The sequence below is a fragment of the Carassius auratus genome, chromosome 26 (genome assembly GCF_003368295.1).
Source record: "Carassius auratus strain Wakin chromosome 26, ASM336829v1, whole genome shotgun sequence".
Lineage (NCBI taxonomy): Eukaryota > Metazoa > Chordata > Actinopteri > Cypriniformes > Cyprinidae > Carassius > Carassius auratus.
The window spans coordinates 14,990,325-15,134,503 of record NC_039268.1 but is presented as its reverse complement, the minus strand read 5'-3'; the positions used below and the strand labels follow the sequence as shown (position 1 = coordinate 15,134,503).

The 144,179-nt window shown below is 39.7% G+C and overlaps 2 protein-coding genes across 3 annotated transcripts; one reads left to right on the top strand and one right to left on the bottom strand.

Annotated features, from left to right (window-relative positions):
* The first annotated feature begins 22,956 nt into the window (after positions 1-22,956).
* LOC113044423 (radixin-like) lies at positions 22,957-54,849 on the top strand. Its single transcript, XM_026204405.1, has 3 exons — positions 22,957-23,162; positions 53,733-53,954; positions 54,197-54,849. The coding sequence occupies exons 2-3, from the start codon at positions 53,787-53,789 to the stop codon at positions 54,359-54,361; spliced, it is 333 nt and encodes a 110-aa protein (XP_026060190.1). The 5' UTR covers positions 22,957-23,162; positions 53,733-53,786; the 3' UTR covers positions 54,362-54,849.
* A 10,552-nt stretch (positions 54,850-65,401) lies between these two features.
* Positions 65,402-77,177, bottom strand: LOC113044422 (probable ribonuclease ZC3H12C). Of its 2 annotated transcripts, XM_026204404.1 has the most exons (7): positions 74,992-77,177; positions 72,636-72,709; positions 70,451-71,253; positions 67,748-67,887; positions 67,357-67,591; positions 67,107-67,213; positions 65,402-66,947 (listed from the first exon to the last, which is right to left on the bottom strand). In XM_026204404.1, the coding sequence occupies exons 3-7, from the start codon at positions 71,155-71,157 to the stop codon at positions 65,605-65,607; spliced, it is 2,532 nt and encodes an 843-aa protein (XP_026060189.1). In that variant the 5' UTR covers positions 71,158-71,253; positions 72,636-72,709; positions 74,992-77,177; the 3' UTR covers positions 65,402-65,604. The 2 variants fall into 2 exon arrangements, with proteins under 2 accessions (XP_026060189.1, XP_026060188.1); XM_026204403.1 differs by lacking the exon at positions 72,636-72,709.
* Positions 77,178-144,179: the final 67,002 nt, after the last annotated feature.

The window sequence follows — 144,179 nt, the reverse complement described above, 5'->3', positions numbered from 1 at the left end:
GAGAGATCTAAGATTCCAAAAAAATTATTTAATTAGAATACTATGAAGTATTGTGAAATACTATATATTTAAGACTTTATATATAGGCTTTAATTAAACAGATTAGAGTGACTCGTGAAGACCAGCACCACCTCCTCTTGTCCGATGTTTGAGGAATTATATCTTCCAGAATCCGGGATTAAGATTTAGAAGCTCATTTTTATTCCACCTCCTTTCCTGAAATCTGTCTTGCAGAATTGACAAAATTAATCTTCACATTAATTCCTAATTTATTTTTGCAATTCTTTTTGTCAGTTCTCTTGACCTGTTTTTCTCTTCCAGCTTTCCTGGACTATTGTATAGCACTCATAAATGATTAAATAAAAAATAATGGTAGTTATTAAGATTGATATGGTTTGGAATTGGTAAAATGTGCTTGGAAAAAATCACAAACAATGTTTTAATGTTTAATTTGGAATATTTAACTGACATGATGAATGCTATATAAATATGATGTTAACATAATGTTTAAAATGAAATCTTTTGTAAAAGTGTTACTAAAAGTTATATATATATATATATATATATATATATATATTATATTGTTCTGTGGAATGTGATTTTAAAGTCTAGATGATTCTGATTAAACCCTTTAACTGCCATATTCATTTAAAACCCACTGCCAGAGGGATATTGAATGCATGTGCCGCTGGGCACAGTTTTACCTGATGCACTGGGGTTGGCGATGGCATTGGGTTGGCTGAGCCCGCCATCGCTGCTTTGCAGCTTATTATATTATTATTATTATTCTTCTTCTCCAAAATGAATCGCATTTTTGAGGGCCTAAACATGCTCGAAAAGTCATGAAACTTTGCACACACCTCAGAACTGGCGAAAATTTACGTCTGATATGGGTTTCAGAAGTGGGTGTGGCAAAATGGCTCAACAGCGCCACCTATACACGTTCAACGGTGTGCGCCTCGAGCTACGTTTCATGTACATGTATGAAAATCGGTATACACATGTAACTCTCCAATACCTACAAAAAAGTCTCTTGGAGCAAAATCCGAAACCCAACAGGAAGTCGGTTATTTCTAATATTATGAGCAAATTTTGTGTCATTTTTGTCATTTCCATGCGTTGTATTTTAACGAACTCCTCCTAGAGATTCATTCAGATCAACACCAAATTTGGTATGCCTAATCTAAAGGCCTTTGCGATGTTAAATTGCGAAGCTTTTGAGTTTTCGTTAAGGGCGTGTCCGTGGCGGCCTGGCGAATTTCGATGATTCGCCATGAAACAGGAAGTTGCTATAACTCAGACATACAATGACCAATCTGCCCCAAACTTCACATGTTTGATGAGACTCCTGACCTGAACAGATTGACATGCCCATATTCAGTTATAGTCATAGCGCCACCTATTGGCAACAGGAAGTGACATATTTTACACTGCGATGAACTACTCCTAGAAATTTTTGACATCAATGTATTTTTTGTGGTCAGTCTAATCTAAAGGCCTGTGCGATGTTAAGTTGTGAAGATCTTGAGTTTTCGTTAAAGGGCGTGTCCATGGCGCCGTGCAAAGTTCGATGTCTCGCCATGGGAATAAAAGATGTTATAACTCAGGCATAAAATGTCCGATCTTCCCCAAACTTCACATGTGTGATAAGAGTCCTGGCCTGAACACATCTGAGGGCCAAAATTCCATCAGGTCTGTGGCAAAAATGGCTCGGATAGCGCCACCTATAACGATTCACAGGAGTGCCGCCTCGAGCTAATGTTTTCATGTACATGTACAAAATCGGTATAACAATGTAACACACCAATACCTACAAAAAAGTCTCTTGGTACGAAATCCGAATCCCAACAGGAATGTCGATTATTTAGAATTTTCTCTGCAAAATTGGCGTTGTTTTTGCCATTTTCAGGGGTTTGTACTTTAACGAACTCCTCCTAGAGATTTATTCAGATCAACACCAAACCTGGTCAGTGTAATCTTAAAGCCCTTTGCCATGTTAAATTGCGAAGATCTTTAGATTTCGTTAAAGGGCGTGTCCATGGCGGCCTGACAAATTTCGATGTTTCGCCATGAAAAAGGAAGTTGCTGTAAACTCAGACATACAATGTCCAATCTGCCCCAAACTCACATGTTTAGATAAGACTTCTGCCCTTAACAGATCTACATGCCCATATTCAGTTATAGTCATAGCGCCACCTATTGGCAACAGGAAGTGACATGTTTTACGCTGCGACAAACTACTCCTATAATTTTTTTGAGATTAACATATATTTTGTGGTCAGTCTAATCTAAAGGCCTGTGCAATGTTAACTTTTGGAGATCTTGAGTTTTTGTTAAAGGCCGTTTCCATGGCGCCATGACAAAATTTGATGTCTTGCCACAGCAAGAGAAGTTGTTGTAACTCAAAGCATAAAATGTTCAATCTTCCCCAAACTTCACATGTTCGATAAGAGTCCTGTCCTGAACACATCTGAAGGCCAATATTCCATTATAATGATAGCGCCACCTGCTGGCAAGGGTAAGATTGGCACATATATGGGATATACTTTGATATATTCCACTTATATTTAGGACATTAAATGCATTTTCTCAACGTTCACCTTTTTACTAAAGCAACACGATGGCGGTGAGCCCGGGTGCGAGGGCCCGTTCATCGCTGCTTGCAGCTTTAATTAGGGCCCGAGCACCGATGGTGTGAGGACCCTCTTGGAATTGCTCCGTTTATTATTATTATTATTATTATTATTATTATTATTATTATTATTATTATTCTTCTTCTCCAAAATGAATCGCATTTTTGAGGGCCTAAACATGCTCGAAAAGTCATGAAACTTTGCACACACCTCAGAACTGGCGAAAATTTACGTCTGATATGGGTTTCAGAAGTGGGTGTGGCAAAATGGCTCAACAGCGCCACCTATACACGTTCAACGGTGTGCGCCTCGAGCTACGTTTCATGTACATGTATGAAAATCGGTATACACATGTAACTCTCCAATACCTACAAAAAAGTCTCTTGGAGCAAAATCCGAAACCCAACAGGAAGTCGGTTATTACTAATATTATGAGCAAATTTTGTGTCATTTTTGTCATTTCCATGCGTTGTATTTTAACGAACTCCTCCTAGAGATTCATTCAGATCAACACCAAATTTGGTATGCCTAATCTGAAGGCCTTTGCGATGTTAAATTGCGAAGCTTTTGAGTTTTCGTTAATGGGCGTGTCCGTGGCGGCCTGGCGAATTTCGATGATTCGCCATGAAACAGGAAGTTGCTATAACTCAGACATACAATGACCAATCTGCCCCAAACTTCACATGTTTGATGAGACTCCTGACCTGAACAGATTGACATGCCCATATTCAGTTATAGTCATAGCGCCACCTATTGGCAACAGGAAGTGACATATTTTACACTGCGATGAACTACTCCTAGAAATTTTATGACATCAATGTATTTTTTGTGGTCAGTCTAATCTAAAGCCCTGTGCGATGTTAAGTTGTGAAGATCTTGAGTTTTCGTTAAAAGGCGTGTCCATGGCGCCGTCACGAAGTTCGATGTCTCGCCATGGGAATAAAAGATGTTATAACTCAGGCATAAAATGTCCGATCTTCCCCAAACTTCACATGTGTGATAAGAGTCCTGGCCTGAACACATCTGAAGGCCAAAATTCCATCAGGTGTGGCAAAATGGCTCGATAGCGCCACCTATACACTTTCAACAGAGTGCGCCTCGAGCTATGTTTCACGTACATGTACAAAAATCGGTATACACATGTAACACACCAATACCTACAAAAAAGTCTCTTGGTACGAAATCCGAATCCCAACAGGAAGTCGGTTATTTAGAATTTTCTCTGCAATATTGGCGTTGTTTTTGCCATTTTCAGGGGTTGTACTTTAACGAACTCCTCCTAGAGATTTATTCAGATCAACACCAAACCTGGTCAGTGTAATCTTAAGCCCTTTGCGATGTTAAATTGCGAAGATCTTTAGATTTCGTTAAAGGGCGTGTCCATGGTGGCCTGACAAATTTCGATGTTTTGCCATGAAAAAGGAAGTTGCTGTAACTCAGACATACAATGTCCAATCTGCCCCAAACTTCACATGTTAGATAAAACTTCTGCCCTTAACAGATCTACATGCCCACATTCAGTTATAGTCATAGCGCCACCTATTGGCAACAGGAAGTGACATGTTTTACGCTGCGACAAACTACTCCTATAATTTTTTTGAGATTAACATATATTTTGTGGTCAGTCTAATCTAAAGGCCTGTGCAATGTTAACTTTTGGAGATCTTGAGTTTTTGTTAAAGGCCGTTTCCATGGCGCCATGACAAAATTTGATGTCTTGCCACAGCAAGAGAAGTTGTTGTAACTCAAGCATAAAATGTTCAATCTTCCCCAAACTTCACATGTTCGATAAGAGTCCTGGCCTGAACACATCTGAAGGCCAATATTCCATTATAATGATAGCGCCACCTGCTGGCAACGGTAAGATTGGCACATATATGGGATATACTTTGATATATTCCACTTATATTTAGGACATTAAATGCATATTTCTCAACGTTCACCTTTTTACTAAAGCAACACGATGGCGGTGAGCCCGGGTGCGAGGGCCCGTTCATCGCTGCTTGCAGCTTTAATTAGGGCCCGAGCACCGATGGTGTGAGGACCCTCTTGGAATTGCTCCGTTTATTATTATTATTATTATTATTATTATTATTATTATTATTATTATTCTTCTTCTCCAAAATGAATCGCATTTTTGAGGGCCTAAACATGCTCGAAAAGTCATGAAACTTTGCACACACCTCAGAACTGGCGAAAATTTACGTCTGATATGGGTTTCAGAAGTGGGTGTGGCAAAATGGCTCAACAGCGCCACCTATACACGTTCAACGGTGTGCGCCTCGAGCTACGTTTCATGTACATGTATGAAAATCGGTATACACATGTAACTCTCCAATACCTACAAAAAAGTCTCTTGGAGCAAAATCCGAAACCCAACAGGAAGTCGGTTATTACTAATATTATGAGCAAATTTTGTGTCATTTTTGTCATTTCCATGCGTTGTATTTTAACGAACTCCTCCTAGAGATTCATTCAGATCAACACCAAATTTGGTATGCCTAATCTGAAGGCCTTTGCGATGTTAAATTGCGAAGCTTTTGAGTTTTCGTTAATGGGCGTGTCCGTGGCGGCCTGGCGAATTTCGATGATTCGCCATGAAACAGGAAGTTGCTATAACTCAGACATACAATGACCAATCTGCCCCAAACTTCACATGTTTGATGAGACTCCTGACCTGAACAGATTGACATGCCCATATTCAGTTATAGTCATAGCGCCACCTATTGGCAACAGGAAGTGACATATTTTACACTGCGATGAACTACTCCTAGAAATTTTATGACATCAATGTATTTTTTGTGGTCAGTCTAATCTAAAGGCCTGTGCGATGTTAAGTTGTGAAGATCTTGAGTTTTCGTTAAAAGGCGTGTCCATGGCGCCGTCACGAAGTTCGATGTCTCGCCATGGGAATAAAAGATGTTATAACTCAGGCATAAAATGTCCGATCTTCCCCAAACTTCACATGTGTGATAAGAGTCCTGGCCTGAACACATCTGAAGGCCAAAATTCCATCAGGTGTGGCAAAATGGCTCGATAGCGCCACCTATACACTTTCAACAGAGTGCGCCTCGAGCTATGTTTCACGTACATGTACAAAAATCGGTATACACATGTAACACACCAATACCTACAAAAAAGTCTCTTGGTACGAAATCCGAATCCCAACAGGAAGTCGGTTATTTAGAATTTTCTCTGCAATATTGGCGTTGTTTTTGCCATTTTCAGGGGTTGTACTTTAACGAACTCCTCCTAGAGATTTATTCAGATCAACACCAAACCTGGTCAGTGTAATCTTAAGCCCTTTGCGATGTTAAATTGCGAAGATCTTTAGATTTCGTTAAAGGGCGTGTCCATGGTGGCCTGACAAATTTCGATGTTTCGCCATGAAAAAGGAAGTTGCTGTAACTCAGACATACAATGTCCAATCTGCCCCAAACTTCACATGTTAGATAAAACTTCTGCCCTTAACAGATCTACATGCCCACATTCAGTTATAGTCATAGCGCCACCTATTGGCAACAGGAAGTGACATGTTTTACGCTGCGACAAACTACTCCTATAATTTTTTTGAGATTAACATATATTTTGTGGTCAGTCTAATCTAAAGGCCTGTGCAATGTTAACTTTTGGATATCTTGAGTTTTTGTTAAAGGGCGTTTCCATGGCGCCATGACAAAATTTGATGTTTTGCCAACAGCAAGAGAAGTTGTTGTAACTCAAGCATAAAATGTTCAATCTTCCCCAAACTTCACATGTTTGATAAGAGTCCTGACCTGAACACATCTGAAGGCCAATATTCCATTATGATGATAGCGCCACCTGCTGGCAACGGTAAGATTGGCACATATATGGGATATACTTTGATATATTCCACTTATATTTAGGACATTAAATGCATATTTCTCACTGTTCACCTTTTTACTAAAGCCACTCGCTGGCGGTGAGCCCGGGTGCGAGGGCCCGTTCATCGCTGCTTGCAGCTTTAATTATTAGGGCTCAAGCCCGAAGGGGCGAAGAGCCCTATTGTTCTTCTAAGGATTATTCTTATTATTTTTTTTATTTTTTATTTAACCTTCCGGGGGTTTTTAGGGGCCTTAACATGCTCAAAAACTCTTGAAAATTGGCACACACATTGGAATCTGCGGCCATCAGGACGCCGCAGAGGCTGGGACCCGGGCGTGGCACAGGGACTCTACAGCGCCCCCTGGAACACCTTCAGAAATCTTGAACCATAGCTCACACAGACTTGCATGTATTTATATGAAACTCGGTACACTTATAGATCTCATTGAGCCGAACAACTTTCACACTTTATGTCATAGGCTCCGCCCAACAGGAAGTCAGCTATTCAGGGCTGTTTAAAAAAAGCATGCTCTGGAATTTGAAATACTCCTCTGAGGTTTTCAACCCGTTCGCCACGAAACTCGGTGAACATGATCTCAAGACATTGGGGACGAAAAATTGCGAGGGGATTTTTGATATCTTGAACGGTTTGCCCGTAGCGAGGCGTGGAAATTATGGCGAGAAATGAGAAACAGGAAATGTCTAATAACATCCACATACATTTCCTGAATTTGATCAAACTTCATTGGTTTGTTCGTTGTATGATACCGATCGTATATATGTGACTATTAAGAGTCAACGTTATAGCGCCACCAACTGGCAGCAGGAAGTGAGTCATTTTCAAAATGTTTTGAATTCAGCATCTTATTTTTACTCGATTTACTTAAAACTTCATCAGAATAATGACAAAACACGGCCGATGTAAATCTGTTGTGGGGATATTGATATCTGATATGGCGTTGCCATGGCAACGTGTCAAACTTGAATGTTCTGTTATGATGAGTTTGAGGCAGACACCAACCTCAGATTTACATGAAACTAAAAACACATATCAGTATTAGTGATAGCTAGACAATGGGAAAAGCTTTTAAAAGGGCGTGAAGGAGGCATGCTATAGCGCCACCTTTTGTCAAAAGTGGGGGGTTTAGTTTTAGCTACAGACACCAAACTTGGTACATAAATTGTTCTTTTCAAGACGGACAACTTTCTAATTCACAGTCATCAGCTACGACCAACAGGAAGTCGGCTATTTTGATTTGAATATTTAAATTGAGCTCTGATTTAATGCATTCTCCTCAGAGGAAATGTTCACTATACTCACCAAACTTTGTCTACATGTTGAAAAAACATTGAGGAACTTAAATTGCGAACGGATTTTGGTTAGCTTGAACCGTTTTGTCGTGGTGATTTTTTGAAATGACAGTAAAAAGGGAATCATTAATTGTCTTGTATTTTTAAATTGCAGCTTCCAAACACTTTAAAAAAAAATTCATACAGAGATCAAATCATTCTGAGGACATATGCATAGTTTCATGACCTTACAACACTGTATGATTAAAAGAAAATTAAAAAAAAAACTGTCAGACATCTCAACTCACTCTGTCCCTCTGTTTGAGCAATGTATGTGTGCTGACTGAGTGCATGTGTGTGTGTGTGAGTGTGTGTGTGTGAGTGGGGGATGGGCATGAGCTGAGTGGCAGACACAATGAGAGAGAGAGAGAGAGACTTAATCATCTCTTTAATCACCAGAAAAAAAATGTATTTTAAATTGTTATTTTTTGTTGCTGTTGCTAACATTGCTGTTTTCATTACAGCTTAAGAAATCTCTTAGGCCTTATCCTTTTCTGACAGTTTCAGGAATTAAAAACAAAATTCTAAAAATACTTATTTGTGCTGCAAATAATAATTTCAACTCATTTGATACTGACCTATTCCATCCTGTGACATGACATTTATCTTAATTTTACATAATCTCATGGATGTAACAGTAAAACTGTTCAGTTCACAGATGAAGACTAAGCTTCTTTCACAAATGCTTATAAGTCATTAAAGGATTTAATAACACTGTAAAATAATGTCTAATTTGTTAACATTAGTAAATGCATTGGTAACACTTTATAATAACTGCACTCATTAGTAAATAGTCAGTTTATGCTTTATAAAGCCTTGTCCCAATATTAATAGTCAGTAGTAAGCAGTTTATAAATACAGCTATAAATAGCTTGTTCTTGGTTTATAAGCACATTTATTAAAAAGGAGAGTAATCTTTTCAGTTATCTTCCTATGAAAAAAAAAAAAAAAAAATAAACAAACAACAACACAGATTGATACAGAACTCAGAAATTTTATTGTGGATTTATGATAAAATCAGCATGTAAAAATGAATTCATACTCCTCCAAGAAGAAGTAGTTCACACCAAACTTTTTCAACATGATGCTAATATACTGAAGATGTTAAATTGCGAATGGGTTTAGGATACCTTAAATGGTGTGGCCATAGCGATTTATTAAAGTAACATAAAAAAATACAAAAGTTATTTTACGATATCTTTAAAATTTTTCATTTCAACTCTTCATAATTTTTTATATATGTAGAAGTCATCATTTGAAGGAAGCAAAGTAAGTTTCATAGCTTTAACATTTTCAAGAGCCAGCATAAAATTAAAACTATCATAACATATAAATCAAGCTTGCAATTCTTAGTACCAATAATGGCCACCAGATGGAGCTATAGGATTACTTTTAAATAATTATTGCAGAAACGAGTATGATTTAAATCATTTATAGAAATCTTTCAAAGAAAAATAATATGAATTTTATGTATTTACTGATAAAATGACCCTCACTTAATTAGAATAACAAGCTGAAGTATTGTGAACTGTATATTAAGAATAATTCTTTATAGGCTTTATGGACAGATAAGTTTTGAGTGACTCTTGAAGGTTCAGCCCCACATCCTCTTTTACCACTGTTTAAAGAATTTATCTTACAGAACAGGTGCGAATGAATTTTGGATAGCTTGAATGGTTTTGTCGTGGTGATTTATTGAAATAACAGTAAAAAAGTAACCAGTAAATGTCTTTTTATTTTTTTAAAGTGCAGCTTCTAAACACTTCAAAAAAATGTACACATAGAAGACAAGTCATTCTGAGGAAATATGCATAGTTTCATGACTATACAACACTATATGGATGATAGAAAATTAAAAAACTATCAAACATCTGATGTAACTCTGTCCCTCTGTCACTGTGGGTAATGTGTGTGTGTGTGTGTGTGTAAGTGAATTAGGTGTGAAACTATCAGGGAGCATTTAGTCTCCAGCGCCAACATTTTACAGAACTGCCACTTTCCTGGAGTCTCCAGAATTACTCTGTGTCAGGTTCTGAGAGATCTAAGATTCCAAAAAATGATTTAATTAGAATACCATGAAGTATTGTGAAATACTATATATTAAGACTTTATATATAGGCTTTATGAACAGATTAGAGTGACTCGTGAAGGACCAGCACCACCTTCTCTTGTCCAATGGTTTGAGGAATATATCTTCCAGAATCCGGGATTAAGATTTAGGAGCTCTTTTTTATTCCACCCCCTTTCCTGAAAGTCTGTCTTGCAGAATTGACAAAAAATTAATCTTCACATTAATTCCTAATTATTTTGCAATTCTTTTTGTCAGTTCTTCTTGACCTGTTTTTTTCTTCTTCTTTTCTGACCTCATGACCCAGTCAGCATTTTTTGTACAATGGCCAAGTCTTAACTTATCAATTTCTGTATTGCATTTGTGTTTGATATTTCTCACAGGCTTTACAGAGTTAAAACTCTTTTTTTAGCGCATTTCATCTGTAAAAGAAAACATGCCCAATAATTCTGCACACATGAATATAAGGAGTTTTTCTCTTCCAGCTTTCCTGGACTATTGTATAGCACTCATAAATGATTAAATAAAAAATAATGGTAGTTATTAAGATTGATATGGTTTGGAATTGGTAAAATGTGCTTGGAAAAAAATCACAATAAAACAATGTTTTAATGTTTAAGTTTGGAATATTAACTGACATGAATGAATGCTATATAAATATTGTTCGTGTTAACATAATGTTTAGAAATGAAATATTATTGTAAAGTGTCACTAAAGTTATATATATTGTTCTGTGAATGTGATTTTAAAGTCTTGATGATTCGGATTAACCCTTTAACTGCCATATCCTTTAAAACCTCACTGCCAGAGGGATATTGTGAATGCATGTGCCCGCTGGGCACAGTTTACCTGATGCCACCGGGGTGGCGATGGCAATGGTGGCTTGAGCCCGCCATCGCTGCTTGCAGCTATATTTATTATTATTTTTTTTTTTTTTTCTAACGTTATGGGGGCTTTTGGGGCCCTTAACATGCTTAAAAAGTCTTGAAAATTGGCACACACATTGGAACCTGCGGCCATTAGGGCCGGGCAGAGACTGATACACGGGCGTGGCACAGGGGCTCCACAGCGCCCCCTGGAATATGGAGGGCCATATATCATACATACTTGCACGTAGACGTACGAAACTCAGTACACGTATAGAACTCATCAATACAAACAACTTTCGTATTGCATATCATAGGCTCCGCCCAACAGGAAGTTGGCTATTTAGGGTTTATTATTCATATTTGTCATCAAAGTTGTGGGGGCTTTTGGAGTCCTTAACATACTCAAAAACTCTTGAAAATTTGCACACACTTTGGAATCTGTGGCCTTTAGGAGCCTGCAGAGGTTGGGACCCGGGCGTGGCACAGGGGCTCTACGGCGCCCCCTGGAACACAGTCATAAATGTTGTTGTATAGCTCACACATACTTGCACGTATTAATATGAAACTCAGTACACATATAGATCTCATTGTGCCGAACAACTTGCGTATTGCATGTCATAGGCTCCGCCCAACAGGAAGTCAGCTATTTAGAGTTATGTAAAAAGCACATGCTCTGGAATTTGATATACTTGTCATAGGTTTTTTACTCGGATGCCACCAAACTCGGTCAACATGATCTCAAAACATTGGGGATGAAAAATTGCCAGGGGATTTTTGATATCTCGAACGGTTTGCTCGTAGCGAGGCGTTGAATTTATGGCTAGAATTGAGAAACAGGAAGTGTCTAATACCATCCACATACATTTCCTAATTTTAATCAAACTTCATCAGATTATTCATTGTATGATGTCGATCGCATATATGTGACTATTAGGAGTCAAAGTTATAGCGCCACCAACTGGCAGCAGGAAGTGTGTCATTTTCAAAATGCTTTGAATTCAGCATTTTATTTTTACTCGATTTGCTTCAAACTTCATCAGAATAATGTTAAAAGACAGCCGATATAAATCTGCTGGGGGGATATTGATATCTAAAAATATTGTTGCCGTGGCAACATGTCAAACTGGAATACTTCTCAGGTGATTTTGAGGCATATAACATGCTTAGAATTTCATCAAACTCAGAACACATATCAGTATTAGTGACTGCTAGACACTGGCAAAAGTTCATAAGAGGGCGTGGAAGAGGCACTCTATAGTGCCACCTTTTGTCAAAAGTGGGGGGGTTAGTTTTAGCTACAGACACCAAACTCAGTACAAAAATTGTTCTTATCAAGACGGACAACTTTCTAATTCACAGTCATCAGCTACGACCAACAGGAAGTCGGCTATTTTGATTTGAATGTGGATTGTTTTTTACATTTAGCTGTGAATTAATGCATACTGCTCAGAGGAGAGGAACACTATACACACCAAACTTGGTCTACTTGTTGAAAAAACATTGAGGAACTTAAATTGTGAATGGGTTTTGGATAGCTTGGATGGTTTTGTCGTGGTGATTTTTTTTAAATGACAGTAAAAATGGAATTATTAATTTTCCTGCATTTTTAAATTCCAAACACTTCAAAACCTTTTTTCATACAGAAAAAAAGTTATTCTGAGTAAATATGCATAGTTTCATGACTTTACAACACTGTATAGATAACATAAAATTAAAAAACTGTCAGAAATCTCATCTCACTCTGTCCATCTGTTTGAGTATATGTGCTTAGACTTCCATTGTCTGAGAGAAATAGCGCCCCTACAGGTGCATATCCTCTTTTGGTTTCACTTTTAAATCGGTTAAAATACAAATATATACTTGGATTTAATTCACACTGACAAGCTAAACCAACATATATGATTATTATCAGGTCAGGGCTCATTAATAATCGATGTGTGGTCAGTGATACGTGAGAAACACGAGAGATGAATCACGGCTCTGAGCAGGAGCGTGTGGAATGACGAGCTCAGAAAAAAACAAGTTTATTCTTGTTTTATAGCTATTAAAAATAAAGTATTGCAGCGATATCACACAATTCACCAATCAGAACACACCAAGAGCTAAATTAAGATATTTTTGAACTGTTTGTGTGAAAATGAAATATTTGCGGCTGCCTATCTGAAATCACTGCCTCCGATCAGCGCGCACAGTGTCACAAGTTCAAAACAAACGAATTTATTCCTGTTTAAGAGCTTTTTATAATAAATTATTGCCATAAATGCACACAATACACCCATTATAACACAACGCGAGCTAAATGCAGGTGTTTGTGACCCGTTTATGTGCGCAAGACTATTTGAAAGCGAGACTGGCAGAATAACATTGATCCCTCGAGCTGCAGGTTTCTGCCTTTCGTCGTAAGAACGAACATATCACGGACAAGATTATTTCAAAATACATAATAGCCTGGCTAATATAAACGAAAACAGCCACGTGAACATAAACTGTTGAGAAATAAATCTGAAGTGGATCTACTGGATTTTAATGTTAAGTGACCGCATATACCAACTGCTTCTGTCTTCAATTTTAATATAAAAAAATTAAACTCATTCATCTTGGCTGCTTTTTTTTAATGTGTGTACGTATTTATTTATTATTTTGCTCTAACAAGACTTAATCTATATTTAATTAAATCAATTACATTTTATTTTACATTTGATTTGTCCATTTCTGCATCTAAACGCCTAAAAACCTAAAACATGCTCTATTATACTATTGTTAGCAATTTCTTTATCGTCCAATTTATCTGGTGTACACACTTTTATTTACATAATAAACTTGTTTGTTAGATTATACACAGTTACAGTGGTCTATAATAAATATTAACAGGTTTTATTCAAGCTGTTTAGAATGATTGCCATAGGCTAATTTTTTTAAATGTAAATAAAAATAAATAAATAAAAAATTAATAAATAAAAAACATTGGAAAAGAATAACTGTTGTACTTTTTTATACATTTTGTATAATTTCATAGTTTATGCATTATAGTTATAAAAACAAATAAATTTAGCCACTCACATAGAAATCTTAGGCATTATCCTTTTCTGACAGTTTTAGGGATTTTTAAAAATCCTAAAAAACCTTATTTGTGTGCCGCAAATAATAATTTCAAACTAATTTGATACTGACCTCTGACATCCTGTGACATGATATTTATTTGAATTGACATAATCTCATGGATGTAACAGTAAATCTGTTCAGCTCACAGATCAAGACTAAGCTGTAATGCAAGCAGAACTTTCACAAATGCTTGTAGGTCAATAAAATCATTACAAAACACTTACAATTCATTTAAGGGATTTGATAACACTGTAGAATAATGTCTAATTTGTTAACATTAGCAGATGCATTGATAACACTTTATAATAACTGCACTCATTAGTAAATAGTCAGTTCATGCTTTATAAAGCCTTGTCCCAATATTAATAGTCAGTAGTAAGCAGTTTATAAATATAGCTATAAATAGCTTGTTCTTGGTTTATAAGCACATTTATTAAAAATGAGAGTAAAGGGTAATTTATCTTCCTATGAAAAATAAAAAATAAAAATAAACAAACAACAACACAGATTGATACAGAACTCAGAAATGTTATTGTGGATTTATGATAAAATCAGCCTGTAAATGAATTCATTCTCCTCCAAGAAGACACAAGTAGTTCACACCAAACTGTTTTAACATGAAGCCATACACTGAAGATGTTAAATTTCGAATGGGTTTAGGATACCTTAAATGGTGTGGTCATAGCGATTTATTAAAGTAACATAAAAAAATACAATAGTTATTTTACTATATCTTTAAAATTTTTAATTCCAACTCTTCATAATTTTTTATATACGTAGAAGTCATCATTTGAAGGAAGCACAGTAAGTTTCATAGCTTTATCATTTTCAAGAGCCAGCATAAAATTAAAACTATCATAACATATAAATCAAGCTTGCAATTCTTAGTACCAATAATGGCCACCAGGCGGAGCTATAGGATTACTTTTAAATAATTATTGTAGAAACAAGTATGATTTAAATCATTTATAGAAATCTTTCAAAGAAAAATAATATGAATTTTATGTATTTTACTGATAAAATGACCCTCACTTAATTAGAATAACAAGCTGAAGTATTGTGAAATACTGTATATTAAGAATAATTCTTTATAGGCTTTATGGACAGATAAGTTTTGAGTGACTCTTGAAGGTTCAGCACCACATCCTCTTTTACCACTGTTTAAAGAATGTATCTTACAGTACAGGTGCGGATGAATTTTGAATAGCTTGAATGGTTTTGTCGTGGTGATTTTTTGAAATAACAGTAAAAAAGTAACCAGTAAATGTCTTTTATTTTTTTTAAAGTGCAGCTTCTAAACACTTCAAAAAAATGTACACATAGAAGACAAGTCATTCTGAGGAAATATGCATAGTTTCATGACTATACAACACTATATGGATGATAGAAAATTAAAAAACTATCATACATCTGATGTCCCTCTGTCACTGTGGGTAATGTGTGTGTGTGTGTGTGTGTGTGTGTGTTAAGTGAATTAGGTGTGAAACTATCAGGGAGCATTTAGTCTCCAGGGCCAACATTTTACAGAACTGACACTTTCCTGGAGTCTCAGACTTACAATGTGTCAGGTTCTGAGAGATCTAAGATTCCAAAAAATGATTTAATTAGAATACCATGAAGTATTGTGAAATACTATATATTAAGACTTTATATATAGGCTTTCTGAACAGATTAGAGTGACTCGTGAAGGACCAGCACCACCTCCTCTTGTCTGATGGTTTGAGGAATATATTTTCCTGAATCCGGGATTAAGATTTAGGAGCTCATTTTTATTCCACCTCCTTTCCTGAAAGTCTGTCTTGCAGAATTGACTAAAAATTAATCTTCACATTAATTCCTAATTATTTTGCAATTATTTTTGTCAGTTCTTCTTGACCTGTTTTTTTTTTTCTTCTTCTTTTCTGACCTCATGACCCAGTCAGCATTTTTGTACAATGGTCAAGTCTTAACTTATCCATTTCTGTATTGCATTTGTGTTTGATATTTCTCATGGGTATTTCATAATTTTCGACTTTGAGTTAAAACAGTTTGAGTTAAAACTCTTTTTTAGCGCATTTCATCTGTAAAAGAAAACATGCCTAATAATTCTGCACACATGAATATAAGGAGTTTTTCTCTTCCAGCTTTCCTGGACTATTGTATAGCACTCATAAATGATTAAATAAAAAATAATGGTAGTTATTAAGATTGATATGGTTTGGAATTGGTAAAATGTGCTTGGAAAAAAAAATCACAATAAAACAATGTTTTAATGTTTAAGTTTGGAATATTAACTGACATGAATGAATGCTATATAAATATTGTTCATGTTAACATAATGTTTATAAATGAAATCTTATTGTAAAGTGTTACTAAATATATATATATATATATATATATATATATATATATATATATGTATATATATATATATGTATATATATATATATATATATGTATATGTATGTATTTATTTATTGTTCTGTGAATGTGATTTTAAAGTCTAGATGATTCAGATTAATAGTCACATATATACGGTCGGTATCATACTTCGAACAAACCGATGAAGTTTGATCTAACTCAGGTACTGTATGTGGATGTTATTAGGCATTTCCTGTTTCAAATTTTTTGCCCTAATTTAAACGCCACGCCATGGGTAAACCGTTCGAGATATCAAAAATCCCCTCGCAATTTTTCATCCCCAATGTCTTGAGATCATGTTCACCAAGTTTTGTGGCGAACGGGTGGAAAACCTCAGAGGAGTATTTCAAATTCCAGAGCATACTTTTTTTAAACAGCCCTGAATAGCTGACTTCCTGTTGGGCGGAGCCTATGACATAGAGTGTGAAAGTTGTTCGGCTCAATGAGATCTATAAGTGTACTGAGTTTCATATAAATACATGCAAGTATATGTGAGCTATGGTTCAGGATTTTCTGACGGTGTTCCAGGGGGCGCTGTAGAGCCTCTGTGCCACGCCCGGGTTCCAGTCTCTGCGGCGACCTGATGGCCGCAGGTTCCAATGTGTATGCCAATTTTCAAGAGTTTTTGAGTATGTTAAGGCCCCCAAAAACCCCCGGAAGGTTAAAAAAAAATAAAAATAATAAGAAATATAGCTGCAAGCAGCGATGGCGGGCTCAAGCCACCAATGCCATCGCCACCCCGGTGGCATCAGGTAAACTGTGCCCAGCGGCCACATGCATTCAGAATATCCCTCTGGCTGTGAGGTTTTAAGGGATATGGCAGTTAAAGGGTTAATCCGAATCATCTAGACTTTAAATTCACATTCACAGAACAATATATATATATATATATATATATATATATATATATATATATATATATATATATATATATATATATATATATATTTAGTAACACTTTACAATAAGATTCCATTTATAGACGGTTTCATCGGGCGCACGCGCCTGGACCTAAGTTAACTTCCGGTCTGTGTTGTGTATATAGGTCTGGCTGCTGTGCCATCTACAAACGCAGTTAAAGTCAAGGTGATGAGTAGACTGAAGTTGGGCTCAGATGGTTGTGCTGCGGGATGTGTTTCCCATACATTTATTTATTTTTGGAGACTCGCCACAATTTTAAAACTGATCAATTTTCAAAAAGGCTTCGTTAAGTAAACATGAGTAACGTAACGTTACGTAACGTACTGCACGTTTAATAATAATAATTCCTTACATTTATGTTTAAATATCAAAACGAGGCACGGGTGTTTTTATATCGCTGTATTTCTAAAAAAAGACTTGCATGTTATATGCGTGATAAAGCAGCATGTGAGCGTACCAGCTCTGCTTTGTTTACAGCTGTTACTGGGGAAACTTCTTGCGCTTTATGTCTATGCTTTAAAACATCTCCTGCTGGCAAATAATGAATTAGCATTTTCATTAAGTCCGCCTGATCCACACAGAAAACACATTTTGTTTGTTATCAAAAAATATCTACTCTAGAGGGACTTGGCTGTTGTTATTTATTCTATTCGGAGTCTACCGGTCCACAAAAGCGCTCACGCGCATTAACGTTTGTTTATGTTGATGCCGTTGAAACCGTCTATAAACATTATGTTAACATGAACAATATTTATATAGCATTCATTCAACATTGTTTTATTGTGATTTTTTTCCAAGCACATTTTACCAATTCCAAACCATATAAATCTTAATAACTACCATTATTTTTTATTTAATCATTTATGAGTGCTATACAATACTCCAGGAAAGCTGGAAAAGAAAAACAGGTCAAGAAGAACTGACAAAAAGAATTGCAAAATAATTAGGAATTAATGTGAAGATTAATTTTTAGTCAATTCTGCAAGCCAGACTTTTCAGGAAAGGAGGTGGAATAAAAATGAGCTCCTAAATCTTAATCCTGGATTCTGGAAGATATATTCCTCAAACCATCGAACAAGAGGAGGTGGTGCTGGTCCTTCACGAGTCACTCTAATCAGTTCATAAAGCCTATATATAAAGCCTTAATATATAGTATTTCACAATACTTCATGGTATTCTAATTAAATCATTTTTTGGAATCTTAGATCTCTCAGAACCTGACGCCGAGTAATTCTGAGACTCCAGGAAAGTGTCAGTTCTGTAAAATGTTGGCGCTGGAGACTAAATGCTCCCTGATAGTTTCACACCTAATTCACTTAACACACACACAAACACACACACAAACACACACACACACACACACACTACCCACTGTGACAGAGGGACAGAGTGACATCAGATCTATGATAGTTTTTTAATTTTCTATCATCCATATAGTGTTGTATAGTCATGAAACTATGCATATTTCCTCAGAATGACTTGTCTTCTATGTGTACATTTTTTTGAAGTGTTTAGAAGCTGCACTTTAAAAAAATAAAAGACATTTACTGGTTACTTTTTTACTGTTATTTCAAAAAATCACCACGACAAAACCATTCAAGCTATCCAAAATTAATTTGCATCTGTTCTGTAAGATAAATTCTTTAAACAGTGGTAAAAGAGGATGTGGTGCTGATCCTTCAAGAGTCACTCAAAAAGTGTCTGTCCATAAAGCCTATAAAGAATTATTCTTAATATACAGTTCACAATATTTCAGCTTGTTATTCTAATTAAGTGAGGGTCATTTTATCAGTAAAATACATAAAATTCATATTATTTTTCTTTGAAAGATTTCTATAAATGATTTAAATCATACTTGTTTCTACAATAATTATTTAAAAGTAATCCTATACCTCCATCTGGTGGCCATTATTGGTACTAAGAATTGCAAGCTTCATTTATAAGTTATGATAGTTTTAATTTTATGCTGGCTCTTGAAAATGATAAAGCTATTAAACTTACTGTGCTTCCTTCAAATGATGACTTCTACGTATATAAAAAAATATGAAGAGTTTGGAATGAAAAAAATTAAAGATTAAAGATATAGTAAAAAAAATTTTATGTTACTTTAATAAATCGCTATGACCACACCATTTAAGCTATCCTAAACCCATTCACAATTTAACATCTCAGTATATTGGCTTCATGTTAAAAAAAGTTTGGTGTGAACTACTTGTGTCTTCTTGGAGGAGTATGAAATCATTTACAGGCTGATTTTATCATAAATCCACAATAGAATTTCTGAGTTCTGTATCAATCAGTGTTGTTGTTTGTTTATTTTTATTTTTTTATTTTTCATAGGAAGATAACTGACCCTTTACTCTCCTTTTTAACAAATGTGCTTATAAACCAAAAACAAGCTATTTATAGCTGTATTTATAAACTGCTTACTACTGACTATTAATATTGGGACAAGGCTTTATAAAGCATGAACTGACTATTTACTTTTTGAGTTTGAAATTATTATTTGCAGCACAAATAAGGTTTTTTAGGATTTTTAAAAATCCCTAAAACTGTCAGAAAAGGATAAGGCCTATTTCTATGTGAGTGGCTACATTTATTTGTTTTTATAACTATAATGCATAAACTATGAAATTATACAAAATGTATAAAAAAAGTACAACAGTTATTGTTTTCCAATGTTTTTTATTAATTTTTTTTTTTTTTTGGATTTACATTTAAAAAAATTAGCCTACTGCAATCATTCTAAACAGCTTGAATAAAACCTGTCAATATTTATTATAGACCACTGTAACTGTGTATAATCTAACAAACAAGTTTATTATGAAAATAAAAGTGTGTACACCAGAAAAATTGGACGATAAAGAAATTGCTAACAATAGTATAATAGATCATGTTTTATGTTTTTAGGCGTTTAGATGCAGAAATGGACAAATAAAATGTAAAATAAAATGTAATTGATTTAATTAAATATAGATTAATTCTTGTTAGAGCAAAATAATAAATACATACGTACACACATTAAAAAAGCAGCCAAGATGAATGAGTTTCATTTTTTTTATAGATTCAAATTGAAGACAGAAGCAGCTGGTATACGCGGTCACTTAATATTCAAATCCAGTAGATCCACTTCAGATTTATTTCTCAACAGTTTATGTTCAATTGGCTGTTTTCGTTCATATTCGCCAAGCTATTTTGAAATAATCTTGTCCGTTATGTGTTCATTCGTACGACGAAAGGCAGAATCCTGCAGCTCGAGAGATATATGTTATTGTGCCAGTCGCGGTGTCAAATAGTCTTTCACACTTAAACGAGTCACAAACACCTGCATTTAGCTCTTGCAGTGTTACAATGGGTTTATTGTGTGCATTTGTGGTAATATTTTATTTAAAAAAGCTCTTAAACAAGAATAAATTCGTTTGTTTTGAGCTCGACACTGTACGCGCTGATCGGAGCGGTGATTTCAGATAGGCAGCCACAAATATTTAATTTTCACACAAACAGTTCAAAAACATCTGAATTTAGCTCTTGGTGTGTTCTAATTGGTTGATTGTGTGATATCGCTGTAATAATTTATTTTTAAAAGCTTTAAAACAGGAATAAATTCGTTTTTTTCTGAGCTCTTTACTCCAGACGCTCGTGATCACAGCGGTGATTCATCTCTCCTATTTCTCACGTATCTCTGGCCAGAAATTATTTATCCATGAGCCCTGAACCGGTAATAATCAGATATGTTGGTTTAGCTTGTCAGTGTGAATTAAATCTAAGTATGTATTTGTATTTTTAACCGATTTAAAAGTGAAAGTAAAAGTCCGGTAATTGCACCTGTAGGGGCGCTATTTCTCTCAGACAATGGAAGTCTGAAGCACATATACTCAAACAGAGGGACAGAGTGATATGAGATGTCTGACAGTTTTTTAATTTTCTGTTATCCATACAGTGTTGTAAAGTCGTGAAACTATCCATATTTACTCAGAATGACTTTTTTTCTGTATGAAAAAAGGTTTTGAAGTGTTTGGAATTTAAAAATGCAGGACAATTAATAATTCCATTTTTATTGTCATTTAAAAAAATCACCATGACAAAACCGTTCAAGCTATCCAAAATCCATTGGCAATTTAAGTTGTTTAAAATGTTTTGGCATCATGTAGACAAAGTTTGGTGTGTATAGTGTTACTCTCCTCTGAGCAGTATGCATTAATTCACAGCTAAATGTAAAAAAAAAAATCCACATTCAAATCAAAATAGCTGACTTCCTGTTGATCGTAGCTGATGACTGTGAATTAGAAAGTTGTCCGTGTTGATAAGAACAATTTTTGTACCGAGTTTGGTGTCTGTAGCTAAAACTAACCCCCCCACTTTTGACAAAAGGTGGCGCTATAGAGTGCCTCTTCCACGCCCTTTTAAAAGCTTTTTCCATTGTCTAGCTATCAAGAATACTGATATGTGTTTTGAGTTTCATGTAAATCTGAGGTTGTTATCTGCCTCAAAATCACCATAACAGAATATTCAAGTTTGACACGTTGCCATGGCAACAATATATAAGATATCAATATCCCCACAACAGATTTACATCGGCCATGTTTTGTCATTATTCTGATGAAGTTTGAAGCAAATCGAGTAAAAATAAGATGCTGAATTCAAAGCATTTTGAAAATGACTCACTTCCTGCTGCCAGTTGGTGGCGCTATAACGTTGACTCTTAATAATCACATATATACGATCGGTATCATACATCGAACAAACCGATGAAGTTTGATCAAACTCAGGCAATGTATGTGGATGTTATTAGGCATTTCCTGTTTCTCACTTTTTGCCCTAATTTCAACGCCTCGCCACGGGCAAACCGTTCGAGATATAAAAAATCCCCTCGCAATTTTTCATCCCCAATGTCTTGAGATCATGTTCACCGAGTTTGGTGGCAATCATGTAAAAAACCTATGACAAGTATATCAAATTCCAGAACATGCTTTTTTTAAACAGCCATGAATAGCTGACTTCCTGTTGGGCGGAGCCTTTGACATAGAGCGCGAAAGTTGTTCAGCTCAATGAGATCTACAAGTGTACTGAGTTTCATATAAATATATGCAAGTGTGTGTGAGCTATGGTTCAAGATTTCTGACTGTGTTCCAGGGGGCGCTGTAGAGCCCCTGTGCCACGCCCGGGTCCCAGTCTCTGTGGCGTCCTGATGGCCGCAGATTCCAATGTGTGTGCCAATTTTCAAGAGTTTTTGAGCATGTTAAGGCCCCCAAAAACCCCCGGAAGGTTTAATAAAAAATAAAAAAAATAATAATAATAATAATAAGAAAAAGAATAATCCTTAGGGGAACAATAGGGCTCTTCGCCCCTTCGGGCTTGAGCCCTAATAATCCTTAGGGGAACAATAGGGCCCTGCGCCCATTGGCTCGGGCCCTAATAATAAGAAGAATCCTTAGGGGAACAATAGGGCCCTGCGCCTATTGGCTCGGGCCCTAATAATAAGAATAATCCTTAGGGGAACAATAGGGCCCTGCGCCCATTGCCTCGGGCCCTAATAATAAGGAAAACAATAGGGCTCTCGCCCTCCAGGCTTGAGCCCTAATAAACAAAGCAGATACAAGAGGGTCCTCGCACCTCGGTGCTCGGGCCCTAATAATAATAAACAAAGCAGATACAAGAGGGTCCTCGCACCTCGGTGCTCGGGCCCTAATAATAATAATAATAAACAAAGCAGATACAAGACACACACATGACTGACTTGCAGTTAATGCCGCGTCCCTGCGGTGGTGGTACACGCGGCAGTATTACCCATTCTGGTTGTCCACCTACCGTTCATTGGACTTGTACTGAAATGGTCAGCAGTTGGGGGTGCTCTAACGGTGCTCTGCTTGGTTTTTGCAGGCTGCTGAGTTGGGAGAATTTACTGCCAAAATTGCCCTGCTGGAGGATGCCAAGAGGAAAAAGGAAGAGGAGGCAACAGAATGGCAACATAAAGTAAGATACATATATTCTTTTTATACATACTTCATATAGTTGATGCAAATTGTCCACGTGGTGAAATAATTTATCATGGAGTGCTCCTGCAAGCTATTGCAAAAGTCACCAATTAAGGGGATTTACAATCCAGATCTGACAACCAAATTGATTCTTGGGGGTGTATGGTTTAAAGGGGTCATATGATGCAATTTCAAATTTTCCTTTCTCTTTGGAGTGTTTCAAGTTCTTGGTGAATAAAAAAGTTCTGTTAGGTTGCAATCACTAAAGTCTCAAATCCAAAAACATATTCTTTATAAAAGTTTACACTCGTTCACACCTCCCTAAAACGGCTTGTTCTAATACGCACCCATTTATCTACTGCCCCGTTTCCACCACAGAAACTTTACCCAGGAACTAGGGACTTTGGCCTGGTACTCGGTGTGTTTCCACCGCAGGAGCCAGGAACTAAATAAAGTTCATGGTAATGCCCCTCAGAAAGTCCCTGCTGGCGAGGTAGTACTTTTTCAAAGTTCTGGAACTTTCAGGGGCGGGACTTGGGCGCTAAACATCCTGATTGGTTGAGTTCAACCACCATTTATTTGGATAGTTTTCAAAATATTACTGTTATTGTGTTATAAAATGTAATTTTAAAAGTATTTCCGGCGAGAATGTAGTTGTTTAAAACTCAAATCTGTGGTTTATTTAAAAAGACAGCGCCTATTTAAAAATGTTTTTCGCCGATCTTGGAGACTGTGAGCTCCACGAAATCAGCAGCTCAGTCCTCCTATATCTGCCTAGAGCACTCTCATCTCGACTAGACCTTCTGAAATGTGCCGCTAGCTCTGATGTCTCTTTAGTGGTTAAACATAAGATAGAATTTGTTTTGGGTAAATCTAACAGGTTATCTTTGGTCTGTATTCAGTTTATCTAGATGTTAAAATGAAAATAAAAAAGGCAGATTTATATAATTTTTTTTTTCATTGTAATGGCTGTATATATACACACATCCCTGAACTAAGTAAATTTCCGCAGCTGTTATTATGTTTAAATGAAAACGAATGGAGGCAGTGGTATTTGATATCCTATTTCATTTTATTGTAAATGTACAGTGAGGAAAATAGCAGTAGCCAAGGCGAGCTGACTGATGTTATCAAGTACACTGCTGTTTGCAGAATTACCGGATTTGCGTCGTTTCGGACATCACACTTCCGAGTCGAAAGCACAAAGTCTGAACTACTGAGGATGCACTTCCAAAATCAGCGTACTATAGTATTGAGAAATGAGCGCAGACCTATGTCACCAGTCTATTTGCCTAATCTTCCCGGTACTTTACACCGTGGCGGAAACACAGAAAGCAACATGTCTAGGGTGAAAAAAGTTCCTGGTATAAATATTCCGGGTAATTTCGGTGGAAGCGCGGCATAAGTCAGTATGTGGAAAGATTTGCATAACACCGCCCAGATGTTCACGCAAAGAAAGAATGTGTACCTTTAATTCTCGTTGAAGTATTGTTGTTTCCGCCGACGCCACGTCGTATAGACACTGTGTTTCACTGTGAAAGCGAAAATACTTTGTTTGGCCTTTCAAATGAGGATGATATCCACTTTGTCATGCCTGGGGCTGATCCATGCTGGTCACTGAGGAAATAAATCAACTTTGATTTGTGTTGATCGCTGAATCTGCTTTTACCATTGATGAAACGGAGTCCAGCCTGGGGTCATCAAATGTGGTTGCTGCAAGACCAAGGTACACTTCTTCATAGAATCTGCTTGCTGCACCGTTCTCAAGCCGCCTGCCTCTGCTCATTCAAGCCGGCCGCGGCTCTCTCTAGACCCACTCTGGTCTCCGGACTCTGGTGTGTGACGTTGTTTCATTGAGAAAGCGAAACTACTTTGTTTTTGCCTTCCAAAAGAACACATGAAAATAAATTGTTTATATCACATTTATAATGTGTTTTATGTTTTTGTCTCATTGCTTCGGCCGGACAAGGCATCACGTTATGTTAAGAGGTGTAACATTTCCGTCTCACACTTGAGGCATTCGGCCAATCACAACGCACTGGATAGCTGGCCAATTACAGCATACCTAAATTTTCAGAGTGATGAGCCTTGTGAATATGTATATATATATTGTATATATATATTTATTTTTTATATCAACATATTTCATTTGTTAGATTTTGCCGTATTTGGCTGAGCAGTAGTTTGGGTGGCTCGCCAATGTACTAGATTTCTCTAAAGCCGCGTTTCCACCGCAGGAACTTTACCCAGGAACTAGGGACTTGGTCCGGTACTTGGTGTGTTTCCACCGCAGGAACCAGGAACTAAATAAAAGTTCCGGGTAAAAAAATGCCCCCCAGAAAGTCCCTGCTGGCGAGGTGGTACTTTTTTAAAGTTCAGGAACTTTCGGGGGCGGGACTTTGGCGCTAAACATGCTGATTGGTTGAGTTCACGCAGCATTGGTTGAGTTCAACCACCATTTATTCGGATCAACATTTTCAAAATATTACTGTTATTGTGTCATGAAATGTAATTTTAAAAGTATTTCAGGCGAGAATGTAGTTGTTTGAAACTCAAATCTGTTGTTTATTTATAAAGACAGCGCCTATTTAAAAATGTGTTTCGCCGATCTCGTAGACGGTGAGCTCCACTCGATCAGCGGGAGCTCAGTCCTCATGTATCCGCAGAGAGCAGCCTCTCCTGGGATAGACCTTCTGATATGTGCCGCTGGCTCTGATGTGTCTTTAGTGGTTAAACATAAAATATAATTCAGCTGCGGGGTAAATCTAACAGGTTTTCTTTGGTCTGTATTCAATTTATCTATATGTTAAAATGAAAATAAAAAGGCAAGTCTATATAATATTTATTTCATTGTAATGGCTGTATATAACTTTACACTTATCCCTGAACTAAGTACATTTCTACAGCTGTTATTATGTTTAAATGAAAATGAAAGGAGGCAGTGGTATTTTATATCCTATTTCGTTTTATTGTAAATATACTGAGGGGAAAATTGCAGTAGCCAAAGCGATCTGAGTTCACGCAGCATTGGTTGAGTTCAACCACCATTTATTCGGATAATTTTCAAATATTACTGTTATTGTGTCATGAAATGTAATTTTAAAAGTATTTCAGGTGAGAAGTAGTTGTTTAAAACTCAAATCTATGGTTTATTTATAAAGATCATGCCTATTTAAAAAATGTGTTTCGCCGATCTCGTAGACGGTGAGCTCCACTCGATCAGCGGAAGCTCAGTCCTCATGTATCCACAGAGAGCAGCCTCTCCTGGGATAGACCTTCTGATATGCGCCGCTGGCTCTGATGTGTCTTTAGTGGTTAAACATAAAATATAATTCAGCTGCGGGGTAAATCTAACAGGTTTTCTTTGGTCTGTATTCAATTTATCTATATGTTAAAATGAAAATAAAAAGGCAAGTCTATATAATATTTCTTTCATTGTAATGGCTGTATATAACTTTACACTTATCCCTGAACTAAGTACATTTCTACAGCTGTTATTATGTTTAAATGAAAATGAAAGGAGGCAGTGGTATTTTATATCCTATTTCGTTTTATTGTAAATATACTGAGGGGAAAATTGCAGTAGCCAAAGCGATCTGAGTTCACGCTGCATTGGTTGAGTTCAACCACCATTTATTCGGATAATTTTCAAATATTACTGTTATTGTGTCATGAAATGTAATTTTAAAAGTATTTCAGGTGAGAAGTAGTTGTTTAAAACTCAAATCTATGGTTTATTTATAAAGATCATGCCTATTTAAAAATGTGTTTCGCCGATCTCTGCGACGGTGAGCTCCACTCGATCAGCGGAAGCTCAGTCCTCATGTATCCGCAGAGAGCAGCCTCTCCTGGGATAGACCTTCTGATATGCGCCGCTGGCTCTGATGTGTCTTTAGTGGTTATAAAATATAATTCAGCTGCGGGGTAAATCTAACAGGTTTTCTTTGGTCTGTATTCAATTTATCTATATGTTAAAATGAAAATAAAAAGGCAAGTCTATATAATATTTCTTTCATTGTAATGGCTGTATATAACGTTACACTTATCCCTGAACTAAGTACATTTCTGCAGCTGTTATTATGCTTAAATGAAAACGAAAGGAGACAGTGGTATTTGATATCATATTTCGTTTTATTGTAAATATACAGTAAGGAAAATTGCAGTAGCCATGACGAGCAGACTGAAGTTATCAAGTACGCTGCTGTTTATAGATTTACCGGACTTGCGTCGTCGCGGACATCACACTCCCGAGAGGAATGCACAAAGTCTGAACCAACTACCGAGGATGCACGTCCAAAATCAGCGTACTTTTTTTAATTTTTTTTTATCAGCGGTACTTTGTGTTGAGAAACGCGCGCAGACCTACGTCACCAGTCTATTTGCCTAATCTACCCGGTACTTTACACCGCGGTGGAAACGCAGAAAGCAACAGGTCTGGGGGGAAAAAAGTTCCTGGGAAAAAAAGTTCCTGGTACAAATGTTCCGGGTAATTTCGGTGGAAACGCGGCATAATACATAAAATAAGTAAGCTTGACCAAAGTTCTTGTGGGGAGAAGAATTTATTGAAGGTAGCAGTGTAGCAGTTTTTCAGCAGTGATGTTAGCATGTCATCCTTCAAAGAATCTTAACCCAAAGTACTGTCTGTGAGAACAGACCTTTATACCTGTTAACAAATGTGCTACAAACAGTACAATAAGACCCCATGGAGAGCTAATGATAGTGTAACCTTTTGATGACTTGAAAGGATCTCTCCCATGTAGAACCCATTCATTGACCTGATGTTGACGACCTAAAAGGCTGATTATATGGGAACAAAGTACAGCTGCCTACAGTTGATTGCAAATACATTCAACCAAAGTTAAAAACAAATAATCTTTCACATTACACCAAATACACAAAATAAGGTTTTTTTTAGCAGCATCATATGACCCCTTTAATATTAAATATTTTTCAAAGTGTAGTACTCAGGGTCTGCACTCAGTTTGTGATATTCCTGTAATACAGTATTTTAGAGTAAACAGTAGGGATGCAACAATACAGTAACCTCACGGTTAAATACCTTAGTTTTTTTAACCAGTTTTAAATAGTTTTCAGTTTAGTTTTTTTTGTTGCCATTTTTAAATGCTATTTAAAAAAAAAAAAAAAATGTAGAAAAGCATGGTTTATCATATGTCTACTTCAAATTTATTATCAGAGGAGTATTAGGATTGGCCAAGGATTGGCCATTATTTTGTGCTTTTAATCACATGTAATTCCTGTTTCATTCATACTGGATGCCTGAGGGCGCCCTTGCACTGAAAATTCACATATGTATTACAGAAGAAATAGAAGTCACACACTCCAGGATATTGTAATTGAATGAAAGACAGAAACACTTTGAATGGTGACATTCAAAAGAAACATTAAACTCTATTGCGACAATGTTTATTGACGTTGTTAAAACCATCTCAAGTATTTTAATAAGTATATTTATAATCAACTGATAATCAACATATTCTTTATTCAAATATAGAATATATTTCTGCATCATTCCATGATAAGCTGCCACATAAGATCAGAAAGGAAATTATTTTAAACTTTATTATTTGTTTGATGATGTGGAGTAAAATCATGCTTTATATGTTACGTTACGATTGAGGACAGGAGGCAAATGCAAGTATAGAATGTTTATTGATAGATGAGTAAATGATGAGGAGATGCTGGAGGGTGCACAGGGACCTCGACGGCAGCACAGACAGGTGAGTAGGTGTTTGAGTGCGCTGGTGGAGGTGGTGGTGGTGATAGATCCGAGATGATGGCTGTAATCCAAGGTTGACCGAACAGGAAACAAGACACAAACAGTAGAACTGGAGGACGAACAGACATGAAGCACGGAGGACCTCAAACATGATCTGACAAACAAGAGATGAAAGACAGGGCTTTAAGTAGGCTGGTGGAATGAGCTGCAGCTGCCCACATGAAACAATCAACATGACGTAACATGCGACGAGCAGGAGAACCGTGACAATATATTGACAACAGGTTTAAAAAAGCTTACCTTTTTCTGTTGCTTGTTTTAATACTGCGCGTGGACACAGGCGTCACCAGGTTTTTGCACAGTTCAGAGTAACAAATAGAGTAACAGCTTATTTTGAGGTCAAAATAATATTTAAACTTTTTAAAATGCCAAATTATATATGACATATGATTATGTATATTTTTGATTAATAATAAATTAATAAATAGTGTCTAGCATTAATTATAGTCTATTAAATTATCTGTTTAATCATGTCAAAAAATATAATTATGTCTACCAAGCTCTGATAATGTATGGAATATTACATTAACAAACTATCCAAATTTTAATAAAACAATAGGCCTATACCTTTAGGATCACTGATGTGTCAGTCACTTTAAAGGTATGGTTCATCAAATACAGTAGAACCTATATGCTGTCTACACTGAATGTGGCACGTTGTGACAAATTCCACGACAGTAAACTGCTGCTGCATTCTACTTATTTCAACGGTGGCTTTGTTGTGTACACAACAAGTAAGTTGAGGCATCGAGGATGAAAAAGCCCCTTGGGTAACAGAAAAACTTCTAATTGACAGGAAGGATTGAAACCATTTCAAACTGTGCCAGATAAGCCGATAAGCATTAAACATTTCCAAGAGTGCAGACTCAGTGTTGTGCAGTGTTTTAAAACCAGACTGAAAAATGTCACAGATAAAATTGCTTTGCAACTGAATGAAAACAGCTTTTTCAAGAATTTTGGATAGGAACAGCAAATTAGAGATGGGTCTATAGTTTGCATAATTGGCTGCATCAAGTGAGTTTTTTTTTTTTTTTTAGAATTGGGGTCACAGCAAACTGGGGCAAACTGGGACTGTCCCTGTTGACAGAGAATTATTAATAATACATAATGTCTGGACCGACTGGTGGAAGGATGTCATGGGGAGAACAATTGGGTTTAAATTTTAACGCGATTTCTATACATGTCTGAAGAGAAATCTGCATAAATTCGTTAAACTGTAAGCGGGAAAAAGAGAAATCTGATACAGGTTGTATCGAGGTAAACATTTGCACTCGAGTAGTATTGATTTTGTTGGAAAATAAATTGAGAAATCTTTCACACTCAGAAGAAGAGCAAGCAAAAGGTGGGATAAAGAACAGAGTCAACGGATGAGATTAACATTCTAGAGTTATGGGAGGTTTTTTTTTTTTTACAATAAAATCAGATAAGAATTTATGCTTAGCTGTCCTGACAGCCCATTGAAAATTCTGTAAGGAAACATTCAACTTTTCAAATGATATGTGAAGCCTGTCTGTCTTCCATCTACGTTCAAGCTGTCGACATTTTGGTCGTAGTGATTGGATATCATCACTGACCAAGGGCTGTGACTTGTTTCGACAATGAACAAGCTTTTGAGGTGCAGTAAGATCCAAAACTTCTGAACATTTGCTATTAAAACACTTAATCTGCTCATCAACATCTAGATATGATGAAGCAAGATCAATAAATAACAGTTTCGAGAAAACGTGATTGGAGTGAGAAGTCAATGAGCGAGACCACCGTGCTTGACTTGGTAAGGTTATTGGTGGAGCAGGCAAAAGTGTGGAGAAGAGCACTGGTCTGTGATCAGAAAGTGGGGGGTCACAGATGTCAATGTCAGTCACAGATAGACCATACAGTTAGTGGCCAACCAAAATGATGGTTCTACCGCTACTCATGTCGCTGCCGCCACGTCTATAAAGTGCATTTGCAGCTTTTGACCACTGAGTGGTGCTTTAACCACAGGTTATGAAACAAGCGCATCAAAGCACATTTTCACAAATAGACGTCAGCTTTGCCTCACTGATGTTACATTTGAAGGCTGCAGTCAGGGAAAATTAAAGAAAAACACTGTAGTTAAAATATTTAATATTCTGCTCCTATTATGTAGGCCTAATTAAAACAAGAAACAAATAAATTAAACCTGCACGATTTAGCTAAATCATTGAAACTCTAAAGAATGGACTGATTAAAAAATCGTCCTCACGTTTAAACTCAAGTTCTCTCATTATAATCAACAAAATACACACAATGTAAATAAAAGTTTCTTTAATTGACAACTTGCATTTATTGACAGCCGCATTTAAATGCAGGTGTGTAAAAAAATCAGTGCATGATTTGCGCAGCATTTATTCTTATTTGACTACATATTTTACCTTCATTACAAATTTTCTACGAAACATTTGTTTATTAATAAATAATTAAAATGTCTCCTTTTTCAAAATTATTAGGCTACTTCTGCCTGTGCTTTGTGGCAAACTCAATGCATGTGCTTGAGCGCGTAATATTTTAAGGCTCATTATGGATTATAGATGTAAATTTAATATAAACCTGCGATTAGTTGAATAATGACAAATAAACGACTAGTAACTAAAAAAAAATCTTACGTGGGGGCAGACTTATTAAATAACCTCTAGACATCTGTTAAAATTTTTAAAGAATTTTATATGCGTTTGCATAAATTCTGCTTTCAAAACGGTCCATAATGGAGAGATGCCTTAACACTGATTTTTCCTCTGAAACACAAAAACGAATTTTTTTATAAAAATTTATATTTTATGTTTTGAGAATGGCCATCCTTTCTCTGCTAGCTATTGTTGCTTCTGGTTTGTGCATTGTAAATACAAAAAAAACATATAGAGAGAGAGACATAAAGAGATATTTCAATATATTGGTAATGAATAGGCTACATTACATATAATAACTAATAAACTACATTGCGCTATACAGTAGTCAACATTTGAAGTGGATCAAACCTTTCTTTAACGTTATTTTAAAACCAAAGCGACAGGCATTTGTCCTATCTAAACCTGCTCTGCAAGTTTGAAACCCTCATAAGACACTGTCCATATGAAAGAGCAGGAAATTCACACCTTTATCTCGACCCCCACAAACTATACAGAACTACCCCCCCAAAAAACAACCCCCTCCGTCTAAACTGAATTTGGTCTGTTTTATTATTTTTTGTGGCTGTGAGGCGCGGTATTTGATGTTACTGGGTTGAAATATGCCTGCACTCACAGCAGCCCTACTCTTTTTATTCATTATTTTCTCACTGCCCATATTTTATTTTCACAAGACCATAATAATAACAAATTATCAATTGATAATTCATCATTATTTTTGCAAAAATCATTGTTATTTGTGAATGTACGTGTTTGAGGAAGGCTTTAAGACCAAGCAGAATCCTCCGTCAGCTGCTCCCGCTTCACCATCAGCAAGTTTTGATTTTGATTTTAGTGAATACAACTCATTGATCATGAGCCCAACATTTAGCCAGGCAGGAAAATATTCAGTGTATCTGAAGAAAGAGGTATTTCATTGTAAGTTAATGCTGTTAAATGGAGAGTAAAAAAAAAAAAAACTAGTGTAGGCTATTCTTAAACTTGGACCTCATTATATTGAAGTACAAATCCTAACATTTCATAGACCTTCAGTTGTTATGCTTTAAAATCCCATGCCATGTGTTTTTACCTCCTAAATTACTACTCCAGTTCTATAATGGTAAAATTTACTCATAACTGCAGGCAGATAGGCCTATATTATTAAAAATATATTATCATTAGAAGTATTTGGATCGTCCCTTATTCTGTACCTTATTTTCTTAAAGAATAAACATATTTTATACAATAATAAACATTATAAATAAAGAATAAAAGAAAGAATCTCAATTAGCCCTTATTTTCCATTTCTGAAGTTAACTGGCAACTCTGATGATGATGTAATTATCTTTTGACTCCCTGACAGCGGCACCTTGCTTAAAAAAAAAAAAAAAAATTCCCAGTTGTAGGAGATATGCGAGCGATTAATATATTTAAAAAAAAAAGGAAAAAAGTGGGTGCTTGGTTTCGGAAAACGAATACAGCTTGTAAAAAATGATGATGAAAAAGTCATGCTAACATATTATTAATTCATAGAAATAATTTAAGCATTTAAAACCTTTTTATACTAGATTTAACTTGAATTTTAATACTATTAAACTGACTTTAAAATCTCAAGGAGTTAATAAGTTGAAACAGTAAAATGTCACTGTGCATGCTAGCCTAAAAAAACTTGGATCTTCTGCTCCAGAGTGTGTGGAGTGAATGTGATGCAAAGTCATTTTCAGGTGCAATGGGAAAAAAAATACACAAAACTTGTAAATAGTTAACAACATAGCCTAGATTAGGCCCATACTCTGTTCCTAAGTATATAATGTATAATGTTTTTTTAACCCACAGTTACACATTTTAACTGATTAATCACCTATTTTCATTTGCTGCATGATTTTTTTTAAAAAAAATTTTTTTGTGAGGGGAAAAAAAGTTGCTTCCAGCGGGTTTCACCGCTCTAAAAGAGCGATTTCTAATGCTGTTTTAACGGCGGCGGCCATGCTGTGCCACAACTGTGGCACATGCAGAGCCCCTAAGGAGCAGCACCCAGCTCGCCCCACTTATCGTGCTAAACCACCTAGACATCAGGGCCCACTGCAAAGGATTGTGCTGGACCCGATGCCCTCTAAATCCTCCTGATCGTTGGGGGAGAAAAAGGAAGGGGAAACTCCTCCCTCAGAAAGCGGATTGGGGTTCTACAGCCGTTAATTTCTTGTCCCCAAGAAAGAAAGTCTCAAACCCATCTTAGACCTCAGACTCCTGAACCTCTTCCTCATGAAACAGAAGTTCAGGATGTTGACATTGAAGCAGATCCTCACGCAGATTTGCCCTGAGGATTGGTTCTTCTCGCTGGACCTGAAAGACGCTTACTTTCACATCCAGATAGCCCCCATCACAGACGATTCTTGAGATTTGCATTCGAGGGTGTGGCTTACCAATATACAGTCCTTCCCTTTGGGCTGTCCCTAGCTCCCCGCACTTTCACGAAGTGCATGAACGAGGCACTTTCCCCTATGAGACAGATGGGTATCGTGTTCTGAACTATCTCAACGACTGGCTCATTCTAGCCCAGTCGCAAACCGAGCTAGACCACCACAGATCCGTCCTCCTAAGCCACTTAGTGTGCCTAGGACTCAGGGTCAATTTTGCCAAGAGCTCACGGCTCCCCAGCCGACGTATTATGTTCCTGGGAGCGGTTTTCGACTCAGTCCATATGAGGGCAGCCATATCACCAGAGCGTGCTCTGGTACTTCAGCAGCTCACGGCCTCCATCAGGAACAAATCCTGTTTGCCTCTGAAATTCTTCCAGAGGATGGTAGGGCTGATGGCCTCCGCCTCCCCAGTTTTACAGCTCAGCCTCCTACGAATGCGGCCCCTGCAATACTGGCTGAATCTCCAGGTTCCACCTCATGCTTGGCGACACGGCCGCTTTCATATCAGGGTCAACTAGGCCTGTTTTTGCAGCCCTGGAGCCTTGGATGAACCCTGTTTGGTTCAGCCTTGTGGTACCCCTACAGGTGGCTTCCAGAAGAATGGTGCTCTCAACAGATGCGTCCAACCTGGGTTGGGGCGCTCTATGTGAGGGCAGACCAGCCTTCGGCTCATGGTCGCATGAGGAGAGCTATCTTCTTACCAACTGCCTCGAGATGCTGGCAGTAGAACAAGCCCTTCAATCCTTTCAGGCCATCCTGAAGGGACGCCACGTCCTAGTCCAGTTGGACAGCATGACAGTGGTGTCCTACATAAATCATCAAGGTGGCCTTTCGTCCAGCCGCCTCTGAGAGTTTCATGTTCTGATTTAAGTTTTGTAACGCCGTCTGACCTCGACTGCCCGTTCAACTTCAACCAGCTACACAACTTTGCATCATCAGCCAACGCCCAACCACAGGCTTCCCAAGACGTCACTTCAACGACTACTGAACTTCCAGCCATTCAGCGACATCGGGATACCCCTTTCAACGACAACAAAGGGGACTCCCTTTTCACAGGAGACGCAAGTAACTTTACCTCCAGACTGTGACCTTTACTGGTGTATCTAATATAATTTTAACCTCATTGAGGAACTCAATGCAAGGACTAATTACATTATTGATGGTTGTTCATGTCAGTGCAATTTAACGTATTGCTGTAAACTTGGGATTCCACATTTCCATTCTCTTAAACTCATCTTTCCCTAACTTTCGATCTTCCTGCAACTTGTGTGAATGTGTGAGTGCATGCGTTTGTATGTTAGATTAGTTTATATGTCTTAGATTTTTCTAATAAAGCCTTATTCATTTTGAAAAGAGAAGTATCTTGTGTTTTGTGCTTACAAGTTAATTTCTTAAACTGCCAATCTTGTTACTGTGCTAATTGATAGTGTTTTCACTATAGTTTGGATATTAATATCCAGCACAGAGCTAAATTGACCTGTTTCCCTTACAGCAGCAGGCTGGATGAGTGGAACCTGCCAGGATGCCACCAGGCCCCCCACCAGTGCTCTGCCCCTTTCTTCCCTGAGGTTCATGATGAGCTGACCAAGTCGTGGTGCGCCCCCTACTCGGCCCGCCTACGTACTTCCTCCTCTGGAGCTCTCACCTCAGTAGACGGCTCCTTGGAGGCAAGAGCCCCGTCTACTGTACAAGATGCCTCTATGCCCAGAAATGTCAATCTTTTGGTGCTCAGCACGAAACGTAGGTGGACTCAAAGGACCTCCCTTTGAGCCACTGCGGCTATCTGACCTTTGGCCCCTAACACTCAAAACCGTTCTTCTGCTTGCTCTAGCATCAGTCAAGCATGTTGGTGACTTGCAGGCCCTCTCGGTGAGCCCTGCTTGCCTTGAGTTTGGGCCCAATGATTCGAAGGTCATTTTAAAAACCCAGGCATGGCAACGTCCCTAAAGTGCTCTCGATGCCATTCAGAGCACAGGTAATTTCCCTCCCAGCTCTGCCTCCTTTGTCAGGTGAGCGAGAGCTGGATTTACTCTGCCCAGTGAGGGCTTTGAGGATATACACTGAGCGGTCACAGCCATTCATGCAATCTGACCAGCTTTTTGTCTGCTTTGGGGGCCGCACCAAGGGGTCTTCGCTCTCAAAGCAACGCCTCTCACGCTGGATAGTCGATGCTATCGCTTTGTCACTCCTCCATGGGCCTTGAGTGCCCCATAGGAGTAAGAGCCCACTCCACAAGAGGGATGGCTGGTCCTCGTCATCCACTCTTGTCAGATTCTTTAAACTGGACATCCCGACCTTGCACGCTCTGGTTCTTTTGGTTTGATACGACCACCTCTATCAGACGCCATCATCATGCCACCTCCAGGGAGCTAGCTCCCTCTTAAGCAGTGTAGGTTAAGGGATCGACGGCTCCGACTCTCTTACTTATCCCATGGACCCCAAGGTGTTCAAGATAAGTTTTTTGTCGTTCCCTACCATGGCACGGTGCGGTTGAATTCGTTCCCCATACGCAGTATTGAGTGAATTATCGAAAGGGAACGTACTCGGTTATGAACATAACCTTGGTTCCCTGAGATACAGAACGAGTACTGCATTATATGCTGTGCCACGAGGCTGCAGCTTCAGTGTTGTCACTTCAGTCGTATGACCTGATTTCCTATGGCGATTTGCCTGCTTATATAGCCATTCGCCCATTTTGGCGGGCTTTGGCACACTGCATCGCCACCAATGGCAGTGCAGTTGCACTGCGTTATTGAAAAAAGTCTTCAGTATCGAGGAAAAAAGGAGCTTTTTCCCATACGCAGTACTCGTTCCGTATCTCAGGGAACCGAGGTTATGTTCATAACAGAGTATGATTTTATTACATTCAGAAATTATAACGGCAGGCCTAATAATGTTATAGATGCCAACAGGATATTTTTAGGTCCCCTCACTTTACAACAAATCCTTTACATTTAACAAATTAATCAGAACAGAACAATAATTAAAAATGTACAATTCTAATGGATAAATATAATTGCAGTATATGATGCTTAGTTATAAAAATAATAATAATAATAATAATTTAAAGGAAACATAAGGTAAGGTTGAGCTCTCTCATTCTGGAGAATCCAAACGTTTCCATATTTGTGATGTTGCCCATTTGAAAATAGGCTTTGTAGATCACGCGTGTTTCAGTATTCGACGGAAAAAAATCATAATGAACAAAAATATGCCAAAGTGGACCACTGCTCATGTCACATGTCACGGTGAACAGCTGCACTGTTTCTAATGAATATATGTGTAGGAGGCACCAGTGCGATCAAACAGCTGAAACAGAAAATACTAAATTTTTGGTCACACATAAGGCATAATTCAAAAATGCTAACTGTTAGCAGTTCGAAATATCGAGAATAATAACAAAGTTAATAAGAGTTATTTCTAAATGCTGGACCGTTCTCATTTCGCTCTGCATATGGAACCTGAAGGCCCCCCCCCTTTTTTTTTTTTTTTTTTTTACCAAGAATGGACCGAAATGAGCCTAAGACTATTCTATGTTTTGAAATGAACTCTCTGTAACAATTTTAATGGTTTTTAAGGATGTTTCAATGTTATAAATTAACAAAATAAAATGGGATGTGGACAGTTAAGATGAATTTTGTGAACCTCAAAACTACTAAAGATGGCCGTGGGAGATGATTGGCAGTGAAATTTATTTTTAAAAACAGTCCAGGTCCACCTGTTTTTAGAAAAGTATAAAAAAAAATCTGAAAATTTACTTGGATTGCCGGATTTTATCCAGGATTCAGTCATGAAGAAAACATCCAGATTGTTTGAAGGGATAAGGTCGTTACAGATTAATGTTTTGTTTGCTAAGGATTACGCATGTTTGCATCTAGGGTAGCCACCTTCAATACAGAAAAATAAGGGACGCCTGGGGGGGGGGGCACCCCTTGTGGCCACGATGACCACGATGACCACGATGACCACAGGTCCAATGACGTGCCAGTGGTGGTCATTCACAACTTAAAACATGTTTTCATAAAAAATATTAACTGCTAATGAACTTTAGTAATTAAGGCGGCGTGAACACTGTTTTTGGATAAAATATTTGTCATTGTTTGCAGACAGTAACACCATCCAAACAGTCAAACAACATAATAAATAACCGATCTACAAACATTTCTAAATTTTCACATTTCACATTTTTTTATTATTATTTGCAAGTTTATCAATTTTATATAGTCTATTGTTAATTCTACAGTAGCCTATTAAATAATGCAATTATTTGCTTAACTTGTTATTTATCGTAATTCGTGTAGGTCATAAATTCAAATCCTAATAGTCTGTGGTTTGTTTCTCACACATTTAGGACTTAGGTGACCCCCTCAGGTCATCCTCAGGCATTGTCCCCCCACTATATAGCCCAATGACCCTCTCAGGTAATTTTCAGACATCTGTTTCCCCCCAGGTGTCACCCTTCTGTACCCACACGTATCCGTGAACCACCTGCTTGCCATCACTCTTAGGCATCACTTGTTCATATAGCAATTCTAAGAAAACACATGCATATATGGGCATACAGAAGCAACGTTAAATGAATTTTTCCACCTTTATTTTATTTATATAGTGCTTTAAACAAAATACATTGCGTCAAAGCACTGAACAACATTCATTTGGAAAACAGTGTCTCAATAATGCAAAATGATAGTTAAAGGCAGTTCATCATTGAATTCAGTTATGTCATCTCTGTTCAGTTGAAATAGTGTCTGTTTTTATTTGCAATCAAGTCAATGATATCGCTGTAGATGAAGTGACCCCAACTAAGCAAGCCAGAGGCGACAGCGGCAAGGAACCGAAACTCCATCGGTGACAGAATGGAGAAAAAAACCTTGGGAGAAACCAGGCTCAGTTGGGGGGTCAGTTCTCCTCTGACCAGACGAAAACCAGTAGTTCAATTCCAGGCTGCAGCAAAGTCAGATTGTGCAGAAGAATCATCCGTTTCCTGTGGTCTTGTCCTGGTGCTCCTCTGAGACAAGGTCTTTACAGGGGATCTGTATCTGGGGCTCTAGTTGTCCTGGTCTCCGCTGTCTTTCAGGGCAGTAGAGGTCCTTTCTAGGTGCTGATCCACCATCTGGTCTGGATACGTACTGGATCCGGGTGACTGCAGTGACCCTCTGATCTGGACACAGACTGGATCTCGTGGCCACGGTGACCTTGGAACAAGAGAGAAACAGACAAATATTAGCGTAGATGCCATTCTTCTAATGATGTAGAAAGTACGGTGTTATGTGAAGTGTTTCCGGTTCCGGTTTACCTAATTAATGCAGCCTAAAAATCCTTTAACGGATTTGGATATTAAAAGCATATTAGTATGTTATGTGTATGCCAGGTTAAAGAGATGGGTCTTTAATCTAGATTTAAACTGCAAGAGTGTGTCTGCCTACCGAACAATGTTAGGTAGGTTATTCCAGAGTTTAGGCGCCAAATAGGAAAAGGATCTGCCGCCCGCAGTTGATTTTGATATTCTAGGTATTATCAAATTGCCTGAGTTTTGAGAACGTAGCGGACGTAGAGGAGTATAATGTAAAAGGAGCTCATTCAAATACTGAGGTGCTAAACCATTCAGGGCTTTATAAGTAATAAGCAATATTTTAAAATCTATACGATGTTTGATAGGGAGCCAGTGCAGTGTGGACAGGACGGGCTAATATGGTCATACTTCCTGGTTCTAGTAAGAACTCTTGCTGCTGCATTTTGGACTAGCTGTAGTTTGTTTACCAAGCGTGCAGAACAACCACCCAATAAAGCATTACAATAGTCTAACCTTGAAGTCATAAATGCATGGATTAAGATTTCTGCATTTGACATTGAGAGCATAGGCCGTAATTTAGATATATTTTTGAGATGGAAAAATGCAGCACAAAGGATATAATCAAACATTTGTAGTTAGGGTAACCTCCAAACCAAGTAGAAAACAAATGTTTTTAAAAATGTTTATATTCCGAGGTAGATTGCTGGCAACAGCCATTTAAGGATATTTCAGATTTGGTCTTAGTGACTTAAGAGTCCTCTTCACTACTCCTAACATTTCACAGATTTAGGAGCAAATTTTTGTACTAAAACGCTTTGTGAAATATTGTTAGAGCAAAAATTAAGGAGTCCTAAATTTAAGACTGACACACCCACTATTTTTAAGTTTTTCTCCTAAATCGGCAAGTTAGGAGCTACTTTTAGCCTTAAGTTGTTTTGTGAATACTGGCTCAGAAACTGTTTGGCTACCTACATTCTTCAAATTATCTTCAGTAGAAGAAATAAATTATTACATGTTTGGAACAACTTGTGGGGGAGTAAACGATGACAAAATTTAACTATCCCTTTAAACAGGGGTGATTCTAAGATTTTCGTTTTGTGGGGCTCAGCCACCAATGAGGGTATAATAATAAAAAATATTAATAAACATAAATAATAATAAAAAAATATTGACTAATAGGCTAAGGTGATAAACTAAACTTATTTCATTTTATTGCATTTGCAACATTTTTATTCCACTGTACTGCATAGATGGGTATAACATTTGAGTACTGAATAAGCCATCAAGTCTAACTGAATCCTGACCCCTCTCTCTCTCTCTCTCTCTCTCTCTCTCTCTCTCTCTCTCTCTGAGTGTTTGTGAATCGTGCCTCTAATCTGTCCTTCATGTGCTCCAGTATATTACCACCTGAGACTGACACAGGACTGCACTCACGCTTCGTTCTATCCGAGCGGCAACCTCGCGCTCTCTCTCGTGAGGCCAATAAGGATGTGACTAAAACTGCAATTCATCGACTGGCCGCTTGAGGCTGGCTGCAAAAGGGATCCCCATGTTAAAATGCCCAACTTTACAGCAGAAAAAACATGTTTACAGCCTGGTTCAAAAAATCATTTTGGTCTATATTGCTAATTTTACCCTTCATGACAACTGTGAGGGGGGTGAATTTATTTAAAACTCATCCGTTTAAATTATATTAAGACTTAAACATCTGCATAATTAAGGGCGTGGCCACTTGAGTGACAGGTGGATTGCCGCTGCTGACAATGCCGTCGCACTAGGTGAGCGTGGCTTCAGCAATCACCTCCCGCCTTTTTGCCCTTTTTTCGATTATCCGGGAGAGTCGTGCGGTGACGTGCTGCCAAGATGGCGACGGCCCGCTCTACACACTTTAGGCTTCAAAACCGCTAATGAGGAGTCTATGGGTGATGTCACAGACACTACGTCCATATTTTTTTACAGTCTATGGTTCTATCTATAGGACTCGTGCCCAATAATACTTAAGTGAAGTAGTTTTACTTTTCTGTAGTTTGTTAATGGCTCTCTGCATCTTAACCGATAGTGTTATCTGAGCAGTCGAAAGCTGCATATTTATTGCATGGACGGAGCAGAAATGTGTCTAAATCATACGCACAGTTCCATTGAATGATAAATTTTTTAACAATGCGGATAAACCGAATGTATGAAGGAAATTGTTATAATAACCACAGCAATAATGACGACCTTGAAATAAGAGAGCAAACTTTATCTGATAATCAGATGCATGAAAGTAGCATTTGTTGTTTTAGAAACAGACAATGGATACGTTTTCTCTCAGAAACATAATTCGCTGATGGAGAGGAAAAGATAAATAGCTAGCCTACTATAGCATTTTATTTCACATAGCATTTTTAGTTCACACTGAAAGAGAAGTGAATAAACTGATTAAAAGCAGAATGAACTGATGAAAAGTAAAAAAACAATAAATAACATTTATGAATGATGCAGTGCTAATTGACATATATTTATTACAGTACAGAAACGATAAAGTATATTTTCTACCTTATATATGTGCAGAAAATTAAAATAATTGCTAATTAAATGTAGCCTAGTATATAAAACAATCATATAATTACCATTAGGAAAAAAAATATAGATTACAAATGATTGATTATTGTCCAGCAGTGTATTTGATTTCTTACAGCTAATTAAAAGTAATAAAAGAAAAAGAGAATTCCTTGTAAAAATAAAAATAATAATAATAATAATAATTATGATAATACATAGGCTACATACATAAAATTATTGTAATTGACATTTCTATCACTCCTGAAATGATGGCTATACCCCTGATGTGACAAAAGGTTAGCTTATACAAGCTCTTTTTTAAAATCTTGGCTTACATACATTTTTATGTATGCCATGTCATGCCATAGCATAATTTTTTTTCTAACCTATGGTTCTCTAACCATAAAGGCTTCTGTAATTTGCCCCCTGACTAAGCATTTAAAGAATTTAGGAGAAACATTTAAATAATCCTGTGAATGCACTTAAAGAATGCCGAATTGAATCATTATAATCAAATCGAATCAAATTTAATTGTGAATCTAATTGAATTGTTCTAAATTTGAAAAAAATCGTTCTTGAATCGAATCGAAAACCTATGAATCGTGAATCGAATCGCTGCCTTCCCAAAGATTCACAGCCCTAATGGAAAAGTAATTAGTTTAAATGTGAAATTAAAACCTCCACTAGGTGACAGCAAGTCACTGTTAATAAGTGAGTCATTGCAATTTAACCAAATCATTTAAATGGTTGATTCATTCAGGAACAAAACAGCCAGCATCATGTTGCTTAGAGACACAAATTGGAATTTTTTTTTTTTTTTTTTTTTTTTGGCGAATATAGCAAAAACTGTGAATATTGTCAACAATGTACCACTGTATTGACCTGAATATAAGATGACCCTGGTTATTAGACGACCCCCCTTTTTCTAGATTTACCTTTTGGAAAATGCCTTTTTGAAAACCAAATCTTGTGTTTTACTTAGAATTTTCAGTTCTCAAAAATCCCGGGAACCAATGTTCTGTATGTGTTTTAGGGCCTTATTCAAGTGATTTTACATTTTTAGTTTTTCACTAACCACGCATAACATTTTTTTTCTCAAAAACACAATCATGTACATGCATGTATTTCACATATTATTATAGCCCAGTTTGTGCTGATTACAGTGATATTAGACTTTACCCGTTTAGATATTTACGAGAAGCTGAAAAAAGCACAAATGTCAGGGCATGACAAAACTTCTCCAGGCCCCAAAAATACCCTTAGAGTCCAGAGGGTTAATAAGTGAGTCATTGCGATTTAACCAAATCATGTAAATGGTTGATTCATTCAGCAACAAAACAGCCAGCATCATGTTGCTTAGAGACACACATTGAAATTTTATTTGTTTGGCGAAATATAGCGAAATATAAGAACAGTGAATATTGTCAACAATGTACCATATTGACCTGAATATAAGATGACCCTTGTTATTAGATGACCCCCCTTTTTCTAGACGTACCTTTTGGAAAATGCCTTTTTGAAAAACAAATCTTGTGTTTTACTTTGAATTTTTTTTATATTTTTTTTTTCAGAAATTTTCATATTGCATATTTTTCGTAATTGTTTTTTGTTTTGTTTCGAAAGTATGGTATACTGGTAAAATGTACCAACAATCACATTCAAAAAGTTTTTACACTTATAGATATACCATAAAAACAACAGGTAGCCCATCTGAATTATAGGCCTAAAACATTTAGTCTATCCATCTCTTGGTAACCTACCTAAAACAATTTAACAGTAGAAGTGAAATCTTATTGTTGTCTTCAAATCTGGGTATTGTCTTTCGTTTTAAAATCACTTTTTTTTTTCGACTAAGTTTGTTCCAATCACGATGACATGACAGTCACAACCACTGTTGGGAACGTTACTTTAAAAAAAGTAATTAGTTATAGTTACTCACTACTTGTTCCAAAAAGTAACTGAGTTACAGTAGTAATTGAATTACTCTATAATAAAAGTAACTCGTTACCAGGGAAAGTAACTTTTTGCGTTACTGTAAAAAAAAAAAAAAAAAAATTGCTATAACAACAATCTCTGCTGTTGCAAATCTCTGTTTTAGCCATAGACAGTAAAAGAGCTGTTGCGTGCGTGCGTGTGTGTGTGTGTGTTTGGCGCCACTGGCGTAAAAACACTGGCTCTGATTGGCAACCATGAAGCACATGACTCTGCCTTAGCCAATCATAATCGCTTATCTCATTATTAATCCACCTCCTCACGCGCTGTGTGAGCCAGGGGGGCTTTCGGATCATAGACAGTAAAAGAAATGGACACAGCGACCCCCATTGGAACTCAATTGAGACAAGTGAAGCCCATTTTTAGCATTTTTTTAGCACTTCCGTTTCTGACGCGCAGACTCAAACTAAGCTTGATGACGTCAGCAACCTGTCTGACAGATGTAAATCTTCTAGTAGCTGTGCGTGCAAACTGCCATCGTTAATCTTGCAGAGACGGCGAGCTTGAGCAGGGAGTTCTTTGGCGTGAGTGAGCAGGAGTAAGTATTCTGATTAATTACTTTGTATAGTATTTTAAAATGTAACGCCAGTACGCCATATTAAGTTAATTGCCTGCGAGCTTCTCCTCCTGTCTGTACGGTAATTTTTCTACTGTGCACCAGAGAGTCGAGTGGTTATGATGCAATCGTTAGCCTATTTTTACAAAAACTGTTTCTACGGGGCCATAATGTAACATAGAAGGTAATGGAGTCCTTTATACATTGTTGTGTATCTTTAGAAATAAATAATGGACAAATGGAGTCTTTAAATGCCTCAGATGTAAAGTTATTTGCTGTCAAAGTGACACCAAAATGAATGAGAGTCAATGGGATGCTAACGCAAGTGAAGTTCTGCTACAAGATGGCGGCACCCGGCCGACTTCAACTTCCGGGTGACTTCCTTGCTGCCTGGTTCGGATTACATAGTTTATTAAATCAATGCATAGTAACGCACATCATTTAACATCCAGTAATGTTAACGGCGTTATAACGACGGGAAAAGTAATTAGTTAGATTACCCCGTTACTGAAAAAATAACGTCGTTTTTTTTTCTTTTAAACGGCGTTATTCCAAACACTACCACAACCCATGCTGCTGTGAGCTTTTCTTTTTCTTTTGTTTTCACTAGCGATCTTTAAAACAAGCATTGAAAGTACATATTTCATGGCACACTGGTTTTACATGTATTTGGTGCCACCTATTGTTGTGGTTGTATTACTGACATGACAAATATAGACCATGAATATAAGACAACCACATTGTCTTATATTAGGGAGGGAAAGAGGGCTTCACTTTGCATCTGTCAGGCTGCATTTACACTTGGCTTAACCTAGCAGATCAGATCATCAGTCAATCAGAACACGGTGCGTTTACACTTGGCAACATCAACTGACTTTTCTATTTGGATAACTGATCAAACCTGATCAGTCTTTCCCATACAATATTTAAATAAGTATACTGAGAATGGCCTGGTGCAAAATCATCCTGAAGTGGTCGGTTTTCTTTTGAAAAGCATTTTCAGTTGCTGGAATTTTACAAATCAAAGATAAGTGTTGGAGTCTCATTTGCGCTTCACACGGGTGCTCTCTGTGTTTTTTTTTTTTTCTGGCAGTTTACTAGAGAGGGGTTTTGTGTGAGGTCGACCTGCGAATGCAGACACGATAACTGAATTGCATTTACATTACACTGAGATCTGAGCACAATGCGTATCTGGACAACATCTGGATACAGGTCGCATGTTAATGCCAAGTGTAAATGCAGCCTCTGATGTGCCTGTCAATGTGTGCTATTCTGCTGTGCTGCAAAAAAAGCGGAGAAAGTCATCGGAACTCGTTAGACTTAATAAACCCGACCTCATATTTAGGTTTTTTATTTGTTTTACTGGGAAAGCTGTGCGCAAACCGAAACATACACACACATATATACATATTCATTTAAAAGGGCACTTTCTATTGAGGAAGAAAAAAGGCAGGTGCTCAAGCCCCCTTTGATGTCTATGTGTGCACGTGCCTGCCCACATCTGGAAAGCCTTGTGTTCAAAGGGCAGATGTGAGGTTCTTGTGTTTTAAACTGCGTAGGTTGAGCGCATGCCGCGCTCGCGTGTAAGGGCTGGTATTGCACCGCAGTAAAGATAGTCTGTGGTTTGATATTCAGATTTCTTTTGGCTATAAATACGCAGTGCCCTGTCATAGACATGCCAATAATACTGAATATCATTCTCCATGATTTGTGAAATCCGGTCACGCTGTCAGAAGCAGCACGGACTTATACTCATTGTGCTTTCACACAGGATGTGTTTGCAGTCCGCTACTTGGTACGTGAATGATCGCTGCACTGCTGTAGATGCAACACTCCTGGAATGCACGCAACCGCGTAAACGCTAGAATCCGTTAACATGGGTTCTTAAAAAAAATATGCAACGCATACGCACTGCAGACGGATTATGTGTGAAACAGGCGAAAGGTCGTTTGCACCTTGTGCAATGTGGAATTCGTTTACATCTTTCTCAAGCAGTTTGTGATGTTAGTGACCCAGGGAAGGGTCAGCTGACTCGTACTTAACTGTGAAAGTTTTCACAGATCATAATAGTGACGTTAGTGACCCGGGGAAGGGTCAGCTGACCCGTACTGAATTGTGAAAGTTTTTACAGATCAGAATAGTGATGTTAGTGACCCTGGGAAGGGACAGCTGACCCTTACTTAACTGTGAAAGATTTCACAGATCAGAATAGCGATGTAAGTGACCCAGGGAAGGGTCAGCTGACATGTACTGAACTGTGAAAGTTTTTTCAGATCAGAATAGTGATGTTACTAACCTAGCAAATGGTCAGCTGATTCGTACTTAACTGAAAGTTTTCACAGATCAGAAAAGTGATGTTAGTGACCCAGGGAAGGGTCAGCTGACCCATACATAATTTTGAAAGTTTTCACAGATCAGAATAGTGATGTTAGTGACCCAGGGAAGGGTCAGCTGACCCATACTTAACCGTGGAATTTTTCACAGATCAGAATAGCAATGTAAGTGACCCTGGGAAGGGTCGGCTGACCCGTACTGAACTGTGAAAGTTTTCACAGATGAGAATATTGACATTACTGACTCAGGGAATTCGTTATCGGACCATAACCACACTGTTAATGTTTTTTTACGAATCGAAATAGTGATGTAAATGAATCGGGGGCAGAGCAAAGAGAAACACGGCTACGCGATAAAATGCTATTGTCAAAGTTTTAAAAAATTTAGCACAACCTAAAACAATGTTCTTTTATTCCACTGTATTTCACTGTAGCTTCTCTAAAGGGAGGGGTGAGTGGGGACTGTGGTTGTAGTTTGAAACCTTACTGCTAGATGCTGCTAAAATTTACACACTGCAACGTTAACATGTCACGGTTTACGCTGCCTGAAGGAATACGGAGTCGAGGATAAACAGAATAAGGCTTTTAATATATCCAACACAGGGGATATCCAACATGGAGCACAGAGGTAGACACACGTAAGTAGCAAGTGAAGACCCGACAAAACAGAACTGAAAGGACAAGGCTTAAGTACAAAGGATAATGGGGAAACACAGGTGGATGGAATAACTAAATTAACAGGGACATGGAACACATGAGGAATAGAATTAGCACACCTGGGAACTAATCAAACTAAACACGGAAGACAGAAACTGGGTCACTGGGGCAAAAACACTAAATGAGTCCAGGTGTGTGACAGTACTCCCCCCTCCCGGTAGGTGCGTCCTCGCACCGTAGAAACAACCGAGGGAGGCGTGGGTGGGAACTAGGGAGGAGGTTCCGGTGGAGGACGGACTCCCAGGAGGGGGCCAGCAGACAGGGACCACGGAGGAAGGAGCCAGGGAGAAGACGACGGAGGGAGGAGCCAGGGAGGAGACAGGAGCAGGAGGAGCCAGATGGTCCACCAGAGACCAGCCAGGACGGAGATCCAGGGTGGAGTCGACGGCGGGAGGAGCCATGGTGAAGGAAGGGTCGACGACACCAGGGGGCCGACAGGCGGAGACTGCACCGGTGGGTGAGGAGCCCAAGATGGAGCAGCACAGCCGCAGAGCCAGGGTGACGTCGAGGATCCGGAGGGCCTAGGTGGAGCTGAAGGCTCAGGCGACCAAGGCGGAGGCGGGGTCCTGGCAGACCGCTGTGGAGCCGGAGCGACCGAGGATGGAGGTGGAACCGGAGGGAAGGAGGAGCCTGACAGACCCGGAGGGATGGAAAGACGAGGTGGAACCGGAGGAGTGGAGTCCCGAGGCAGCGGATGGTCGACGACTGACCAAGGTGGAGCCGGAGGGATGAGGGAGCCCGGTGGAGCAGGTGGGATGACAGGCCACGGTGGAGACGAGGGAGCTAAGAGCCAAGGCGGAGCCGCTGGGTCGAAGGACCGAGGAGGAGTCCAGGGCTCGGAGGCTGGAGGCGGAGACAGGGCCTTAACACGCCAAGGCGGAGCTGGAGACTGGCAGTCCAGCGGCGAACCACCGCGCCCCGATGGCGCGGACTGAGGGTGAGCTGCAGGACTGACTGGCACCAGCAGGGATGACGAGGAACTGGCTGGTCTAGGAGGAGGAGAGAGGAGAAGGATGGGAGGAAGGACAGGAGGATCAGGACTGGGCGGAACCAGCGAAAGTGGAGCAGAGGGACCAGCAGGTCCTGGAGGAGGTGGGAGAGGGAGGCCGGGAGGGAACACAGGTGACACAGAAGATTCAGGGCTGGGTGGAACCAGTGGTGAAACAGAAAAATCATGGCTGGGCGGAACCAGCGGAGACACAGAAAATTCAGAGCTGGGCGGAACCAGCGGAGACACAGAAGATTTAGAGCTGGGCGGAACCAGCGGAGACACAGAAGATTTAGAGCTGGGCGGAACCAGCGGAGACACAGAAGATTCAGAGCTGGGCGGAACCAGCGGAGACACAGGAAACTCAGGGCTGGACGGAACCAGCGGAGACACAGGAAACTCAGGGCTGGGCGGAACCAGCGGAGAAACAGGAAACTCAGGGCTGGGCGGAACCAGCGGAGACACAGGAAACTCAGGGCTGGGCGGAACCAGCGGAGACACAGGAAACTCAGGGCTGGGCGGAACCAGCGGAGACACAGGAGATTCAGAGCTGGGCGGAACCAGCGGAGAAACAGAAAACTCAGGGCTGGGCGGAACCAGCGGAGAAACAGAAAACTCAGGGCTGGGCGGATCCAGCGGAGAAACAGAAAACTCAGGGCTGGGCGGAACCAGCGGAGAAACAGAAAACTCATGGCTGGATGGAACCAGCGGAAATGGAGCAGAGGAAATGACTGGAGGAGGGAGGAGTGGGAGACTGAGAGGGTAAACAGGGGAGTCAGGGCTGGACGGAACCAGCGGAGAAACAGGAATATTAGGGATTACCTCCATAGACCAGTCCATCAGATCCAGAACTTGCTCCATATGATCTTCAGAGACTGCATACAGCTCACCCTCAGTCGCAGGAGTGTGGGCAGGGCTTTCCTCCATGCCCTCGATCTCCACGAGGACTCCCACGATGCACGGTGTGGCCGGCTCACACACCTGGTCAGTCGCGCTCTCGAGATCCTGTTCCCTGTCAGTGGATGGCTCGGGCTCTGCGGCTGCGGTGGGCTCTGGCTCCGTGCGGCGTGATGGTGGCTGGCTGGTCTCTGGGTCGGGAGTGGGGCTGGCGAGGTCCTCTATGGGGCAGACGGTGAGAGGTGACCCATTTCTCGCCAGAGTCCACTCCACAAATGCGGCGAAATCCTCCCGAGGACCATCTTCGGACGACAACGCTCTGCATTTGGAGTTCAGGCTGGTGTTGTAGAAGGTGCAGAGCGCGTTGTCCGGGTAGCTGGTGGCATTAGCTAATAGAATAAACTGTCTGGTATGGTCCTCGAGAGAACGTCCTTCCTGCTTCAGCAGAAGGATGAGGAATTCGGGACGATAGAGGGGATCCATAGAAACACTACAAAACAAAAAGACTGAGAAAAAACGAAAGCAAAACGGAGGGAAAGACGCAGTTTTCTACTTTCTCTTTTGAGGTCGGGTCTTCTGTCACGGTTTACGCTGCCTGAAGGAATACGGAGTCGAGGATAAACAGAATAAGGCTTTTAATATATCCAACACAGGGGATATCCAACATGGAGCACAGAGGTAGACACACGTAAGTAGCAAGTGAAGACCCGACAAAACAGAACTGAAAGGACAAGGCTTAAGTACAAAGGATAACGGGGAAACACAGGTGGATGGAATAACTAAATTAACAGGGACATGGAACACATGAGGAATAGAATAGACACACCTGGGAACTAATCAAACTAAACACGGAAGACAGAAACTGGGTCACTGGGGCAAAAACACTAAATGAGTCCAGGTGTGTGACATAACATAGTGGTTATGTTTATGCAACTCCGTTACTATGGAAACAAAGATGCCAAAATGCTATCACGTGCAAATTAGCTTCTCTAATACTTCTTATGAAATTGATTTAATTATAATTGCTATTAGTATTATAAACAGTGCAAAATACTTATTTGTTTATTTAAATTTGTGTTGGCCTTTGTAAATTATGGGTAAAAACGCGTCCCGTATTGATTTGATATGGTACGCATTATTTTAACTTTAAATACGGGACGATTCAATATTTTAAGGGACGGGTGGCAACGCTACTTTCTATCTGTATGGTTAGGGTTAGAATTAGGATTTGACCTTGGCTTAAGGTTACTTACATGTAATTATGCATCATTTATTGTTATTATATTAATTAGGGATGCACCGAATCCATGATTCGGCCGAATACTGGGCTTTTAGACGGGGTTCGGTTTCGGCCGAACCTTAGTTTTTTTTTTTTACAGAACCGAACCCTAGGCTTGTGCTACGCTGGTCGATGGCACGCGGCCGTTGATTGCGTGAAGGTGTTTATATAAGGAGGAACACGGCCCGACAGTTTGCTCTAAACTAAACTGTTCAGGAATCATGAGCGGCTGGGATGATTTATACCGTAGCAGTAAAGAGCCAGCCAGTCACATCGGGTGCTGACGTGGAGATAAGCGTTTTTTTTTTTTTTTTTTTTTTTTTGGTGAGCCTTTGATTCCTCTTAGAGAGGATCCTCTTCAGTGGTGGAAGACAAACCGGCAACGATTTCCACTGCTGGCAAAAATGGCAAAAATCTACCTCGTGCCCAGTAAAAGACTTTTCAGTACTGCTGGGGACATTCGTTCCGACCATCGCAACCGGCTGTCACCTGTTAATGCAGAGGATCTTATTTTTTTATATTTTTTTTTATTTGAAAGATTAGAGGTTTTACGTTAATTGAATTATGATGCAGGAGATGTGTGATCTTCCATAATATTTTTTGTAATATTTGGACACTGTTCTAATCGTAGCCTATCCTACTGTTATAAATGAAAACTAAACGGCCTACTATCCATGTTTATTGAGTTAATGTTCAATTACATTAATTTCAGTTAAGTCACCAAACATATTCTGATTTTTAAAAAGAAAAGAAAAACACTTTTCTTTGCAAGTTTGCATTGATGCACTTTTATTGAAAGTTTTTGGTTGTTTACTTGGGTAAGCCTAAGCTTGGTAATTGTCAAAAAAGTTTTTCTCACTTGTCATCCTGGCATAATGTTGCCTATTATTTTTTTTTTCTTTTTTTTTTTCTTTTTTTTTTACAGTTAAAATAAAATGAAATGAAAAATACATTGCTGTGGACGTTGTTTACTTCATTAAAGGGGGGTGAAATGCTATTTCATGCATACTGAGTTTTTTACACTGTTAAAGAGTTGGATTCCCACGCTAAACATGGACAAAGTTTCAAAAATTAAGTTGTACGTTTGAAGGAGTATTTCTGTTCCAAAAATACTCCTTCTGGTTTGTCACAAGTTTCGGAAAGTTTTTTTCGAGTATGGCTCTGTGTGACGTTAGATGGAGCGGAATTTCCTTATATGGGTCCTGAGGGCACGTTTGCCGGAAGATCGCGCGCTCCCGTATAGCAGGGCAGAGAGAGGCTGTGCACAGACAATCACTGATCAGAGCGAGAGCGTCGCAAAATGTCACAAAAGGAGTGTGTTTTTGGTTGCCAGGGCAAGACAACCCTGCACAGATTACCAAAGAAAAAACAGCATTAAGGGACCAGTGGATGGAGTTTATTTTTACAGAGCATCAACGGAGTTGTGCAAGTGTTTGTGTTTGTTCCCTGCATTTCTAAAATGCTTGTTTTACAAACAAAGCCCAGTTTGACGACGGATTTGTGTATCGTTTATTTCTTAAGGATGATGCAATCCCAACGAAAAAGGGTCACGATTGTGTGCTGGAACCACAGGCGGTGAGTAAAACTGCTTAAAATATCTCTGCCTCCTTGTTAGTTCGTCCGCCTCCCATCGGAGACCCGGGTTCGAGCCCCGCTCGGAGCGAGTCCTTGCTGCTGCTGCTCTCGTTCAGTTTCAGCCTTCACAGCTGTCACAGCTTCCAAACGCTCTCAACGCAACTGGCGCTCGTGATTCTTTAGCTCCGCCCACATGTCACACCTCCAGGCGCTCGTGTTTTTCCGGGAAAAATCGGTACAGACTATCTTTCTCTTATGAATATAATAAAACTAAATACTTTTTGGAGTTATGAAGGATGCAGTACTACTCTATAGGTATTCAAGATTAACATGATATTGAGTGAAAACGAGCATTTCACCCCCCCCCCTTTAATGTGTTTTACTGTGTTAATGGAATAAGGATGCGAGTAGGATTCGGTATTCGGTTTCGGATTCGGACGAATCTTAAACAATGGATTCAGTATTCGGCCGAACCCCAAAAATCTGGATTCGGTGCATCCCTAATATTAATAAATGTAACATGTAAAATGGACAACTTAAAAAAAACTAACATTTCTTTTTAATCTTTTCTTTAAACATATGAGAGGTCTTTGTACAATTGAAACATCCTGCCAGTTTAATAGTTTAAAAATATATTTTTTTTTTAAACAATGTAGTTAACCAAGAAGTAACTGCTGCCTGACAACTTTATTAAGCCCTACTTAACTTTCTCACCAAAGGATTCTCTGCAGTGAATGGGTCCAAACAGCTGATAAAAACATAACAATAATCTACAAGTAATCCACAAGTCTGTCAGTTAATTTCTTGTTAAGTGGAAAGATATTCCCCATTCATGGGGAAGTCGTGGCCTAATGGTTAGAGCATCGGACTCCCAATCGAAGGGTTGTGAGTTCTAGTCTCGGGCCGGACGGAATTGTGGGTGGGGGTAGTGCATTAACAGCTCTAACTGCTCCCCGGGCGCCGCAGCATAAATGGCTGCCCACTGCTCCAGGTGTGTTCTTACTGTGTGTGTGTGTGTGTGTGTGTGTGTGTGTGTGTGTGTGTGTGTGTGTGTGTGTGTGTGTGTGTGTGTGTGTGTGTGTGTGTGTGTGTGTGTGTGTGTGTGTGTGTGTGTGTGTGTTCACTGCTCTGTGTGTGTGCATTTCGGATGGGTTAAATGCAGAGGACAAATTCTGAGTATGGGTCACCATACTTGGCTGAATGTCACTTCACTTCACTTTTTCACTGCAGAAGATCCATTAGTTAGAAAATGATGTAATGCTATGTAATGCTTCTCCAAATCTTTTCCAATGACAAAAAAAAAAAAAAAAAACCTAATCTAAAACTTTTCTTTTAGTGTTGTATTTTGTCTGTTAAAAACTGTCATCAAGTCTCTGTCTGCCTCTTGGATAAAGAGCCGGTATTCCTAACATGTCAAAAAGTTGTAATGTAGGCTGCCTCCATTTCTCATTCTCTGATTCTCTGTCAAGTTTACCACTTGCTTACCACCATGCCTGGCCAGTTGAATCTATATGTTTGCTTATTGATGCATTTTTCATCACTTATCCTTGTTGTAGGCATTGTCTGCTCAGGAAGACTTGGAAAAAACTAAAGAGGAGCTGAAGTCTGTGATGTCAGCTACAGCAGGTGGTGCATCAGAGAACGAACATGACGAGCATGACGAGAGCAGTGCAGAAGCCAGTGCTGAGCTCTCTAATGATGGAGTTGCTCACCAGCGAAGTGAGGAAGAACGGCTCACAGAGACCCAGAAAAACGAACGTGTCAAAAAACAGCTACAGGTTAGACCATCCATTTATATATATATATATATATATATATATATATATATATATATATAGAGAGAGAGAGAGAGAGAGAGAGAGAGAGAGAGAGAGAGAACATAACCATAACCATTCTGTGGTGTAAAAAGGTTGGAAAACCCTGTGCTAACAGACATGTTTTACATGAGGTATGCTGTTGTGAATAAATATCAGTAAAAATAATATATACCTGTATAGCTTACACATTGTCTTCATTACAGGCCTTGAGTTCAGAACTGGCCCAGGCCCGTGACGATTCCAAGAAGACCCAAAATGATGTTTTGCATGCAGAGAATGTGAAGGCCGGCAGGGATAAATACAAGACCCTACGCCAGATCCGCCAGGGCAACACCAAGCAGCGTATTGATGAATTTGAATCCATGTGATGGCTGTTCATCCTCTTTGATAGCCCCACTTTCCACCCTGTAGCCCTGATGCCTTCATGGCTGACTTACAAGCACAGCTTTTACCTGCCCATACTTCTCCTCTAGACCAATGATCCTTGACCTTTGACCCCCTTCAGAGAGCTTGAGGGACATGGCTGCCCTTCCCTCAAGCTTTGCCAAAGCTCTCTCCACCTGTGAACAGCCCATCAGGCTGTTTCCACATATTAAGCTCCTTATAGCTCTACTCCAGAATCGCCCTGTTAGGAGCAAGTGGTACATCGCACTGAACTCTTGAATGATGATTTTGATTTACTAAATGCTTGGAAATGTGTATTTTAGAAGAGCCTAAGATGAGTTTAAGCAAAATTTGTTTTTATGAAATGGCCATTTGTTTGTTTGGAATTTTTTTTGTGTGTGTGCAACTTAACCCTTGTGCGTTGTTGGGGACGTTTTTGTCCACTAGGGGGTAAAGTTGAGTCTTATTTTGGCCACAACTTTCTCTGTGTTTGAGCTAATGGAATGATTTTTGTTTGACAAATCTTATTTTGACCCATTTTGAAATTTTTCAAAAACTCAACGGTACACTGTGGGCAAATTCACTACCCTTTCGGGATGTTCGTGGATGAAAACATCCACTAAATTAAACTGCTGTAAAAATGTATCAGATAAATATTTTTTTCATTTTTTTTTTTTGCATAAATCTATTAATCAACCTCAGTCCTTATCAAAACTACCAATTTTTTTTTTTCAATTCCAAGATTTTAACTTTTTAATTGCCTAGTTCATAAATTATGTCACTGATTTGGGGGAAAAAAACATACATAAAACATAACATTACATATTTTCAATTAAAAAAAGTGATTGTGGACTGGATATTTTTTTTACCTTTTATCACAGTCTTGGGCATGTCAAAGATTAGTAACAAGATTGGCTTTGATGCATTGTTAGTTTTTGTTCAGCATTAGATTTAAATTTTTTCTCCCTAATTTGTTGTTGGTGGCTGTTTTTGCCCCATTGACTTCCATTATAATGACATTTTTTGATTGCAAAGCCATGACACCATATAATCATGCATTCTTGATTGTTTGTGGTTTTCCCTTTTGGGAAGAGGTAAAAAAAATATATATTTTTACAGTTGATCACTAGTTGGGACTATTAACCTTTTATTAATAGGCCTGTGCAAAAAAAAAGGCTTGGTTTTTGGCTTGTATATGGAGTTATGTATATGGATTGTATATGTTATGTATATGGACTGTATATTGGCTTGTATATGGAGTCTCTTTCTCTCTCTCTCTCTCTCTCTATCACACACACACACAAAAACACTATAATTTGCTGTTACACTCCATATAACTCCATATACAAGCTAGAAACTAAGCCTTTTTTTCACAGGCCTATCTAAAGGGTTAATGGTCCCACCTAGTGATCAACTGTAAAATTAACAAATTTTACCTCTTCCCAAAAGGGAAAACCACAAACAATCAAGAATGCATGATTACATGGTGTCATGGCTTTGCTATCAAAAAATGTCATTATAATGGAAGTCAATGGGGCAAATTGCAGCCACCAACAACAAATTAAGGAGAAAAAATTAAATCTAATGCTGGACAAAAACTAAAAATGCATCTAAGCCAATGTTGCTACTAATCTTTGACATGCCCAAGACTGTTATAAAAAGTAAAAAACAATCCAGCCACAATTACTTTTATATTGAAAATAAGTCATTTTGTGTGTTTTTCCCCCCAAATCAGTGACATCATTTATGAACTTGGCAATTAAAGAGTTAAAATCTTGGATTTTTTTTTTTTACAACATTTGGTAGTTTTGATCAGGACTGAGGTTGATTAACAGATTTATGAAAAAAAAAAAATGAAAAGCAGTTTAATTGAGTGGATGTTTTCATCTCGAACAGCCCGAAAGGGTAGTGAATTTGAACAATCCACAAGGGTTAAAGAGTCACAGTGGCACATTCACATACCCTAAAGAGCACAAATAGCACCTCTCCACACCAAAACCCTGACATCAAATTCAGAGCCACCAAAGTCAAGTGAAGAATGTAGAAGAACCATAACCAAAACTATAGGTAACCAAAGGGCGTCTTTCATTCTTGCTAGTAACTTGCAAACCCTGCATACATCTGTAATTACTATGGATTTAGACTGGACTCGTTACTAGTTTTATTTCTTCAGTGCAAGACTTTGTTTGATTCAGGTTCAAAAGATGTAGCTCTGAACTGACAGAATGTGAGGCCCTGTAATGGAGCGCTTGTGTTGGGTCTGTTGATCTTGACAGTAGAATTCTCCCAAACACCCAGTGTTTCTTGTCCAGTCTCCATATCGATGGTTTTCCCTGCCTGCCGGCTCACAAAGGCCATGGCTGACAGATGGAGAGACAAACAAACTGCTTGTTTTTAATTTAATTAGTTTTTATTTAATTGCAGTATTTTGGGGAAACTACTTAAGGAAATTAATTTGCTGAATCGATGGTAAGTTATGTGCATGTGTGCGCTTTGTCTCTCTCTGTTCATCTCTGTTTTTTTTCCCCTTCATTTTTGTGTGGAAATATTAGTAATACCTGTCATGCACATGTGGTTGTTTTGAAGTACCTGTGGCCTTTCTGGCTGGGGAGCATATGAAAACATCAGTCCTGTTCTCAGGGCGAATTGCTACCTCATTACTGTCAAACATGGTGACTGGTTAGTCAAACACTTGGTGTACGGCAGATAGAGGCAAATGTTGTAATTTTCTTCTTTTTAAGTTTGTGTCACCCAGATCATAATATTGCCGTCTGTGCTTCTTGTTTTTGAGCATTTCTTGAGAGGTTTACTGTAGGTAGATGTACTCTTTCGATGATGCTTTGGCTAGTTAGGGTCATAATTGTTTTATTTAGCAGCACTAAGATAGGTAAGTGGCTTATAATTTATCCTCAAGAAAAACTGCAATTTAATACCAAAACTATCTTGTCAGTATTTTATTCTTATTCAGCATGAGTTATGACAACAGTTATGAAAAATTGTGTGGTATCTTGTCTACTACAGTCTGTTGATTGTTCCATAATGAAGCCTTTTAAGAATGTCCTGCGTTTTTCCCCGTTCTTGTTCTTGATGAGCCTCTCAAGATTTTACCTACCCAGAACCTCTTCAAAATTGTTAACAGGTCTTAGACCTATGGACTTCTCCAGACCTTTTCATCATGCAATATTTTCACTGCTCAGCTGGTTTGTGTGGAATCCTCAGTATTCATGGCCTGTATGTTTTATTTCAGAGTTTGCATGGTAAAATATCTTCAGCATTTACAGATATGTAGGCCAATAAAAGTTTTTTTTTTTTTTTTTTTTTTTTTTAATACCGGAAGTTTTATTTTGCACTAATGTGCAAAGATGTCACTGTTTATTTAGTGTTTTGTATGCTAACAAGACACCTGGGGAAATGTCTGAACACTACATTTATAACAGAATGTTCAGGAAAGTTCAAAAGCACTTGTTTTTTCCTGCTTTTTTTTTTTTTTTGTCCATGAGCGGATGTATTTGCCATAGCAAGATAAATGTTGTGCTTCCATTTCCATTTTTTTCTTCTAAAGATTTCTGCAACAAAACCACCAGCATTTGCATCTACTAAAGGGAGAGAAAAACACTCCGGGTCACAATGTGTATTGTTTGCTTTTCAGTTTTAATGTTTGTTTTTGTTGTACGTCTAGACCCCCCCCCCCCTTTGTTCATATAGCTTTCTGTTACATAGAAATAACAATGTTGCCTGTGACAAATATTTGGTTGAAAATAAAGATTTAATATCTATTTTCTGCTTATTTTCATGACATTTTTTTTTCTTTCCCTTAGTACAGTGCTTAAATTTGAATGTAGTGTTTTCGAGGTTTGAAAAGTGCTTACATTTTGGATAAAGTGCTTGAAATTGCAGTTGCATTGCTTGTGTAGTAATTTGTTTTAGTACTGAATAACCTTATTTCACTTTTTAGACAAAATGCCTTTGGCATTAAAAAAGCCATTTTCATGGGAGAGTCTGTACTTTCAAGTCATGTAAAAGGTAAGCGATTAAAGTGAAATAATAAAATAATCATTTCAAAGTCAAAATCCTGCTTGGGTGTTTTTATATTAATGCATCTCTGAAGTGAGCCGACAGAGAAGTTTCAGTGGCATCTTCGTTTCATCTCACCAACGTATAATGACTGATTGTGTTTGGCTAACAGGCCCTCATTTGAGTTTCCCAATTCAGATCTCATATAGAGGTTGCCTGTGTGGGTACTACCCTGGGCCAGTGTAGGCAGTCTACTGTATATGGGACATAGTATTTGCTCATGTCTAACCCAACAAGCAACCATATTTGTTAAAATAAGCTCAAAAAACACAACCCAGGATTTTTTCACACAACTTAACAGAAGTCACATATAATATGCCGGACTTGGCAACTCTGGTTACTGGGGAAAAAGCTACATTCATGCAGTTCCAAATAATTGTTTTAATTTAAAGCAAACAAAACTCTTACTGTTAATATTTTTTTTTTTTTAGTTTGACGGCAAATTATAGTTTTGCTTTGAACAAAAACAGCAGATGAGCTAATTGGAAATGCAAATTCATCCTCTGTCATCAAAGCCACTTAGAAAAAACAAATCTTTATACTTCGGATTCACCCTTTTCTTTATTTCTTAAAAATATTTTAAAGACTGAAATGTGAGGTTTGTCACTTTATAAAACTCTATTTGTGAAAATCTGTATTTGAACTGTAAATCATGTTTTTTGCAGTCAAACATAGGTTTAATATGTTACCATAGGCATTGCCCTATCCTTCTCATACAGTATTTATTTTATTTGTGCAGATCTTAAAAATCCTTTCATTTTATATTAAAAAAATATATATTATAAAATATTATGCAATCCTATATCCAATCCAGGTGGTTTTAATAGTACAATAACATCTGATTTAAAGTGAGAAAAACTAAAAACTGTTGTAAACATGATATTCACAAGTTTTAAGTGCTGGAAAAGCTTGAAAATGCACCCTGAAAGTCCTTGAATTTGGAAAAGGTACAATGTTCATTAGTTCAATATTTCTATGACCCAAATATTCAATTTTAGTTTTGATGCATGTTTTACATAATGCATCTGAGGTTTTAAACTATAGTACCCAATGAAAGATTTACACGTTTGTATCAAATGTTTCTTGCTCTCTAACGTTATTCATGGGCTTAATGTTAGAGAGTTTGACTCCTAACACTAAGGTTGTGGGTTCAAGTCTTGGGCCGGCAATACCACGACTGAGGTGACCTTGAGCAAGGCACCAAACTCCCAACTGCTCCCTGGGCCACTGCAGCATAAATGGCTGCCCACTGCTCTGGGTGTGTGTTCATGGTGTGCGTGTTTTCACTGCTTTTTGTGTGAACTTTGGATGGGTTAAATGCAGAGCACAAATTCTGAGTATGGGTCACCATACTTGGCTGTATGTCACTAAACTGTTCAATTTCAGCAACTTTAAACAAAAATATGCATCAAATAAAATGACAATATTGTTTATAAGAAATGCGCAAATTAAGTTTTTCCTTTGTAGCTTTAATTTAGCTAAAAACATACATATATGGAGATGGCAGCAAATACAAAATCCATAACATATTGATCAAGTCACACATTTACCACCACACATTTATTACTCTTTGTAATACAATGCTTTGAACAACTAAAGCATTATTGGCAGTGGGCATTAAACATGTTTCCAAACTCACTGCTTCCTTTGGTCCTTAAGCAATAAAACCCACTGACACATCAAATATTACTGAGACCTTAATACGCAACTTTACATTATTCTCTGCGCTTCATGAGCTCACAGACTGCAATGATTTCTACAGAGTGAGCTTGGCATTCTTAGGCAATTGAAGGCTGATTAATTGTTGAGTTAAAAGTAATAGCATTACAATATTGCAGAAAACAATTATCAGTGATGGATGCACACCAAACAACTCATCATGAACACTTATCCATCTTTATTAAGCATCCCTACCAAATGTGTTTTTCAATGATAACAGACTTTTGGTTTTTGGTCTTTATAGATACTGTAATAGAACGTTATCCAAATTTAAACATATAAGTCAATAATAAAGGTTGCCTAACATGTACTCAGAAGCATTTGTGATACAATGTACATTGATCGTAAACAAACAAAAACTGTTAACATCTTATCTAATTGAAAACAGTTGTCTGAACATGGTTCAGATTATTCAGATGTGTTGTAAGCACAATGCCATGTAGAGGCAAATACTCTATGCCCACACCACTGCCAAGTATGGCACACAGTGCCACAAGGCCAAAGGGAAGGCTCTTCTTGTTTCAAAATAAAAGGTAATTTAACAAACATATTTCAGGCAGTATTTTTTTCTACTACAGCTTAACAGCTCATTCCTTGCCTTTGAACTAAGCCCTCTTTAATGCATCAAAAATAATATCTCTCTTCATAGTTTTTGGAAAACGTCTATTTGAAGTTAGATTTCAGATGTAAAAATGTTTAACAGAACGAGGCCAGAATGAATCATATGTAAATGAACAGAAATTCCTGTTCAGTTCAAGAACTAGGTACAACGTCTGTGTTGGGTGGTCAAAATTTACCCACTTATTTTTGTCCAAAATTCCAAAAAATATTCATGCATGCATGTTTTGGTCATGGCTACTTGAAATGATCATTTGTACAGTGAGGTGCAATTAACAAGTATAAATAGTATCTAACATTATTTTTACCTAGTATGTATTGCATTTTTTTCCTCCACTGCTTTTGTCATCTTTTTCTCAAACCCTTGTAAGGGAAAAATGAGTTTGTTCTGTATCTATTCAGTCTAGTAACTGAGGTCAAAACTTAACCAGAAACATCGAATCAATATCAGCCGAATCAAACAAATAAACAGTGAATCAGAAGGTGAGTCTAAATTTCAAATAAGAATTTGAATCTTGAGTCTTAAACTTTGAGTCCGATTTTGGAAAAGGTTTGCATGGAAACCATTGGGGGTCAGTTCGCAAATTTTTTTTTTATACACCCTCTCCAACATATCTCTGTCAAAACTTTGCATTCACATTTATGACCCTAAATAATCCCCAAACTTTTAAGAAGTAAATAGTTTAACCAGTATTTCAAGTTGTGGGTTAAATTGACCCTAATGCAACAGAAGTGTTAAAAAAAAAAAGATCACTGTTTAAGTTGTACAAATCCTGTCCCTATTTACTTCAATAACCCTACTTTTTTTTCTCTTTTTTTTTCTTTTTTTAGAAATAAGATCAGAAATACTTTTGCTTTAAAATAAATTAACTTGTTTATTACTGTCCCTTCTTCATTTTAGAAGCATTTATTGCTCTTCCTCTCCCTCAAAAACCTAAACAACTTATCTTCATAAAATGTTTCCCAAAACATTTCTTAATTTATATGTGTACTACCTATGGTACATCTCTTTGTGAGTGAATATACTTTTCATAGATCATATGTATATAAACATCTCTGAATTTAAGTTAAAAAGATACAATTTGTATCAACAAGGACAGGTATTCTCTGGCTACCCTAAGTCACATGTTATGAAAACAATTCTGGAATAATTCATTCCTGATAAAGAAGTCTGCAAAACATTAAATTTATCTGCACCTTATCAGATCGATACAGTATCATGCACCCATAAGCTTAGCCAGAGATGTCCCTTACTAAAACTAAGGTACACAGACAGAGCTGTCTTCACTACTCTACACCTGTGGCTACATTCAGACCATTTATCCTATGACAAAACTGAAAGAACTACAGAATACCTAAACCCATTTCCAAATTACAAGCAAGCACACTCTGACACATTTATCTCTCTATGTAAATAATAAAATATCACAAAAACATAATTAAAATGACAATATAAGCAGTTAGTGATAGGCAAGTTACTCCACTTTTGCATATAAAGAACCATATTCAAATGTAACTAGATTATAAAGAATGTGATTTAGAAGAAACAAGCAAAAAAAAAAAAAAAAAGCAAATAATTCAAGTGAGAGTTTGCATTACATCACAAAGAGGAGGAAAGCCAAAGACCTGCAGGATTATGGCTATATAAAAATATAAAGCTATTTTTGTGATAGCACCTCTGAATTTGAAAGCGATTATCTTACAGAAATGAACCAACGTGTATACAAATATTCCTCAAATATTTTTTTTTTTTTCAGCCAAAAAAGTTAGTCATATTCTAGCAAAGTAAAGAGGGTCCTGCCCTTTACATTCATTTAATGTAAGTGAGGCTTGATCTGTTGACACAGATGAATGCAATACTTTATAATAATACATTTGTATAGTGCTTTGTTTCAAAACAGTTTTACAGAGATAATAGCCAAGATGTCCTAAAAGATTCTATTGTAGAACATCTACACCTACAAATACTCTGGCCTTCTATTTCCTCTTACCGATTGCAATAAGTTACCAAACTGCATTGAATTTGATAAACAGCAATAGAAAGTGCCTTGTGATTCCTTGCATGCTCACCTGAACATAATCATGAACATAAAGTAAAACATTTCAGAAAATAAATAACAAAAAATTAAATATCACACACACACATCACAGCATTCACACTTCTAGTCTGTGAACACACAGTTGGCCAGAAGAAGGTTTATATTTAAAAAAGTTCATATAATAGTATTTTTTCTCACATACTTATTGTTTCGCCTCAGAAAACACAGTTTCATCAACTAGAGTAGCATGGATTGCCAGTGTGTTTTGTGTGGCTTTTGAAGCATCATATTTGAGGGTCCCATAAACACTCACCTAAAGGATTATTAGGAACACCTGTTCAATTTCTCATTAATGCAATTATCTAATCAACCAATCACATGGCAGTTGCTTCAATGCATTTAGGGTTGTGGTCCTGTTCAAGACAATCTTCTGAACTCTGAACTCTGAATGTCAGAATGGGAAAGAAAGGTGATTTAAAAGGTTATTTCACCCAAAAATCTAAATTATGTAATTAATAACCCACCCAAACCCGTGAGACCTCCGTTTATCTTCGGAACACAGTTTAAGATATTTTAGATTTAGTCTGAGAGCTCTTCAGTCCCTCCATTGAAACTGTGTGCACGGTCGACTGTCCATGTCCAGAAAGGTAAGAAAAGCATCATCAAAGTAGTCCATGTGACATCAGAGGGTCAGTTTGTTGAATTTGTTGAACCATTGAAAATACATTTTGGTCCAAAAATAGCAAAAACTACGACTTTATTCAGCATTGTTTTCTCTTCCGGTTCTGTTGTGAGCGTGTTCACTGCAGTGTATGATAACCGGTTTGCAAACGAATCATTCGATGTAACTGGATCTGCTTGAACCAGTTCACCAAATCGAACTGAATCGTTCGAAACGGTTCGTGTCTCCAATAACCATTAATCCACAAATTATTTAAGCTGTTAACTTTTTGAATGTGGCTGACACTCCCTCCGAGTTAAAACAAACCAATATCCCAGAGTAATTAATTTACTCAAACAGTACACTGACTGAACCGCTGTGAAGAGAGAACTGAAGATGAACACCGAGCTGAGCAAGATAACAAACAAAAGATTGACTCGTTCACGAGTCAAGAACCGTTTCTGTCGGACTCATCCGATTTGAGAACCGAGGAGCTGATGAGCATGTGTGATTCAGCGTGAAGCAGAATGACACACAGAGTGTCTGAACCAAACTGGTTCTTTTGGTGATTGATTCTGAACTGATTATGTGCTAATGTTATAAGCCCAGGTAAACCGAAGGCTTAGGATATCGGATATCGCCAATGACACCATTACGCCGAGCACAAAAGAACCGGTGAACCGTTTTCAGGATATTGGTTTGTTTTAACTCAGATGGAGTGTCAGCCACATTAAAAAAGTTAACAGCTTAAATCATTTGTGGATTAATGGTTATTGGAGACGCGAACCATTTCAAACGATTCAGTTCGATTTGGTGAACTGGTTCAAGAAGATCCGGTTACATCGGATGATTCATTCGCAAACTGGATATCATACACTGCAGTGAATGCGCTCACAACAGACCTGGAAGAGAAGAATTAATAAAATAATTTTGATTTTTGGGTGAACTAACCCTTTAAGCAATTTTGAGCATTGCATGGATGTTGGTGCCAGACTGGCCGGTCTGAGTATTTCACAATCTGCTCAATTACTGGGATTTTCAAACACAACAGTTTCTAGGGTTTACAAAGACTGGTGTGAACAGGGAAGAACATCCAGTATGCGGCAGTCCTGTGGGCGAAAATGCCTTGTTGATGCTAGAGGTCAGAGGAGAATGGGCCGACTGATTCAAGCAGATAGAAGAGTACCTTTGACTGAAATAACCACTCGTTACAACCGAGGTATGCAGCAAAGCATTTGTGAAGCCACAACATGCACAACCTTGAGGTGGATGGGCTACAACAGCAGAAGAGCTCACCAAAATGGGACAGTTGAAGACTGGAAAAATGTTTCCTGGTCTGATGAGTCTCAATTTCTGTTGAGACATTCAGATGGTAGAGTCAGAATTTGGCATAAACAGAATGAGAACATCATGCCTTGTTACCACTGTGCAGACTTTTGGTGATGGTGTAAGGGTGTGGGGGATGTTTTCTTGGCACACTTTAGGCCCCTTAGTGCCAATTGGGCATCGTTTGAATGTCACGGCCTACCTAAGCATTGTTTCTGACCATGTCCATCCCTTTATGACCACCATGTGCCCATCCCCTGAAGGCTATTTCCAGCAGGATAATGCACCATGTCAAAAGCTACTATCATTTCCAATTGGTTTCTTGAACATGACAGTGAGTTTACTGTACTAAAATGGCCCCCACAGTCACCAGATCTCAACCCAATAGAGCATCTTTGGGATGTGGTGGAACGGGGGTTTGTGCCCTGGATAAGCAGCCCACAAATCTCCATCAACTGCAAGATGCTATCCTATCAATATGGGCCAACATTTCTAAAGAATGCTTCAGCACCTTGTTGAATCAATGCCACGTAGAATTAAGGCAGTTCTGAAGGCGAAAGGGGTCAAACACAGTATTAGTATGGTGTTCCTAATAATCCTTTAGGTGAGTGTATTTATGGTCTCCCCAGAGATTTATATAAAAAAATAATAGTAATAAAAATCATAATAATTCTCTGTTTGTGTTCATCTGAAGAAAGAAACTCACACATTTGTGAAAATGTGAGAGTAAATGATGTGTGAGAGTAAATGTGTGAGTAAATGATGAGAGTATTTTCATTTCCCTCAGTGCTTAGTATCCAGCATAGTTCTTTTCTGCCAAAATGGCTGCTGCCAGCTGTTGGGCGTCAGTCACATGAGGGTACCGCCCCATGACCAACTGCACTAGCTCTGTGGGAAAAATGTTGCACAGGTTGGTAAACACTTTCTCTCGTGCTTCCTGGTAACGACTCAAGGCAAGTGGCTCCTGGTGCTGGTGTGATAAAGCATGGGGCAGATGGTGGGGTGGAGGAGCAGAAGGACAGCCCCAGGGCATCCTCCACATCTGTTCACGATTCTTTGAAAGACCCTGGAAACCGATGGGCTCGTAGCATTGTTGTGAGTGCTGTCTGTAATATGTACCCCAGCTGGTCTTTCGCTCTTGGGATACATAGGGTTTTTTAGGAAGCAGTGGAGAGTGTTCATAAGAGTCTGACATGCTGTCCACAAGTGTTGAAGCAAGGCCACGACCCAGAGGAGAGTTCTGGGAGTGAGTGTTGTTCTGGAAGAGAGGAGGATAGTCTCCAGGATAGCTTGAGCGGGAGCCTATCACTTGATGCTTGCTGTAGGAGACAGAGTGGTGGAAATGGGGGTCTTGCTGGTCTTCTGGAGCAAAACTATGAACATGAGGTATACTGTGGTGGAATCCTGGGTGATTAGATGTAGCAGGAGAGAGAATGAACCCTGGAGGAATAACAGAGGGTAACTGATAATTTCTACGATGATGTTGGTGGTGAGGACACTTGATTCCTTCATCCAGTAGCAAATCAGAAGAACTCATGCAAGAATGCTCATTGTGGGTTGCCATGCCATAAGAATCGGAGCTCATGCTGCCATCACTGCTGCAATCTGATGCCACTGAGCTTGTCCGTGGATCAGCATCAGACAGGAAGTGACGATCTGGACTGTTCTGAGAGGGCAGGCTTAGACCAGAATATGCCCTAACCATGGAGTAATACAGATCGGGAGATTCACAGTTTGCGTGTGGTTCTGCTTGAATCTGCTTGTGATCTTTCAGGTCGTGGCTATACCCATGACAGGAAGGAGGACCTCCTGGAGCTGGAGGAAGAGCTAGGTTGCTCTTATACAGGTCTGCTTTAGTTTTGGAGCACAGTTTATCTTCCACATCACTGTAAGAGTGGGCACGGATACTGGGGTCCAGTTGCCTCTTTGGCAGAGATCGTTTACCGTCACAAGCTTTATCATTATGGAAGCCTCCAGGCTCACTGTGGCTTTTCACGAGACCTGTCTCTCCCACACTTTTAACTGTGGAGTTCTTGGCACTGGCACGGAGCTCATCTGCTACCGCTCGCTGTGGCTGTGTACCACGCTCTGGATGGTAAAACTTACACTTATGCCCGTAGGTACATTTCTTTCCTAATGGAAATATTAGGAATGTTGAAAATAATAGTAAGCTACTTGCATTCATGGAAATTATATATTTTCAATTCAAAATTGTGAATTCTGACTACAGAAGTCTTGTAACATAGCTACTTGCATCTTAGACAACTGTACAACAGCATTAAAAACACTTACCATATGGACAGGGCTGTTTCTTATGCTCTGGAATGATGGGTCTTTTTCTAAGAAAATTCTCCAGACTTGGCCCATGTCGACCCAAAGGATCATCAGGAGGCATAAACCTAAGAGACCCCCCCCGCCACATTATTATTTATTTATTTTTCATAAAGAGGAAAAAGAGCAATTGAAGTATACTGAAAACACTGAAATTAAGATTTATGTTCAACATTCATATACTTCATTATACCAGGTTCAATAGACTTACTTATCATTTACAAAGGAGTACATCAGAAGGCGTTCATCAATAAATTTTTTCCATTCCGGTTTCTCAACAGCCAAGTCTCTGTAGTTGTCATTGGAGACAATAATGCCATCTGATTCATAAGCTAGCTTAACAATAAACCTGTCATCATAGCAGACTACTCTGCGGCCCTGGACACGACGTGATGGTGTAAATACAAGAATCTTATCCTTTTCCAGACGTCTCAAAATCTCCTGATCTGTAAAGGGGAAACATTTTTTGGATTGGTATATATAGTTAATCAAAGGCTGACATTTTTTTTTCTATTAACTGCGAAAAAAACTAAAAAAAAAGCAATCATATACCATTTGAATAAAAAAATTTCAGTTGATGGCTTGATGATAAATCTTTATACCTGTGATAAGAGCATCAGGACGGGACTGTTCTTTCCTCCAGGCCGGAACAAAAACGGTTATGTCTCGATGGCCACGTTCAAGAAACCAGTCAACTGCGAGCTGAATGCCTTGACAGGAGAACATCTCCTTATTGCCATGGCTGTAAAAATGAGAAAGTTCTAATTAAAAATAAACATCTGTAACTGTAAATACATAATAACCTTTAACAAAGTGTATTAATGTTTTTTTTATTATTATTATTTAGCTAAGCAAATAGTCAGTTTCCCAGAAAGCAACATAGTGTTGCCCCAGAAATCCCGGATCTGGGCCGAAACTGCTTGCTATCTGGGTTGTACACAAAAACACACAATTTCCGCATACTGTTTGTATGTACGTAATTGTAAATATACTAATACTCATTATACTACTGGGCCGTTGAATGCTTGAATCTGATTGGCTGACGAATGTTCTGAGGTGTGCAATTATTTTCTGGGAAACGGATGACAAACGTAGTTCCAGGCAGCTCTCCTGATCTCATTACAGTTCCATATCACTTCGCATAGTAAAACTGTAATAATGGAAATTACAGGACTAACAAAAACAACAATGACAGACAATTTTCCAAAAGTAAACACACATGGCATTTCTAACTAGCGAAGTAATAACAGCGCTGTTTAGAGACGCTGATGCAGCCTAATTCACGCAAGTTCTTTCGTTCTTTCTTTCTTTCTTTTTTTTTCTGTGTGTGTCTCTGTCTCAATTGCTCTCTTTCTAATAACTTCATTAATAATTGTATCAGAATGCTATCAACGGCTCAAGCCAAAGTCTCTTTTCTCAAGCTTCCTTTACCAGCTTTAAAATGACATTTTGGAACCAACAAAAGAGGCATTGGATGAGATGCGGAACAGCAGTTTAAGTACAAAAACCGGACTAATGCTTTTAAATACATCATCTGATCGATATCTTGAATGTGGTAACCAGAGTATAAGTGGAATAATTGACTCAGGATGGTGAATTATTAGAAAAAAAAATTTAATAGCCACGACGCGTATCACCACCTCGGGTGTGCATTATCTTTCTAATAATTAAACAGCCCAAATTATTCCTTACATATAAATGAGTACACTCCCCTTTGAAGCTTTTTTCACAATTGAGCAAATTTATTATTACGTAAAATAATTTATTGTTACTACACAAAGCTATTTCTTTTTACATTAGGGCTATTTGAAGATATGTTTTAGCAAGTCTGGTTAATCGATTACCAAAAAGCATGTTAATATTACTGAGCAAAATATATAAAAATATATAATCAACAGCTGAGTATTTTGAATTAAAACATTTAAATATACACATTTACACCAAATTTGGTCCACATGATGCCAAGATGCTAAATATCAAACTTTCATGTACTGTCAACAAATGGAAACAGGAAGAGTCTCATATCTTCTCAGTGCATTGTATGGTGCAAACTGTGTGTTGTATTCATAGGGGCTGATCACATGGTCATAGTGCCACCAGCTGACACTTAACTTATACATTTACCCATTTAAATGGATGTGCCCTTGACAAAAAAAAAAAAAAAAAAAAAAGAAAATAATCTTAAAGAATCTATCAAATAATTTGGTCTATTTTTTTTTTTTTTTTTTTAGCAGATACGATCTGACATATGTGTTAGTTGTGGCCTATTATTACTAATATGCCCATGTTCACACAAGAAGTAAAAACTTCTCAAAACATTGTACATATGGAAACATGCTTAGTTTTAATTAATTTCTGATGCTCAGATGGCTAACAGCAAAACCAAAATGAGTGCTGTAAAAGATGGGTGCTGTAATACTGTTCTCCACTAGATGTACAGGAGAAGAAATATTTTTACAATAATCTTTTTCTATCAAGTCACATTGCTTTGGGACAAAAGTTGATATAATGCACTGTCAATATTGTTTTAAAGAATTAAAGTGAATCTGAAATGTGCTTATAGATCATCCAATTTATTTAAATATTTTCATGAATGCATTGGTGTTTTGTTAAAGTCATCATAATCACAATGTCCTGAAGGTACTCAACATTTTTAGAGTGAGTACCATTTTTTTTTCTCCTACTGGAATATAAAATAAATAAATAAATGCTAATTGATTAGTATTGATTAGGCAATTTTATGAGACTATCTTTAATAGGCATCTTGGATCATGCAGACTAAACTTTTTTTGTTTTTGTTTACCACAATAACAAGTTGATGCGAAACTGGATCTGATTGTATATCTTTGCAATGGTTTTGCAAACTTGGACTAAATCTTTTATTATTACCCCACACTGACCACACCACATCATTTGTTGACAGCACCACCTATTAAGTATGTTAATGTTATAAAGAATTAAATCATATTACAATTGATTGTATTTATGGTTTTCAAAAATGTTGTCTAAATTCATCAACAAATGTGATCTAATTACTCCTTTTTGTAGTTCGTCTGATGGTCTCTTCCATGCTAGCTTAGCTCTTCATTTTGCTTCTTTCATGCCTGGTCCCTTAATTGCCACTTGCAGCAATATTTATGATCATTAAATTACCACATGCATAACCTCTGCTACTTCAGGTCATGTAATCTAAATGTATTGTTTAATCTTTTTTTTTTTTTTTTTTTTTTTTTTTTTTTTTATCAAGGATAAACATATTAAACCACACAATGTGTGTATGTATTTTTTAGTTTTTGGATTCTCACCTCATGGCCACATTGCTGCCATCAATAACAATCGGGCGGAAGTTATCCTTATCTTCCACAAAGGGAGACTCTGACTGGCGAGAGTCAAGTAAGTCAGAGAAACTGTCGAAAGATGTGCCAGAGGATGATGATGATGATGATGTGGAAGTGGATTGGGAGAGATTCTGTGTCCCACCCTCATTCTCTGGCTTACTGCCCAGTTTTACCAGCTCCCCAAGAACATCATTGATCAGTGCATCTGACCCGAGCTTGTTTAGAACCAGCCGAACTAAGTCTTCTGCATAGCCAAGTTTAAGGGCAAACTCCATCTTTGTCTGGTATTCCCTGAGTGTATTCACAGGGCCTGGCTCTTGGTGTACTATATCCACAACTAGTGAATCCATATCCAGACATGGAGACTTAGAGTGTGGTGGGTGGACTGAATGGATGGACCCTTCACCAAGCATATCAACAAGAGGATGACTGTGGCTATGTGCAGGCTCACTGTCTGACGCTGCACTTTCCTCTGAGTTATCTTGTGGAGAAGAACCGCAGCTTCTAGTGCAGGGGGGCACAATGTCACCCATGTCAGATAAACCACTGTCCATGATAAGTCCAGCGTCTGCGCCAGTGTGCTGGTCTGTAGCCTTGACATCAAGGTAGTCTAGATCCAGCCCCAGTTCGAGGATGTGGCCTGTTCCATCATCCAGATGGTCTTTCAGGCCCATGAATCTGCAACAAACATCCAACGCTGTTCTGACTGAGAGTCTTGCTGACCCCTGCCACCTGTTATTCAGCCCTCAGATTGCCTTTCGTAGGTAAACCTGGAGAAGGAGAGAGGGATACTTTAAGAGACTCCATAGTAATCCAGGGAACAATGAGAGGTGCTGAACTGCTAAAGCATGCTTGAAGTAGATGGGGTTAAAAGCTCTACTAAAGGACATGACATCAATAGTGAGTTCTAATGTTCACCTCATCTGTTCTCTGTTCACTTTAGACCCATAAATGAAACACCATAGTGTCCCCAGCAATTTTGGCTTTGTCTCTACTCAAATGTTAATATTCGCTCATTTATGTAGGAGTTGTGCTGTTGGCTCCCCACTTCTCTTTTACTTTCCTCTATCCTCCCACCATCCTATTATATATGTATTATATATATTATTTTATGTTTCACAGGAGAAAGAAAATCTAACAGGTTTAGAACAACATGATGGTGAGTAAACAGACGATTTTTAAAGGACAGATGAATTAACACTTTAATATATTTAAAGGGGTCATATGATGCTTTTTAAAGATCATTATTTTGTGTATTCAACAGAATATGTTGACATGCTTTAATGTTCAAAAAACACATTATTTTTCAAATACTGTACATTATTGTAGGTCCTCCATGCCCCACCTTTCTTAAATAGTTCCTTTTCTACAAAGTCCCTCCTTTCGAAAAGCGCAGTCTGCTCTAATTAGCCAACTGATTTAGTTGTACCATCAGTTCAAGCCCGAAAGTGGAACAGGGTGGTGTGACAGACACATTGATGAAACTCGTATGTGTTTGCAGTACACAAACTACGGACAGTTAAGACCGCTGACTGCACTGTGTGACCCTGTCTCTCTCTAACACACAAACAAACACACGTGGCTCGCAAAACTCTGCATTTGAACATTCAAGAGTAAATAATTAAATTAATAACAAAAGTTGGTAATTTGTAGCCAAGTCAGAATTACCTCCTCTCCTAGGTTCACGAAACCGTAATCATTGCAAAATGCATTGCTGTTCTGTTGTCAGTAATCTTAAAGATTCCTAAATGTGTCTACTTTTGGAATGTCAAATAAAGTGCTTTTGCTTTCACCCAGATACACACAGCATCTCCCTGACATGGCTGCTTCAACACTAATTACGGTTACTGAAACCAAACTTTCTTTCTTTGTTATGAACATTGGGGGGCATTACGCAAATATTTCCACATAGTGACGTAGACATGTGGTGGCATGTTTGAATGAGCCATTTTGAGGGGGTGTGGCAGTCTTAACTTTGATAAAGAATATCTCTTTCGATCTGAGACTTTAGTCTTTGCAACTTTACAGATCTTCTTCATGCAGCTAGAGCTTGTAACACTCCAAAGAGAAAGGAACATTTTTAATGTCATCATATGACCCATTAATATGCGTGCAGTATGGAACTCAATGTGAGAAGAAAACTCAGTCTTACTGCTCTGAATGTCAGTGAAGACCATGTCAACTAGATGAGCCCAATAGACAGATTCCCTCCGAAGACCTCGTCACCTAGACAGCCATTGGGACAAGACCATTATTTCTGACTTTGTTGCAGCCTAGAATTGAACTGCTGGTTTCATCTGGCCAGGGGAGAACAGCACACTATTTCAACACACTATTACCCTGTTTAATACTGTAAAGCTTCATTGTAAAAAGCACTATATAAATAATGGTGAAAAAAAAAGAGAAACATATGAACACTCATAATGGTTAGAATACAAGATAAAACAAGATAATAATTCCAGAGTAAAACATTTTGCACACAATATAATCTTAGCACTAAAGAATTTTCAGATAGAACAGTGTTCATTCTGAAGTTCCTTTTTTATTATAACTTGCGTACTAATCTAGCTACTATAGGCTTGGCATTGTACACTATATTGTTAACTCTCTTGACAAAGGGGAAGTCGTTGGTCTAATGGTTAGAGAGTTTGACTCTTAACCCTAAGGTAATAATAAGCAAATAATTGCTGCCCATTGCTCCGGGTATGTGTTCACTGTGTGTGTGTGTGTGTGTGTGTGCGTGTGTGTTCACTGGTTTTTTGTGCACTTTGGATGGGTAAAATGCAGAGATGATTTCTGAGTATGGGTCACCATACTTGGCTGTATGTCATGTCACTTTCACAAATTGCTCAAAATGTTCCTTTGGATTAAGGCATCTGCTAAATGTATAAGTCAAATATTTTGGCATATGCATTGTGATATTAGCTACTGATAGTGTCTAGATCTCTTAACCCTAAAATTTAAAATAAATAAATTCTGCCATCATTTACTTGCCTACGTAGAGTCTGATGAGTTCAAAAGTTGCATCATGCCACCTAGGGCCATAAACTCACCAAATGTATAAGAAAAGCCAAGTAGCATGAAAGGAATGGAAATAGAAATTCCTGGAGGCCCTGACAGATTCAGACCGCTTCCTCAGTCAGCAAGTACCCCTCAATATTGTGGCCTCACTCGTCATCCAGAGTCAGAATAATAATTCCAAAAATGTTGTTTTTTTTCTTTGGAAAATTCCAGTTTAACTTTCACCTTCTTTTAAGAGCTTCAAAGTTCTGGACCATATTGACTTTCACTGTATGGTCAGCTGAAACATTCTTTAAAAAAATCTTATTCTGTGCTCCACAGATGAAAAGCTATTGAAACTGTCAAGTATCCAATTGTTGCTAGGCTGCAGCTGCTGAACAAAGGTGTGCATATGTCTGACTTGTCTACCAAAAAAAAAAAAGTTCACCAGACCAATCTGTGCATTACATGCTCTCAGAGGGTGGGGATGGGGGAGGGACGGGCTAGAAAAATATAAAAAAAGATTCCCTCATGACAATGATCATCTGATGATTTAAAGATTTTGAAAATCAAAACTGACCAATGTGTGTGTGTGTGTGTGTGTGTGTGTGTGCGTGCATGCATGCGTAGTGCAGTGCAGTGCATTGGTAGTTATTGAGTTTGTGAGGAACGTCATCTAAGCTGTCGTCTTAGCCCTATGCAGACAACAGAGAGGGCTGTCGCCAAGTTAGGGAGTGGGGGCAGGGGGTTTGCTGCCAGCAGGGCAACAGATGTCTACTGAGGCCACTGGGGAACAAAAAGTGGTGTTCTCCTTTTCCAGCACCCAAAAGAGTCAGCCACTGCATTTTCTTAACTGTCTGTGGTCACATGACAAAAATGGAAAGCTTGTCTTAATTCTGAAGTGCAAACACCCTCCTGGGAGTCTTGATAGCCATTTCAAATTCACACATAAAAAAAAAACACTCTCTGAAATGGCTTCCACTATCCTTCAGCCCCACATAACCAGAAGCACATCATACATCAACCAACCCAGTTATTAAAAAAAGGGACGGTAAAGGGAGAGGGCCTCCAGTTCCTTTTTGTAAAACTCTAAAGAGTGGCAAAGCAAGCCAAAACTCCATTTTCAAAAATATCTCTGGATTGATGTCCTTCTGATTTTCCTTTTCAGATAAAGTGGAAATCAGCACGAATATGCAGCAGAATCTCTATGACACCTGTCCTTGAGATATTCTGACACCTGTTCTTATAAGTGTCTCCGTTCCCACAAACCAATCAAAGGCAAATGATTTTAAGAAACAATTACTGCTAACAGCTAGTGAGCAAAAAAAAAAAAAAAAAAAAAAAAAAAAAAAAAAAAACATGAAATGAAATATGAAATGAAATATTCATTCAAAATGGAAGAAATATGTGCATTCAATAAAAATTACAGACACTTAATGCGCAAAAGCATATATACATACATACACACACAGAGAGAAAGAGAGCGAGAGAGAGGTAAGATGACTTACCATAAATCCTGGAATATCCAACCCAAAAGTTCTTGTGGTTAATTAAAATACCTCTTCTCAGTTCAGCACTGGCTAACACAAAATATATATTTTCCTTGTTTTACTACAACTCAAAACCAAGAAGCAGAAACCAAGTAGAAGTTAAAGTAGTTAAATCCAAGCTTGAAGAAGTAATACTCTGTGCCATAGATTGTGTTCCGTCAGAAGACAATGAGATCTTGACCAGATGGAGCTACAATGTCTACCATTCCCGATAGGCCAGTAGCTGTGCATGGACCAATAAGAGTGCAAAGTGCTCACAATTGAGTGTAAATACTGAAACACACTCTCACTCGATTTCTCTGATGCACACACACATTTGATATTCTAAGGGAGTGTGGGGATAAGCTAGTGGCTGTCCAAAAGGTCTTCCCCCATGCGGTTCATGAATAGACGAGGGGTGCGCAGTCAACAATGGAGCCACACAAAAGAGGCCTTAGCAGGCAGCTGCAGCACGAGGCCTTAGTCATTAGGGAGCAGGCTGGCAGTGGAAAACACCTGGCTCGCTTAGGGAATACAGCAGCTTTTGCTTCTTTGTTTATTTGACTGGGGGATGGGGGTCTGGTTCAGATACAAACAATGGGCTGAATTATGTTAAAAGCATTGCGTGTGTCTCTGTGTGAGAGAGACAGCAAAGGGTTAGATGGGTAGTTGTGTGTCAGAGGGGGGCCAGATCCAGAAATCTACACACAATAAGTTTGTATGTAAAAAAAGACATCTTCATTGTTGTGCCACACTTCCACAAAATGCCTTTTTAGAGAGGACAGATAAAACGGGAGGACAAACCCTATGATCAGGGTTTTTGTCATTTTAGGTTATGAAAGTTAGGGGGGGGGAGGCAAGGAAAGAATTCTGATTCTTTAAAATCAGTAGTTCCAGTAGTCCAAACCTGAAGAACCTAACCTTTATCAAAGCATACTTATCCAAACAAACTCAATCTTAAAGCAAGATAAGTCGAACTGGCTTTAAGTCGAAATTAACAGCTCTTCAAATATAGATCCTTGGATAAATGTTTTAGCATAAACCAAACCATTCACAAGCATACAAACAGCTAAGACAGACTTAAAACTAAGTTACTATTTAAAACAATGGTCATGCTTGTGGGGTAAAACGTCACGTACAGTATGACATCAGCAATCTCTTAAATTTTTGCGACTGGGGCAAAAATTAAGGTTCCGAAATCATCAAATAAATGTACATTTTCTATTAAGCAGATGACTTTTACAGTGTTGCATTCATTAGCAGAACACACACACACACAAAAAGAGATAAAAGTGTTTTAATAAAATGAACATGTCGATTGACATCAACTGTACACAATACCAAAAAACAAACAAAAAACATTTTAACTTATTTTAAACAATTAACAATTCACAATTCACATTGAACTTAATATTACCTATTATTGCCTTTTATTTCTAAGCAAAACCTCTTAATTTGGTACACAGTCCACTAATCTGAGCAAAAACATCCTTTATACAGCACAAGACCCCTACAGTGTACACACAAAATCATGCAGTTGCAACTTGTCATTTTAAAGTGCTGTCTAATTTATTAGACCTTTTATGTAACTTAGAACATGATATATAATATAAATAATAGAATATATAATCAAAACAATTTGATGCAATTAAACTGAGATGTTTGTTGTTGTACCTTTAAGCTGGCATGAGAAAAAAGTACAAAAAAATGTATTACTCACTAGTGAGGTAAAAAGAAACACTGTTGCAGCCTAATTCACACAAGCTCTCTCTCCCTCTCTTTCTTTCTCTGTGCGTCTATCTCTCTTGCTCTCTTTCTAATAACTTCATTAATAACTGCATTAGAATGCTATCAACGGCACAAGCCTCCATAACCAGCTTTAAAATGAGTTTTGGAACCAGCAAAAGAGCAGTTGGATGAGACGCGGAAGAAATAATCCTACTCCCAATAGCACAACAGACAAATCCCTTTAAATATATAATCTGACTGATGTCTTGAGGTGTGGTAACCATAGTATAAGCGGAATAACTGACTCCGGGCCGTTAAATTATTAGAAAAATAATGCACACGCGAGGTCTAACAACCACGCCGCCCATCGTCAATTATTCCTCACTTAATCAGCATTTACTAATGCTAACTAATGATACCTTATTGTAAAGAGACACCAAAATTTTGTGTTTCTAAAAACAAAGTTTTACATTTAAAATAATTTACAACCATGGCCGTAGCCAGGCTTTGAAAATTAGTGAGGTCTAGGCGGTTTCTATAATAACCACCTTATTATAGAATTGTGCTATAATAACCCCTAAAAAATACAACTAATTATTTGCACCAACACTTAAAAAGAGACAGAAATTTAGATGTTTTTGGAGGGATGCTCATCCCTATTTATTGCATCAAAGTTTGTTAATACTATATTTATGGGGTGGATCATTTTATCAGTTGTTTATTATTCATTCAAACATACAAACGTGTTGTTTTTGGATAGTCAAGATTGCAAAAGACAATACCTGACATTCAGCTCCAGTGACGCAGAAGGTCAAACGCGTGTCATACATATTTTGACGTGATCAACCAGGGATAGAATATATATATATATATATATATATATATATATATATGTATGTATATGTATGTATATATATATATATGTATGTATATATATATATATATATATATATATATATATACACAGTACAGACCAAAAGTTTGAACACACCTTCTCATTCAAAGAGTTTTCTTTATTTTCATGACTATGAAAATTGTAGAGTCACACTGAAGGCATCAAGGGCTATTTGACCAAGAAGGAGAGTGATGGGGTGCTGCGCTAGATGACCTGGCCTCCACAGTCACCGGACCTGAACCCAATCGAGATGGTTTAGGGGTGAGCTGGACCGCAGACAGAAGGCAAAAGGGTAAACAAGTGCTAAGCATCTCTCGGGGAACTCCTTCAAGACTGTTGGAAGACCATTTTAGGTGACTACCTCTTGAAGCTCATCAAGAGAATGCCAAGAGTGTGCAAAGCAGTAATCAAAGCAAAAGGTGGCTTTTTTTAAGAACCTAGAATATGACATATTTTCAGTTGTTTCACACTTTTTTGTTATGTATATAATTCCATATATAATTCAACATGTGTTAATTCATAGTTTTGATGCCTTCAGTGTGAATCTACAATTTTCATAGTCATGAAAATAAAGAAAACTCTTTGAATAAGACGGTGTGTCCAAACTTTTGGTCTGTACTGTACATATATATATATATATATATATATATATATATATATATATACATATACATATATATATATATATATATATATATATATATATATATATATATATATATATATATATATATATATATATATATATATATATGCCTACATGTCATAATGGATAGTCATCACATGTTCAATTCAATTCAAGTTTATTTTTTATAGCGCTTTTTACGATGCAGATCATTATTACAAAGCAACTTTACAGAAAATTACGTTTCTACAATATTTAGTAGTAGCTTACAACTGGTGACTGTCAGTTTGTGTGCATATGACAGGATTTTTTAGAAAAATTAATACAAGACATAGTCAGCCAGATGATGAACATTATTAACAGCAATTATTATATGATGCAATCACACATGTAGCAATATTTGTTAGTTCTGTTTGTTGATTCAGGGTTAGCATCATCTGAGGTCTTCTCTTCTCAGGTGTTCTGGATCCAGACTGGAGCTTGTGTATATCCTAGTTCCCGTGGCAAATCAGATAAACAAATTGAGACATAATTAGCATAGCTGCTGTTCCAAACAAAGTAAAATTAATTAGTTTAATCCAAGCTAAAGAATAAGAATGCACATTTTATCAGATGCAACTGCAGTCACAATATAAGAGATGCATTATTCGAATGCTTGGCGAAAGAGACGCGTTTTTAATCTAGATTTAAAGAGAGAGAGTGTGTCTGAACCTCAAACATTATCAGGAAGGCTATTCCAGAGTTTGGGAGCCTAATGTGAAAAAGCTCTACCTCCTTTAGTGGACTTTGCTATCCTAGGAACTACCAAAAGTCCAGCGTTTTGAGACCTTGTGGAGCGCTATGGATTGTAACGTGGTATAAGGCTAGTTAGGTATGCAGGAGCTAAAATATTTAGGACCTTATAGGTAAGTAATGATAATATGTAACTGATACAGAACTTAATATGTAGCCAGTGCAGAGACTGTAAAATTGGGGTAATATGATCATATTTTCTTGACCTGCTAAGGACTCTAGCCGCTACATTTTGGACTACCTGTAGCTTGTTTATTGAGGATGCAGGACAACCACCTAGAAGTGCATTACAATAGTCCAGTCTAGAGGTCATGAATGCATGAACTAGCTTTTCTGCATCAGAAACGGGTAACATGTTTCATAGCTTGGCAATGTTTTTAAGATGGAAGAATGCAGTTTTTGTAATATGGGAAATATGGTTTTCATAAGACAAGTTGCTGTCTAATATAACACCCAGATTTTTGACTGTAGAGGAAGTAACAGTACACCTGTCTAGTTGCAAATTGTAATCTACAAGATTCTGTGTACTGTTTTTTTGGTCCAATAATTGATATCTCTGTCTTATGCAAATTTAATTGGAGAAAATTATTGGTCATGCAATCTTTTATATTTTTAACACACTCTGTTAGCTTAGATCAGGGGTAGTCAAGTTCAGTCCTAGAGAGCTGCAGAGTTCAGCTTCAACCCTAATCAAACATACCTGAACAAGCTCATCAATCCATTCAGGATTACTAAGGTACAGGCAGGTGAGTTTTTTCTTTTCAGGGTTGGAGCTGAACTGTGCAGGACTGCAGCTCTCTAGGACCGAACTTGCCTACCCCTGGCTTAGATAATTTAGAAGTTTCATCTGGTCTCATTGAGATATATAGCAGAGTCTCATCAGCATAACAGTGGAAACTAATCCCATATTTTCTAATAATATTACGAAGGGGCAACATGTATATTGAAAATAGAAGGGGACCTAGGACGGATCCTTGTGGCACTCCATATTTTACTGGTGATAAATGAGATGACTCCCCATTTAAATAAACAAAATGGTAGCGATCAGACAGTTAGGATCTAAACAATCTTAGAGCCTGCCCTTGAATACCTGTATAGTTTTGTAATCTATGAGTATGTCATGATCTATGGTGTCGAACGCAGCACTAATATCAAATAAAACTAGCAATGAGATGCAGCCTTGATCTGACGCAAGAAGCAGGTAATTTGTAATTTTAACAAGTGCAGTTTCTGTGCTATGGTGGGGCCTGAAACCTTAAATTCTTCATACAGATTTTTTTTTTTTTCAGGAAGGAGCTCAATTGAGCAGACACAACTTTTTAAAAATTTTTTGACACAAATGGAAGATTTGAAATAGTCCTATAATTTGCCAGTTCACTAGGATCTAGTTTTAGTTTCTTAATACGAGGCTTAATAACTGCCAGCTTAAATTGTTTTGGGATGTGACCTAAAGATAACGACGATTTAATATTGAGAAGTGGTTCTTCGGCTACAGGTAACAACCCTTTTAGTAATTTAGAAGGTATAGGATCTAATAAACATGTTGTTGGTTTAGATACAGTGATAAGTTTATTTAGCTCTTCCTGTCCTATATTTGTGAAGCACTGCAGTTTATCTTTGGGTGCGATGGATGAAACTGAAGTATTAGACACTGTTAAATCTAAATTCACTATTGTATTTCTAATGTTATCTATTTTATCAGTGGAGAAATTCATGAAGTTATTTGTTAATTTAGTACATTTTTGACGGTCACTTTTTAGCACATTTACAACAATATTTGTCAACTTAGAGATATTTTAAATAGTTAAATATAAATATTAAATGTTAAACCTAAATGCTAAATCTAAATGTTAAATCTAAATGTTAAATCTAAATGTTAAATCTAAATCTAAATATAAATCTAAATTTAAAATGTTAAATATAAATTTAAATCTAAATGTCAAATATAAATGTTAAATCTAAATCTATATGTTAAATCTAAATGTTAAATCTAAATATTAAATCTAAATCTGTATGTCAAATCTAAATGTTAAATCTAAATATTAAATCTAAATCTATATGTTAAATCTAAATGTTAAATCTAAATATTAAATCTAAATCTAAATGTTAAATATAAATGTTAAATGTTAAATCTAAATGTTAAATCTAAATCTAAATGTTAAATCTAAATCTAAATCTAAATCGAATGGTTGAATCTAAATGTTTCGGGTGAAACTAAATATTTAGCTAATATGCAAATTCAAAATGCCGGAAGTACCAAAATAAAACCTCGATGAGGTCAAGGTGCATCATGTCAAATAAGTAACGAATAAAAACCATCTCATCCCAAGAAATTGACTCTTGGACATGGATTATCGTGATAATGACTACCTAAAATAATAAACACGTTTGGAGAAACTGTATTTGAAGAGTAAGCTAGTGTCACTTTTATGAAAAGTGTGGGACTTATGATGACCTGTACCTATAATAGGGCTTGAGCGCCGAGTTGCATTATGGGACGTGGCGGCCATGTTGCTGGCCTCGCGAATGTAAACATAGAGCAAGTTGAATGAGAAGAGCACAGTTGGGAGAAATCGCGAAAAGGTTGTGGGATTTTTAGGGATACGTTAAACAGTTATGCCAGGGACCGGTATGTGGACAAAATCTGCACTATTAACGGTTTGGATCCATATGAAATTCCCAACAAAGAGTGGAGTACCGAAGACGACTTGCTGCCGCATTTTTGCATTATAAATATTTTTGGCTACCTTGTTTTGTCAAGTCATTGAAGTCTCATGTACAGTTCACAAATGGATGGGTTCAGGAGCACGTATTTGAGCTCTTTTCCCGCTGTCTTCCCGTTTTAGTATTTTCCTGTAAAATATCCCGTTATCCCTTCAAATGGACCTTTCAGTCTATGTACTGTTGTCCTGTTGCTACTCCTTGCCCTTCCAGCGAACAGATGTTTTCAAAGCATCGTAGCTTGGTTGTTGTGAGAGCACGATTTTACACTAATCTGTAACTAAAGTCATGTTAGACCTAGCTTCACAAATCGCTTAACGTTAGTTAATGCAGCAGTTTTGTAGACTAATTTTTGCTGTCAACAGAGGGATAGCAACAAAAAAATGAATGTTAAAATTTCCCATATTTTGGATGAGTAACCCGAGAAATTTCCCTTATTTTCAATGTTGACTTAAGATATATAAATTAATTTTCAGATGTTATGGTCTCCGTGTTCCCGCCTCCTAGCAGGAAAGCAGTGTAAAGTCCATTCCATTCTCATTTTATTTTCCCCAGGGCGATTATGTGTTGCGCTATTACACCCCACAATACAGCAACGGTTTACCATGATCGAAATAGATTTTTAATTAATCAAGTTAAGACACACGGATGAGAGGGAGTATGCCTAAACACTGCGCAGTAGTCCGAGTAGCAGTAAAGGAGGCCATCAACATGGCGGCCACGCCAAAGTAATGACGTCACGACGCCCAAGCCCTATAGCCAGCCACGAGGGGTCTCACTTTGACTGAATGTTATGTCCTCACCATAGACTGAATCACTCATGTTCGCATACTTAACCCTTTCGAGTCGATTAACGCATATATGCGTTTTGAGTCATTTTCACCTGATAACCCCGAAAAGAAGTTAAATTACACTCTCAGTTTTAATCGTACAGATAAGAGCAATACATCAGTCGAATCTCTAAAGGGTCTAGTTTTTTTTGGATACAGACATAATAACAAAAAACATTTGTGCACTTATAAAATAAAGATAACAAACAAGGTGCGCTGTCTACAGTCTTTATCTCCGCTGATCGTCATGTACAAACATTTCATTAAAATGAACTGTAACTCCGTGAATACTCAACGAAGAGACATGAGAGAGATATCTATAGAAAGCCTGGAATGTCTACTTTTAAACTAAACAAGTGCTGCCGAAAACAAATATTCTGAGATAAAGTAATCCATATGTAAACAACGTGATGTCTATTTTTCATATCTCCGCTCATTATATCTAATGTGACCACGCCCCCGCGCTTAACGCGCTATTCAGATTCAAACTGAAGCGCGCGGCTTGAATACGCCCACACAGAAGAAAAAGCAGCCAGACTGTTCTTCAAGTTTTTATTTTATTTTACTGTTTGCTTCGCGATGAGAGGACTAAGACATAATTCACCCCAAAAAGATGTGATGTGGTTGAGGATTTGAGAAATGGATTTCCTCAGAAAAAAGAATGAAGCCCTTTATTCAGCAGAGATCATAAACAGAGTAAGTCTCTTTTTATTTATTTGTACTAGTTTTCACATAACGTGTAAACATTTTACTAGTTAGACTTTTTCCAAATACTTTTTCTAAACTATAATTCCTGACTAAACGTATAATCAAGTGAAACATTATGAAGTTTCAATAACAATATACAATACTATACCATTCAAAAGCTTGATGTAAATAATATAAATGTGACAAATAGAGATAACTCTAACAAATGTAAAAACAATGCAGTTCTTTCGATTTATTCCCCCTAAAAAAACCTGAAAAATATTATCAGCTCTTTTCAACATTAATAATAATAATAATAATAATAATGATGATGATAATAAATGGGGTTTATTTGGTAGAAAATAAGATTGTTAAAAGGATTTCTGAAGGATTGTGTGACTAGAGAAAGGATGCCAAAAAATTTGAAAGTCAGCTTTGATTGTTCCTAATAAACTGTTTAACTGCTCCCCCAAGTGGATATTAAATTATGTTGTGGGATAATTAAATATATTCTTAATAAACTACAAACATAAAATTATATACTTTTATTTTGTTCTCTTTCTTGTAAGTCCTCCCTCACAGTGGCACAGTTGAATGAGAGGCTCATTATGCGGCTCATTATGCAGCTCATTATGCAGGGCTTTGTCTTCTCAGGTGTAAATCACAATGATATTCATGATAGTTGACGCCTACTCGCATATGACTTTTACCAACAAAAAGTGTTTTAGAAAATTTAAATCAATATATTGTTTTCTGTGAGTGAGTAAACAAGATGATTTTCACATCATTCAGAAAGAAAAATTCTAGGCTACAAGCTCCAGTTCTCAACTTTTCCGGCAACCAATTTTATGTATGTGTTTTATTGCCTTATTCAAGTGATTTAACATTTTTAGTTTTTCACTAACCATGCATAACATTTTTTTCCTCAAAAATTCAATCATGTACATACATGCATTTCACATATTATTATAGCCCAGTTTGTGCTGATTACAGTGATATTAGACTTTACCCATTTAGATATTTATAAGAAACTGAAAAAAGCACAAATGTCAGGGCATGACAAAACTTCTCAAGGCCCCAAAAATACCCTTAGACTCCAGAGGGTTAAACGCCAGCAAGAGCCTATTTCCCCACCCGCCCCTGACCAGGTACGGTAACTATTGATGCTACTGTCGTTCAAAATGTCCAACGAATCGGCGTTAGTCGAGAGCATAGGCTCTTGCTGGCGTTTAAGTATGCAAACATTTTCATAAAAGTGACACTAGCCTACTCTTCAAATACAGTTTCTTCAAACGTGTTTATTATTTTATGTAGTCATTATCACGATAATCTATGTCCAAGAATCAATTTCCTCGGATGAGATGGTTTTTATTTGTTACTTATTTGACATGATGCTATAAACACACACTGACCTCATCGAGCTTTTATTTTGGCACTTCCGGTTATTGGCATTTTGAATTTGCATATTAGCTAAATATTTAGTTTCAACCGAAACATTTAGATTCAACATTTAGATTTACATCTAGATTTAACATTTAGATTTAGATTTAAATTTAGATTTAACATTTAGATTTAGATTTAATATTTAGATTTAGATTTAACATTTAAAATTTAGGTGTAACATTTAATATTTATATTTAACTATTTAAAATATCTCTAAGTTGACAAATATTGTTGTAAATGTGGAAAAAAGTGACCGTCAAAATTTCATACCAGTTTTTTAAACATTGTTTGAAGCTAACCCAGCCGGCATTTCAACGTTGATTCAACGTTGAAACAACGTCAGGTACCATGGTTGAATCAATGTTGAATTACCTTTCGATTCTGCAAATTGGATCAACGTTGACATCACGACGTTGATTCACCGTTGAAATCACAACGTTGATTCACCGTCTTACCTTCATCACGGGTGAATTACGGTCATTCTGGAGACTTTTCGATTAACGTTGAATGAGGTGTTTATTTTAGAAAGTGAATCGATGTTCATAACACGACGTTGTTTCACCGTCGTACCGTGTATAAATACACAATTGTAGGTTCAATCAGATCCTAGTTTGCATTTAGATCAACACTGTACATCAGGGGTCACCAACTAGATTTGTCCAAGGGCCAGAATTTTTGTCTGCAGACACTGTAAGGCCAGATATTCGTAATATAAAATTCGAATTTTATCCTTATATGTAATTATTTTATATACTTATTCTAATTCCAAATTTATGTTATTTTTTACATATTACCTGTACTGCAGCAAGCCACCAGGGGGCGATAGCAATATTTTAGGCTTCATATTTGTGAGGCTGTCAAGCTGGAGTAAACCTGTCATTATGTCCTGACAGTAGAATATGAGACAGATAATCTGTGAAAAAATCAAGCTCCTCTGGCTCCTCCCAGTGGTCCTATTGACATTTGCAGAAATACATCGCTCCTGTTAAGAAACAACCAATCAGAGCTGCGGTCCGTAATTTTGTTTGTGTTCAAAATGTAGAAAAATGTATATAATAAGCGAATACACCTTGAATCCATTTTCCAAACCGTGTTTTAGCTTGTCCTGAATCACTAGGGTGCACCTATAATAAGTGTTTATATTCAGACAATTTTAGATTGCTTCGGGGGTACCGCGGCGGAGTAACCAAGTACCTTTGTGATTCTTCATAGACATAAACCGAGAGAAGTAGTTCCGGCTACGATGTTCTTCCGCAAGACGCAAGCAGTTCTGTTTATTAACCGCTAGAGCGTCAAAAGTTACCGACTGCAGCTTTAAATTATTGTTAACATAATTTAGCCTTTACAATTGTGATGTTGTATTTTTTTTTTCTGGCCGCGTTATCGCTAAAAATGTCTATAAAGGCTTTAAGCATGTCGTTTTTGTTGACTTAAATGTGTAACGTTAGTTTTGTTCTTGCCTGCCATTAATGAAGTAGGATTCTCGGTTGTTGTTCATTTATGCTTCACTTCTGCATTTAGTGGCCGTCTTGCCGACATTTTTTCCACCTGAGTGGAAACTGAATTTCCACACAATTTATAGTATTAACAGCGTTTGAATGGAAAATACTTCGTTTTTAATACATTTGAAGTAACTTGCTCCTAAAAACGGCAGGTGGGGTGGATTTCAAACAGTTTTGAGACCACCATTCTTTAGGCTTTTCTGTGCACGCAGGCCGTAGCCAGACCTAGGTCATCAGTTCCGTAACGTTAAAGTACCTCAATACATTTTTTCATGTTCACAGACATAATTTGTCCTCTGAATGACAACTTTGCTGTCGAACTCCTCATATGAATGTCTGCATGACACGTATAATTCAGTTTAGTTTCCAAGAATTGCTTGAAAATTTTCTCTGTGAGACACTGGATGAACGATCAACTCTTGAAAGCGTTGTGAGGAGGGTGCTGGCGAAGCCTCTGTTTTGCCAGATTCAGGTTTAGTGCTTGGGCGTCGTGACGTCATTACTTAGCGTGGCTGCCATGATGGCCCCCTACTTCTACTGTGCAGTAATGTGCTCATGCTTATAATGGGGAGGGACTTCGGTATCAGTTGTTATAGAAATGTAAAAAATATTACTATACCAGCAATATCCTGCAAACATTTTTGTGCACTTTTGAGCAGATTAAAGCATTTCTGATTGGCCATTGTTTTCATGTGCTCAACAGATATCTCTGTGATTGGGTACAATGATCACTGATTCATGCTATTCACTGAGCACTTACACAGACACATGGGAGCATATGAAAGCCACATCTTTTAGCAGATCTGTCAGCGGATCCCTAATATATCTGCTCATAGACAGATCCTCTGAGATGCGGCTTTCAAATTCTCCTGTGTATATCTGTGTAAGTGCTCAGTGAGGAGGGTGAAGTGATGATTGTAGTTAATCAGACATATCTGTTAAATGCGTGAACTCAAGTGCTGGAAATGCTGGTATCGCCACATTTTGGGTATTGGAAATGTGCTATATAAATAAAAATAATAATTATTATTAAAATTATTACTATTATTTAAAAGAATATCAGTACCGAAGTCGGTATTATTGCCAACACTAGGGTTGTCACGGTACCAAAATTTCAGTATTCGGTACCGATACCAGTGAAAATCCATGGTTCTCGTTACCAATTTCGGTACCAAAGCAAAACACAATATGCTAATAAAAAAAAAAAAACCACACACACACTTTTTATAACTAAAAATAAAACCAATGCCATTATTTATACTTATTTAAAATTGTGATTAAAGTTGTTTTTACAAGTAATACAATTATACAAAAAACAGTAAACAAGTTTCAACCAAATTTTATCTGTCTTTTAATTAATGAAATTTGAACAAATTCTATTTTTTGGTAAATAAAAGATTTGCTATTAAAATTAAAACATGGAATACATATTGTGTGATTTATTTCTTTAAAAAGTTTTATTAATTTTTTTCAACAGTAGTAGCAGTATCACATACATTCTACTAAATAATAGTAATATTTCTAGCACAATGCCTTCTTGTAAAAATGAACATATTTTGACGGGTTGCTGTGAATACCTTTAAACTGACACTGGTTTTACTCAAATGAAATGGTAAAATGCTTGTGAAGTGACTCAGAACAGTTCTGGTGATGTTGTTTATGTATTTATGTCCTCATTGAGATGGCAGATGCTGAAATTACTGCAAATGTCACCTGCTTCAGTCTATGCAAGCCTCTACGGACACCTCTGCAATTGAATCGCCATTTGCCATTAAATATTTTAGTTTACTCGCCAGATTGATATATAATTAGAACTTTAGTAATTAGAATTAAACTTGATAACCATGTTTAAAGAGTAACTAAACCCTAAACCAACTTTTTGTAGTTAATGATCTATAAGAATGGGGCTTTATTAGTGCTGTTCATTGATTCGAGTACCTTTTTTGACATTTGAGTATAAAGTGTTTTAATTCTACAATATATGGTGTAAAAATTTCTTAGTGCTGCCCTCTTCAGGTTGAACGGTGGCTACTGCAGTTGATTTTTCCTATTGGATGTTGCGGTGGCAAGTGACGTAAGCGGTGGCAGGTGACGTAAGCAGTTTCCAGCTCACCATGCCCCTTGGTACGAGCTACAGTACCACACCCTTGGCAGTATAAAACCATCTTGTTGAATCCCATCTTGAAATCGCAGGAATAAATTACATTTTAAAATATATTCAAATAAAAAAAGTTATTTTAAATAGTAAAAAAATCTTTCTAAATGTTTTTGCTGTACTTTGGAACAAAAACATGCAGGCTTGTGGTGCAAACATGTGGTGTTCTTCTGCTTCGCCCGGGGGGACTTCTGTCTCGACCACACGGATGTGGTGGTCTTCTGCTCCGCCCTGGTGGGCTTCTGTCTTGACCGAGCCTCCACCTGTCCACCTCCCTCCTGGTCTCTTGTTTTGTCAGTCATGTGTTGGAGGGTCTGGTAGCCGCTCCGTAGAGAGGGGGTATTGTCACAGTGTCTGGTTAGATGTCCTCCTTCCCCACGGTGTCTGTCACTTCCTGAACCACATTCCCCACGATCTCTGTCTCCTCATTGTACTCAGCCAATTCCCCATTAGCGTTGTCATTTCCTGGCTACTTTGGTTTTGACCCCTGCCTGGACTGATTACGATTTAGATTACCCCAATAAAAATCATACCTGCACTAGGATCTCTCTCTCCCCGTGTTTTCTGGATTGCGGTCGTGACAGAAGGACTCTGTCACACACAGATCCAGCAGTATGTCTTTTGATGTTTCTTCCCCAGCCACCGAGCGGGAGAGAAAGAGTCAGTTTGACGGAACCCGCCTGGTCGTGTTTCGTGTGACCAGGGGAGGTCGCAGAGGAGTGAGTGGTCGAGAGGAGGTTCAGCATCGCTCTCCAACATGGCCCCCCTTCGACTCGGGGCTTGTGTGGGACGGATCGGAGTAGGGCTGCATGATGTGTCATTTAAGCATCGATATCGCAATGTACGAATCCACGATAGTCACATCACAGGATGTGCGATGTAGGATGTCGTAGTTGATCCGTTATTCATTAACCGTATGGGCCAGCTGCTCCCAGGCCCTTGATGAATGTGATTCGCCGATTAATTGCACAGCTTAACCATCATAAAGTGAAAGCTTAACATTTGCATGTGTTTTTAAGTCCTGCCAGTTTAATAGGGTGCATATAAGAACAAGCTGAGAGAGAGAGAGAGAAAGAGAGTGCCCAAGAGAGCCCCGGTCGCGCACGCTCACCTTCACCGTCTTCAAACAACCTGAGCGCTGTGTTGCTATCTCTCCCTCATGCATATTAATCAAAATCAATTGACATGATGGTGTCGAACAAAAAAAACAAAAAAAAAAAAACATATCCAGTGATGAAATGTTTTGTGTGTTGTCAAATCTTGTGCGATATCCTAAACTGCAGAGATAATTACACAACGCGTGCTGTACACGTCTGATTTGCGAACCAATTCAATTTAATGAATGGTTTAAACAACTGACCTGTCTAACACTGAACTCACGAGACGTCTGAATTGGTGTATAAAAAAAAAATCTGTAACTCTTTACAATGATGTTCTATTTATTAAACTATTTAACTTCCTTATTTAACTTTTACTATTCCTAAACTGCACTTCTACAACATTGTTAATTTCAACATTTAGGATATAGCCTTCATTGTTGAAATCAAAAGTTGTACAGTAATTGTTAACATAGTTAATGCACTGTGAAGTAACATTACCAAACAATGAACAGTTGTTTTTTTATAAACTAAGATAAACAAAGATAAATAAATATAGTAACAAAAGTATTGCTTGTGGTAAGTTCATGTTAGTTAATGTTAACAATTCAAACCATATCCTAAAGTTACAAACAAATAATTTACTCTAATTTAAATAATACTCTGATGTTTTAATCATTTAAAATGAGAATGTAAGTGTGCTCATCCAATTTTTTTTTGTTAGAAAAAATTAGATTTCATATCGCAATATAAATCGCAGAATAATAAAATATCGCAATGTAATTTTTTCCCAATATCGTGCAGCCCTAGATCGGAGCCACCGTCTCACCATGGCGGAAGGAGAAGGGAGAAGGAAGCGCACGTCTGCCGAGCCAGCGCCACTGCCCATGATGGCCGCAAGTCCAGCGCCACTGCACAAGATGGCCGCCAGCCCAGAGCCACTGCGCAGAATGGCCGCCGGGCCAGTGCCACTGCGCAGAATGGCTGCAGCCCAGTGCCACGAGGCAAGATGGACGCCACCCCAGCGCCACTGCCCAAGATGGCCGCTGAAACATTTTTCTATTATTTTTCTATGCTGTCCAAAATCCTAGCGATTCCCAGGAGTGTTCACGTCACGTCTGCTGATCCAGAGACTGTTCACGTCATGTCTGCTGAGCCAGCGCCACAGTACAAGATGGCCGCCAACCCAGCGCCACTGCACAACATGGCCGCTCACCCAGAGCCACTGCACAAGGTGGCCGCCAGCCCAGAGCCCCTGCAGAGGATGGCAGCTACAGTGGGCTTTCCCGAGTCGAGTCAGGTTCCCGTTGACCCTCCAGAGTCAAGTCAGGTTCCCGTTGACCCTCCAGAGTCGAGTCAGGTTCCGGCTGACCCTCCAGAGTCGAGTCAGGTTCCCGTTGACCCTCCAGAGTCGAACCAGGTGCTTCAGGAACCTCCAGAATCAGGGTTAGTCACCGTTGACCTTCCAGAGTCAGGGCTAGTTACCTTTGACCTTCCAGAGCCAGGTGAAGTCACCATTGATCTTCATGGGCAAGGTCAAGTCACCATTTATCTTCATGAACAAAGGCAAGTCACCATTGATCTTCATGAACAAATGCAAGTCACCAATGATCTTCATGAACAAATGCAAGTCACCAATGATCTTCATAAACAAATGCAAGTCACCAATGATCTTAATGAGCAGAGTCAGGCCACCGATGATCTTCATGAGCAGAGTCAAGTCAGCATTGATCTTCTGGAATCCAGTCTAAACACCATGGGATTACCAGAGTCTCTCCACGTCTCTGTGGAACTACCAGAGCCTCTCCACGTCTCTGCTGAACTACTAGAGCCTCTCCTCGTCTCGGTTCCCTCCAGAATCAGGGTTAGTCACCGTTGACCTTCCAGAGTCAGGGCTAGTTACCTTTGACCTTCCAGAGCCAGGTGAAGTCACCATTGATCTTCATGGGCAAGGTCAAGTCACCAGTGTTCTTCATGGGCAAGGTCAAGTCACCATTTATCTTCATGAACAAAGGCAAGTCACCATTGATCTTCATGAACAAATGCAAGTGACCAATGATCTTCATGAACAAATGCAAGTCACCAATGATCTTCATAAACAAATGCAAGTCACCAATGATCTTCATAAACAAATGCAAGTCACCAATAATCTTAATGAGCAGAGTCAGGCCACCGATGATCTTCATGAGCAGAGTCAAGTCAGCATTGATCTTCTGGAATCCAGTCTAAACACCATGGGATTACCAGAGTCTCTCCACGTCTCTGTGGAACTACCAGAGCCTCTTCACGTCTCTGCTGAACTACTAGAGCCTCTCCTCGTCTCGGTTCCCTCCAGAATCAGGGTTAGTCACCGTTGACCTTCCAGAGTCAGGGCTAGTTACCTTTGACCTTCCAGAGCCAGGTGAAGTCACCATTGATCTTCATGGGCAAGGTCAAGTCACCAGTGTTCTTCATGGGCAAGGTCAAGTCACCATTTATCTTCATGAACAAAGGCAAGTCACCATTGATCTTCATGAACAAATGCAAGTGACCAATGATCTTCATGAAAAAATGCAAGTCACCAATGATCTTCATAAACAAATGCAAGTCACCAATGATCTTAATGAGCAGAGTCAGGCCACTAATGATCTTCATGAGCAGAGTCAAGTCAGCATTGATCTTCTGGAATCCAGTCTAAACACCATGTGATTACCAGAGTCTCTCCACGTCTCTGTGGAACTACCAGAGCCTCTCCACGTCTCTGCTGAACTACTTCTGCTCTGCCCTGGGGGACTTCTGTCTCGACCACACGGATGTGGTGGTCTTCTGCTCCGCCCTGGTGGGCTTCTGTCTTGACCGCACGGATGTGGTGGTCTTCTGCGCCACCCTGGGGGGCTTCTGTCTCGACCACACAGATGTGGTGGTCTTCTGCTCCGCCCTGGGGGACTTCTGTCTCAACCACACGGATGTGGTGGTCCTCTGCGCCGCCCGGGTGGGCCTCTGTCTTGACCACACGGATATGGTGGTCTTCTGCTCCACCCTGGAATCCTGCCAGTCATCCCTCCCCCTGAGCCTCCACCTGTCCACCTCCCTCCTGGTCTCTTGTTTTGTCAGTCACGTCTTTGAGCGTCTGCTAGCCGCTCCGTAGAGAGGGGGTATTGTCACAGTGTCTGGTTTGTGTTCCCTGGGTAACCACTAGATGTACTCCTTCCCCATGGTGTCTGTCACTTCCTGAACCACATTCCCCACGATCTCTGTCTCCTCATTGCACTCAGCTGTCACTAATAATTAATCATTTCACTCAGCCAATTCCCCATTAGCGTTGCCATTTCCCTGTGTATTTATACCCTGTCTGTTTTAGTATGCGTCACGGAGTCCTTGTAGTTATCACGACTATTCTAAGTCTTGTTCTTGCCCGTGTGTTTAGTGTCTGTTTATGTTTTATTGGCTACTTTGGTTTTGACCCCTGCCTGGACTGATTACGATTTGGATTACCCCAATAAAAGCATACCTGCACTTGGCTCTCTCTCTCCCTGTGTTTTCTGGATCACTGTCGTGACATGTATATTGTGCATAAAATGGTTTATCCAAAAATAAACCATCTAATCACTTACATTTATTATGTTTCTTATCCATATTATGTATACTTACGAAAAGAGATATTAGGCAGAATGATGTTTCATTCAGATAATTTTCATATAGTAATAAAATGGTAAATAAGAAGGGTTCTCTATCATCTCATTTTGTGTGTCAAATATATTTATTTGTATAAATTAATTGTATAGTAATTAGGGGTGCAACGGATCATCAGTGATCCGTGATCCATTCGGATCAATATCTTCGGGTCGGCACACACGTGATCCGCAGATTGATTCATGGAAAAAAAATAAATAAATGTGCGCATGTTTAGTCAACACTCAGTGGTCATTGCGAGCGAAGAAACGGAGGAGCTTGAATGCCCGGCATCATTTAAATCCCCTGTATAGGAGCATTTTGGCTCCCCTGTCAAATATAATGATGATGGAAACGTTAGTGGATAAAACCGTGACAGTGTGTAAGCACTGTGGCAGAAGAAAGCCATATGCCAGTGGAAACACATCAAGCATGGCCACGCATTTGAAGCGACACCACCCTGGTGTTTCACTGACGGGAGTGAAAACGAAGGCTGCTCAACAACCGCTTCTCACCGCGGCATTTAAGCAGCCCCTTGTTGCACAATCAGAATGGGCTAAAGCCATCACAAACTCTATCAGTGTGTTTATAGATGCAGACATGAGGCCATATTTTGTTGTGCAAAACGAGGGTGTTAAACGAATGCTGAAAGGGCTTGAGCCACGTTACGACATCCTATCACGCAAATAATAATCTTAAATAATTTAATAGAAATAATTTAAAAGTTTATTAACCTTTTCAACCATTTAGCATTAACACTTTCAATGTTGTTTGAAAGTTAAAACAGCTGACCTTATTTCAACGTTGAAGGTTGGTCATGTGCCGGCTGGGAAATGTGACAAAATGTTGCTGTTATTTTCAGTGTGAGCCGCTTTACAAATGGCGCCCCATACCCATGTTGCCAGTCATTTTGTCTAGTTCACATGTACTTTTGGGTACAAATAACAGTTGAGATAAATCAGGCAGTTTATTTGCGAATCTGTCTTTGATGGCTGGAACAATAGTTCTGCCCAGATAGTAAGGCTGAGCCATATAGTTAATATCAGTCATACACAGCATGCACAATGTATAGCAGTAAGATCGATTCCATGCAATGTAATTAAATCTAGTGTATGATTAAAACGATAAGTGGGCCCGGATTGTCATTAAGAGAATAGGGACAACCCACTTAGACCATGCGCCTGGGCGTGCCAACCGTTTTTCCATCGTTAAAATAGAAAAAGTACATTTGGACATGCCTTGAGTGCACCTGCTCCATTCGCTTTACACTTTGCGTTTAGATCGTTAAAATAGTGCCCAATAAGTTACTATTGCATACTGTTTTATAATGTACTACAATACTGAGGTGCAGATAATTGCCGCTATTTACAGTAAGTAGTATAAAATCCTGCTATTTTAACATAGTATAAATAGAATCTATATTTGCACTTAGTGTAAATAGCATATCACTAAAAAATGCTGCTATTTGCACAGTGTAAATAATGCTGCCTTTTTTGAATACTCCCAGACTAATGCCGATGATAGAAATGTTGCCAGATGTTGCTATTAAAATAAATGAAAACCTATAAATAAATGAAATAAACCAAAATGATTTCAAATATTTTGGAAATTAGATAAAGATATCGCTGACCCTAAACCACAAATTCCTACTTTATTAACTTTCTAAAGTGTTACATTTGGTGTAAAAAATAATTAAAAATGCTTATATATAATAGCTGGAGGCTGCATCCCACTGTATCTCACTGTAGACTCTTTCACTTCGGAAGCGTCTCACAGCAATTATTAAGTCATACCACGGATGCTAAACATTCTGAATTATACATGTAGACATTCATATGAGTTGTCTAGCAGCAAATTAGTCAATCAGAGAACACATTTTATTTTCAAACATGAAAAAATTTACTGAGGATTTATGGTTGCTGTAGTGTAATATGTCTTTCCACATCTTAAACCGGTGACATCTTTGTTTGGGAGCTTTCATTTCTGAAACTGTAAAGAGCAAATAATATGCAAGTATCTATTAGTAAAGGTCTAACGTAATGCATCAGTGTGAACTACATTAAATATATGTTGTAACAATGTACCTGTTGTTTGACAGACTATTTACAGCACTAACTGCAATGACAGCACAATCAGTGGTTGTGCCCAGCATGACTAATATTTAGTGAGTAGCATGCTAATTAAAGAGATTTCACCCAAAATAATTAAAATCATTTAGTCCCCTTCATACTGTCCATACCTGACAAACTTGTTGGGTTTGATTACAAGCATTCTTCAAATTATCTTCTGTTAAGTTCTGCAGAAAAACAAAAGTCAAGAGGTTTGGTAAAACGTAAATGACATAATTCTGGTTCCCTTTCAATACTTCACTCGTACTGCATCGAAGACACTATGGGAAAAACTAATTTTTTTTCTCCTGAACTGAAGCCTTATTCAATCACGCAGTGAAATTGCATGGCCATTGGTTTGTGCAGTATTATTAAAACAAACCAATGGCTTGGCAGTGGTGCTGCACGAACCTATGGCTGCATAGCCCGCCAAAATGGACGTTGGATCTGGCTATATGTATATTGGCCACTTTGCCACAGGAATTCAGATTTCTTCTCCTTCAGCGACGACGTCACATCGCTTCGCTGATCTCCGCTGATCTCCGCTGAACTGCTCGCCGTTGACACGGCTCACACTGGAAAGTGACTGCCGGTCACTGCTGCAGACAAATCGTTTCCCTGGAGCCATCCGGTGAGAGAGAGAGATTGAAAGAGCAAATTTCTTGTGCAGAGCCCCTCTGCACGCTGATGATTGGCACAGCGAGTATGTCGCGTGCTTTGGTAAACCCTACGCTGACGCAGCACTCACAGGAATTCCTGTTCTCATTGGAGAACATGAATATCGCCTCTCTGCGCTCGCGAATCACTTTCTTTTCAGAGAGCGATGTCGCTCCTCACGCCCTCCCGTTTTTCTTCCTCCCGCAAGCCGACAAGGAAGAAAAGGTGGGGCAAAGGATTAAAGCAACAGGATAACAGCAGCATCACGCCAGCTCAGCCCCCACGTGCCTCGTTTTCTCCGCCCAGTCTCTAGCTGCTTCAGATGCTGAGGAGCTGTCGGGCTCACTGCACCCTGCCCCCTCGACGTTATCTGAACCCAGCCGCACGAAACTCAGGATGGACGCCGATAGGGCTGAAACGATTCCTCGAGTAACTCGAGTAATTCGAGTAACTCGATTACAAAAAATGATCGAGGCAAATTCCTCTGCCTCGAAGCCTCTTTTAATTTATTTTAGATCTCACGTCAGTTTCGTTCGCAATGATTCTTTTAATGTGACGCAACGCGTTTACGTCACCCACAAAGTGGAAAGAGACACAAGCGCTGCGGCTGAAATCACAAACTGCAAGAGGTCAGCAGTGTTTTGATTTGAGGGCGCGGGCAAATGTAAAGAGAACGTTGTGGCGTGTGTCCATTGCAATATAGAGCTGGCATACCACAACTGGGGGCCTATGATTTCCGCGATGCAGAAAAAGCGGAGGGAATCGTGGAATCCAGTCATAAAAACTGAATTTACAGTTAAATGCGCAATGGCATGGAATTTGCCAAATTTTGAATGAATTAATAAAAAATAGGTCATTGCATTTACATCAAACTACGATATGGACTAATATCTGTAAATATTAAACAGGAACAGTCTATTTAAATATGAATCCTGCATGTTCAGTGTGTCTCTGTTAATGAATGGAGCAGAAGCGTGGAGCAGAAGTTAATTTTCAATACTTAAAAGATAAATTAAATTAATGTTTTATGTGTTTAATATTTAATGTGCATCTCAGAAAATGCTTTATTTAAAACCCTAACTGAATGGCACTTAAATGCACTTAATTCATCTGTCAACTTTCTTGTCATTGTTCACAGTACAAGTACAGACAGAGAAACAATGGGTAATAATTAAATTTTCATTTATGATGTATGCATTGCATTCTATGCATTTAAAAAATAAAAATATTTTTTTTTCTAAAAAAGGAAACTTAGTTGTTTATTTTAAGAGACTTGTGACGGTCTCGGAGGGGCCGCATGTTCAACATGGACGTTAATACGCACAAACCCACACCCAGGTGATACAAGAGTTTATTGTAATTATTGATCAGAGAGTGAATAAAATACCTGCAACCCTCAGGCCACACTCTCCACTGCAGAAACAAACACAGACTACCTTCCATTACAAAGACGTTCACATTTATACTGGTGGCCAGCACCATTACCACATGTGGAGGGACAAACGCACAGAAAAGGCTTTACACATGTTCCCTTAAATATACAGTCTGAAAGAAACATATTGGCATGATATTCTACTTAATAAATCTACTTTGATGTTATTAATTTGTTCACATTATACAGGAAATAACAGCAGCAACTTGGCCACGTTGCCCCTGAAACCCCCACGCTCAATTAATACATGGTAGATTGTCACCCTAAGCGGAACTAATAATTCCTGCCATTGTTTCTTACCAGGACTCTAAAAATCAAGGGAAAAACGCTACACGGGAACAATACACATAGTTTACAGGTATTTCATACACTCTCTGATCAATAATTACAATAAACTCTTGTATGACCAAACAGTCTCTGTGTGTGTTTGTGCGTATGTGTGCGTATTAACGTTCATGTTGAACATCCGGTCCCTCTGTGACGTCGTGATTAATATTGCACTTTAAGCAAAAACACATTTTATCCGATTACTCGATTAATCGATGACATTTTTGGTAGAATACTCGATTAATAAAATATTCGATAGCTACAGCCTCTAGCTGATTTTGCCACATGCAAGAAAGAGGAGGGGGCTCCGGACCACCCCCCAAACTGCCCCATATGTTTTGCTGTCCATCTCCAGGTGTCGACAAAGCTGTTTTTGCTGCAATCGATGGCCCCTTTGTAGTGCCCACACAGCAAAGCACTTTTATAGCGCACAAAATAAAAAACACAGTCCTTCACAAAAAGAGCAGTTTTCTTCTCATACCACTCACAAGTGCTATGTCCCCCCACAGCAGACAAACACTCGAGTCAATCCAACCTCTGTCCATCCGGGCCTCACAATGGCAAGCCATTCCCGGGGTGTCAGATTGGGTCATGGCAATAATAACTCAATAACACAAAAATGGTGTGCACATCCTAAACATCCAAATAGGATGCTTAAGCTTAATTAAATTCCTCTGGAGCAGTAGTTCTCACTGTGCAGACTTCACTTCTTTATTTGATCATGGCAATAATAAAACACAGCTATTCCCTTCAGTTCACACAACGACCCCCACGCTTTTGTTGGGTGGTCACCAGTTTGGTGCACAACAAGAACGCTCACGTTCTGCATGCCATAGTAGAAAATCTGCTGATGAAGGGAGCTATAGAAGTCGTTCCCCCAGCACACTGCGACTCAGGGTTTTACAGCTGTTACGTTCTAGTTCCCAAGAAGGATGGTGGGCTGCGCCCCATTCTCGATCTAAGACATCTGAACCATGCCCTCATTAGATGGCACTTCAGTGGGATCACACTGAAAGAAATCCTCTCACAAATAAGCTCAGGGGATTGGTTCTTTTCGCTGGATCTGAAAGACGCTTACTTTCACATCGAGATAGCCCCCATCACAGGCCATTCTTGAGATTTGCGTTCGAGGGCGTACAGGGTTCTTCCCTTTTGGGCTCTCTTTGGCGCCCCGCACGTTTAAAACGACCCTATAGCAGGCCAGTCGGTGGGCAGGAATGACTTAGTCGTCCGATTTATGAGAGGTGCCAGAAGGCTTAATCCGCCTTGCCCTCCCCACTGTCCCTTCATGGGACCTGCCCACGGTACTGAGAGCCCTAAAGAGGGCCCCCTTTGAACCACTACAGTCCATAGACCTTAAGGCCCTGTCGCTAAAGACCACTCTGCTGTTGGTACTATCGTCTGTTAAGCGGGTGGGTGATTTGCAAGCACTCTCGATAAGCCCTAATTGCCTAGAATTCGGGTCTAACGACTCAAAGATCATCCTGAAACCAAGGCATGGATATGTACAAAAAGGTGCACTCCACACCTTTCAGAGCACAAGTGCTTACTGTCTCTGCGTTACAAAACACAGAGGATGATCGAGAGCTGAATCTGCTTTTCCCAGTGAGGGCTCTAAGAAGTCTACATAGAGCGTTCTGTGCAGACAAGGCGATCAGAGCAACTCTTTATATGCTTTGGAAAACGTGCCAGAGGGCTACTGGTCTCAAAGCAAAGGCTTTCTCAGTGGATTGTGGATGCAAAGCCCAATTGGAGTAAGAGCCCATTTGACGAGAGCAGTGTCTTCGTCCTGGGTATGGTCTAGTGGTGTGACTATCACAGAAATTTGTGCGGCAGCTGGTTGGAACTCGCCGTCCACAATTGCTAGATTTTATAATCTAGACGTCCCGGCACTTCATGCTAGGGTACTTTCTGTGTAAAGGTCACCTTTTTGTTTCTCATTCGCATGCTCTTGGCCATTCTATGCCAAAGACTCAAACTCATATGCGCTCGGTCCCCTCGGTACTGAGTCGAACACGGGATGATCAAGCTAGGCCAGACGTAACCTCATTGGGCTTATTCTGCTCCTAGTTGCTATTGACATATCTTGGTATCACAGATCAAGTATGATTGCGTTGGTCGTATCCCCTTCTTAGCATGGCGTGATTGAACTGGGTTCCCATAGCTGTTACGTAACACAGAGACAGGATGTAATCGCAAGGCGTGTTTATTGACCAAGCTCAAAAAGTCAGAAAATCACAGTCAGTTCACAGGTTAACACAGGGGCGGACACAAGGCTGATGGCACGGTGCCACAGGGACCTCGGTGGGTAACGATGATGGTGCTTGCTTTGGTGATGATCCCTCGAATCCCGGTGAGTGTGCAATCCTTGTGAAGGTGAATGGTAATCCAGTGAAAGGTGAAGATCCAAGAACGACGACGACACAGGAAGACTCAGGCAGGAACTAGGACACAGGAAACAGGTACGGACGCACACCGACAACATGAAACACCAGTTACTGAACTTATATAGGACACAAACAATTGAAACCAGCTGGCGCTGCTGATCATCGCAGTTGTTGGCTCCAAGAGGAAGGATTCTTGGAAACCAAACATCGCAATACTCTCTCCAGATCTTGGTTGGCCCTCTCTGATTGACCATTGCTTTGGGGATGAAACCCCGAAGAGAGGCTAACCGTCGCCCCTAATAATCTACAAAACTCTTGCCAAAATTTGGACACAAATTGGAGACCCCTGTCAGAGACCACGTCCATCGGGAGGCCATGTAAATGAAAGACGTGATCTATGACAGCAACCGCTGTCTCCTTGGCTGACGGTAATTTGGGCAAGGCGATAAAATGAGCCACCTTTGAGAACCGGTCCCCGACCGTCAAAACGACAGTCTTGCCGATGAGAAAAAACACGCAAGGGTGAATCTTATCGTCTGTGGAAGAATGTTGGGAAAGAACTGCTCCTACCCCCACCTCTGACGCATCGACCTCCACCACAAACTGACGTGATGGATCAGGGGCAACGTGGATGGGAGCCGAAACGAAGCGACTCTTAAGTTCCGCTGTATCGGACCACCTGGACGTCGTTCTGGGGGAGGTAAAGGCGGTCAGAGGAGCAACTAGTTGGCTGAAGTTATGAATAAAACGTCGGTAAAAATTGGCGAATCCCAGAAACCTCTGTAGGGCCTTATGGGAATCTGGACTTGGCCAATCTATCACAGCCTTAACCTTGTCAGGATCCATACGCACTCCCTCAGACGAGACGATGTACCCTAAAAAGGGGACAGACTGTGCATGAAAAACGCATTTCTCCGCCTTGACAAAAAGCCCATTCTCTAGCAACCTCTGAAGCACTCTTCTGATGTGCTGAACGTGTTCCTGGATAGAAGAGGAAAAGATCAATATGCCATCCAGGTAAACATATATGAATTGATCAACCATATCTCTCAGCACGTCATTGACGAGTGCTTGGAAGACCGCGGGCGAGTTGGATAGCCCGAAGGGCATAACCAAGTATTCAAAGTGCCCTCTGGGGGTATTAAATGCGGTCTTCCATTCATCTCCCTTCCTTATGCGGACCAAATGATAAGCGTTACGTAAATCCAATTTTGTGAAGATGGATGCTCCCTGCAACTGTTCGAAAGCTGAAGTCATCAACGGTAACGGATGAGTATTCTTTACCGTGATGTTGTTCAACCCTCGATAATCAATGCACGGTCGCAGAGACCCATCCTTCTTCCCCACAAAAAAGAACCCTGCCCCCGCTGGAGATGAGGAAGGTCTAATGAATTTGGATGCTAGAGAATCAGAAATATATTTCTCCATAGCCTCCATCTCTGGAACAGAAAGTGAATATAACTTGCCCTTAGGCGGAGACTCACCTGGAACTAAATCTATGGCACAGTCATAGGGACGATGAGGAGGAAGAGAAGCAGCACGAGACTTACTGAACACTTCTCTCAGGTCCTGGTACTCCCTGGGCACGTTAGACAAATTCACCACCTCCTCCTGGAACACAGACACAGATACAGACGAACACGCAGACACTAAACTAATTGTCTCAGTGTGGTTGCCAGACGTGATGAGGGTGATGGGTTCTGTAGTATGTGCAATGTTAGGAAGTTGTTGTCCATTAAGAGCACTGACAGAAATCTGGTGTGTCAGGGGGGTGATAGGAACGTGGAGGTGGTGAGCCAGTTCAACATCAATAAAATTACCTTCCGCCCCTGAATCCAATAAAGCCCGGGTGTCATGAGTGTTGGTTGCCCACCTTAGTCTTACCAGAAGGAGAGTAGCTGATGATGGTGAGGATGAGGTCTTCCCGGTGGAGATCCCACCCGATAGTAGCCTCATTGTTACTACCGGGCTTGGTCCTTTAAACGGGCATGAGTGAACGAAGTGGCCCACCCATCCACTCGAAGTGCTAATTCAATAAGTCCATTGAGACTAGTGGGAAGGTCCAGCATGTCGATCTCCCTCTGGATACGGTGCAGGGATCTGCCCCACTGCGCCTCCTCGTTCCATCGGCACTCTACAGCCAGGGTGCGGGACTGGATGGAATATTCCGACACCGAACCGTGACCTTGGCGGAGATCGGCGAGTAGTCTGGCCGCCTCCCTACCCGCCGCCGCCCGATCGAAAACCTTCCTCATCTCCTCGGAGAGTGCCTGGAACGAGGCGCAGCATGGGTCTTGGTTCTCCCACACCGCCGTTCCCCAGGGAGCCACCCTCCCGGATAATAGCGTTAGCACGAACGCCACCTTGGATCGCTCTTGGTTGAACGTCTGAGGCTGTAGAGCAAAGTGCATAGAACATCGAGTAAGAAATGCTCTGCAAAATTCTGGTTCACCTGAATAACCCTCTGGTGTAGGCAGTCTCGGTTCTCGCGGCTGTGGCTCTGGAGGGGAGGGTGGACTCAGCGGTGTGGGTGGCGCAGTGGAGACTCGTAGCTGTTGAATCTGCTGGGTGAGCTCGGTCACCTGCGTCACAAGCGCTTGGACCACCCTCCCTGTGATCGAGATGTTCTCTTCCTGAGTGTCCATTCTAGTGATACTTCGGGCTGCAAACTCATTCCACGTGGAAGCGCCTGCTACATCCATGATGTGGGTCGGATCGTTCTGTTATGTAACACAGAGAGAGGATGTAATAGCAAGGAGTGTTTATTGACCAAGCTCAAAAAGTCAGAAAATCACAGTCAGTTCACAGGGTAACACAGGGGCGGACACAAGGCTGATGGCACGGTGACACAGGAACCTCGGTGGGCAACGATGATGGTGCTTGCTTCGGTGATGATCCCTCGAATCCCGGTGAATGTGCAATCCTCGTGAAGGTGATTGGTAATCCAGTGAAAGGTGAAGATCCAAGAACGACGACGACACGGGAAGACTCAGGCAGGAACTAGGACACAGGAAACAGGTACGGGAGCACACCAGGGAGAAACAATGATCTGACAAAATGAAACAACAGTTACTGAACTTATATAGGACACAAACAATTGAAACCAGCTGGCGCTGCTGATCATCGCTGATCAGTGACCACGCCAATAGACACACACATAACAACACGATAGACGAGAGAGAGAGAGTGAATTCATGAACCGTGACAATAGCGTCATTGATGCAGTACGAGTGAAGTATTGGAAGGGAACATACTCGGCTACTAACGTAACCTCGGTTCCCTGAAATACGGGAATGAGTACTGTGTTCCTTGCCATGCTAAAAAGCTGCACGACTCAGTCGTCGCTTCAGTCAAAGTAACCTGAATTCCTGTGGCGAAGCGGCCAATATATAGCCAGATCTCCCGCCCATTTTGGCGGGCTTCAATGCCATAGGTTCGTGCAGCACAACTGGCGAGCCATTGGTTTGTTTTAATAAAACTGCACCAATGGCCGTGCAGATTCACTGCGTGATTGAATAAGGTTTCAGTTCAGGAGAAAAAAATTGTTTTTCCCATAGCGTCTAATACGCAGTACTCGTTCCCATATTTCAGGGAACCGTGGTTACATTAGTAACCAAGTACGTTAAAGATACATTGAAGTAAATTAATAAACACTTTTCACCAGTCATTGCTATGCAGAAAAATAACAGTGAAACCTGAAAACAACATGCTGAAATGGACAATGCAGACATTTTACTTGAACTTAACTTTCTCATTGGTTCTTAAGCTCCTTGCTAGTTCAGTCAGAAGTATAATAAAGATGATGTCCAATGTCTTGGACTCAAAACACTGCTCTGTGTTTACAGGTGTCTGAGTAACGTTTGCCATTCCTTCAGCGATGACACTTCTCTTGGTTACAAAACAGAAATATTAAAATAAATGTATTGCATGTTAATAGAAAGAATCGGTTACTTCTGAGTGAAGACGCGTTTAAAGTAGCAACAAAAGTGATGAACTGTGAAGATGTGTTTGTGTTGTCACGTGTTTTGGCAGAAGTGAATCTGGGGCCTGTACCATGATGGTGGCTGAACAAACTCTTTAACAGCCATTAATATAAGATGATACTGCAAAAACAGTTTATTTTCAAGCTGTTATATTCCTGTTTTTTTTTTTTATATATATACAAAAAGTTTTTTATTAGCCTAATGTAAGACAAGATTGCAAAAACAATTTACTGTCTGTTATATTCCTGCTACAAATTTATTGTACAACATTGTACAACACACAAACATAAAAGTATTGAATCACTAGTAAAACCTTGTCGCAGCCGTAATGCGCTGCACAGGTGTTCAGTGTAAATGAGGGGTTACACTAAACACATGAGCGGGGCATTACGGCTGCGACAAGGTTTTATTCCGTCCTCCACGCGGTGCCAACTCACACCAGGAGCATATCAGAAGCGGAGCGACTGGATGCGTGAGACCACGTGATTTGCCTGTCCGACGTGTTTTTCTGATTCCAGAATGAATCTCTCGTCGTCCATTTCTTGTCTCCTACCAAGGATATATTGTCAATGCTTGTGTTTACACTGGCCGCGACGCGGCGCGTTTCAGAAGCATCACAGAAGCGGCTCTCCGCTCCGCTTCGCTAAATATAGGCGCCTAGTCTATTTTTGACGGACGTGCGTCCAAGTCGCACCGCAAATACAAAACAAAAGTCAAAAATCCCTGTCAATTTCAAAATAAACACACTGTGCAGACTCCCAAACGTATTGCATGTATATTGGCAATATATCCTTGGTACTTGAAATCCCAAAATCAGAAAAACACGTCAGACAGGCCAATCACGTGGTCTCACGCATCCAGTCGCTCCGCTTCTGATATGCTCCCGGTGTGAGTTGGCACCGCATGGAGGATGAAATAAAACCTTGTCGCAGCCGTAATGCGCCACACACGTGTTCAGTGTAAATGAGGGGTTAGGGTGTGCTCACACTTATTGTCATGTTCAAGAAACCAGTCTGAGATGATTTGAGCTTTGTGACATGGTGCATTATCCTGCTGGAAGTAACCATCAGAAGATGGGAACATTGTAGTCATAAAGGGAATGACATGGTCAGCAACAATATTCAGGTAAGCTGTGGCTTTGAAACGATGCTCATTTTGGTACTAAGGGACACAAAGTGTGACAAGAAAATATCCCCCACACCATTACACCATCACCACCAGTCTGAACCATTGAGACAAGGCAGGATGGATCCATGCTTTCATGTTCTTTACGCCAAATTCTGACCTACCATCTGAATGTCGCAGCAGAAATCAAGATTCATCAGACCAGTCAACATTTTTCCAATTTTCTATTTTCCCATTTTGGTGAGCCTGTGTGAATTGTAGCCTCCGTTTCCTGTTCTTAGCTGACAGGAGCGGCACCCAGTGTGGTCTTCTGCTGCTTTAGCCTATCTGCTTCAGGGTTCGATGTGTTGTGCATTAAGAGATGGTATTCTGCATACCTTAGTTGTAATGAGTGGTTATTTGAGTTACTGTCGCCTTTCTATCATCTCTAACCAGTCTGCCCATTCCTCTCACCTCTAACATCAACAAGGCATTTCTTCCACACAACTTCTGTCAACTGGATATTTTCTCTTTTTTGGACCATTCTCTGTATCCCTAGAGATGGTTGTGTGTGAAAATCCCAGTAGATCAGCAGTTTTTTAACTCAGCAGCCTGTCTGGCACCAACAACCATTCCACGTTCAAAGGCACTTAAATCCCCTTTCTTCCCCATTCTGATGCTCGGTTTGAACTTGAGCAAGTTGTCTTCACCACATCTAGATGTCTAAATGCATTGAGTTGCTGCCATGTGATTGGCTGATTAGCAATTTGTGTTACCAAGCAATTGAACAGGTGTACTTAATAAAGTGGCCGGTGAGTGTATATATATTAGCATTGTTATGCACAAAACTAATAATGCATTCAAAAGTAGTGTATTATGCACTTTTTCATTTAAAAGTAGGCCTTCTGCTATATGAACAAAAGTGTAATAACATTTGGTTTGCAAACACTTTAAACAAATAAAGTGCTTTTTAAAGTGTTCCTTTAACATAGTAGCAGTTAAAATATTAATTGTAGCCTAAATCTCAACTTATAACGTTAATGCAATTAAATATAAAACAAGCTATTTGTCACTTCCAGGACATTATCTTTTTATAGAAAATATTTTATATTTTTTTATAGAAAAACAAGTTATGCTCAGAGTCCAGAGCATTGATCATAACATTATAACAAGCACAATCCTATTAGAGACCTGCACGATCGCGGGACCCATCACAGCAGAGTGCGACACCGGACAACACTTGATATATATATATGTGTGTGTAAACTATGTACTATAAATATATGCGTATATAAATAAATAAATATATGCTTTTTTTCCCCTGTGGTATTGAAAATGGGGGAAGGGGTTAAAATCCTTTTAACTTTTTTTCACTCCTTATGTGTTTGTATCCTGCCATGTACAAGCAGGGCTTTTGGTCACTGACTTGCAGAAAGTTTTCTATGGAAGTTAGCATTTGGGGCTGCTAGAATACAGGGGGGCACCAACACTGATCTTGCATACCCCTCAGCAAATGGACAGTTGGCACCCCTGCTGTCTGTATGACCATAAACTACGGAGTAACAGTTTCCACAAAAGATTAAAAAAAAAAAGAAGGCAGTGATTGCGTCAGCGCCTCAACCATACCATGTTTTTATAATGTTTAGAATTTTCTTAACATTTTGCTTTATTTAGCCTACATTATTTCAGAATGTATTAATAGAATTCAACATAAAGCCTATGTTTTTTTTTCCCAAGCAGCATAAGTTTTGACCATGCGGTAAAGACCTGGACAGCACATGCTGATATCTGCGTTTAAACTTTACTCATTTAAAGTCGGCATAAAATCTAAATTGACAAGTCTTATCTTTTAATGGAATACTGTACTCTTTATTATAAATAACTTATCCGTGTACTTCATTATTTTTTTTTTTAATTCTTGTGCCCTCATAATTTTTAATGAAAAATGTAAACCTCCCCTCCCCCTCAAAACGACTCATCTTCTCTTCTGGTCACATGCGATGGCGCGAGGGCATGGCTATTTGTGTCTGTCTCCCTTTCACGGTTGGTAAACCATGATCTCTGGGTTTTGCACTTTGTGGTGAAGTCTGTGTGTTTCGCGTCTGCACTGATAAGTTTGTGGGCGTCTCCGTTAATTGTCATCAGCAGCAGCTGTCACTCATTACACACTCCCTATATATTGGCTTGTCTCATGTCTTGTGTTTGTGAGAATGTTGTTTCTTGTCTAATCTATGTCTCTTGCTTCTGTGTTATTTGCGTTGGATGTCCGTGTCTTTCACCGGATACTCATCCACTCTCTGCACTTCCACAAAGCATCACAACTTACCTTCAGCTCGATTCCCCGCAGTTCCTGTGGAGACAGCGGTCACTGTCCTAGATCACGTCTTTCGGCTTCATGGTCTCCTGGTAGACGTGGTTTCTGACAGGGGATCTCAATTTATATCCAAATTTTGGAAAGAGTTTTGTAAATTGCTAGGAGCGTCAGTTAGCTTGTCTTCGGGTTATCATCCCCAAAGTAACGGACAATCTGAGCGAGCCAACCAAGATTTAGAGAGGACGTTGCGAAATTTGGTCTCCAAGAATCCTTCTTCCTGGAGTCAACAACTCTCTATGGTGGAGTACGCTGACAATTCGTTACCAGTGTCAGCTACGGGCCTTTCTCCGTTTTTAGGTCAGTTTAGGTTAACAGCCACCAGTCTTTCCCAGTCTGAAATCTCAAGTCGTGGTCCCCTCCCCTCACGCGTTTGTCCAGAGGTGCCACCGCACCTGGACCAGAGCCCGCGAGACTCTGCTCCGGATGAGGGAGCGCACGAAGGCCAAGGCCGATCGCCACCGGTCAAAGCCTCCCATTTACGTCGTGGTTCAAAAGGTGTGGCTTTCTACCAGTATCATTCCTCTGTGTTTCGTATCTAATAAATTAGCTCCCAAATTCATTGGCCAGTTTACTATCACCAAGATCATTAGGCCGGTGACAGTCCGCCTCAAACTACCTCCAGCGTACAGGAGGATACACCCCGCCTCTCATGTGTCCAAAATTAAACCCGTGTTTTATGCACATATTAATCCACCTACTCCGGTTCCCCCACCGCCACATCTCGTAGATGGGGAACCGACTTATTCGGTTAATCATATTCTGGACTCGAGACGGAGGGGACGAGAATTCCAGTACCTAGTGGACTGGGAAGGTTATGGTCCGGAGGAGAGGAGTTGGGGGTATCTGCTAGGGACATATTGGATCACTCCCTTATTGATGATTACAATCAGCAGGTAGGCCCTTCTGGGACCTCCAAAGGGAGTTCTTAGAGGGGGAGGGGGGGTACTGTCACGGTTGGTAAACCGTGATCTTTGGGTTTTGCACTTTGTGGTGAAGTCTGTGTGTTTCGCGTCTGCACTGATTCGTTTTTGGGCGTCTCTGTTAATTGTCATCAGCAGCAGCTGTCACTCATTACACACTACCTATATATTGGCTTGTCTCACGTCTTGTTTGTGAGAACGTTGTTTCTTGTCTAATCTATGTCTCTTGCTTCTGTGTTGTTTGCGTTGGATGTCCGTGTCTTTCCCCGGAACCTCATACACTCTCCGCACTTCCACAAAGCATCACGACTTACCTTCGGCTCGATTCCCCGCAGTTCCTGTGCCATCCTCTCCTGCTGCCTTCTCACCGTCACCATCCGGATTACTCACCGTCTCATCGTCATCTTGTATTGTCGTCTTCCCAGCATCATGTAGTACTCTTGTTTGTTTGTTTCTTGATTATTAAACTGTTTAAACTCGCACTTGTTTCCAGCTCCTCCTTCATCCAGTCGTCACACTCCCTGCCTCTTCATCTTGAGAAGATTGCAGCAATTAGCAATTGGCATTATGGTGGTCAGGTAAATTTTTGGTTGCGCTCCTCCTCAAGTCCTTTTCCCTATTCCCGAACAACCCAGTCTGCAGGCCCGCTGGCTTGAATTCTTGCACTTTGAGGAAGGAAGAATATTGGGAAATTCACGTCTGTGTGCAAGGCATTCAAAAATGCATCTATTTTGTTAGCAACGCCCATCTTCCAACGATCCAATCAATTACCGAAGGATGAAATCAAGCCCCGTCCTACTTTTTTTTTTTCCCGTTTCAGAATCCGTTTCACTCGGATGTATGTCACCACAAGGAAAAAAGGACAATCTCTACTTCCATTTCATGCCGACTTAAAGCCTTGCCACTTTAAACATTTTTGAGCAAGAGGACGTGAGCTTGATTTATTTACAACTGTTGCATCATGATCAAACACAACTACGTCCAGTGTAGACAATACGCGTCAATGTCAACACATTCTCCCTTAGTTATAGATCTATCTGAGATGACGTTCACGTCACAATGGCTATAACTACTAATATAAAACTGAATTGCTCAAGACATCATAACAAGTGAAGCCACCATGCCATGATTTCGTTAAGTAAACATTTCCTAACCCAGCCGGCATTTAAACGTTGAAACAATGTCATGGTTGAATCAACGTTGAAAGGACCTTTCAATTTTGCAAATTGGATCAAGGTTGATATTGTGACGTTGATTCTCCGTTGAAATCGCGACATTGTTTCACCGTCTTGGGTGAATTATGGTCATTCTGTAGACGCTGGATAAACGTTGAATTAGGTGTTGATTTTGCAAAGTAAATCAACGTTGATAACGCAATGTTGTTTCACCATTGTACCTTTCAACATGGGTGAATACACAACTATGTTCAATTTGAGACTAGTTTGCATTTAGATCAACACTGTACATTGTAAAAGTTAAAAATCAAATGACTGGCAGTAATGGCTTTACAATCAACTTCAATAAACTACGACATGCTCAAAATTGTAAAACAGCAGTACTGTATAAAACAGATGAAAATAATCCCAAACTTTAGTTTCCAGTGTTTGTGCATAGATGTATTGTTAAAAACCTGTAGAAGAACATTCCAAATGCATAATATTTAAAGGATTTTGTAAAATAACATACATATTTTGTGCTGAACTTGCAAGAAAAAACCCTTGTACTTTTATGCCTGAAACCAGTTGATATTTATTTTGGTGGAAAATGCCTCAAGGTTACGTATGTAACCCTAGTTCCTTGAAGGAACGAGACGCTGCGTCGAAACACTTGGGAAACGTCCCTGATGAGACTGACTCTGAATATCGTGTGCAATCTGTCCATCGGAAGGGCGTGACGTCACGGGCAGGGTGACGTAGTGACCAGGAAGCTATAAAAGCATGTACCGAGCAGCTGGCTTCAGCTTCGAGTAGGGAAGCAAGGGCCGGCAGGGGTGCCGGGAGTATGGCTCTGCGACGCAGCGTCTCGTTCCTTCAAGGAACTAGGGTTACATACATAACCTTGAGGCGTTCCTTTTCAGGAACTCGAACTGCGTCGAAACGCTTGGGGAACGACGTGCCCACTCTGCCAGACTACCAAATCCCTGCCTAGTGTGGATCCAAAGAGCACAGCTGAGGCGAGAGAACAGAAGAGCCCGGAGTGGCTCGCATATCAAGATCATAGAATCTGACAAATGTAGAATGCGTGGACCACCCCGCAGCGTTGCAGATGTCCAAGAGGGACACACCTGCTGAGAAGGCCTTAGAGGCCACCATACCCAGAGTAGAGTGAGCCTTGGCCCCCAAAGGAGGGGGAAGACCAGAGGGCTAATAGCTTCTCCTGGTCTGGCTCCCGAAAGGGAGGAGGACAGAAGGCCTGCAGTACTATGGGTTGTGGCGTAACAGAGGGAACTTTAGAACGGAACCCGCTCGAGGGTATAAAAATGCTTTGGCCATACCAGGGGCAAGTCTAAGTAGGTAGGGGCCACCGAGGGGGCCTGCCAGTAATATTCATGAATCAGCTCAAATGGAGCTTTACAAAGAGCCTCTAACACCACAACCAAGTCCCAGGGGGGGACACGGGACCGTACTGGAGGTCTCAGCCTCAGTGCACCGAAGGAAACGTGTAACTGGGGGGTATCTACCCACTGACCATTGAAAGGGACATGGTAAGCAGCTATGGCCGCCACGTACACCTTTAAGGTGGAGTGAGTTAACCCCGCAGAGAGCCTAGCTTGTAGAAACTCCAGAACTGTACCAACTGGGCAGTTAACAGGGTCAAGCTGGTGGTCTCTGCACCATGAGAAGGGTTTCAACCTCAGGTCGTACAGTTTCCTCGTAGAGGGAGCTCTGGATTGGAGTGTGGGGGTCTCAACAACCTCGTTTGGGAGACCGGAAGCTATGAGCTGTGCCCCCTCAGGGACTACACAGACAACTTCCACAACTCCGGGCGAGGGTGAATATTTTGCCCTACGCCTGAGAGAGCAGATCTGTCCTGATCGGAATCACCCATGGAGAGCCGTCGAGGAGAGAGATCAGATCTGTGAGCCATACTTGGGCCAGCCAGAACGGGGCTACTAATAGACGACGGACCCCGTCCTGGCGTACTCTCGCTAGAACTCCCGGGAGCAGAGCGATAGGGGGAAAAGCGTACAGACGAAGCCTCGGCCGGGTCTGTACCATAGTGTCCAGTCCCAGAGGAGCTGGATGAACTAGAGAGAAACAGAGGGGACATTGCGATATCTCTTGAGTCGCAAAGAGGTCCAAAAACTCTCCATATCTACTTCACCACCTTGGGGTGAAGCCCCCGGGTCTCAGCCCCTGTCTCGACAGTATGTCTGCTCCCACAGTCAATCTCCCAGGAATATACACTGCTCCGAACGAGAGGAGTTTGTCCTGGGACCACAGAAGGATCTGGTGTGCCAGCTTGTACAAGGGGCATGAATGCCAATCTCTCTGGTGACTGATATAAGAGATCGCCAATGTGTTGTCGGTGCGCACCAACACATGGTGACCTCTCAGGTCTGGGAGGAAATATTTCAATGCTCGATGCACAGCTAGCATCTTTAGACAACCGGTATGCCATGTCAGATGGCGACCGCTCCACAGACCGCGGGCAGGGTGGCCACTCATGAGCGCACCCTAACCGGTGAGGGACGCGTCTGTCGCTAGCATTACACGGCGACCAAGAGCTCCCAACACTGGGCCCTGATTCAAGACCCAAGGTTTCTTCCATATGTCTAAGGCACGAAGGCATCACCGCGTGACCTGAATAGTTCGGAAAGGATTTCCCCTCGGGGAAAACACCTTGGTCTTGAGCCACCACTGTAGGGGCCTCATGTGCAGCAGGCCAAAAAGGTATCCCGTTGGACGCAGCTGCCATGAGCCCTAACAGTTTCTGAAACTGCTTGACAGTGAGTGACTGGCCTTCTTTGACTCTCTTGACTGATGTGAGGATCGACTCGATCCGAGCAGGAGACATACGTGCCTGCATCGTGGTCGAATCCCATACTACGCCTAGATAGGTGGTTCTCTGAACTGGAGAAAGTACACTCTTCTTGGCATTCAGTCTCAAACCCAGCTCCCCCATATGGGCGAGAACGACACCTCGATGTCGAACTGCCATCTGCTCTGATTGAGCGAGAATCAACCAAACGTCGATATAATTTAGAATGCGGATGCCCTGCATACGGAGGGATACCAGAGCCGTGAACGTGCGGGGTGAGAGTGCAAGGCCGAAGGGAAGTACTCGATATTGGTAGGCTTTGCCCCCGAAAGCGAACCTTAGAGACTTCCTGTGTTGTGGAAGGATGGATATTTGGAAGTATGCGTCTTTGAGCTCTATTGCGACAAACCAGTCCTCAGATCTGATTTGAGCTACATCCTGTTTGACAGTGAGCATTTTAAACTTCAGTGACATAACTGAGAGGTTTAGATGACATAAGTCTAAGATCGGACGCAACCCCCCCATCATTCTTTGGAACTTTGAAATACCTTCTGTAAAACCCGGATTCCCTGTCTAGAGGAGGGACCACCTCAATGGCCGTCTTCCGTAATAGGGTATTCACTTCTTGTTCCATCACCAGAGCCTGCTGGGGGGCCGACTACTGTCGGTGTAACCCCATTGAATGTCGGCGGGACCCATTGAGATACATTTGGCAGTAGATTACACACTGCTAACTGATGTACTAAGGGAATCAGTCTCTCGAGACTGACCTCTGGTGTAAGAGGCCCCCGAAGGGGGCGAGCGTCTCAGCTCCGCTACGCTCACGGGCGGAAATAACTGAGAGCAGTGCTCGCTGGAAGCCGCTGCACCGTGAAACTCTGGCAGGGTTGGCAGACACACCTCCCGAGGGGACTGAGGTGAGACGTGCACCGTGTAATGAGGTGGACACCGCTCTACCCCAGTAGGGGCCGCCGCCTTTAGTCGTGACCGAAACACGTCATGACTTTTTGGCCGTTGACCTCCCAGCCTGCTCTTTAGGATTAGGCTGGGAAGTCACTGGCCCAGAGCGTTGCTTCAGCCTATGGTCCCGTTTCCTTAAGCGGGGAACACGGGCGGCAACACTCTGTTTGTACGCGGAGGGGGGTGCTCCTGCCCAGCAGTCCCTCCAGTACATCTAACTTCATGAGTCAAAATAAAATGTCATTATATTCCTCAGAATTTAATGCAATCAAACATTCAGACAAGTTAACACGGTCTGGATTGAGATAAAATTCACATTGAAGTTATATATTGAACTCCTTGAAGTTAGATAACGGTCATTAGATTCCTCAGAATCTAATGCAATTCAACAATCAGACAAGTAAACACGGTCTAGATTGTGATAAAGTACACATTGTAGTGATATAATGACTTCTCAATGTCATTAAATTCCTCAGAATTTAAAATAATCAAACAATCAGACAAGTAAACACGGTCTAGATTGTGATAAAGCACACATTGTAGTGCTATATTGACTTCTCAATGTCATTAAATTCCTCAGAATTTAAAATAATCAAACAATCAGACAAGTAGACACGGTCTAGATTGCGATAAGTACACATTGAAGTGGTAGAACTAACTCCTGCTTATTAAATGGAGTTTAAATAACCAGACATGCGGTCGGGTATGGAAAAATTCACATCAAACCTGAAAATGATGTAATCCACGCGTTGCCTCGACAGCGCGCTAACAGCTTAGTCACACAAACAATATTAATCCCCTCAGAGATTAAATATCTGCTCATTAACACTACCTGTATAAGGCATAACACTGTTTGTTTTATACTGTGCTTATGCAACTTTATGTTTGTGCAACTACAAGCTCGCCAACGCCCTCCGTGTCAATCTCCTCTGAGAAAGAAAGGCAGAGCGTCAAGCCGATGCTCGGGGGGGAAGAACCGAAGCTCGAGCTGTATAAGGCATAACACATTAGTAAAACATGTTTTTTTACAGAAACTATAGTTCCTTTTCAGGAACTCGAGCTGCATCGAAACGCTTGGGGAACGTCCCTGACGAGACCGACTCTGAATATCGTGTGCAATCTGTCCATCGGAAGGGCGTGACGTCACGGGCAGGGTGACGTAGCGACCAGGAAGCTATAAAAGCACGTACCGTGCAGCTGGCTTCAGCTTCGATCTGTCAGCAAGCGCTCTGTGTGTGCATGTCAAAAGTCTGTCCCGTTGGTCCTATTTATTGTTGTCTGTCTGAAGGCTCACTTCTCGAAGAGAGCCCTCCGGGATCGAAGCGTCCGCAATGGCACTATCGTTAACAATGCGGGCAGTCGGCGAGAGCTGACTCAGCGTGCTTCGATCCCAGGCAAGCCACGCACAAACTGTGTGTATCCCCACTCGTAATGTAGTGAGGGCAGGGAGGAACACACAATCTATAACGTGGCTTGGAATCGCCCTTAATATGTTGGTCTATGCTTTTACTTTTGGCATATTGAGCTGTTTTAGCGATCTTTTAATGGCTAGGGACAGACAACAATAAATAGGACCAACGGGACAGACTTTTGACATGCACACACAGAGCGCTTGCTGACAGATCGAAGCTGAAGCCAGCTGCACGGTACGTGCTTTTATAGCTTCCTGGTCGCTACGTCACCCTGCCCGTGACGTCACGCCCTTCCGATGGACATATTGCACACGATATTCAGAGTCGGTCTCGTCAGGGACGTTCCCCAAGCGTTTCGATGCAGCTCGAGTTCCTGAAAAGGAACTATAGTTTCTGTAAAAAAACATGTTTTACTAATGTGTCTCCTTACAAGAGATTTGTACTTCTGTGAAGTGAAAATGTGTTGAACAGTTCGAGAATGGAACCTGCCACCAGGGCGCTGTAAGGGGAAGGAAGGTTAGGATGATTCCAAGGGCCCAGAGTTAGAGGTGGGGTACTTTTTTTACCGCTGGGAATGCGGAATGTGATTTCTACCGAGGGGGACCCTAAAATGTTAGAACCAATAGCCTCGTGCATATAGTGTGGTTGTGCTTTGGAGGATCCTTGCAAGTGTCCCAGCTCTAGATCCTTTCTGACGCCATCCCCTCCACTCTTTCCAGCTTGTGCACTTTCTGTACTGTCCTGTATAAACAAAAACACCAAAAATACATCCTCATAAAATATCAACTTTGATATTGTGAAATATTTTTTACTGAAAACTGAATGCAAAACAAATTACACAATATTTTCACTTTACAGTTCAATATCACGTGGGGTTGGAAACAAAGTGCACAACACCATTCAGGTGTTGGACAGTGTTTTCTCTGCTTCCTGTTGGCCTTGCTGTAGTTGATCGTAGCTCCTTGTAGCTGTTTTTTTTCTCTCTCTCTAGAATCTTTATCTTACCATCACTCTCTCTTTTTTAAAGTGATAAAATATAACTTAATTCACACCACATTTCTGATATTATCGATCAATCTCATCAGATTAATTTTGATCGTTCACTTTTATTTTATATCCGTGAGTGCAGTACACCTGCACTCGTTAGCTTGTCGTTAGCGTTTTCATTCAAATCTATTGCTGTTTTCTTTTCTCCTCTCCTCTCTCTCGCTCCAGTTTTTCACAAGTTCATCAAACAACTGTGGTAAGAATATTTCATCAAGCACTGTGATTAATGGCTTCTCCTGCTATTGTTATTTGCACCTCTTGCCACATGTACAGTTTATCTATCTCTGTCACTGATGAGGGATTCACATCTGATAAATGCAGGGAAATACTTAGGCTGACAGAGAAGATTTCAGAATTAGAGATACGCATCCAAACTTTAATTGAGGACAGTAAGAATGTTAGGGCTCTAGATACGGCTTTGGATGCGTCTAGCTCAGGGATACCTGTGCATTGTTCGGTTCCGGCAACAGCGCTCCTGCAGCAGGGCAACAGTGTGACAGTGAAGCAGTGTAGTCGTGGGTCAAAACACCGCTCTTCTGTTCCGAACAAAACATTAAACAGGTTCTCCCCACTCAGCACCCACTGAGAAACCTGATGAAAGTGCTCTAGTTATTGGTGACTCTTAACTTCAGCCTGACAGAGAAAATCTCACAAGCACATATAAAAATATAAATACTAATTTTCATGTGTATAATATATTCTTCTAATTGTTTCACCACAGTGTTTTAATGTAAAAGGCTGTAAATTCTCTATGTGGACTTCGGAGAATACATCACGAGCTGGCGGGGCAGTTGGTTGCTGCGAATATATCATTTTATCACTTTAACAGTTCAGAAACATCTGAATTTAGCTCTTGGTGTGTTCTTATGGGTGGATTGTGTGCAATCGCCATAATGTTTTATTTTTAAAAGGTCTTAAACAAGAATAAATTCACTCGTTGTGAACTCCCTGGTGAGAATGCATTAGCTGAGAAGCGGTGATTCTTCTTTTGTCTTGCTGACTGCTCTTTGCCCAGAAACCAATTATTGAGCCAAAATATGAGTCCTGACCCTGTAATAATCAGATATGTTGGTTTAGCTTGTCAGTTTGAGGGAAATTTTATTATTCATTTGTATTTTTAACTGATTTAAAAGTGAAACTAAGCCAGACTCCTCCCTTCTCTCCCAGGACTTTCTCCTCTAGGGGCACAATTTTTCTCACACAATGGAAGTCGGAAATTTAGATTTAAAAAAATTAATAAAAAAAAGTATGATCAGTCTGAAAAGATATAGCATAGAACACCCCCCATGCCGCAGGAGTCTGCTGAGTTTGGGGCTTGTGGCTTTAAAGCCCTAGGAAGAGATACGTTTGGAAATTTAGTCTCAGAAAAATAATAATAACTAGAATTAAAATTTAGTGAACTAACTTTGATGTTGGCTTGGCCATGGGGCAAAAGGGCCACAGTACTTGTGTGCCCAACATTCTTGAGCTGCCCCGCTGCAAAAACAAAAACAAAAACAAAATATACCTGCAACAGTCTTTTTCCATGGTCCCATGCTGTTTTCTTTTCTAATAAAAAGCCTAGGCTATGATAACAGCTATGACAGAGTTGTCTAGCTGACTATTTCACAGTCCTGTCACTGTCGCGTGTGGGCAACGACACTCAAGGTAACTGACAACAATGCAGTTTAAATCAAGGTGATCATAAGGGATCCAAGCACAATGGTTTGAATAGATGATGCAGTTACACAATGGACGTGTATCTTTTCAAGTAAATTACGTGAGTCCTTATGTGAGTACTATTATATGCACAACATGAAAATAGATAACTATTATAGTGTCCCTTCTTCACTTTTTCAGTAATGTGTGTTAACTTGATAAATATATTGGCAATACTATTAAAATATGATCAAATTTAATGGTATTTAGGAGATGATGGTTTTTGCATAATTACTATATTGGGTTTTATGAAAGCTTATTTAAAAAATGAACATTTATTCTTTTTTTTTTATTTATGCACGTAAATGAATAATTTAAGTCTTTGAACAGATGAGGTGTGCTATATCTTTTATATCTGATTGGACTCACGGTTTTCATAAAAATAAATATTAAAAATAATAAAAATCCCATAGACTTTAATTGACAGGATGTTCAGATTAGCCAAGCTCCAAATTCCATTATACTCAATCAAGCTTTGCTTCTACAAACTATTTCTAATCAATTTAAACTCATTCAAACTCATCTGATATTTCTAATCTATTTATGTGCATAAATAAAAAATTTATAAATATTCATTTTTTTTATAAAGTTCAATGAGGCCCAATATAGTAATAATGAAAAAACTATAATCTCCTAAATACCATTCAACTTGATATTATTTTAATAGTACTGACAACATATTTCTCAAGTTATCACACATTACTAAAAAATTAAAGAAGAGACACTATATTATCTATTTTTATTTTGTGCATATAATAGTACTCACAGAAGAACTAAAGCAGAATCCTGTGCTCCGCTGATAAAGTCAGTTTAATCTTCAAATCCAGTATCATTATTAACTTCTGATTTATATATCAGTGGTTTATGTTCGGCGGGCAGCCCCGTGTTATTGGTGCGGTGGAAAGTGCTGCTGCTGCATGTGAAGCACCCCAAGCTAAAACTTTTGGAAGATACAACAACAGTCCTGGGAGATAAAGGTAGTCAGAATTTCACTCTGTAAATGGGGTGAAGATGTTGGCAGCTCTTACAAACACTGCAGCGTGAATGAGGGCTACGTTACTCCGCCCCGCTCACAGACAGCAGCGTGCCCGGAGAGACCGCTGTCCTGGAGCTGCCCAGAATGGTGAATGACATTTGTTTGCAAGCATGGTTTGATGCATGATTGATCGTTGTTTAAATTAACGATCAATTAATAACCTTAATTAGGGTGACCACCTGCTAATAAGCCCAAGGGGGGACAAGGGGTATGTTTCTGAGGGACAATGTGGGACACTGCCTTGCGCGGTGGTGCCCCCACCCCATGGGCAGACTCACTGATAGTGGTTTACCCATTTCTGGCACATACCACCTTACATGGTATATTAATAATGCCCTATTCCCCTAAACATTTTTAATTGCTGATGTACTGTATGCTTATGACAGAATCGACAAATGCACTTCCATTTACGATTTAGTTCAGCTATTTAATTTTATTTATTTTTCATTACAATTTATTCACTTTAAGAATAAATTACTGCTCATATACAGCATTCGCGTTGAACAAGAGTGAATGATTTGTCCAGGTTTTTTTTTTTTTTTTTTTTTTTTTTTTTTTTTTTGTAATGTCTGGGAAGCCAGAATGTGCATGCATCAACAGAAAGGTTTTTTTTTTTTTTTTTTTTTTTTTTTTTAAGCGAACCGTGCAATCCCTATTACCTCAATAATCAATCAATTACATGCCTAAAACAATCATGCCCGAGCAGACGGATATTAGTACATCTCATCACGCCGGCACCCGCGTCTAAATCAGTTGTATGGTCTGATTTTCAGTCTAAAACAGTTGCGTCAAGTATAAATGTCTCGTCTGTTTCAGGAGGTGCGCGCGCAGTCAGCGGAGGCTCGCACCTGTTTTTCTCAGATTTAGAAAAATCTTCGCGATCGACTTAAAATGCTTCCAAGATCGACTTGTCGACCGCGATCGACGGGTTGGTGACTCCAGACATAGATGAGCGACCAACTTTTTTTGAGCAAGCATTGATTATGCGTGACACAGTCTCAATTTGTGGGACGCGTGAATTGGGCTTCAAACGCTGTGCGCGCACGAGCTACGCGGGACGGGTGGTCACCCTAACCTTAATGCTGCAAAATGGGTCTGCAGCGTTATTATTATTATTTGCAAAAGCCACTTGGAAAAAGCTTTCTCACCCGAATTAAAGGGAGTTTAGTCTGAATAAAATGCTAGTAGCAGGACTGCAAAATGAATAGATGTGATTATGATCATTTGATAAAATGAATAAAGTGCGCCATACATTGGAGATCATTTTACTTTGTTGACTGTTTCCCGTCAAGGAGACCGCTGAATACGCCTCTTTAAATGGTTTCGTGGTACTCGTTGTTGTATTTTAAAACGCAATGTTTTCAAATGACACTATAGTAGTGGTTCAACGGATCATCATTGATCCGTGATCCGTTCGGATCAATATCTTCGGTTCGGCACACACAAATCGGAGATTTTTATCAAGCTCCTATAGGTTGAGTCATTTTACTTTAATGGCAATGTGTAGGTCCTTTTCCAGGTTATTAAAGTGAAATAACTGAACATAAACATAGGAGCCTGATAAAAATCCTAATTTTAGATGAAAATTTCAGATGGCACTTAGAGGCTTTTGCATCCGATCTCTTCATATATATATATATATATATATATATATATATATATATATATATATATATATATTTAATATATATATATATTTAATATATATATATATAACCTGTTTTATATATATATATATATATATATATATATATATATATATATATATATATATATATATATATATATATATATATATATATATATTACCTGTTTTATATATTTAATACTTTGTAAGTTTATTGATTTGTTTGGTTAACTTTGGATACATTTTTTATTTTAATACCATGCAGTGCACAAAATTAAGATTTGAGAGATGGTTCAAGTCCGTGCTCAATAAATGATGATAGTTTAGAAATGTTGTGCATCCACTTATTATTAGTGTGATATTTTACCATGCAAATGAAGGGGAAATATGCTGTCCTCACTGCAGTGTAACAACTGTAGCTATCCAGCCAGCTCATTCTGATGCAAAATGACGACAAGTCGTAGTGAGCGATTTCTTGCTGTTTACTGTGGCTTTCAACATCATCTTACATGACAGAGTGAAAACTGTAACAAAGGAAAAAAATTTGAATGTTTTAACATAAATCTTGTCTAATTAAATATACCTGTATCTACACATAAATAAACACTGTAACTGTGTAGTCTTTTCTTTTTAAAAAGTACTGTAACATTAACTTATTAACATAATACATTTTTTACTTACGACATTGCTTCTAGTGCTAACAACAGATGGATTACATGTGCACACATAAGCTGTGTCCCAAAGTGAAGTGCATGGACTCCGAAGTGCGCATTTGAAGTGCGAATGCGTCACAGCAGTGCGACGAAGGGTGTCCCAAAGTGAAGTGCGTGGACTCCGAAGTGCGGATGTGGAGTGTGATTGCATCACAGCGTCACGACGTAAGCTGTCCCAAAGTCAGAATGCCCACTTGGAAGTGCACATTTGAAGTGCGAATGCGTCACCGCGGCGCGACGAAGGCTGACGAATTTCGAAAGCGACGTCAAATGCGCCCTTCAGTTCCCATGAAAACGAATGCTGAGTCCCAATTCGCCTACTTATACTACGACCTAAAAGTATGTACTTTTTTTGTGAGGGAAAAGTACATGCTTTGGAGTGTGTAGCAAAAGAGTATGCACGCTCTGGGACATACTTCGATGACGTCATGCAACATGAACGACAACGTGGTTGACTAGTTACGCACACCACAACTGTTAACGTTTCATTCATTCTTTATGTCCAATAAAATTTTATTTACTATTCCCATAATTTTTTCTCATCGTTTTTCTTCACAATACATTTTACTATGTGTGCTTCTACCAAGTTGAGGAGTGAGGAAGCAGGGCTGCGTCGTCGTAGAACCAAACGCAGGTCGTTTGTGAGGCGGCTGGTACTGACGTTCATGTGCAATGTGTGTAACGAAATAAAATATAACTTTAATTAGGGTTAAACATTTGAATTCTTACACTTTAAAGCTGAGGGCGCATCTCCGCTGCTGCACCCGGCTGCCATGTTTACATCACCACAAAGCCATCGCAAAGCTCCTCCCTCCCGTACGCAATGGGTTGTGGGCAATATTAGCACTTAGAGTGTGCATTGATCTGCACTTCGAATTCTAACCGGAAATAGTAGACCATCCGGGTATCTTTGGAATACTATTTTCAACATACTACGATTTGGGACGTACTAATTCTAGTTTCGCATACTATTTAGGACGGATAGTATGCGAATTGGGACTCAGCAGAAGTGTACATCTGATGAACACTTCTTACCCTACCATATCCCAGAATCACTTGAGTGCATACAACGACAGTGTTTATATTCAAATAACAAAGCAGGTGAGAGTTATGTGGGGGACTTCACATTGAAATGTAAGTATTGTGTTTTCATTTACCAAAATATCTAGCCAATGTGTTAAAAGCCAGTGTTTTTTTTTTAAATTTTTTTACATAAAGCCCAAAAACAATTAGACAGTCAAGTCAATATTATATTTAGTATAAGGCAATTGTCTTTCCCTTTGTTGTGTTTTTGAAGTGCTGTCATGCAAGAGATGTCTACAAATGTTTTAACCAAACTTTAGCACTTCAGAATTTAGTATGCATGTCCTGCTGTGTCATATTTCCTAATGTTAAGATCTCTTTTTTTTTTTTTTTTTACAAGTGCAATTTTGGTACTATTCTGGAGAAAGTGAGCCTGCTGAGGAAAGACTTAATACAAAGTTAATAGACAATTTTTTGCTGAAATTCATTGTGCTGTTGTTGTTAACAGGCATGACTTATTTGCTAAGTGTCCTGGGACAGGTGAGGGAGCGAGTGGAGCTGCTCAGGGAGGACATCAAACTCCAGAGAGAGGAGCACACAAGCTTTCTCTTCTTGAGAGAATGTTTAACAAATATATTCTTCATTAGTCAAGAGAAAACAGTGGGGGAAAAATGGGTACATTACAGTTTTTCAGTATCTTTTTAAAATATCATGTTGTCAATGAAACAACCTAATTTCTGTAGTTTATTTTTGTGGTGCAAGTTGTATACATTATTCATTTTTTGTGTGTAATTTGTTTGTAAATAAGTACATTTTGTATATTATTATTTTTTTGCATATTCACGTGTAAATAAAAGAAGTACTTATGTACAGTATTGTTCAAAATAATAGCAGTACAATGTGACTAACCAGAATAATCAAGGTTTTTAGTATATTTTTTATTGCTACGTGGCAAACAAGTTACCAGTAGGTTCAGTAGATTGTCAGAAAACAAACAAGACCCAGCATTCATGATATGCACGCTCTTAAGGCTGTGCAATTGGGCAATTAGTTGAAAGGGGTGTGTTCAAAAAAATAGCAGTGTCTACCTTTGACTGTACAAACTCAAAACTATTTTGTACAAACATTTTTTTTCTGGGATTTAGCAATCCTGTGAATCACTAAACTAATATTTAGTTGTATGACCACAGTTTTTTAAAACTGCTTGACATCTGTGTGGCATGGAGTCAACCAACTTGTGGCACCTCTCAGCTGTTATTCCACTCCATGATTTTTTAACAACATTCCACAATTCATTCACATTTCTTGGTTTTGCTCCAGAAACAGCATTTTTGATATCACCCCACAAGTTCTCAATTGGATTAAGGTCTGGAGATTGGGCTGGGCACTCCATAACATTAATTTTGTTGGTTTGGAACCAAGACTTTGCCCGTTTACTAGTGTGTTTTGGGTCATTGTCTTGTTGAAACAACCATTTCAAGGGCATGTCCTCTTCAGCATAGGGCAACATGACCTCTTCAAGTATTTTAACATATGCAAACTGATCCATGATCCCTGGTATGCGATAAATAGGCCCAACACCATAGTAGGAGAAACATGCCCATATCATGATGCTTGCACCTCCATGCTTCACTGTCTTCACTGTGTACTGTGGCTTGAATTCAGAGTTTGGGGGTCGTCTCACAAACTGCCTGTGGCCCTTGGACCCAAAAAGAACAATTTTACTCTCATCAGTCCACAAAATGTTCCTCCATTTCTCTTTAGGCCAGTTGATGTGTTCTTTGGCAAATTGTAACCTCTTCTGCACATGCCTTTTTTTTAACAGAGGGACTTTGCGGGGGAGTCTTGAAAATAGATTAGCTTCACACAGACGTCTTCTAACTGTCACAGTACTTACAGGTAACTCCAGACTGTCTTTGATCATCCTAGAGGTGATCATTGGCTGAGCCTTTGCCATTCTGGTTATTCTTCTATCCATTTTGATGGTTGTCTTCCGTTTTCTTCCACGTCTCTCTGGTTTTGCTCTCCATTTTAAGGCATTGGAGATCATTTTAGCTGAACAGCCTATCATTTTTTGCACCTCTTTATAGGTTTTCCCCTCTCTAATCAACTTTTTAATCAAAGTACGCTGTTCTTCTGAACAATGTCTTGAACGACCCATTTTCCTCAGCTTTCAAATGCATGTTCAACAAGTGTTGGCTTCATCCTTAAATAGGGGCCACCTGATTCACACCTGTTTCTTCACAAAATTGATGACCTCAGTGATTGAATGCCACACTGTTATTTTTTTGAACACACCCCTTTCAACTCACCTCAATCACCTTTATTTATATAGTGCTTTAAACAAAATACATTGCGCCAAAGCACTGAACAACATTCATTTGGAAAACAGTGTCTCAATAATGCAAAATGATAGTTAAAGGCAGTTCATCATTGAATTCAGTTATGTCATCTCTGTTCAGTTGAAATAGTGTCTGTGCATTTATTTGCAATCAAGTCAATGATATCGCTGTAGATGAAGTGACCCCAACTAAGTAAGCCAGAGGCGACAGCGGCAAGGAACCGAAACTCCATCGGTGACAGAATGGAGAAAAAAACCTTGGGAGAAACCAGGCTCAGTTGGGGGGCCAGTTCTCCTCTGACCAGACGAAACCAGTAGTTCAATTCCAGACTGCAGCAAAGTCAGATTGTGCAGAAGAATCATCTGTTTCCTGTGGTCTTGTCCTGGTGCTCCTCTGAGACAAGGTCTTTACAGGGGATCTGTATCTGGGCTCTAGTTGTCCTGGTCTCCGCTGTCTTTCAGGGCAGTAGAGGTCCTTTCTAGGTGCTGATCCACCATCTGATCTGGATACGTACTGGATCCGGGTGACTGCAGTGACCCTCTGATCTGGACACAGACTGGATCTCGTGGCCACGGTGACCTCGGAACAAGAGAGAAACAGACAAATATTAGCGTAGATGCCATTCTTATAATGATGTAGAAAGTACGGTGTTATGTGAAGTGTTCCGGTTCCAGTTTACCTAATTAATGCAGCCTAAAAATCCTTTAACGGATTTGGATATTAAAAGCATATTAGTATGTTATGTGTATGCCAGGTTAAAGAGATGGGTCTTTAATCTAGATTTAAACTGCAAGAGTGTGTCTGCCTCCCGAACAATGTTAGGTAGGTTATTCCAGAGTTTAGGCGCCAAATAGGAAAAGGATCTGCCGCCCGCAGTTGATTTTGATATTCTAGGTATTATCAAATTGCCTGAGTTTTGAGAACGTAGCGGACGTAGAGGAGTATAATGTAAAAGGAGCTCATTCAAATACTGAGGTGCTAAACCATTCAGGGCTTTATAAGTAATAAGCAATATTTTAAAATCTATACGATGTTTGATAGGGAGCCAGTGCAGTGTAGACAGGACCGGGCTAATATGGTCATACTTCCTGGTTCTAGTAAGAACTCTTGCAGCTGCATTTTTGACTAGCTGTAGTTTGTTTACTATGCGTGCAGAACAACCACCCAATAAAGCATTACAATAGTCTAACCTTGAAGTCATAAATGCATGGATTAACATTTCTGCATTTGACATTGAGAGCATAGGCCGTAATTTAGATATATTTTTGAGATGGAAAAATGCAGTTTTACAAATGCTAGAAACGTGGCTTTCTAAGGAAAGATTGCGATCAAGTAGCACACCTAGGTTCCTAACTGATGACGAAGAATTGACAGAGCAACCATCAAGTCTTAGACAGTGTTCTAGGTTATTACAAGTAGAGTTTTTAGGCCCTATGATTAACACCTCTGTTTTTTCTGAATTTAGCAGTAAGAAATTACTCGTCATCCAATTTTTTATATCGACTATGCATTCCATTAGTTTTTCAAATTGGTGTGTTTCACCGGGCTGCGAGGAAATATAGAGCTGCGTATCATCAGCATAACAGTGAAAGCTAAAACCATGTTTCCTGATGATATCTCCCAAGGGTAACATATAAAGCGTGAAGAGTAGCGGCCCTAGAACTGAGCCTTGAGGTACTCCATACTGCACTTGTGATCGATATGATACATCTTCATTCACTGCTACGAACTGATGGCGGTCATATAAGTACGATTTAAACCATGCTAATGCACTTCCACTGATGCCAACAAAGTGTTCAAGTCTATGCAAAAGAATGTTGTGGTCAATTGTGTCAAACGCAGCACTAAGATCCAATAAAACTAATAGAGAGATACACCCACGATCAGATGATAAGAGCAGATCATTTGTAACTCTAAGGAGAGCAGTTTCAGTACTATGATATGGTCTAAATCCTGACTGGAAATCCTCACATATACCATTTTTCTCTAAGAAGGAATATAATTGTGAGGATACCACCTTTTCTAGTATCTTGGACAGAAAAGGGAGATTCGAGATTGGTCTATAATTAACTAGTTCTCTGGGGTCAAGTTGTGGCTTTTTTATGAGAGGCTTAATAACAGCCAGTTTGAAGGTTTTGGGGACATATCCTAATGACAATGAGGAATTAATAATAGTCAGAAGAGGACCTATGACTTCTGGAAGCACCTCTTTTAAGAGCTTAGATGGTATAGGGTCTAACATACATGTTGTAAGTTTAGATGATTTAACAAGTTTATACAATTCTTCCTCTCCTATAGTAGAGAATGAGTGGAACTGTTCCTCAGGGAGTCTATAGTGCACTGTCTGATGTGATACTGTAGCTGACGGCTGAATGGTTGCAATTTTATCTCTAATAGTATCGATTTTAGAAGTAAAGTAGTTCATAAAGTCATTACTGTTGTGGTTTTGGGAAATGTCAACACTTGTTGAGGCTTTATTTTTCGTTAATTTAGCCACTGTATTGAATAAATACCTGGGGTTATGTTTGTTTTCTTCTAAAAGAGAAGAAAAGTAATCAGATCTAGCAGTTTTTAATGCTTTCTGTAGGATATGCTACTTTCCCGCCAAGCAATACGAAATACCTCTAGTTTTGTTTTCCTCCAGCTGCGCTCCATTTTTCGGGCTGCTCTCTTAAGGGTGCGAGTATGCTCATTATACCATGGTGTCAAACTGTTTTCCTTAACCTTTCTTAAGCGTAAAGGAGCAACTGTATTTAAAGTGCTAGAAAAGAGAGAGTCCATAGTTTCTGTTACATCATCAAGTTGTTCTGAGGTTTTGGATATGCTAAGGAATTCGGATACATCAGGAAGATAACTTAAAAAGCAGTCTTTTGTGGTAGAAGTGATGGTTCTTCGATACTTGTAACAAGAAGTAGAATTTACAATTTTGGCTATATGAAGTTTGCACAGAACTAAATAATGATCTGAGATATCATCACTTGGCTGAATAATTTCAACACTATCAACATCAATTCCATGTGACAGTATTAAATCTAGAGTATGATTTCGACAATGAATAGGTCCTGAAACATGTTGTCTAACACCAATAGAGTTCAGAATGTCTATAAATGCTGATCCCAATGCATCTTTTTCATTATCGACATGGACCTCTTTAAAGTTATTTTTAGTGATCTCCGACTGGCGAAGTCGAACATCAATAGAGCCGACATGAATAACAATCTTACTGTATTTATGTTTAGCATTAGCCAGCACTTTTAAATTTGCCAAGATGTCAGGCGCACTGGCTCCCGGTAAACATTTGACTATGGTGGCTGGTGTCTCTATATTCACGTTCCGTACAATAGAATCGCCAATAACTAGAGCACTTTCATCAGGTTTCTCAGTGGGTGCATCACTGAGTGGGGAGAACCTGTTTAATGTTTTGATCGGAACAGAGAACTAATTGCCCAATTGCACAGCCTTAAGAGCGTGCATATCATGAATGCTGGGTCTCATTTGTTTTCTGAGAATCTACTGAACCTACTGGTAACTTGTTTGCCACGTAGCAATAAAAAAATATACGAAAAACCTTGATTATTCTGGTTAGTCACATTGTACTGCTATTATTTTGAACAATTCTGTACGTTGTTAATTTGTTTAATACATTTTTCTCAAAACATTCTTTCATTTTTTCATCCTGTAAATATTTTTTTTTACACATTAAGACAAATTTCTCTATAATTGAAAGTACTTTTTACAACCATTTACAGCATAGTTTAGGTTTAAAATCAGAAAAACAACATCAGTTTGAGTCCAGCACTGCTTCCATGTGTTCTGAGGTCTTCAGGAGGTGAATCTCTTGGTGAAGCAGAGACTTGGAGGACAATGCATTGACAGTGGAATGAGGCACATGTCAAACACTCTGGAGACCATCTTTATGATGTACCACTGGCGGACAGAAGAGAAACACCAGGGTCTGGACTGTGGCACCCATCACTGTTGGCGTTCACTTCTCAGAAGATCCAGCAGCTCTGTCAGAGCCAAGACCATGAAACACCTGTCCAGCGCTGCCACATTCAGCTCTATCCTGAACAGGAGTCCAGTCTGATTTAGGGAAAGAAGGAAAAGAGAAATTGTTTAGCTCCGTGACAATGTAATTAGTAGAAGAAATATTGAGATACTTAAGTAAACTACTTTTAATAACTACCAATACCATATTGGCTAAAATCTACTAGTCATGTTTAAAACCTTAGCTGAAGGGACACTTAACATAAAAAGGAAAATGAGAAATCTGGAACAACTGGGTGAGCAAAGAATCACAGAATTGTCATTTTTCACTGAACTATCCTTTAAGTAGAAGTATTATCTTGCATACTCTAATATACTTAAGGTATTGAGAGTAAAAGTAAAGGTATGTACAGTATTGTTCTGAAAAATAATTTGTTTAATTTCTAAATATGTTCAATGTTATTCAATTTAAAGTTGCCTACTAATACACTGTTGGGTAGTTTAATCTACAACAATTCATCATGTTGTAAAATACCATATTTTTGTAGTGCTGCTGTCTGTGAGAAAAAAACAAAACAAAACATAGTACTTTATATTTGTATATCTGAGTAAACTTAACTAATGTAGGTTACTTCCTTACAGTCCACCTCTGATTAAAGTAACAATATTTATTATCCGAATATTAAAATCAAACAGAGCACTGTTCATACTATGCACTTTTTTTCAGTTTTATTTTCATGCTAAACTGCTTAATAAAAACGGGTTGCAAACATGTCTACATATGATCACCATGGTCAAGACAATAAATTACATAAAATCGCACCTTTGTAAGATATCAGTAAGCATTTTAACTGATATGAGTGTTCGTGTATTTTGTAGTTTTTCATATGTATCATTAACGTTACATTATTCAAGTAAGCTCCAAACCAGTACCTGCATTTAAAGTTGTAATCCGACAGAAAACCAGTGGAACTTGGCCTCGGTCTTGGTTATGCCGGAGGCTTCTCCAGTTTGACGTAAAACATAAAAACAAAAACCGCTCTGGCTCCACCTCTCCTGGCAGGACTGTCCTCTCGTCAGTGCTCTGCTCGCACCGTTGCTATGCGACAGAGCGCTAATTGGAAACACCAGGTGGAGGAATTAGGAAATCCTGCGAAGGCGGAGCATCCACGCACTTCGGAGGGCCCTTCGTGCACTTCGGAGACCGGTCTTCGAAGTCCGTGGCCTTCGAAGTGCGTACACTCAACTTTGGGACACAGCTATACTGTCAGCTTCCTTTCTTCCATACAGGAAATAACCTCTAACCCCGAACTCCAGGTCTACATCATATCAAAATAAAAGTCCTTAACATTTTGCCTTAAAGGCAACACACTCCCCGCCTGGCATCTGTGAGGTCAATACACTTAACAAGTTATGTATTAACTAAACATATCAACATCATTCTTTACTCAGAAGCAAAACAAGTTCTGTCACTGGTCTAAGGTCCTTTTTGGATGTCCTTGATCTGTGGTCTTCAATTCCACCTTACGGACTTTCCCGTCTTCTCCAGGAATAGCCTTTGTGATTATTGCCATAGGCCAGTTGTTGCGGACAACTAGATTGTCCTTGAGGAGGATGACATCTCCTTCTTGCAGATTTTGGTGGGAGTTGGTCCATTTTTTTCGACCTTGTAAAGTTGGCAAGTACATTTGTCTCCAACGGCGCCAGAACATGTTGGACTAAAGGCTTGTACTTGTCTCCACTGCTTGGTTAGGAGGTCTTTGTCTGTAAAGTCTCCAGGAGGAGGTGGAGTACTGACTTTCTGAGTTAAAAACATAGATGGTGTGAGAATGAATGGATCTTCTGGATCATTTGAAACTGGAACCAGAGGCCTTCCATTCATAATTGCTGCCACCTCCGCCATTAGTGTGCACAAGACTTCATGGGTCAGGCGAGTGCCATGTTTAAGAAGCATTGACTCCAGGATCCTTCGAGCCACTCCAATGAGGCGTTCCCATGAACCACCCATGTGAGAAGCATGTGGTGGGTTAAACACCCAGGAGCATCCTTGTTGGTGTATGTACCTCTGCACAGCAGTGTCTGGTTGGTCTGCGCTCATCCCAAGTTCTCTGTAGGCCCCAATGAAATTCGTGCCACAATCTGACCGTAGTTGTTTGGCTGGTCCTCTTATGGTGAAGAAACGCCTTGAGGCATTGATACAGCTTGAAGTGTCCATTGAGACAATCACCTCTATGTGAACCACCCTGGAGCTCATATAACAGAATAATATGGCCCACCTCTTGCTCTCAGGCTGAACTCCTCTTGTACGTCTGGTAGTGATGTGGCATGGTCTGAAGACATCTATACCCACATACGTGAAGGGAGGGCAGGCCTTGAGACGCTCTGGTGGCAAATCCGCCATTAGTTGCTCCTGCATCCGCCCTCTAAATCTACGACAGGTCACACATTTGTGAAGAGTTGAGTTAATGAGCCTTTTACCTCCCAAAATCCAGAGTCCTTCAGTTCTCACAGCACCTTCTGTTAAATGGCGGCCCTGATGTTTTACTTGGGTATGATGATGTCTGATGAGCAGCAAGGAAACATGGTTGTCTTTTGGGAGTATTACAGGGTTCTTTTGATCAATCTCCATGTCTGCGTTTTTCAGGCGGCCTCCGATACAGATGAGGTCATTCTTCAAGATAGGGTTGAGACGACGTAGAGAGCTGTTTTAGGAATTGGCTTGTCTCTTTCCAGAGTTTCAAATTCCTTTCCAAATGCTTTTCTCTTAACGGCTCTAATGATGACTTCTCTGGCTTGAGAAAGCTCATCTGGAGAGCGAGACAGCTCACATTTATGCCATCCTCTACACTTGTCCATTATGTTAGGGGACTTGTAAGATCTTGCAACATGAATTAAGAGTGCCACGGCTCGCTGGAGTGTATTAAAGGTGGAGAACCTTTCAAAACGCTCTATGCTGAGACCTTTCTCGTGTAGCTGGGTGGCATAACTCTTCACATCCGGACGAATCTCTGCATCCAGTTTTGGTGAGACTAAACTGAATGACAGGATAGGCTCTGGTTGTACGGAAAGCTTATGCAAAAAGGTAGGTCCGTTGAACCACATTGTTTGTGTGAGATGTGATGCTGGAACAGACCTTGATGCAATATCTGCCGGATTGTCCTCTGTGCGTACACAGTGCCACTGTTCAGGATTTGTGGTCTGGCGAATACGCTGGACTCGATTGTGGACATATACATGAAACCGTCTGGATTGGTTATGAATGTATCCAAGAACCGCTCTGTTATCAGTGTAGAACTTAATGGAATCTAACTTCAAGTCCAGTTCATCCTGAATCAGTTCGGCCACTAACACAGCCAAAACCGCAGCACATAGTTCAAGTCTGGGTATGGTTGGCTCTGATTGAGGAGCAAGTTTAGACTTCCCCATGACAAATCTAATGTCCACAATGTCTGCTTGGATGGTCTTCAAATAGGCTACAGTCCCAATGGCCATATTGGAAGCATCACAGAACACACAGAGTTCCATTCGTTCGGCCTTGGTTAAAGAGAGGCCTGTGTACATCCTTGATATATGGAAGTGCTTCAACTCTTGAAGTGATTTTCGCCAAGCCTCCCACTTGCATAATTTCTCTTCAGGTAATGGAGCGTCCCACTCTGAAGCCTCAGAATTCAGCTCTCTGAGAAGGGCTCTGCCTTGGATTACGACAGGAGCCAAAAAACCCAAGGGATCAAAAACACTGTTCACCATGGAGAGAACTCCACGACGGGTAAACGGTTTTTCGTCGATTGACACAGAAAAGGTGAATGTGTCCGTAGCTACCTCCCACAGGAGGCCTAAGCTGCGTTGGATGGGTGATTCCTTCCCACAGAGGTCTACCTCTTTTCCAGCTGCCACACAGTCCTCACTTGGGAAGGCTGCCAAGACAGCCGGACTATTCGATGCAAACTTGTGGAGCCTGAGGTTGGACTCAGCAAGTGAAGCCTGAGTCCTACGCAGCAAGTCAATGTCTTCAGCTTCTCAAGGGACAGAACAAAGACCGTCATCGACATAAAAGTGACGCTCCACAAAATTGACGGTGTCTTGTCCATATCTTTGTGCACCCTTTCTGACAGCCCTTCTAAGCCCATAAATTGCCACTGCCGGAGACGGGCTGTTCCCAAACACATGGACCTTCATCCTGTAGTCTTTGACTTCACTTGCCACATCATTGTTCTTGAACCATAAAAATCTCAAATAGTTCCTGTTTTTCTTCTACAAGGAAGCAGTAAAACATCTGCTGTATGTCTGCAATAACAGCCACCTTTTCCTTTCCGAACCGCATGAGTACTCCCAAAAGGGAATTGTTAAGATCAGGGCCAGTCAATAGCACATTATTTAAGGAGATGCCGGAGTGTTGGGCACTTGAATCAAACACCACCCTGATTTGACCTGGTTTTTGTGGGTGAAACACTGCAAAGCTAGCCCTTCTAAGCCCATAAATTGCCACTGCCGGAGACGGGCTGTTCCCAAACACATGGACCTTCATCCTGTAGTCTATGACTTCACTTGCCACATCATTGTTCTTGAACCATAAAAATCTCAAATAGTTCCTGTTTAACTTCTACAAGGAAGCAGTAAAACATCTGCTGTATGTCTGCCATAACAGCCACCTTTTCCTTTCCGAACCGCATGAGTACTCCCAAAAGGGAATTGTTAAGATCAGTGACAGTCAATAGCACATTATTTAAGGAAATGCCGGAGTGTTGGGCACTTGAATCAAACACCACCCTGATTTGACCTGGTTTTTGTGGGTGAAACACTGCAAAGCTTGGTAAGTACCAACACTCTTCGTCTTCCCTTAATCCTGGTGCCACCTCATCATGATCGTTTTCCAACAGTTTACCCATGAATGCCACATATTGCTGTTCCATCTCCGGCTTTCTTCTCAAGTTGCGTTGAAGTGATTCCAATCGTTTGAGTGCTTGGCTGCGGTTGTTGGGCAACCGTTCTCTAGGCTGCCTGAATGGTAGTGGAGCGACCCAACTGTGTGAATCATTTCTGTAGACTTCTTTGTCCATTATGTTCAAGAAAGTCTCATCCTCAATTGATGGTGCCAGCTTGTTGTCCTGTTCAGTGCGGTCCAATACATTTTTACCCAGCCTGTCTTCTTTAGCCCTTCTGAGCCCTAAGACACTTTTCCTGGGCTCTTTGCCATGAAGTTCATCTATGAGATGCATAAAACTTGTGCATGGTTGAAGGAGTGAGGGCCGTTGACAATCAAGCACTGTCGTCCTGTAAGTGCTGATATTTGGCTTGTGCGCATTTCCTAGACAGACCTCTCCAACCAACACCCAACCTAGGTCAAGACGTAAAGCAAATGGGGCATTGGGAGGGCCATTTACTTGATCCCTTACTTTGTGCACTCTAATTACGTCTCTACCAAGCAGCAGGAGGATCTCCGCAGTGGGGTCCAACTCAGGAATATGTTCTGCTACTTTGACGAGGTGAGGTTGATGAAGAGCGGCATTCGGCATGGGAATTTCTGCCCGGTTGTCAGGTAAGTCGTTGCATTCAATAAGCGGGGGTAGAGGGATTGTCACTTTCCCATCAAGTGCTTTGACCATAAAATCTTCAGCCCTTCTGCCAAATGTTTCCTCTGTGCCAGAACACGTTCTCAGTAAGTAGGGATATGGCTTACTCTGAATGTTGAAAAGGTCAAAAAAACTGGATGTTGCCAATGACCGGTTGCTTTGGTCATCTAAAACGATATATGCCTTGATGGCTTTATCTGGACAGCCCTTGTGATACACCTTTGCTAGGCATATCTTGGAACATGACCTCCCAACTTGTCCTGCACCACATACTTCAGTTCAGCTTGAGCTGACGACTTCCCTACTGTCGTTACCCTCTTCTCCTTCCCCGCCATTCTGCAACAAATTTACCGGAGCCATGGTCTGTGGTGGAGGGCCCGGATGCATAGCTGAGACATATTTGGTGCTGTCACACTTAGAACATTTCACTACTGCTGTGCAGTCCTTCGCCACATGACTATTTGAACCACAGCACCTAAAGCAGAATCCTCTCTCTTTCAGAAAGGCATTCCTGTCTTGAAGATCTTTGACTCTAAAAGCTTTGCACTTCTTCAGTGGATGTGGCTTTCCATGTATTGGGCAGCTCTTATTTGGGTCACTGGAAGTACTTGACTCTGCTGGGGAGACATTGGTCTTATGAACTGCAATGGGGTTCTTGGAGCTTTTAAGATACGGACTTTCAACATTTACAGAAGATCCACTAGCATTTAAAAAGACAAAACTGGGATCATTCCTTTTCTTTGCCTCATGGCAGACGAATCTGGTAAAGAATTCAAATGGTGGAAACCGTCCTCCGTTTTCTTCTTTATACCTTGAACCTGCAGAGATCCATTTTTCTTGAAGCCCATAAGGCAGTTTGGCTACTATAGGTTCAATGCCTAGTGCAGTATCCAGGTAGGACAAACCTGGAAAGTAGCCGTCTTCCTTAGCACACTGCACTTCCATCAGCAGATCTGCTAGCTCCCTTAGCTTCAGATTTTCTTTCGCCGAAACCTTAGGGAACTTATCTAGTCGAGTGAAGAGGGCTTTTTCAACTACCTCTGGTGCTGCGTAACATTCCTGAAGACGTTCCCAGGCTTTTCTGAGTGCTATGTCTGGACTTGCTACATGCATATGGAGCTAGTCGGGCCAAAATGAGTTTGGATATATTCGCTTGTCCGCTCCATTTTATCTTCTCCTGAAGTGCTTGTTTCATCCAACAGAATACATTTAGCAATTGTGTCAGCCGATTCCCAAATGGCTGCTTCAACTTCAGCTGCTGCTGCTTCATGACACATGGCGAGTGTTTCAAGCTCAGTCTCTCTTTTTACTTTCTCCAACTGTGATTCAGCTTCTTTAGCTGCCTTTTCTATTTTAGCTTTAACCTCTCTTTCTGCATATTCAGCACGTACCTTAGCAGCTGCTGCTTTAGCCCGTGCACGGATTAATGCACTGCTTGATGACGCAGATGAGTGAGAACTTCTACTTGCTACAGAAGACTTTTCCTTCCATCTTGCCACGATGTTCAACACTAACTTTTCTGTCTTTTCACTATGCTGTCCTCACTGCAGTGTAACAACTGTAGCTATCCAGCCAGCTAACTCTGATGCAAAATGACGACAAGTCGTAGTGAGCGATTTCTTGCTGTTTACTGTGGCTTTCAACATCATCTTACATGACAGAGTGAAAACTGTAACAAAGGAAAAAAGTTTGAATGTTTTAACATAAATCTTGTCTAATTAAATATACCTGTATCTACACACAAATAAACACTGTAACTGTGTAGTCTTTTCTTTTTAAACAGGACTGTAATATTAACTTATTAACATAATACATTTTGTACTTACGACATTGCTTCTAGTGCTAACAACAGATGGATTACATGTGCACACATACTGTCAGCTTCCTTTCTTCCATACAGGAAATAACCTCTAACCCCGAACTCCAGGTCTACATCATATCAAAATAAAAGTCCTTAACATTTTGCCTTAAAGGCAACACAGGAAAACTTCAAGATATCGGCCCTAAAAATCAGCAGCAAATATCTGCCATCGGCTGACCCTGACCTCTAAACATCAGCATCGGCTATAGAAAAACCCATATCGGTAGATCTCTAATTACAAGTATTTAATGATTCGTTTATTGAAATAGCCCCATTAAAATCTAATTTACTGAAAGAAGCTGGTAAATGCAGTCTCTTTTAATACTAAATCCAGCATCAATACCCATTTTCGATTTATTTATCAACAGCTTATGTTCACGTGGCTGTTTTCGTTTATATTCCCCAAGCTATTATGAATTTTTAAAATTTTGTACTTGATTTGTCCAATCTACTGACGAAAAGCCAGAATCACTGTCCTCTGAAGCTGGAGAGATGGATGTTATTTTCACCTAAGACAAAAAGATCACACAAGCACTCATTTTAATCTCTATAATATATTCTTCTAATTGTTTTGTGTTGATTCGCTGCACTGTTTTAATTTAAAAGGCTGTCTTTGATAACTATGCCAAGCCAACATAATAAGTTAAATAGGATTTCAGTAAGTTGGCTTTCTCAAGCCAACTTAATAATAAGTTTAAATAGGATTCAGTAAATTGGCTTTCTCAAGCCAAATCAACTATGCTGCAGATTATTTTATCATTATCGTAAGTGTATAAACTTCCTCAAAATATCAGTTTTTTGCTCATGGTGTCACAGTACTTAAGTATTTTTTGGGAGTATCTGTACTTTAGTTTTTATATTTCAGCTTTTAACTTTTACTACTTTTACTCCACTTCATTTCCTAATTAAAATTTATACTTTTACTCCTATACATTTCCCATAAGTATATTTGTCACTTACTACAAAATGGTCAGAGGAACACAGACTGCAGGAAAGCAGGTTTGACGTATCAGTGGTCTGTCTTTTTCAAGTTATACTCCTAAAAACACTCCTTTGCTTAAGTACAAACCATGTGCACACACACTAATGTATTAGTCTATTAAAACTTAACATTTCAGGCTCTGTTAACATCCCAAATTGGGAATCTCTGCTCCAGTGGAGTGCAGTAAGATGAAGGCATCTGCAGAGTGAACACACCCCGCGGCGGTTGCTGCAGGGGCTGAAGCGGAAACAAATCCACCTGAGGTCAGTTGTTATAATTGCCGCCAACCAGGTCATTTCAGCCGTAATTGTTCTAAAGAACCTGTGAAATGTAGCCGATGACATAAAAAAAGGGCATTTACATACACAATGTCGAGTTAATTTGTCTCAATCTAATTTCAAAAAGGGTAGAAGAGACAGGTCGCCACATCGGCTGACTCTGTCTGATGCTGACATCGCCAAGCTGAAGAAACTGATAGAGGACTGGGGGTCAGCGGACTCCGGTTCTTGTGATGTGACTGACCCTGGGGCTCAAGTTAGCATCACCAATATTGCTTTGGAAACTACTTCTGATTTTATGTACACTGAAGGACTGAATGGCAAAGAAATGTATTATAAATCTGTTCCTGTTCCTCTCTCTATTGCAGACTCTCAGAAAGTATTTTGGACAGAATTCTGGGTTGGGGAAAAATACTATAGGAACTATAATTGGTGTTGACATTCTGAATAATCTCAAAGCTGATGTTTTGTTTTCTACAGATAAGCTCGTGCTTGGCTGCAATGAAGTACGTCACTTATCTCATGCGAGGCCACACCATGGAGCTGGATGTGCAGTGGCTGAAGCTGTAAGTGCCTTAAATATAACAGAAGCTAGGCCTGAGTGGAAATACCTTATTTCTAAATTTCCTAATGTATGGGCTAAAGATAAATTTGATTGTGGTAAGGCAAACAAGCATCAGCCACTCAGCATCCCAGGTCCCATGCATGATGACAAACGCCAATATCCTTTGAAAAATTATGCTCGCTTAGCGGGCTGAAAAGGTTGTTAATGAGTTGCCTAAACGGGGGATCATTGTGCCATGCTCCGCCCCCACTAATTCTCCTATGTGGCCGGTACAAAAAGCTGATAAAAGCTGGCATTTGACAATTGATTATACCGCCTTGAATGCAGTCACTGCTCCAATGCACCCCCTGGTGGCCAACCCAGCCACTATTTTGAATGAGATTGGATCTGAGCATTGCTATTTTACTGCTTAAGACATTGCTAATGGCTTTTGGACTTGCCCCTTAGCACCAGAGGATCAACTGAAATTAGCATTTTCCTGTTCCGGACGACAATGGACATGGACTCGAATGCCTCAAGGATTCTGCCACTTGCCCAGTCTGTTCAATCAAGTATTGGCTTCATTTATTGATCCCATTTGAAAAGAAATTGAAACTGATGGGTCTGTCGTACTCCAGTACGTGGAATACCTTTTGATCTGTAGTCCTACCAAACTTAAACATTTGAATGCTGTTCAGACTGTTTTGAAAACTTTAAACCAGGGAGGGTTCAAGATTAATTTGCAGAAGGTTCAGTTGGCAAGACCTGAGGTGACGTATCTGGGACAGATCGTTGAAGTCCATGGCAGACGCATCACTCCTGAACGGGTCAAAGCTATCGTCGAGCTGCCACAACCTAACAATGTGACTTGTCTAAGGCAGGTAATGGGATTTTTTAATTCCTGCCGCCAGAATGTGTCTTAATATACTGAACTTTCTAAGCCTCTCACAGAAGCACTGAAGGGAGGAAAGCCTGGACAGGAGCTTATCGAATGGACAGAGGAGATGGAAGAGGCTTTTGTGAGTATCAAAGAGAGTCTTTCTTCTTGTCCTGCACTTAGACATGCAGATGCCCGGTGGGTCTTTCACCTATGGACTTGGGTATGAAAGAAATCCTACTCAGCTGCCCTGGGTCAGCGTGTTCCTGGAAGAACGTCTTACGGTATGGTGGGGTACTACTCGACACCTGTTCCCGTTTCCATGGCCGGTCAGCATCCATGCTTGCGGATTTGTGACTGTGCTGAATGGGCTGTCAAGGCAACAGAGGAGGTCGTCGTGCACCAGAAAGTGGTACTGCACACCAGACACCAGATACTCAAACTACTCACAAACACACGCCTAGGTACAATTTCAAATCAACGACGAGCTAAGTGGGAAGCCACCCTTTTGAGTAAAAATGTTGAAATCCTGATTGATGCTGACAATGTAATCAACCCTGCATCCCTTCTGCCAGTAGAAGGAACTGCTCACAATTTTGCACAGCTGATTGAGAACGACACTCGGAGCCCACTTGACACCAAGCCACTGCAAGATGCAATGACACTGTTCATCGACGGGAGAGATATGAGAATGAGGGTATGAGAATGGTACATGATACACTGGATGGGCTGTGGTAAACGAGCACGGTGAGACAGTTGACTGTGGTTCCCTTTTAGGTGGTGGCGCTCAAGTAGTTGAACTCATTGCCCTGACCCGTGCCCTGCAGTTCGGCAAAGGGAAACGTATAAATGTGTATACAGATAGCCGTTATGCTTATGGGGTAGCTGTAGATTTTGGGCCTGTGTGGCAACGCTGGGGATTTTTGACTACTGCTGTTCTTCCTATTTCTCATCAAAAGCAGGTCATTGAACTGATGGAGGCCTGCAACCTGCCTGCTGCGGGAGCTGTGATCAAAGTCACGGGGGATTCACGGGAGGAGTCACCAGAAGCGAAAGGAAATAGGGCTGCAGATACTGCCACCAGGGGGGCTGCAAAACAAACTGATAAACTTGTGAGTGTAGTACCACTTTCTCCCCTGGAGAGATGTCTTTGAGCTATATGACACTGATGATGCAGAAGAGACTGAACAGTGGGCTTAGTTAGGGGCACTAAAGACCTCTGATGGACTTTGGAAATTTCATGATCGATTTGTTTATCCCTCTTCTGCTCATACTGAATTAATGTCTTTATATCATGGTTTGGCACATGCAGGTCCTGAAAAGCTACATGCAATGATTTCAAAAACATGGTGGTGGCCCAAGCTGAGAACCGCTTGCACAGATTTTTGTAAAAGATGTTTAGTATGTCTCAAGGTGAATTCTCCTTCAAAGCTTAAGATTCCCTTGGGACATGCTCCTCGCCCTCAGGGACCCTGGACACATTTGCAAATTAATTTCATAGGTCCATTGCCCCCTAGTGGAGGTTTTCATACATCTTAATGATCATTGATTTGTTTTCTAGATGGGTGGAGGCCTTTCCGCTGAGAAATTGCACCGCAGACGCAACTGACAAAATTTTGTTGACTGAAGTATTTCCTAGATGGGGACTTCCTACCTACAGATTGATTCAGATCAGGGCACACACTTCACAGGGAAAGTGATGAAACAGGCTATGAGATTAATGGGGATTACACAACACTTTCACATATCTTTTAGGCCCCAGGCAAGCGGTTCAGTTTAAACAAGCAAACCGAACATTGAAAGCTTCCCTGAGGAAGAGAGCTCTGGAGTGAGGAAAGGGTTGGCACGCTGTAATACCAATGATACTGTTTAGTATGAGAGCTAGCCCTAATAAAACCACACAGATCAGCCCCTTTGAAATCATGACAGGTCGTTACATGCGTTTGCCATGGGATGCACCATTGCAACATGAGGGACCCTCGGCCCCTTTGAAAGATGCTCTGCAGAATTACCTGAAAGGTTTGGATAATTGCTTGCGTGATACACGAGTTGGTGTCAGTATCAGGCAAGCTGAACAAGATAATAAAGAGCACACCACACTGCCTGTTCTTTCAGAAATTGGCGATACAGTAATGATGCAGAGGGAAATAGTAACCCCTCTGGGTCCTAAGTTTGATGGGCCTTATAAAGTTTTGTTGACCACTAACACTTCTGTTCTTCTTGACAGAGGAATGCTTGGTACAGTATGGAGACACTGGTCTCAGGTGAAGCCCCTCGAGAAATGCCACAACCTGAATGCTGCCTCGTGTTAATCATCATACCTCGTAGTCAACCTTAGGCGTTATAGGTAAAAGTTAAATGTACGGGTTCATCCTAAATTTGTTTCAGATGTCCGGACCTGATGATGTGCTGAAGCTGCTGATTCTTCATGAAGAAGCACGCAGAGAAAGACGTCTGAAACTCAGACGAGCATTCATTCGTTTGGTTATTCCGCTCTCATTGGTAATGTTAATTTTGATTGCATTATCATTTTTGCTCTGGATCCAAATTTCTCTCTCCACAGGACACTTTCATGCGTTCTCAACAAATTGGGATTGTGAAATGGCCGACTGCTGTCCTTCTTGGGTTAGATACCCATGCCTAAATTCTACTGAGGGTCTAAATTTGCTTCCGACTATGTATCAAAAGATTAAGAATCATTGTTATAGACTTGACGGCAATGATACAGTGACCTATTGGCTCAGTCACTCTCCAAATTATCCAGAGAATACCCTCATCATGCAGAAGGGTCGCTGGTGGAATAATGGTGATGTGGATGTTTTTGATGGAAATTATAGTTCCCTTAGTTGGATTCCCATCACAGTAGTTAGCAGGAACCATAGTGACTGTCCAGTAATGATAAATAAGCATTGCAAGTATGTATTAAATCAGAAAGCACCTGCTGCTCCTAAACGTAGGAAGAGAGACGATAATGATTATTCACAGCAGAATAATAATTTTATATAATAATTTAATAATATAATAATAATATAATAATTTTATATAATAATTTTATTCATAATTTTAGGGGGAAAAGCAGTGAAGTTACCTTTGTATCCTATTGCACCTGACCCACGTCACATTATGTCTTATTTTCTGCCAAAGGTTAGGGACCAGCTTGACTCGAATAAAGTATTAAAGGATGTAGTACAAAGTTACTTGTACAGTAACTTTTGTTCGAGATGACCCCGGCTCTGACACATACTGTATAGGTTAGTTGCAAATGACAAATTTTTGAGACGATGGAATGTTTTGCAACCTGCTAAGGTTAATCTCGTCTGTTTGGATAAAAACAGATTTTATAGATTTTTTTTAAGAAGACAATTCAGTAGGCCTAGCGTATATATCTTGTTGTTGTCTCAACGTATATACAGACCAGCAAATATGACCATCAAGTCAAGTCACCTTTATTTATATAGCTCTTTAAACAAAATACATTGCATCAAAACAACTGAACAACATTCATTAGGAAAAAAGTGTGTCAATAATGCAAAATGACAGTTAAAGGCAATTCATCATTGAATTCAGTGATGTCATCTCTGTTCAGTTTAAATAGTGTCTGTGCATTTATTTGCAATCAAGTCAACAATATTGCTGTAGATGAAGTGACCCCAACTAAGCAAGCCAGAGGCGACGGCGGCAAGGAACCAAAACTCCATCGGTAACGGAATGGAGAAAAAAACCTTGGGAGAAACCAGGCTCAGTTGGGGGGCCAGTTCTCCTCTGACCAGACACAACCAGTAGTTCAATTCCAGGCTGCAGCAAAGTCAGATTGTGCAGAAGAATATCATCTGTTTCCTGTGGTCTTGTCCTGGTGGTCAAGACAAGGTCTTTACAGGGGATCTGTATCTGGGGCTCTAGTTGTCCTGGTGTCTGCTGTCTTTCAGGGATGCAGAGGTCCTTTCTAGGTGCTGATCCACCATCTGGTCTGGATACGTACTGGATCCGGGTGACTGCAGTGACCCTCTGATCTCGATACAGACTGGATCTGGTGGCTACGGTGACCTCGGGAATAAGATAGAAACAGACAAAATTAGCGTAGATGCAATTTTTCAAATGCTGTAGCAAGTACATCAGGTGGTATGGGAAGTGTTCCCGGTTCTGGTTTACCTAATTAATGCAGCCTAAAAATCCTTTAATGGATTTGGATATTACAAGCATATTAGTATATTATGTGTAAGCCAGGTTAAAGAGATGGGTCTTTAATCTAGATTTAAACTGCAAGAGTGTGTCTGCCTCCTGAACAATGTTAGGTGCATTATGAAATGCACCTAAAGACTGTGCACCTAAAGACCGTGATTATGAAATGCATTAAGTGATTTTAAAAGGATCAACTCCGTACAGGCAAGCAGACGAGTACAGAATGCATGCATTAAATTCTAGTTACATTAAACGTTTTCCTTCTATAGAAAATCATTATAAATAAAACACATAATGTATCTTAATGGACAAAGACAGTGATATAAACGAGTTGTTTTAACGCAAAACTTTGCCTGTTGCATTTATTCTGGGCTCACCCACCTGTTTGCCTGTACATATTAGTTATGTATTTTTTAATTGTAGAGAAGCATCTTGAGTTTGGCCTTTATCATCTTCCATTATGCCACATTTTGCAGTATGTGAGGAAAATACTATATACATATTCATTAAAATAATGAACTGTATATTTAATTTGATATTTGAATAGCATCTTAATACATTATGCCATGTTAAGTGTTTATGTTTTTCTACTGGAGGAAAACGCTTTGCTGGTCTTGTTTTTTTTCTTGCAGGACCCTGTATGTTATAGTACTAAAATAGGTTTAATCGTTTAATCACCACCACAGCTTCTTGTCTTGATTGGCAACATGCACGAATTGTGTCGATTACAAGTGTCGCAGGTAGCAGAGAGTGCAAGTAGTAATTGCAAGTGACATTGTAATTTAGTTTATTTTTTTCGTGTCTTTGTCACCTGGTTACTGTTATAAAATATTGGGAAATTCAAACAAAAGTAATAAATTCAACAAAATAAAAAAGACTGCAAGTGATGTCACTAGCGGAAGTGCAAGTGTGAGTGTGCAGTCAGACCCTCTTGAACAACATAGGGGTCCTAGCCTGTCTTGATCTGAGGATCGAAGACGGGCACAGAAGGCTAGTGTCATGACTCGCACTCCTCCCCCACCTGCGGGCAGGGGTAAGAGGAATCGTGATTCACGAGGAGGTAAGCAGAACCTAAGGGATGTGATAAAGAAGAGGCAGCGTTCTTGTCCAAATCAGTGATTCCTAAGTATTTACTCGTTCCCTTTAAGGGTTTTTAACTTCTGCTTTTACCCTCCCCTTCTTAATTCCCCTGTAACCACCAGCTCTCCACCTGATCAAGGTTATGTGGAAACCTCTCGCATAACAGTCTCCTATGCTGGACCTATAATGTTTTTGGCTGGTTCTATCTTCAAAGCAACCACCTTACTGATGGTCCGGACTAAAAGGAAGCACCCCTTGAGCAGGGCTCCAGTGCAGGAGGGTGGGTGAGTATGTAACCTTTTCTGTATATACTTATGTGTATACAATTGCTGGTGGTTATGTGTCTACTAGTAAACTCTGTGAGTTTCCTTTGCAGTGCTCAGTTAAATTGTTTACGAAACACTCGTCAGCACCAGCCATCCGGCTTCATGTTCCAGTATTAGTCGGCTGAGATCACATATTTCTGCAGGAGCCTCCTTGATCATCAGGCCTGGCACAACACTTAAGTGAATTCCATGTCCAGCCAGGTCACCCTGAGTGGTTTCCTGGCCG

Coding starts and splice junctions, on each gene's coding strand:
- LOC113044423 (XM_026204405.1), top strand. CDS start 53,787: ATGTCAGCTACAGCAGGTGGTGCATCAGAGAACGAACATGACGAGCAT. Junction 53,955..54,196: donor GTGTCAAAAAACAGCTACAG/GTTAGACCATCC, acceptor TCTTCATTACAG/GCCTTGAGTTCAGAACTGGC.
- LOC113044422 (XM_026204404.1), bottom strand. CDS start 71,157: ATGGGCCTGAAAGACCATCTGGATGATGGAACAGGCCACATCCTCGAA. Junction 67,592..67,747: donor TCCTGATGCTCTTATCACAG/GTATAAAGATTT, acceptor TCCCCTTTACAG/ATCAGGAGATTTTGAGACGT. Junction 66,948..67,106: donor GAAACAGCCCTGTCCATATG/GTAAGTGTTTTT, acceptor TATTTCCATTAG/GAAAGAAATGTACCTACGGG.